The 114,760-nt window shown below is 52.3% G+C and overlaps 3 protein-coding genes, 1 long non-coding RNA gene and 1 other non-coding gene across 19 annotated transcripts; 2 read left to right on the top strand and 3 right to left on the bottom strand.

Annotated features, from left to right (window-relative positions):
- Window positions 1-36,972: 36,972 nt before the first annotated feature.
- Window positions 36,973-37,044, bottom strand: TRNAG-UCC. Its single transcript has one exon. It is a non-coding gene; the product is annotated as a tRNA-Gly (tRNA).
- Window positions 37,045-37,288: 244 nt separating this feature from the next.
- On the top strand, window positions 37,289-76,279 carry DPP9 (dipeptidyl peptidase 9). Of its 5 annotated transcripts, XM_036313118.1 has the most exons (22): window positions 37,290-37,454; window positions 38,355-38,405; window positions 40,581-40,671; window positions 44,288-44,541; window positions 49,863-49,975; window positions 51,833-52,006; window positions 52,089-52,257; window positions 53,215-53,328; window positions 55,223-55,351; window positions 56,911-56,972; window positions 58,221-58,321; window positions 59,538-59,715; window positions 59,851-60,013; window positions 62,670-62,749; window positions 65,463-65,615; window positions 66,253-66,388; window positions 68,991-69,136; window positions 70,046-70,192; window positions 71,255-71,407; window positions 72,007-72,149; window positions 73,369-73,480; window positions 75,166-76,279. In XM_036313118.1, exons 3-22 carry the CDS (start codon window positions 40,613-40,615, stop codon window positions 75,256-75,258), a joined length of 2,679 nt encoding a protein of 892 aa, XP_036169011.1. In that variant the 5' UTR covers window positions 37,290-37,454; window positions 38,355-38,405; window positions 40,581-40,612; the 3' UTR covers window positions 75,259-76,279. The 5 variants fall into 5 exon arrangements, with proteins under 5 accessions (XP_036169013.1, XP_036169012.1, XP_036169014.1 ...); XM_036313120.1 differs by lacking the exons at window positions 73,369-73,480; window positions 75,166-76,279 and adding an exon at window positions 71,522-71,653 and having other exon boundaries at window positions 37,289-37,454; XM_036313119.1 differs by lacking the exons at window positions 73,369-73,480; window positions 75,166-76,279 and adding an exon at window positions 71,519-71,653 and having other exon boundaries at window positions 37,289-37,454.
- On the bottom strand, window positions 53,324-59,953 carry LOC118658116. The gene is made up of 3 exons (XR_004968216.1): window positions 59,820-59,953; window positions 56,892-57,182; window positions 53,324-55,308 (listed from the first exon to the last, which is right to left on the bottom strand). It is a non-coding gene; the product is annotated as an uncharacterized LOC118658116 (long non-coding RNA).
- Window positions 76,280-82,789: 6,510 nt separating the features above from the next.
- Window positions 82,790-93,240, top strand: MYDGF (myeloid derived growth factor). 7 transcript variants are annotated; one of them, XM_036313225.1, is made up of 6 exons: window positions 82,794-83,046; window positions 84,046-84,096; window positions 87,061-87,122; window positions 88,418-88,520; window positions 89,731-89,812; window positions 92,631-93,240. In XM_036313225.1, exons 1-6 carry the CDS (start codon window positions 82,870-82,872, stop codon window positions 92,708-92,710), a joined length of 555 nt encoding a protein of 184 aa, XP_036169118.1. In that variant the 5' UTR covers window positions 82,794-82,869; the 3' UTR covers window positions 92,711-93,240. The 7 variants fall into 7 exon arrangements, with proteins under 7 accessions (XP_036169116.1, XP_036169117.1, XP_036169115.1 ...); XM_036313227.1 differs by lacking the exon at window positions 92,631-93,240 and adding an exon at window positions 90,981-91,053 and having other exon boundaries at window positions 82,795-83,046; XM_036313226.1 differs by lacking the exon at window positions 88,418-88,520 and adding an exon at window positions 90,981-91,053 and having other exon boundaries at window positions 82,811-83,046.
- TNFAIP8L1 (TNF alpha induced protein 8 like 1) lies at window positions 88,338-110,709 on the bottom strand. 5 transcript variants are annotated; one of them, XR_004968224.1, is made up of 3 exons: window positions 110,561-110,709; window positions 89,500-89,855; window positions 88,338-89,103 (listed from the first exon to the last, which is right to left on the bottom strand). XR_004968224.1 is itself a non-coding variant. In XM_036313219.1 (2 exons), exon 2 carries the CDS (start codon window positions 100,853-100,855, stop codon window positions 100,295-100,297), a length of 561 nt encoding a protein of 186 aa, XP_036169112.1. In that variant the 5' UTR covers window positions 100,856-100,860; window positions 110,561-110,696; the 3' UTR covers window positions 98,426-100,294. The 5 variants fall into 5 exon arrangements, 3 of the variants coding, with proteins under 3 accessions (XP_036169112.1, XP_036169111.1, XP_036169113.1); XR_004968223.1 differs by lacking the exon at window positions 110,561-110,709 and adding an exon at window positions 90,763-91,737; XM_036313219.1 differs by lacking the exons at window positions 88,338-89,103; window positions 89,500-89,855 and adding an exon at window positions 98,426-100,860 and having other exon boundaries at window positions 110,561-110,696.
- Between the last annotated feature and the right edge of the window lie 4,051 nt (window positions 110,710-114,760).

Here is a 114,760-nt window from a genome sequence, read left to right as displayed (position 1 = left end):
GGAAGAAGAAGAAACGGGAATGTAGCCTAGAAGCGGCTGCTTTATTTATTTGCTCCCTCCCTTTTTCCTTTTCACCTTTTTATTTTGGAGGGAAAAAATTCAAACCCGCAGGAAAGTTGCAAGATAGTGCAATGCACTTCTGAACATAATCATCTTTACCTAGATTCACCCACCCATTGTTCACGTTCTGCCACAGCCACTGGATCTTTGTCGTTTTCTCTACGTATATCTTTGTCTCTGTCCCAACCATATAAGTGGCAGACACAGTGGCCCCTTCATTCCTAAATACTCAGCATGCTTCCCCCACGGTCAAGGACGGTTTCCCATGTGACCATAATGTGGTAATCACAACCACAGAGTTAACATTGTGACAATTTGTCTAATCTCTAGCCCACGTTCCAGTTTCACCAATTGCCTCGATACTGTCCTGTATGACATTCATTTCCAAGTTGGGATCCAGTTCAGGATTGTGCAAGGATTTCATTGTCCTGCATTTCCCACCTCTTTTGCAAAGAGGTGAGCTTTGTAGTAGCTCTATCTTGTTAGACCGCAGGGTTCTCCTCTCAGCTCAGAGATCTGGCTCGCTCACTGCCTTCAATGGGGGTGTGTGCTACACACAGTGCCTGTACCCCTTTCTCACAACACCGTTTTATTTAGAGGATTTGTAAAGGCACTTCCTCCTTCCACATTCTAGAAAGACATGGCCAGAAACCCACACCTCAAACCTACTGGATGCATTCACTTCACAATGAACGTATTTGCACTGGGGATTCAGCAGGGAACAAAGCCGATTTCATTTTTGTATTCCACTTAGTGTAGAAGACAGACAATAAACAAATATAGAAAGGAACAAAATAACCTCACGCAATAATGACAGCGAGAAGAAACAGACTGGGGTGATAGAGCAGGAGTCTGCTAACTTTTCTGTAACGTGCCAGAAAGTAAATATTTTCTGCTTTGCAGGCCAGCTGGTTTCTCTCCTGGCTACTCTGGTCTGTTGTTGTAGCTCAAAGGCAGCCTTGGAGAATATATATGGGTGTGACTGTGTTCCAGTAAAACTTTATTTACAAAAATAGTGGCAGCTTGCCTGGCTGATGTTGCTTAGTGGTTAGAGCATCCACCCTTGCACTGAAGGGTCGCTGGTTTAATTCCTGGTTAAGGGCAAGTAGCAGGGTTGCAGGTTGGATCCCTGCCCCATGGGGTGTGTGCGGGAGGCCACTAATCAATGTGTTTCCCTTGCGTCGGTGTGTGTGTTTTTTTCTCTCTCTCTCCCCCTACCTCCCTTCCTTCAACTCTCTCTAAAAATAAATGGAAAAGATATCCTGGGGTGAGGATTAACAACAACAAAACAATAGTGGTAGCTCATTTGGCCCAAGGGCCATATTTTCTAGTCCCTGCCTCGTATGTGACTGGCTGGTGTAAGACACGTAGCTTTAGGCTGGATGGTTGGGGAAGGACTCTCTGGGGTGGACACATTTGAGCTGAGACCTGAAAGGTGAGAAGAAGACAACCATGGGAAAATGTGAAGGACAAATATCAGGCTGAACAGTGAGTTGGTTGGGTTACTGTTTGTAGGAACAGTTAGTTCCTAGAAACTCTGTGTGTGTGTGTGTGTGTGTGTGTGTGTGTGTGTGTGTGTGTGTGTGTGTGGCAGGCCCTGCAGTGTGTCTTGGAGGGGACTTGCAGGAGTTATACTCAGAAAGAAGTGGCCAGGGTTTGGTCATTCAGGCCAGGAGCAGACCATGTAGGAAAACCTTTTCCCCTCCCTTTCTCCTTGAGCTTTTACTTTGTGTTGGGCCTGGTGCCAAACACTTCACGTGCCAAGTATTCCCAAGGCTTCAGGACAACCCCATGCGATTGCTATCATTGTTGTCCCCATTTTGCAGATGAGGAAACTGAGGATAAGGAACTAGCCCAAGGCCACCTGGAAAGCAAGAGGCAGAGCTGGGATTTAAATACAGCTCATGCTTGGCTGGCGTGGCTCCGTGGTTGAGCGTGGACCTATGAACGAGGAGGTCACGGTTCTATTCCCGGCCGGGGCACGTGCCTAAGTTGCGGCTCGATCACCCGGTGTGGGTTGTGCAGGGGGCAGCTGATTGGTGATTCTCTCTCATCGCTGATGTTTCTAGCTCTCTCCCTCTCCCTTCCTCTCTGAAATCAATAAAAACTAAAAATAAATAAATGAACACAGCCCTGTCTCTTGGCTCCAAAGCCCATGCTCTCAGCACTCTCCCACCAGCATTGCCTTCACTTGTTGTCTCCTTCAGACCCTCTGGAGAGCAGAGAAAGCCTTTACACCCGGGATTCTGAGATGTTTCCATCCTAAGCTGCAGAGCAGATGTGAAACGCCCTGTTTTACAGATGTGGCAGAGGCAAACCCCTCCCCCCATAGACCACAATAATTGGGGCTGGAGCTGGGATGGGGTCCCCCGTCTGCTGACTCCAAGATCTAAATTCTTGTCAACTGTCCCCTCCTTTCCCTGTCCTCTTCTAGAGTCCTCGTACGTATATAACCTTCTCCATTAGTCTCCTCACACACAATTATTTATTCATTTACTTTTTATTTTATTTTATTTTTATTTTTTAAATATTTTATTGATTTTTTACAGAGAAGAAGGGAGAGGGACAGAGAGTTAGAAACATCGATGAGAGAGATCGATCAGCTGCCTCCTGCACGCCCCCCCCCCCCCCCCCCCGCCCCTGGGGATGTGCTCGCAACCAAGGTACATGCCCCTGACCGGAATCGAACCTGGGACCCTTCAGTCTGCAGGCTGATGCTCTATCCACTGAGCCAAACCGGTTCGGCGCATTTACTTTTGAAAGAATTTCATTTTAAAACCAGGTATATGGAGGTATAATTTCTATACAGTAACATTCACATTTTTTAGGTGCACAGTCCTGTAAATTTTGACAATTGCAGTTATGTAGCCAACACCATAGTCAAGAAACAGAACAGTTCCCTCACCCCAAAAACGTTCTCTCCTGCCCCCTGTATAGGCTATCCCCACCCCGATCACTACTCCCTGGAAACTGCTGATCTGATCTCCATCATTATAGTTTTGCCTTTTCCAGGACATCATTTAAATGGGGTCACATAGTGTGCAGCTTTGGGTGTCAGGCTTCTTTCATCTTCATACTGCACTGGAGATCCATCCATGCTGCTGTGTGTCGGGAAGTAGCGTTCCACTGTGTGGGTGGAGTAGGGCTTGTTCAGTCACGAGTGCAGGGACCCTGGTTCAAGGACATTTCTAGGTCGGGTTATGAATAAAGCTGCTAGAAATGTTCACGCACGGGTGTTTGCATGGACAATATGGTTTTTTTTAAATATATTTTATTGATTTTTTTACAGAGAGGAAGGGAGAGAGATAGTTAGAAACATCGACGAGAGAGAAACATCGATCAGCTGCCTCCTGCACACCCCCTACTGAGGATGTGCCTGCAACCAAGGTACATGCCCTTGACCGGAATCGAACCCGGGACCTTTCAGTCCGCAGGCCGACGCTCTATCCACTGAACCAAACCGGTTCGGCATATTTTTTTACTTTTAAGAAGCTGCCCTTGCCCTAACTGGTTTGGCTCAGTGGATAGAGCATCGGCCTGCGAACTGAAGGGTCCCGAGTTCAACTCTGGTCAAGGGCACATCCCCAGTAGGGGGTGTTCAGGAGGCAGATGATGGATGTTTCTCTCTCATCGATGTTTCTAACTCTCTAACCCTCTTCCTTCCTCCCTGTAAAAAAATCAATAAAATATATCTTTTTTAAAAGAAGAAGCTGCCCAACTTTTTCCCCAAAGTGACCACACTATTTTGCATTCCCGTGGCCGGTGGATAAGCGTTTCTGTTGCTCCACATCTTCATCAGCACTTGGTATTGTCAGCTATTTTTTTAGCCACCTAAGCAATGTGCAGTGTCTTTTTTTCCTTCAGTGTCTTAATACATAAGGTAGCATTCTATATATATACCTTACAGAACATGCTGTTTTTCACTTAACAGTATATATAGGAGAACACCATCCTATGTAATCATCAGCAAATGTCTAGTTGGAGAGACAGACACTCCCAAGTCATTACAGCTCAGAGTGGACAAAGCTGTGATGGAAGAGACTCAGGTACTGTGAAAACCCAAGGAAGTCACCTGCCCCAGTCCAGGAAGATGGGGGACAAACCAAAGAGGGCTTCCTGGAAGAGGCACCACTGTATAAAATGAGACCTAAGTCTGAGAAGGAGTGAGCTGGGTGACGTTTCAGGAGTGTGCCCCTGATAAAACGAACATCATATACAAAGGCCCAGGAGAAAACTCTGGATTTTGGCACCTTTAGATTCAGGACCCTCTTGGCTGCAGAGTCCTTCCTCCCCTTGCCTCTTCTGCCTACTTTGGGGGCTAACTGGCCCATTTAAACAGAGGCAGCAATTTTCCCTTGCAAACACTGGCACCTTACGAGGCTCCATTCTGCCTTCCAGAATAATCCTAGCTGGTGTTTTTTAATCACTTGTCATCTCCCTGGGATCTCAGCTTCATGGACAGTCCCCTTTGACTGATTTCTCCCCTTTGGGTCCCTAGGATCTGCAGCATCTGCCTATGTCCCAGGAGAAAGGCAGGTGCAGGTGGACAGAAATGAATGAGTCTCATTAGAGAATGTCCCCCGCGAGGCTCCAGTTAGGAACAGTAGCTAATCATCTCCGGGGATAATAAGCCAGCAATGAGTATTAATTAATAGCTCATCACAGTAGAAAAGAAGGTTTAGGAATAAGGGTCTCCGGCGATTCTTCCTCCCTGTTCCCTGCCTGATACACACACAGGCACAGCCCCTTCCTCAACCGTTACTATAGAGACCTCTTTCCTGCCACCCTCAGGAGCATTCATAAATCAAGACTGCACAGATGGTGGCCTCAGCAAGCCTGTTGTTCTCTCTTCTAAGGACAGTTTCTGGAGCCCTGAGGATTAAGGAGACAGGACTACTCTGGACAACATCTGCCTGGTTCTGAAACCTGACCCTCCAGCCCAGGCAGGAGGAGATTAATGGAGGCATTTACTTGGAAGGGGCAGAACACACAAACAGGGCCACACAGAGGCCAGCCTCCTCACCTGAGGCCTCCAGGGAATCCCTAATGAAGGTCTCAGCCCCCTCCCGCCACCCCCCCACAATGAGAATCACCCCAGGCACTTCAGCACTTCAGACCTGGGGGGAGAGGAGAATCCTGCAGTGTGTATCCTGGAATTATTGCAATAATACCAGCTAGTGTTCCTGAGCACCTATGTTGTGCCCAGCACTGCGCATTTTATGTATAATAAATGCACACAGAAACACTATATATAATAATTGTTATAATGCTGATGCTCACTTATTTAAGAGGTTTAGTATCATACAAAGGCAAGGATCTTGCCCATTTTAATCCCACTGTATTTCCCAATGCCTGGAATTGACAGTCATTGAATAGATGAACGATTTCATTTACTTCTCACAATCACCCAGCAGCATAAGTACTAAATCCCATTTTTGGGGGACACGGAAACCAAAGCTCAGAGAAGTGGAGACATTCCCCCAAGGACACTCAGCAAGTGGGGGGCAGAGGCGGGATCAGAAAGGAGGTCTTCCTATTACAGAGCTCCCTAGCCCTCACTCGGATGAGGCCCGGGGAGGGAAGGTAACCTTCGGCAGTTCACAAAGCATGCCAGGGACCCAGCCAGGACTAGAATCCAGCTTTCCCACCCCTCTCTCTGGCCCTCTTTCCCTTGGCTCTCCCATATTCCCTTGCAGCCTTAGCAACAAGCACAACATCTCACAAACATCGGGTCTCAAAAGTAGATATTAGTGGATGATGCTGTATGTATGAGAGTCTGGCCTTTCAGAGCCTTCTGGAACCTTTTTGGGTTATCTGCGCCAATCTCACATCTGTCTAAGAGGCCAAGACATGGAGTTTTGTCCCTGAGGGGAAAAGGGAAGCGCACAGAGGTCAGATTGCTAGCTTATGGTCACACCGAGAGAGGGTGGCTGGCTGGGGCTGTATGTCCACGCCCCCCCCCCCCCCCCCTCGCCCATGCCATCCTGCTGCTCCCCTGAACCACTCCTCTCTCACACCCGCCAGTTTCCAAAACCAATTTTGTAGCTTTCATGTTGGTTCTCCAACCCTCACAACATCCTTTCAAAAAACCCTTTTCTGTTTAAGTAATACTGCCAGCTACCATTTATTAAGCATCTACTAGAAGACGGCTCTCTCTACCTCGTCTCATGCGTACATTAACTTCCCAAGCTCGATGCTATTAGCCCTATTTCTTGGAGTCCTAAGTGGGCACAGAGATGTTGGGACACTTGCCCAGGCTCACACAGCAGGGAAGGGGGGAGAGCTGTTGTTCGAAATCAGAGCCCCCACTCGTAGCCATAGTGTGTGGTTGGTGTCTGTGTCCTGAGTGGGACCAGCTCCCCGTCTGCCAGGGGTGGCTCTCAGACTGCAGAGTCCATGAGGAAGGCCATGCCTCTAAGGACCTGGTTTCCTGTCCAGCCCCCAGTCCTGGAAGAACCGTGAACAAACACTGAACAATGTGTTCTCCCTTCTCAGCTTTTGGAAGTGCTTCATGTATTGACAAAATTCCTGGTACAGCCCTCCCCAGCAACGGTCCTTCCTTTGACTGCACATCCTAGCAGCGGGGGATGGGGCAGGAACAGAATTCTTGGCAGCCACAGTGGTGGAAGGAAATAAGATGGGTGCGTGTCAGGGAGGCCACTCGGGGCTGTGCCGTTTGTGTAGAGACAGGAAAGGTGAGAGAGAGCCAATCTGTGACTAGAGCCTGCCAGGCAGAGGGAAAAACAGGTGCAGAGGGAGCAGCAGTTGCAAAGGCCTGGAGGTGGGAAGCAGTTTTGGAGAACCTGAAAGAAGTCCAGGTCCACCCTCTTGTCCACTGAGGTCCTGGGCCATTCCCTGTGGCCCGTGACAAAGTTGGTCCTGGGAGCCTGTGTTCTCTACAGGGAGGCTGAGGACTCAGACCCGCCGCAGGCCAGGTACACAGTAGGTGCTCAATTAATGTTTGTTGATGAAAGAATGAACAAAGCCAAAAACAAAAAAACAAAAAAAAACTGGTAGGGATTTAAGAGTTCAGACGGCCCAGGAATCAAAACCCCAAATTCAAGCAGGGGTGTTTCACGTTAACATTCCCAAATGGGGCTCTTTAAAAAAAATTTTTTTTTTTTTTTTGTCAGTATTATAGATGTCTCCCATGTTCTCTCTTTTTGTCCCCCTCCACCCAATCTTCCAATTCGGGCTCTTGAAAAAATCATGGGAGGAAACAAACCCAGTGGCTGCCAGTCAGAATGCCTACCCAATCTTTCATTTTATCTGTGGGAGAAACTGAGCTCAGAGCCATTACATGCCACTTGAAAATCTCACAGCTCATAACTAAGAGCTGGGCCCCTGATGATAATGAGCTTCTGTTTATCGAATGCTGCCGTATGCTTCACATACATCCTCTCAAGAAACACAACTCCTGTGAAAAAATACTGAGATCCCCTATTTGTTTAATTTTTACTTATTAATTTTAGAAAGAGGAGAGAGAGAGAGAGAGAGAGAGAGCGAGAGAGAGAGAGAGAGAATCTTGGACTTGTTGTTCCACTTATTTATGCATTCATTGGTTGTTTCTTTTATGTACCCTGACCAGAGAGCGAACCCACAAACTTGGTGTATGCAGACTACGCTCTAACCAACCCGGCCAGGGCCTTTTTGTTTTGTGTTTTGTTTTTTTTAAATATATTTTTATTGATTTCAGAGAGAAAGGGAGAGGGAGAGAGAGAGATAGAAACATCAATGATAAGAGAGAATCATTGATTGGCTGCCTCCTGCACGCCCCATACTGGGGATGGAGCCAGCAACCCAGGCATGTGCCCTGAGCTGGAGTGACCTCCTGGTTCAGAGGTGGGTCGATGCTCAACCACTGAGTACTACCGGTCAGGCCCCCCCACCTTTTTTAATTGATGAGGAATCAGAGTGTGTGCAAGGAGGGTAAAGGACTCATCTGGAATCCCGGGGCGGTGTTTGGCAGAGACTGGATTCGAACCCAATATGCTTGGAGCTAAGTCTTTTTATACACGCCCTTCAAGAGAGCATTTCCCCTATATTTGTACAGGAGGAAACTGAGACAGTGGAATGTGGCGTGTGGCGTGTGTGTGTGTGTGTGTGTGTGTGTGTGTGTGTGTGAGACTCAATACAGCCAACAGCGATTGGGCCAATCCTTTGAGACCCCAAAAGTCAAGAATTAACCCATTGATTTGATTCGTGCCCCCAACTCCAGATTTACCCAAGCCCGAGGCTACAGTTCCCCACTCCCACAGCAAGTGCTCCCACCTTCCTCCCCTACAATAAGTGTACGCAATAGGCGCTTAATGAGCTCTTGGATGGAGGTTGTGGAAGCAGCGGCGAAGCTGCAGGAGAGAGAGGGTTCTGCTTCCCTGCTCTCCCCACTCAACTCTTCGGGGTCTGCCCAGCCCCCAGCCCCAGCCCCAGCCCCAGCGCACCCGGAGCTCTCCCACTGCAATTACGGTAATTAGCTCCGAGCCTCCAGCCCGGGCGGGAGGAGGTAGGGAGGCGGACTTTGGCCCAGGCTGACCTGCTTCCAGGCGGGCCCTCGGATTGGTCCACTCCGAGCACGTGATGCGCATGGTGGACTTGTTGCTGGGCATCCCGGCGTTGCCCAGGCAACGCCTGCCGCGCGTCCTCTCTGCCAAGTGCCTGAGAGAAGTGGCTGTGCAGAGGGTCTGGAGACTTGGCAGGAGAGAGAGGAGGGGGAATCGGGAGAGGGAGGCAAGCTGCTTCCCTTCCCTAGCTTTCCCAGGCCCCAGCCCCCCAACCCCTAGCCATGAGGCCCCTGTGGACTTGACATCCAGGTGGGTGCACATAGCAGGTTCAAGGTCACAGACCTGGCCAGGGGGAACACAGCCCGCCAACACAGACAGGACCCATGCCAGGGCCTATCCCATGCGCAGACAGGGTGTGTAGACAGAATACAGATATACAGATCTTGCATTAACAAGTATTTGCGAAAAGCCCACCAGGCTCAGAGCTTGTGTTCAGAAAGGTATGATATTAAACAAGACAGAGATGAGACAGTCCCTGTCCCTGAAATCATCACCCTCATCACAGTTGCCCCTACACCTGACCACTTCCACGTGCAGTGCCTCAGCTAAGCACTTTACCTGCATTTCATCTTCATTACATCCCATCTTACAGATGAGAAAGCTGAGGCTCAGAGTGGGTCCAGCTAGAAGGCAGGGACCTAGCTAGAAGGCAGGGACTCCACCCTCCAGGAGTGTCTATTAAAGCCCACATTCTTATTCACTTTATAATACTTACTATAATAATCATAATAATGATAATAGTGTATCAGTTAGCTATTGCTGTGTAACAAATTACTCCAAAGCTTAGCGGCTTAAAAACAACAATATTTAACATGTTAATATATACACCTTACTATTGTCACCTTAAGAGATGGCACCTCTAAGAAAAAGGCTGTTTTGTTTTGTTGTTTTACATAATTATATTACAACAAATGCATGAAATTGAACACTGATTCAATGTTATTATCCAATATATAAAACCTATTAAAATTTGTTGACCATCCACATCATGTTCTTCATAGCACTTTTCTTTTTTGATCTGGGATATAATCAGAATCATATGTTGCGTTTGGTGTTCCTGTCTGAATTCATTCTCTTTGACTTCCATACATTCGGAGAGAGCAGAGAAGTTGTTTCATAGATGCTTTTGGTTTGGATTTGTCCTATGGTCTCTCTAATTCATTTCATTCATTCCACAAACACTTATTGAGCTCCTACTGCATGCCAGATGCTAGCATCCCAACAGCTAAGAGGATCTCCTGGTTGTGTGATAAAGCCATCAAGTGGGTGGGTAGTAGTGATGGCTTGATATGTCCAGCTCTTCCCGGCCAAATATCCAGCTCTATTATACAGTGGCTGTGTGACCTTGCATTGGACACTTTCCCTCTCTGGGCTTTAGTTTTGTCACTTGGAAAATGTGGCCAATGCTAGTCTTAACTACTTATAGGGGTTCTGAAAATTGAATGGCACCACACATGGCTAGACTGGTAAATACAGAATGCACAATAAACAAAGTTAACTGTTATGATTTTATTATTCTGTGAATCTAGTTCACAGTTTCGCCTTCTCCTTGGCTCTGCTGACATCGGGGCCAGATTGTTCTCTGTGGCAGGTCGTCCTGTGCATTGTAGGATGCTGAACACATCTTCACCCACTTCATGCCAGTAGCAGACTCCCCTAAGTTGTGACAACCACACATGTCCCCAGATATTGCCTGGTGTCCCTGGGGGAAGAGAATCGCCCCTAGGTGAGGATATGTGATAGATGGTATATGACTTTAAAGATGATAGTTGAAGCAATCTATAATTAGGAGATCAAAGCACTCCATTCCCACACAACTAAGGGTTGAGAGATGCTAATGAGTCTAAAGTCCCTTTCTAAGCATCTTTGAGCTTAAGATGTCTGGTTTCACAAGGGTAAGATTTCCCAGGCTGTGGTCAGACACTTCACTTGTCGCCCAGCCTGCCTGGGCCCCTGGAGTACCACCCCTGGCCTATTCCCTGTGTCTCTGTGGATCTGGGTGCACCTACCCACCCAGCCTCTGTCGCCAGCAGCCAGCCAGCCATGAGAACAGGGACTCAAGTTTCCACTCAGGACAGCTGCTGGGAGGCCCTTCTAGGCAGGTGAGGGCTTGGGAGTGAGTCCTCTCTGAGGAAGACTGAGCCTGATAATCCTTATGCCACTCTTGCCCCAAATGTCAATAGTGCTGAGGTAGAGAAACCCTGGTTTATGTTAGGAAAGGGGCCAGGACTACATCTCCGCACACGGACCCATCTGCATCCATGCACATACACACACAACCATTTACCATTGCATTCATTTCATCTTCTCAAAAACAATGTTATTTGTTGTCTTTTTTTTTTTTTTTTTTTTTTTTTTTTTTTTACTACATGAGTGCATATTCCCTGTAGACAGTTTAAAAATTGGACAAAAACACCAATGAAAATGAAAGTCACACACTAGGACCCCATGCAGAGGAAATTGCTGCTAACGGTTTTTAATATCCTCCCCCGCCTTTTCCCCAACGTGGCTGTGTTCTCATTCATATATTTACAACAATGGAATCATCCAGCACATTATTTCACTTAATAGATGGGAAGCATTTTTTCATGTTTTGAAATTCTCTCCTACGTTGTATTTCCTGAGACAGCGGCCCCACATTTTTAGTAACAAGTGCCCCAGCATTGGAATTCCTGGTTGTTCACAGTTTAGGGCTAAAGCAACTTTGTGGTAGAGCTCTTTGGCATTAAATCTTTATACCTGTCCACATTTCTTTCCTTAAGAGAAGTGTTTGGAGGCAAAATTGCCATGTCAACAAGTGTGCTCATTTTAAAGTATTTTTTCATGACAACGAATGAAATTGCTTTATCAACTACAATGCAATTTGAAAATGCAGTTTGTGAAGGAACTGAAAAGTAAGTGTTTTATTTATTCCATCACTTAGTTCAATGTCTCTTGACAGTTTGGAGCACGCCCTGCCAGAGGTTTTTCTATATGGACACAAACCTATGTTCATGAATTTCACTTCTACAAACTATGAGGTCACCTGTTTGGAACCATAAAATCCTCTTTAAAATGAGTAAGATCGCCCGGTTGGCGTGGCTCAGTGGTTGAGTGTTGACCTATGAACCAGGAGGTCATGGTTAGATTCCTGGTCAGGGCCTATGCCCCATTGCAGGCTTGATCCCTGGTAAGGGGCATGCGGGAGGCAGCTGATCAATGATTCTCTCTCGTCATTGATGTTTTGATCTCTTCCTCTCCCTTCCTTTCTGAAATATATATAAAATGAGCAAGATCATCTCTGTTCCCTCTTTTTTTCACTTCTAATTACTTCAAAAGTCTGGACCCACCTGACTCATTTTTCTGTTGGTTGTGTGACCTCAGGGTTGAAAATGTCCTCATTCATTTGTTCATTCAGCACGTATTTATTGAACACCTGCTGTGTGCCAGACATTGTTCCAGATGAGCAATGGAGAAGACAGACAGACAGACATCCTTGCTCTTATGGAGTTTGTAACCTAAAAAGGAAGGAAGACAGACGCTAACTAAACAAGGAAGCATTATAACATAGGGTGTTGGAGAAAAGCATAGGGCCACATGAGAGAACATACAGCAGGTGACTGGGGTGGGCTTCCCTACAGACATATGAGCTGAGACCGAAGGATGGATTGGCACAACTAAGATACACAGAGAGGAAAGAATGTCCCGGGAGGTGGGCACAGCATGTGCAAAGGCCCTGAGGTGCAAGGGAACACGGCCCATTCTAGGCACCAGGTCTGTGTGGAAAAGAGTGAGGGATGGGGGGATCCTGGTTGGAGATGTCCCTGCAAGGGTCCTGATTCTGATGCTGGCTGGGACTAAGCTGGGTGTGAGGAGGTGGGATTTGGGTTAGGAGCAGAGAAAGTATCGAGGAGACTCCCCAAAATTCTGGCCTGTAAGGCAGGATGGATGGTGGTGAGACTTGATGAGAGTCAGGTTTATAAGGGATGGATCATGAGTTCAGGTTTGGATGCATCAAGGTATCTGTTAGTGTTAGAGGTTTGAGGGGGTGGTCAAGAAGTCAGGTGGGAAGTAAGTAGGGGCAGGCACAGGTAAGGGGCAAGGTATCCTAATGGCCCAGGCACCTGCTATAGGACCCAGTAAGCCAGTCCCAACTTACCCACCCCCATCACCAGGACCCCTTTCTCCAATACTAGAATAAGACAGAGCCTGGGCAAGGGTCTGTGAGGGTTACAATTGTAGTCAGGCCTTGGTACAGCCTCTTTTCTCTCCTCTTCCAGAACTTTGAATATATTTCTATGATTATTAAATCCAAAGCCAGAAAAACTTATACCAATGTAGCAAGTGTTTTATTCAAACAGAGAGAAAGAGAGAGAAAAGTGTGAAGGGAAGGGAAGGGAAGGGAAGGGAGGGGAGAAAGAGAGAGGGAGAGAAACTGGCAAGGACAGACAACATCTTCCTGAAACCATGGCGACCAGTATGACTTTGAAGGGGAGGTGCTGATGATATTCATAATAATCTATGTGGACTTTTCCAGCGTGAGTTATTATATGGGTAAGGCAGCATGTGTGTGTGTGTGGCTGTGTGTGTGCATATTTGCATAGGTGTCTGAATATGTGTGTGAGTGACTGCATGCATGGGTTGCAGGTGTGATCCTGCAGGTGTGTATTGTGTATGGGCGTGACTGCAGTTGTGTGCAGTTTTCCATACGAGTTTAGAGCTGCTTATGGGCAGATGGTGAGTCCCATGTGTGTCCCAAGTGTTACTTTACATGCATTTGTGCAATCAGCTCTGTGCACCTGTGCATGTGCCCACATTCGTGCAGGTATTTGAGTCTGCTTGTACATACATGTGCATGCCATGCTGGGTGTGAGCGACTTGTGCACTTGGGTGCAGGTGAGTGCTCCCATGCGTGCATGTGTTGGTCATGTGTGTGTTATTCAAGAAGTGTGTATGCACACATTTAGGTGCATGTGCATGATGGGAGCTTAAGAAAAAAATTGGGAAATGAAGATCTATAGTCTAAATCAGGGGTCCTCAAACTTTTTAAACCGGGGGCCAGTTCACTGTCCCTCAGGCCGTTGGAGGGCTGGACTATAGTTTTAAAAAAAACTATGAACAAATTCTTATGCACACTGCACATATCTTATTTTGAAGTAAAAAAAACAAAATGGGAACAAATACAATATTTGTATTTGCAAACCACGGGCTGTAGTTTGAGGACCCCTGGTCTAAATAATACTATTGTAACAATGTTAATTTCCTGATTTTGATAATGTTTCTAGAGTTTTGTAAGACGAGGAATTTGCAACTTCCTATAAAACCTATAATTACTTTTAAAATAAAATGTTTTAAAATCTAAAACTAAGGAACACCAATTTCACACATTTTTTTAAAAATATATTTTATTGATTCTTTACAGAGAGGAAGGGAGAGAGACAGAGGGTCAGAAACATCGACGAGAGAGAGAAACATCGATCAGCCGCCTCCTGCACATCTCCTACTGGGGATGTGCCTGCAACCCAGGCACATGCCCTTGACCAGAATCAAACCTGGGACCTTTCAGTCCGCAGTCCGACGCTCTATCCACTGAGCCAAATCAGCTTCGGCTTCACACATTTTTGTGTCTCCTCAAAACAAGCAGAAAAAAATGCAAAAAATCTAGGCAGCCAACCTATGATTTTTTAAAAAGTAAGATTTCTAACTGAGAGCATGGTTGATTTTCTAAGTCTCCCAGTCTCCGTGTGCGTTGCGAAACAGGGGGTGCAGGTGGGGTGAGAAGACTCAGACCCATCCCAGGCAGGTGCAGCCATGTGGCCAACTAGTGACTCGGGAGGACCTGGGAGGGGACTGGGACCATATAGAGTGAAACACAGGATCAGGCGCATTAGCAAATGCACGGCACTTCACAGGTGACGACGAGGAAATTTAATCAAGGTGGAGTGGAAAAGCCAGTGGCGTTAAATCTCTTGGGGTATCAGGGGAATGAGAGGCAGAGCAGCTAATCCCCAGGGTGTCAGGTTGTCTGACCACCTGCTGCTATGGGGGTCCTCCCCAAATCCCAGGGTTTGGAGTTGAAGGGGGGGCAGAGACACAGAGATGCAGAGAGAGAATAAGGCCAGGGGGAGAGAGACAGAGGCCAGGAGGAACACACACACACACACACACACACACACACACACACACACACGGAGACAGAAATAGTGAGAGACACAGAGGCAGGCAGACAGGCAGAGACAGACAGAAAGACAGAGAAACACAGAGAGAGACAAAGGCAGACATAGAGACAGAGAGGGAGAGACATAAAGAAATGATTTAAACATTTGCTGCCTCTATTAAGCCACTGTTTGCTTAAAAGGATGGATCAATTAACTGGTCCATTCAACAGTCTTCTCTCAGCAGGCCACTAATGTATCAGTTACGTATTGCTGTGTGACAAAACACCCCAAAACGTAAAGGCAACTTCTGATTCCTCATGGTTCTGTGGTTTGGCTGAGCAGTGCTAGCCTGGGTACATTCATGCAGCTGCATAAGTGTGACTGAGCTGGTCTAGAAGGTCAAAGATGGTCACATCTACATGTCTGGAGCCTTGAGGGGTGGCCTGAAGGTGGGGATCTCTCTCTATATGCTGTACTGCTGGGGCTGGAAGTCTCCAAACTGCATTTCCCAGAATTCCTTGCAGCTAAGCTCTGGATGCAGTCAAGTCCTATTAATGGATATCTATATATATAAAAGCCTAAGCAGCCATTATAATTGGATGACCGGATGACCAGATGACTGGCTGGTAGCTATGATGTGCACTGACCACCAGAGGGCAGATGCTGGAGCTGCCCCCTGGTGGTCAGTGCACTCCCACAGCCAGCCTCCCACAGCCGGCCAACCTCCCCCAGTCCCTTCCCCAGCAGCTGGTCTGATTGGCTGGGAGGGACCCCACCTGTGCACGAATTTGTGCACCGGGCCTCTAGTAGTTATATAATGGTCTATGCAGAGGCTGTGTTTCTGGCACACCTGCCCTGTATTTCTCGGCCAGCACGGTGGTGATATGGTGTAAATAAAGGTGTGAGGGTATCATTTTTGGAGGGCATTAAAAGGGAGGGCATGGGGGATCCAGTTTTGTTGCTGTCCTCAGCAGTTGTCCACCAGTTAAATCTGTTTAACATCCGTTTTCTGCTACTTGCAACCCTAAGAGTCCTAACTGAAGGCAAAGTATTCGTGGATGGGTATTTTACACAGAAGAAAGCAGAGAATTTAGTTTAAGGAAAGGAATGTCTGTGAGGTGAGCTTCCCAGCTCAACCAAAGGAAAAAAGGCAGTAACACTGGAGCCACGCCAGCATAGCCCTCAGAAAAAACATTGCTTGAACCACAGTGAGGTAAATTGAGTCCAGCAGGCACCGAAGGGTTTGCCCAGCATCACACCGTGGTCCCTGGTGAAGCCCTTTTCCTCCCGGTGACCGGGGGGAGGGGAAACGGTGTGGGAGGGGGTGGGGGGAAATTTCTGGGTGTTCAGGATTGCAACTAGAACAGGAATAAAAAATGAGTCATCAGCAAGACGGCTTAGAGGCAGCGTCTTAAATTGTCACTGGTCTAAAAAGGGCCAGCTCAAGAGAGGATGCAGGGATGTACAGACATCAGGGGACATGGTGGCACGGACGATGCTTTTAAAAAACCCTCAACTCAGTCTGAATTTCCCGAACAAAGAGCCCTCGGTGGCCAGTGCTGCCAGGGCCCCAGGGCACAAAGCTTACCTCTGCTCAAATGTTTACCTTTCTGTGAGGCCCACTTTGGGCACATGAAGATTTTTTTACACCCTCCCACCCTATAGTCACCACCCCTTTTCCCGGCTTTATGTATCTCCTTCGTGTTTAACGCCATCTAATACGATACAGTTTATGTACTGCTACCATTTCCTAACTACCTCTCCACTACAGTGTAACTTCCAGCAGGGCAGTGAATTTTATTTTATTTTTTTAAATGTATTTTATTGATTTTTTACAGAGAGGAAGGGAGAGGGATAGAGAGTTAGAAACATCTATGAGAGAGAAACATCGATCAGCTGCCTCCTGTACACTCCCTACTGGGGATGTGCCCACAACCCAGGTACATGCCCTTGACTGGAATCGAACCTGGGACCCTCCAGTCTGCAGGCCAACGCTCTATCCACTGAGCCAAACCGGTTAGGGCAGGGCAGTGAATTTTAATTGCTTTGTGTACTGCTGTATCCCCTGTAACAGTACCTGGTACATGGTAGGCACTCAATAAATATTGCTTAAATGAGTGAGTGGATTCTAGATGTGTATATATATAATTACATAAATATCTATAATAATAAAAGCAAATCGACTATGCAAATGGACTGAACGACCGAACAGCAGAACGACTGTCTGGAAGACCTTCTGGACGACCATGCTATGACATGCACTGGTGCCAGGCCAACCAAGGCAGGTGCAATGCGATTGGTTAGGGGGCCCGCCATTGCCCCACAATCACCCCGCAGAGGGGTGCCCAGGCCAACGGCTGGTGGTACTGCATTGGGTGGGCAGGGCCTCCCTCTGCAGGGTGATCAATTGTGGGGCCCCCAGATCAATCGCCCCACAGAGGGAGGCCCAGGCCACTGGCCAGCGACACTGTGGTGGGTGTGCGGGGCCGGCCAGCAATCACCCCACAAAGGGAGGCCTGGGCCAGCCAAGCAATTCCATGCCTGGCGCCTGCAGAGGGAGACAACTGGTGGCAGGGGAGGGGGGCACTGCTGCACAGACAGCAAGCAGTGGCAGTGGCAGTGGCAGGAGCGGGGCCAGCTGCTGGGAGCCAGGGGAAGGAAAGCCCCAGGCCCTAATCACCGGCCAGGCCTAGGGACCCTACCCGAGAAGACACCCCCCCACCCCCGTGCATGAATGTCATGCACTATATAATAAAAGCCCAGCGACCATAATGGCAGAACGACCAGAACGACCGCTCTACCAGTCACTATGAGGTGCACTGACCACCTCTCGGTCCCTTTCCCCAGCTCGCAGACTCCGATCGCCCGATGATGAATGGGGACCAGAGGTGGGTGGCAGGGGATGCGGGTGGTGCCAGGCTAAGGCCCCTGCTCTGCTAGTAGCCCCCCACACAGAGGGCGACCTGAGGCGGGGGTGGGGCTGGCGAGCAGGTGGGTACAGCCGACCTCTCGGTCCCTGCCCCGGCCATCAGGCTCCAATCGCCCGATGGTGAATGGAGAACCAGGGTGGGTGGTGGCAGGCGGCAGGGCCAGTAAACAAGCAGAATGGCTGACCTTTTTGGGGTCCCTCTCCCAGGCCATCAGGCTCCGATCGCCCGATGGTGAATGGGGAACCGGGGGTGGGTGGCGGGGATGTGGATAGCGCCAGGCCAAGGCCCCTGCCTCACCCCCCACACACACACCAGTCGTCTCACACACAGAGGGCGACCCATGGTGGGGGGTGGGGCTGCGAGTGGGCAGGACCAGTCAACCTCTCAGTCCTTCCCCCCAGCCATCGGGCTCCGATCACCCGATGGCAAACTGGGAACCCGGGTGGGTGGCAGCAGGAGGTGGGGCCGGCTGCTGGCAGCCAGGGAAGATGGCTCTGATCACAGGCTAGGCCTAGGGACCATACCCACACACAAAGTTTGTGCACTGGGCCTCTAGTCTATATGTATAAAAGGCTAATATTCTTAGTGTCCCTCATACCATCCAACCGGTTGCTATGATGCGCACTGACCACCAGGGGGCAGACGCTCAACACAGGAACTGCTGAGCTGTAGTGACTTGGCAGCGGTGGTTCTTGGGTGATGCACCCCGAAACCAGAGAGGAGGGAGCCTGATTCCTCACGGGGTCATGCGATTCCACCTTTGGCTGTGGGTTATGCTGTTGCTGGGGCACTGTCAGCCCCAAATCCGGTTTACTGCACACTCGTGTTTGTATTCCACACCCTGTACGACAGCAACTTTGCAGAGTGCCCTCTTGCACTCCAGGACCCCTCAGGGGATGTTGGAGAGCCAATTTCAGCCCAATCCCCGCAGGCCAGGCTGAGGGACCCCACCTGCCGGAGGGACCCTGCTCACTCCGCAGACACCAGGGAGGGACCACGGAGGTTGGCTCCAGGGCATGTCCAGCCAAGTCCCACCCTGCCAGCCACCTTCTAATTAATTTCCTGTCAATGTGCACAAATCTGTGCACCGGGTCACTAATATATATATATATATATATATATATATATATATATATATACACACACACACACTAGAGGCCCGTTGCACGAAGATTCTCGCAATAGGCCTTCCTTCCCCTGGCTTCCTTCCCTTTGGTCCGGCTGCAGCAGAGAAGCCAAGCCTCTTCAGTCTTCAGTCGTCTTCATCTTCACTCAGGCTGGAGCCTTCAGTCTTCACTCCGCACCTGTGTATGCAAATTAACCCGCCATCTTTGCTGGGTTAATTTGCATATTTGTCCTGATTGGCTGGTGGGTGTAGTGGAGTGACGGCCAGTTTACATATTTCTCTTTTATGAATGTAGATATAAAATTCAGCCATCAGAAAGAAGGAAAATCCTGCTATTTGTGACAACATGGGTGGACCTTGAGGGCATTATGCTAAGTGAAATAAGACAGAGAGACAAACAACATATCATCTCACTTATATGTAGAATCTAAGTGGGCTGAACCCAGGCCCTGGATGGGTAGTTCAGTTGGTTAGAGCATCATCCCCATCCACCAGATTGTGGATTCAATCCCCGGTTAGGGCACATACAAGAATCAACCAATAAATGCATAAATAAGTAGAAAAACAAGTCAATGTTTCTCTCCTTTTCTCTCTACTTTCCTCTCTAAAAAGCAATACAATTTTTTAAAATAATGATTTTTAACTTTAATATTTTTTAATTTATTTGAGAGAGAGAGGAAGGGAGAGAGATAGAGAGATAGAAATATCAATGAGAGAGAAACATCGATCAATCGGCTGCCTCTTGCAAACCCTCTACTGATGATCAAGCCCAAAACCCGGGCATGTGCCCTGACTGGGAATCAAACCTGTGACCTTTTAGTTCATGGGTTGATGCTCAACTACTGAGCCACACCGGCTGGGCTAAAAATCAATAAATTTTTTTAAAATTTAAATTAGAAAACTGAACTCACAGAAACAGAATAGAATGGTGGTTACCAGGGCCTGGGAGTGGAGGGGGTCGGAGAGATGTTGTTTGAGGTCACAAACTTGCAGCCAGTGGCTACATAACTCCTGCAGATCATTAATGCCCAGCAGAGTGGTTACAGACAACAATGCTGTGCTATAAACTTCAAAGCTGCTAAGAGACTAGATCTTACTTGTTCTCAGCACAAAAAAGAAATGGTAATGACGTGCCAGGGTGAGGTGTTAGCTAACTCTGGTGGCCATCATACTGCAATATGTCATTCCGGCCTAGGACCCCACAAAGCTTCTAGTCTCCTCCAGTCTGAGACAGCTCCTCTGTCTTTCATGAGCTTGACACTTTTGAAGAGAACTGGTGAGATATTCCTCAATTTAGGTTTGTCTGATATCTGCTCATAATTAGATTGAGGTGATGCATTTGGGGGAAGAAAACCATAGAAGGGATATGTTTTCAGTGCATCGTATCTAGAGGTACATGATGTTAATATGTCTCATCATCGATGTTGTTAACCTTGATCCCTTGGGTAGGGTGGTGCAGACCGGGCACCTCCACTGGGAAGCTACCGTTTTCCCCTTTGTCATTCATAACCAAGTATCTTGGGGAAGGCACTTTGAGGCCATGCATGTATGTGCATGCTCAAACTTCTGCTCGCGGACTTGAGCATATGATAGATTTGCAAGGTCAAGCCAACAGATGATTCTCAAGTTTCTGGTTTAGGTGCTGTGGGTGCCCCACCCATATCCCCTGGGACCACCCCAGAGGTCACCTGCTATCAGTTCTTGAATCTTGCAAGTTGAGGGTGTTCTCTGGTCAAAGTGCTGAGCTTGGCTAGTATGTGTGTGTCTGGAGGAGCCAGTGGCCCAGGAGGGACACAGCAATTGATGGATAAAGGGAGGGACAACGCCGAGAACCCACGATGTAGTTTTCCTGTTGCCCATGGTGATCACGTCCTGCATCACCCCTTCCCCGCCTGGCCTCATTCCCCACCTTCTCTCCATGGGGGGGGGGCGGGTGGGTTCCTCTGCTCCCACATCAACTATTTGTCCCCAGACCTCTGCCTCAGGGGCTGCTGCAAAGGGCTGGTATTGAGGGCATGCTCATGAGTTCTAGCTTGGATTTGGGGATTTAAAAAAAATCGCTTTACTGAGATATAATTCACATGCCATATAATTTACCTCTTTAACGTACTGGCGTTTTTTTTCTGTCTTCAGTATGGTCACAGAGTTGTGCAACCATGGCCACAACCTAAATCTAATAACATTTCATCTTCCTGGAAGAGATCCCGTCCCCATTGGCAGTCACTTCCCATCCCTCTCCCTTCGCCCCTGGCAACTACTAACCCACTTCTGGTCTCTGTGGACTTTCCTGTTCTGGACATTTCACGTAAATGGAACTACACACACACACACACACACACACACACACACACACACACACACTGGGTGGCCTTTTGTGTCCGGCTTCTCTCACTGAGCATCCTGTGTCAAGGCCCATCCACGCTGTAGCGAGTGTCAGCGCTCAGCTCCTTTTCGCGGGTCAGTGGTATTCCCGCGTGTGGGTGGACCACACCCATGTGCGGCTGGACATGGGGCTGCTTGCCCTTTTTGGCTGCTGTGACCAGTGCTGCTATGCCTATGGCTGTACACATTTTCATGTAGGCTAGGGCCATGGACACAGTCATCCCATGAGAAGGGCCTGAGGCCAAGTGCAAAGGTCTTCGCACAGGATCTGACACAGAACAGCAGCACACATTTTCTTTTGTCTTGGGTGTAGACAGGAGTGGAATTGCTGGGTCTCCTGGCAACTTCACATTTAATTCGTTGAGGAGGGAGCTGCTCTGAGCCCCCATCCCCACACCCCACCTCTGGTTGTAACCACTGTCTCTGATTACCTGTTTCTTGTCGAATTGCTGGTTCACCTTTCCCACTGGAAGGTCAGCCCCAAGAAGGCAGGGACTTCTGTTTTTTCATTGCTGTGTCCCCTCTGTCTAGCCCAGTGCTCGGCAGGCAGCAGGTGCTGGATAAATATTTCTTAAAGAAAGGAAGCGAGGCTGGCTGGCGTGGCTCAGTGATTGAGCGTTGACCCACTCAGTTCCCATTCAGTTCCTGGTCAGGGCACATGCCTGGGTTGCGGGCTCGATCCCCAGTAGGGGGTGCGCAGGAGGCAGCCGATCAATTATTCTCTCTCATCATTGATGTTTCCATCTCTCTCTCCCTTTCCCTCTCCCTTCCTCTCTGAAATCAATAAAAATATATATTTTTTAAAAGTTTCTTTTTAAAGAAAGGAGGCGAGACCTGTGGAGAGCTTAGCACAGTGCCTGGTACACCCTGTTAGACGGACGGGATAGGAGCACGGAGGACGGGCCAGGGCAGAGAGCCCGGGCTGCCTGGCAAGGGCCAAAACTGGGAAAACGAGAACCTCACCCCCAGGGTAACCTTCCTCCCCCAGCATATCTCTAGTCAAGTGGTTTAGAGCCCTGACCTTTTCCTCTCCAAGGATAGCATCTAGGCCTCAGTTGTATTTCAGCTCCAGGCCCAGAAAAGCAGCAAAACCAGAAAAGTGACCCTGTGGCTGCCTCAGGACCCGCTGCATTGACCAATGACCCCCTGCCCTGGCACCACCCATCAGTGGAGACCATAACCCTTAAGGAGCACACCTGGAAAGCTGATGAACACTCTATTGAGACCCTCCCTTGAGACCTCCCCTACGATTTCCACCTGCAAGAGAAAGATAAATATGCTCAGGATGAAGGACCCAGTGCGCACTCCTCCTCCAAGGAGCACCACGCCACTCCCTCCCCCACCTCCTTCCCCACAGGCACATGTCCCCCAACCTCTAAGGGACCCCATGAGACTTGCAACCAGGGGAGCAATGAGCAGCTGCAGCTCATCCCAGGCTGACCCCTGGACCCTGTCTCCAAGGGCCCCTTCTCTCTGACTTCTCAGCGAGCCGGCCCAGCCAGCCCAGCCCAGCTTTCCTGTTGCTTCCCTATGCCCGTCCTTGTCTCACTATTCAGAGTATATTTTTGCTGCCATCATGGGCCCAGTACCCTTTGGCTCAGTGCTGCGCAGCCCTTCCCTTGGGATATCCCCATCCCCCGCACCCTTTCCTTAAGTAAATTCAGTTTTCTTTATTTACTGCCTGAGATGGCTATTTAGCCTGCCCACACACCACGCACCACCCACTTTAACCTTTCACACCCACCTGTAACTACTGATTCTACTGCCGATGCCCCAGGGGTTGGGGGGCGGGGTGCCTGGGCCAGGGCCTGGGCCTGGGCTGCTTTCTCTTTGTATGCTTGGTTGTTTGGGTCTTTCTGCTTCTGTTTCCCTCCCTCTCCTTCCCCACTGCCGCCTTCCTTTCTCTGTCTCAGCCTCTGTCGAGCTCTAGCTGCTCTCTTTCTGTTGCTCTCTCCGTCCTGTCTCAGTTCTGTGCCTACTCACTATCTGTGAAGTCTCATTCCCCTTCTGTCTTCTCATTTCCCTCTCTCCCTCCTCTCTTGACGTTCTGTCTGTCTTGAGCTCGATCTTGTTCCCTCTGCCCTCCTTCTATTGCTCCCTTTCTGTCCCTCTGTGTCTCTGTCCCTTCGGATCTGTCTGTCTCGGCCTCTCTGGGGCTCTCACTCTCCACTCCCTGCTCACCTCCAGGCCCTTGCAGTGCAAGCAGAGGCACCTGCATGCAGCCTGTAGGTCTGGGGACACCCTCCACCCTCCACCCCCCTCTTGGTTGCCAGGGCACTGGGGCCCGGGAGGAGCTGCGGGTTCATTACCCTAATGGTGTCTGCCAAGGGCACCCGGCTGGCCCAGGAAATGGGCCACTTAAGCCTTTTGGAGCTAATGACAGTCCATGGCCATATCTCCTGTCCGCTTTTTGGGGTGTAAGAGGGGAGAGATGAGAGGAGGAGGAGGAGGAAAGATGGGGAAGATGAGGGATAGGAAGTGAGATGGGGAGGGAGGAGGAGAAGAGAGGAAGGTAAAGGGGGAGGGGCTGCAGCTCCATTTCAGGACTGGGGTGTCTTTGGAAAATGCAGAGATGGCTGGAGGGGCGGGAGCTGGATCCTGGACCCCAGGATCAGGGCTCCTCCCCACACTTGTACACAAGTTCCCACATAGAGGCACCTCAGACCCACACAGGCCCTTAATCACAGGCAGTTCTTGGGACCCCCAGGCTCCTAAGACACTGTCCCAGAGTCACACAGGTATCCCCCAGAGCCACAGAGATGCAGGCTGAGGCCACGGACAGTCATCCACGAGAAGTCCCTGAGGCCGCGTGCATAGGTCTTTACAAGGATCCAACGCAGAGAAGCAGTAGACATGAGGCACAGCTCAGCCAAGCACACACATAGCACAGACACGTGGACATGTGTCCACACACGTGCACATACTCACAATCACAGACACACATAGTACAAGCAAACTGCTCACACACACACTGCACAAGAGGCTCGGAGAACCCCAGGGACACGCACTCACAAGTAAGCACATGGCCGCACTCACAGCCACACTCACTCACACTGCGTGTGCACCGGAAGCACATAGCTACCAAACACCCGTGCATGTGGGCGGGGACTTCGCCTGCACACACTTCCACACCCATGATCAGGTGCAAACTGTCATGAGGACATACACAGACTCACAGGTTCGCAGACACACTCAGAAACCGACCCGACAGCTGCAATGACACGTGAAACCGCAGCCAGAGGTTTGTTAGGGCCTCTCAGCCTCCGCTCAGGGCCGCGTGGTGCCTGCAGGAAAGCCAGCCCAGCATGGCCTGAGCCACCAGTTTTTTCTGAAGAAGCAAGCCTTCTGGATGTTTATGTGAAACCAGTTACCTGAAAGAAAGACAGAGAGAAAGAAAGAAAGAAACAAAGAAAGAAACAAAGATTAACCAAAGAAGTTATATGCATAGATGCATAACCCATGAACACAGGTAATAGGATGGCGAAGGCCCAGGTGGGTGTGGGGGCAGGCTAGAAGGGGTCATTGTGGGGGGAAAAGGACATCTGTAATACTTTCAACAATAAAGATAAGTTATAAATAAATAAATAAGCTAACAAATAAATAAATCTATAATAATAAAAGCATAATATGCTAATTAGACTGGACGACCTTCTGGATGAAGCCAGGGCGGCGAGAGAAGCCTGGGTGCCAGAGGGAAGCCGGTGCCAGCAGCCGGGGGAAGGAAGGCCTACTCTTGCATGCATTTCGTGCATCGGGCCTCTAGTAAATAAATAAATAAATAAATAAAGACAGCATGTAGCCCAAACCAGCAGAACTGATGATCTAGATCCCAGCCTCCAATTTGCAAAGGAACCCCGGCCGCCAGTTGGGCAACCTCTTGGCTTTCTGAGCCTTCATCTTCTCTTCTGGGAAATTTTCCTCACAGCAGGCCTATTAGGAGGGCTGTGGTAGGATGCCAGCTCAGCCAGGGAAGGGGGTGGGGGCTCCTGCCCTCCCCATCGCCCCTTGCCTGCCTGCCTCTGTCCCTGGATTTCCCTGTCCCTCTTTGCTGTGGTCTTATCCCATCCCAGTCTTTCTGTCACATGCACACACACCAGCCAGGAGAAGGCAGGGAGGCCTCTTGGCTGAGCTGAGTTCTCACAGGTGCTTTGATTTTGAAGAATCAGAAGTGGAGTGTGTGTGTGTGTGTGTGCACACGCCTGTGTGTGTGTGCACCGGTGGACCTGGCCCGGGGGGGTGGGGGGGCTCTGGGTTTGAGACTAGCCTCCACTCCCCCAGGAAACTGAACGCTTCATTTCCCTAAGTGGCCTTTTGTGTTGAGCTAGAATAGAGGCCTCTTCATCCCTCTTCCGTGTGCGGAACCCCCTTGCAGGAGCCCCACCCCCTTTCCTATCCTCTGTGGTCACGTTGCCCTGACTTCCAGTCCTGGCTGCAACGTGTTCCTGTTCTGTGACTTTGGGCCATCACTGCCCTCTCAGTGCCTCAGTTTCCTCATCTGTGTTCTCCTAATAGTCCCTACCAGGCAGGCTGGTCCCCTCCCTGTGCCCTCCCTTTCCCCCCTCCACTCGGTCCCCTAGCATCTTTAATTGGCTTTTATGGTCCTGAACTCACTGGGCCTCTGCACAGCCCTGCAAGGTGGACCGGCCACAGCTTCCCCCACCGCCTCCTGCCTAGCCAATCGGAGGGTTCCTTTGTGGAGAGGTGGCCCCCAGGCCCTGCCCCCTCCCTGCCCCTGCCAGCTCGCTAGGCAGACAACCCCGGAGCCCATTGTCCTTAAGGGCTGCTGTAATTTTGTCTAATTCAGCCCGGGAGACAGCAATTAGAGCTAATAAACAGACCCCAGACCCCGCTCAGCTTAGTCTCACTCCGTCTCAACCCTGCCCCCCCCCTGTCACCCAGCTCCTCTGCCTTCCTCCAGAACAGGGGAGGCCGAGAGAGCAGAAAAGCCCTCCAAGCCTCAGCTTTGTCATCTAGGAAGTGACCATAGCATTGGCCCCCAGGCTGTGTCCGCCTGTCTGTCCTGCTCTATTGGGCTGGACGGCCTGCCACTCACATCCGCCTCTTTCCCCGTGTTCTGGAGACACCAGCCGGCCCCGTCCTCCCTCTGGTCACCCTGCCTTCTCTCCCCGCAGCCCAGTCTCCCTTTACTCTGCCTCAAATTCAAGGTCCAGGTTTGTGATGGGGTTGGGGGTGTATTCCAGCTGGGGCAGGGTCCTGGCAGGAGAGATGGCATGTTCTAAGTGGGGACTGGAAGAGAATGCCGCACAGGGCTCATGGACTTAGCGGTGTGGGCAGGACTAAGGGGAACCACCAATGGGTGGGGGTCATAGGAGTGAGGAGAGGGAGGGAGCAGATAGCGAATCTCCGGAGAGAAGCCTAGGAAAGGCCTGCAGGCCACCAGGTACCGGGGCATCCCGGGCCCAGTCGAGCTGACACAAGATTAGCCCTTACATGAAGCCACTCTTCACGAGGACCAGCTCATTCAACTCTTCACAGCCCCCAGGCTCCACCAATGAGAACCTGAAGCGCAGAGAGGGCTAGTAGTTTACCTGATGTTGTACAGCTATTAAGTGGCAAGCCTTAGATCTGAACCCAGGTACCAGTGCCCGTATGCCTAACCACTAGGCTATCGTGCCTTACAGTATGAACTAGAGGCCTGATGCATGAAATTCGTGCAAGGGCCTTGGCCCCAGCCCCCTCCTGCCACCGGGGGCCTCTGATGCCTCTGCCTCGGCTTCCGCCTACTGCAGCTTTGTCCCGGACCTTCAGTCTAATTAGCATATTATGCTTTTATTGTTATAGATATTTTTAATAATATGTTTTTATTGATTTTTAGAGAGAGAGGAAGGAAGAGGGGTAGGGAGATAGAAACATGGATGGAGCCCGCAACCCAGGCATGTGCTCTGAGTGGGAACCAAACCTACCACCTCTTGGTTCCTGGGTCAGTGCTCAACCACTGAGCCATGCTGGCCGGGCTGGTATGAATAGTGAGCAAATGTAGTAGACTCTTAGGCAAGTCAGCCTTACTTCTTCAAACAAAGGAAAAAGATTTCTAGAAGGGAGTCAAGAAACTTTTATTCCCTCGTTTATTTATTCATTCATACAATTAATGTCTTTCCTGAATACCGTAGTGTGTTCTGTGCACAGACCGATGGCTAAGGCACTACTCCTGGCTTGGGGAAAAGGAGAAATAGCAAGAAGATTTCTAAAAGGAAGGTCATGGCCCTGACCGGTTTGGCTCAGCGGATAGAGCGTCGGCCTGCGGACTGGAGGGCTCCAGGTCCGATTCCGGTCAAGGGCATGTACAATGGTTGCGGGCACATCCCCAGTAGGGGGTGTGCAGGAGGCAGCTGATTGATGTTTCTTTCTCATCGATGTTTCTAATTCTCTATTCCTCTCCCTTCCTCTCTGTAAAAAATCAATAAATTATATTTTTAAAAAAATAAAAGGAAAGTCATGGAACTTAGTGTTTCTCTGTCTGAGTGGGGACAGGTCGGGGGCAACTGGGGAGAGGACCAGGTTGAGCCGCAGGTGAAAGGGCACATCTTCAGCACCACTGCCTTGCTAGGCGCCCGGTGCCTGCCCTGGGCAACCCTCCTGGGGAAATGTTGCCCATTTAGTGCTCACGACAACCCCAGGAGGCAGGGGCTGTCCAAACGCCCACTTTGCAGATGAGAAAACGGAGGTGGGCACCGGACGCTGCGATGCAGAGGCCCAGTATCACCGTGCACCCACCAAGCAGCTGTGACTGCTGGGACGCCCGTCCTCTTGATTTGCGACATGACTCTGCAGTGGAGGGGCAGGGGAAAGGGGGAGAGCAGATATCCTGCAGCAAAGAACTGGAAAGTGGGGCTGATGATTTATAGCGTGAGTTGGGGCATGACAGCTCAGCCTGGTCAGCGGTTTGGTGTCAGAGTCTTTATCATCCTGGACTCCAGGAGGGCACCAAGGGGGAGAACCCCAGGCTGGCTCTGAAGCACTGGGAAGTGTCTGTGGGTGACACAGCCAATGGCAGAACCCACGCTAGTGTCCTCACCCAGAGGGGCCCTGGTGCCAAATAAAACTCACCAGGAATGCTCTGTGTGGGCCAAGCCCCAGGGTTAGCCCATATTTCGTTTAATCCTCCACTACCCTGCATGAGATAGCACTGTGATCCCCATTTCACAGATGAGGAAGTTAAGGCTTAGAGAGGGACAGCTTCCTGCCCAGCATCACACAGTGAGGCTGAGTTTACCAGGACAACAAGAGAGAATGAGAGAGAAACCCAGTCCTGGGGAAATTCCAGTAGGTTTGGGGGGGGGGGGCGTGGAGGAGTGGGGGTGGATTCAGATGGGGAATAAGAAGAGTTTTCTGATACCCCCCCATCACTCCCCTTCTGATGTCCCATCTCTCCCTACATTTAGCCTTCAGATGGGTGATGGTTGGATTGTGCAGAGCTAAGAATACAATGCAAGGTGGCCCTGAGATGCAGGGAGGTGAGCAGCTGAGAGAGAAGGAAGGAGGCAGGGAGGGAGGAAAGTCCCGCCCCTCATGCATGCCCACCCCCACCAAGACTCCCTTCTGTAGCTTTCAGACAGAATGAGAGGAAAGGAGGAGGAGGAGAGAAAGAGAGAAACATCAGCCTAAGAGAGAGACACATCTGCCTGGCCAACGTGGCTCAGTGGTTGAGTGTCGACCTCTGAACCAGGAGGTCATGGTCGATTCCCGGTCAGGGCACATGCCCGGGTTGTGGGCTCCATCCCCATTGTGGGGTGTGCAGGAGGCAGCTGACCAATGATTCTCCCTCATCAGTGATGTTTCTATCTCTCTCTCCCTCTCCCTTTCTCTTTAAAATCAATAAAAAAAAATTTTTTTTTAAAGGGGAGAGACAACATCCTTCTGCACACACCCTGACTGGGGCCGGGGATCAAACCCTCACCCGAGCTCTGTGCCTTTAACTGGGGATCAAACCCTTCGACCCAAGCACTGGGAAACACTGGCCAGGGCTCTCAATATTTCCTTAACTAATTCTTCACTGGAAAAGTGATGCCAGCTCACAGAAGTATCAGAAATGCCTTATTAAAAAGAAAAAAAAGAAGAAATGCCTTATTTATTGTTTTTTAAAAGACTCAGAGCAAATATTCTCTATTCTTACCATTTTTAATGGATTTTAATTATGAAATGAACGGTTGGCTCATCCAAATTCAACAAGATGAAAGGGTATATACTGAAAAGCGAGGCTCTCTCCTACCTGTTTGAAAAGGTTCCATGGCCTTCTATTTTATTTTTAGTTGTCTGGATTACCTTGAACGTCTTTTGTGTAGAAGGCAGCCTACTCCAGTTACTGCTACAAATTGCCTTCTACACCGTGTCTCCTGTTTGACTCTAGCAATTTCCCAAGTGTATGTTCACGTCTTCCCGTCTTCCCGGGCAAAGAACAACCAGCCCCTCTCTTGTTGGCTTTTCCTTGTTTAACTTTAAATGCCGGGTTTGGGGGTGCTCTTTCCACATCAGCACATTCGCCTTGCTCCCTCCCTAACTCCTCCATACTCCTGTAGGATTTCACAATACAAGTCTAGGCGATTTTGAGAGTATCTTTTAAAAAAAAAACATTTTTATTGATTTTAGAGAGGAAGGGAGAGGGATAGAGAGATAGAAACACCAATGATGAGAGAGAATCATTGATCAGCTGCCTCCTGCACGCCCCCTACAGGGAACCAAGCCCACAACCCAGGCATGTGCCCTTGGCCGGAATAGAACCTGGGACCCTTCAGTCCGCGGGCCGAGGCTCTATGCACTGAGCCAAACTGGCTAGGGCGAGGGTATCTTTATTAAATTGGGGACAGTGAAATGAATGAAAGGCTTAGGGTAGAAGAAGCCGCAGGAGAGAGCCTAGGTGGGGCTACTGTGGCTTTTTAGAAACACGGGAAAGAGTTGGGCCACACTGGGCTTCATGAACTCACTGGGAAGTAAACGTTCTGGGGACGGAATGAGCCGAGGCCGGGGTGCTGTCAGCTCACTGGGAAGTCAGAGGAAAAGGGGGCCTGGGAGACAGGTTCGGGGTGAGCCCCGATGAGCTGCTGCCACCTACTGCTCCCCTGGTTGCAAGTCTCAGTGGGGATCCTTAGAGCTTAAGAGAAAGAGCAGGGATGAATGCCTAAGGGAGAAAGGCGTGGGTGTGCTCTCAGGAGAGTGTGTGCCAGGGCCTTTGTCTTAAGACTTTTTATCTTTCTTTCTCCAGCAGGAGTCCCAGGGGAAGCCTCAGGGAGGGTTTTAACAGACTATTCCTTAGCTTTCCAGGTGTGCCCTTCAATATGTCGATTCATCAAAATGTGTGTATAAAGGGGTCAGGGTTATTTTCTGGTTAGTGTCATTTAAAAACGTATGTTTTTATTGATTTCAGAGAGGAAGGGAGAGGGAGATAGAAGCATCACTGTGGAGAGAGAATCATGGATTGGCTGGCTCCTGCACGCCCCCTACTGAGGATGGAGCCCACAACCCAGGCCTGTGCCCTGACTGGGAATTGAACCAGTGACTTCCTGGTTCCTAGGCCAACGCTCAACCACTGAGCCACGCCCACCGGGCTGGTGAGTGTCATTTTTTGAAAAACCATCACTGCAGAGTGACTGGGACCGGGGCTGGTCTGCCCCGGAAGGTCTGAAATGTTAAACCATTTGCTCCCAAGTGTCCCCGGTTAGGGAAGATAAAACCTTGTGATTCGTTAGCTGGCTGGAAATTGCTTAAATGTTTGGCCTGGTTTAGTGGTTTTGTCTGTTTCCCTTATTCCACTTGTCAAGGGATTTCCCTAGCTTCTTACTTTCCTGCCTCACTGGGAGTGCCACTCTTTATCTAAGCCAATGGTAGAAGAAAAGAGTTTTGGTCATAAAGCCATGACTCTCTTTCTCCACATGCTTTTCTTTATGTTTGGGATAGTTTAGAGAGTAGAAACTCACCCTCCAGTGTGGCCCAGTGGTTGAGCGGTCACCTATGAATCCGTAGGTCACGGTTCGATTCCTGGACAGGGCACATGCCCGGGTTGCGGGCTCCATCCCTAGTGTGGGTGTGCAGGAGGCAACTGATCAGTGATTCTCTCTCATCATTGGTGTTTCTATCCCTTTCTCCCTCTCCCTTCCTCTCTGACGTCAATTAAAAAAAAAAAGTATTTTTAAAAGATGAAATTCAACTTGTATAAAAGTGGATGAGCCCCATGCCAGCCACCCCTGCTTCCGATTTCATCCTGAGATATTTCATGCATATGCCCAACCATGTCTCTGTCTATCTATCTATCTATCTATCTACCTACCTACCTATCATCTCCTTTTCGGATCATGATTTTTATAAATAACTGTGTATGACATACACCTCCCCAAATTGCCCATCTCAGAACGCAAAGGCCTCCTCACTCCTTGTATGGCCTTCTCCTAACTGTAGGTGGACATTTGGGCTGCTTATGTTCTTTTGTCCAGAAACCTGATGGGCTTTTGTGTCTTATTACACTCATGCCCCTGAGAAGGCCCAGGCTGATGTCCTAATGGTTGGGTCGGATTTATGGCCTTTTATTTTATTTTGGGGTTTCTTGATTCCCTTGAACTTCATCTGTGTAGTAGGCAGTCCAGTCTTGTGCCATGGACTTTGGAGACAGATCACTTGGCTTTGCAACTCGATCCTGTTACTTATACACTTTGAGAGCTTTGGCAAACTGCTTAACTTCTCTGTGTCTCCTTGAGCATGTTACCAACCTCTCTGTGCCTTGGTCTCCTCACCCATTAAAAGGGGATGGAAGCCCTGGCTGGTTTTGCTCAGTGGATAGAGCGTCGGCCTGGGGACTGAAAGGTCCCAGGTTTGTCCCCAGGTTCGATTTCAGTCAAGGGCACATGCCCGGGGTTGTGGGCTCGATCCCGGGTAGGGGGCATGCAAGAAGCAGCCAGTCAATGATTCTCTCTCATCATTTATGTTTCTATCTCTCTTTCCCTCTCCCTCTCTAAAAGCAATAAAAATATATTTTTAAACAGTGTGGGGGAGCGGGGGAAGGAAGATGCTGATAGCATCTGCACCATGGGGTTGTTAGGAGGACTCAATGAGCTAAAAACGTGACATTTTCTTAGAACAGCCCCAGCATGCATTTCTAGTGTTTCATGCATGTTATTCTCAGACACATACAGGGAGCTGAAGCAGCGAACCTCTGAGAAGCTCCCCAGGCTGGAGTCATTAAAAGTCTATGCACTGACCTTCTTTCCTTCCTCTTTCCTCTTTCTCCCTCCAATGTTTGCTGAAGGCCCCTAGATTGGCTTGACACCTGCTAGGAAAGGCCAGCACCCCCGCCTGCTTGGGGACAGACACTTCTGCAAACGCCGAGATGTGTGTTGGGGGAGGGAAGTGTCTGACTTTGAGATACTGAGGTCTGGGCTCAGAGTGGAGATGGAGGGAAGATGGAGTGGGCAGCAGAGCCGGGTTAGGGTTGGGGGGTGGGGGGCATTGGGCCATGCTCTGCCAGCCGTGCTCCTGCTGACACCTAGTGGCAAGACAGAGTTATCATCGTTTTCATCCAAGCTACCTCTCTGAGTGTAGCCTCCACCAGAATATCTAACTGACTGCATGAGCCACCACCCTATGTCCATCTTTGGGCTCTCGTGAATCATGCTGCCGTGAATTCTGTGGGAAAGTTTTTGTGGGGATGTATGCCTTCTATTTTCTTGGGTAGATAGGAGTGGACTTTCTGGGTCAGATGTCATTCCACATGTAACCTTTTGAGGAATCGCAGACTGTTTTGTTTTGATATTTTGTTTTGTTTTATTTTGGTTAATCCTCACCCGAAGATATTTTCCCATTGATTTTTAGGGAGAGTGGAAAAGAGAGGGAAAGACACAGAGAAACATAGAGACACATTGACTGGTTGCTCCCTGCACGAGCCCTGACCAGGGCCGGGGCTGGGGAGGAGACTGCGACCGAGATATGTGCCCTTGACCGGAAATAAACCCAGGACCCTTCAGTGCTGGGGTCCAACCCCAGCAGGTCCAGGGGTCCCCAAAGGTGTGGACGGAGTGGGCAAAGAAGGAATGACACGGAGACAGCGTTCAGTTGATCAGCAGCCTAGCCAGGATCTCTAGCCAGGATCTCCAGCCAAGTTCTGTTCAGGATCTCCAGCGAAGTTCTGGTTAGGATCTCCAGCCAGGTTCTGTGTCCATGTTCTTTTGCTAGGTTCTCCAGCCAGGTTCAGTCACCAGGTTCTAGTCAGGTTCTCTTGCCATGTTCTATCCAGGTTCTGTAGCCAGGTTCTGTCTCTAAGTTCTGTGGCCAGGTTCTGTCCAGGATCTTTTGCCATGTTCTCTCCAGCGAAGTTCTCCTGTCTCTAGGTTCTGTGTCCTGTTGTCTTGTTACACCTGTATTTATACCAGTTGATTCCAATCCTATCAATCTCTATTCCAAAGGTTAGGGCGTTTCTTATCTCCATTCCAGGGAGTAAAGATTATGTAGCTTAAGCGTGATTGTTCGTAGTTAAAGTGATTACCCGCCTGGCACTTAGTTAAGGGGTTTTATTCCCTCCCTAACTTCAGGGGAAAATCCCTACCTGGGGAAACAACCTTTCTCAGAGATGTGACCTTGGTTAAAACACATAGTGCCAAGAAGATGAGCAAACATATTAAGAACAGTATGCCATATATGCCAGGTCCCTTGAAACAGCAAGGATGGACCGGCACCCGGCACTTCAGTTCACAGGCCAATGCGCTATCCACTGAGCAAAACCAGCCAGGACCCGCAGACTGTTTTTTACAACAGTTGCACCATCCTACATTCCTACCAGCCATGCATGACGGTTCCAGTTTCTCCACATCCTCGTCAAAACTTATTGTCTGTCTTCTTTTTTTTAAAAAAAATATGTTTTTATTGATTTCAGAGCGGAAGGGAGAGAGAGATAGAAACATCAATGATGAGAGAATCCTTGATTGGCTGCCTTCTGCATAACCTCCACTGGGGACCGAGCCTGCAACCTGGACATGGAACCGTGACTTCCTGGTTCATAGGTTGATGCTCAACCACTGAGCCACCATGGGCCTGGCTTGTCTGTTTTTTGTTTTGTTAATCCTCACCCTTTTCCATTGATTTTTAGGGAGAGTGGAAGAGAGAGGGAAAGTCAGAGAGAAATATCAATGTGAGAGAAACACATAGATTGGTTGCCTCCTGCACGAGCCCCAACTAGGGCCTGGGCCGGGGAGGAGCCTGCAACCAAGGTACGTGCCCTTGCCCGGAATCGAACCTGGGACCCTTTGGTCCGCTGGCCGACACTCTATCTACTGAGCCCAACCAGCCAGGGCTCGGGCTGTCTTCTTGATTCTAGTTATCCCGGTGGGTATGAAGGGGTAAGTCTGGTCAATATTAGGTTCTAAATACAGTAACCCTCAGAACAGTCCCCTCATCACCAGTCCCAGCCTGCACTGCTGCCCTTCCCGCCCCCTCTACACTCCACTCCCAAGTTCACAAAGTAGATGGTTAGTAAATACCTGTTCAATGAACAAATGGATAGATGGGTGGATGGACAGATGGAATATTATTTTAGCTGTTATTAATAATGTTACAGAAGGATGTTTAAGGAGGAGGGAAGTTGTGGTCGGCAGAATAATGCCACTTCCCCAAATCCACATCCTAATCTCCAGAACCTGTGACTATGCCTCCTTATATGGAAAAAAAGACCTTTGCAGATGGGATTAGGTTTAGGATCTTGAGATGGGGAAAATTATTTTACATTATCTGGGTGGGCCTAATGTAATCACAGGGGTCCTTCTAGAGCAGTGGTTCTCAACCTTCCTAATGCTGCAACCCTTTAATACAGTTCCTCATGCTGTGGTGACCCCCAACCATAAAATTATTTTCGTTGCTACTTCATAACTATAATTTTGCTACTGTTATGAATCGTAATGTAAATATCTGATATGCAGGATGTATTTTCATTGTTACAAATTGAACATAATTAAAGCATAGTGATTAACCACAAAAACAATATGTAATTATATATGTGTTTTCCAATGGTCTTAGGCGACCCCTGTGAAAGGGTCATTCGACCCCCAAAGGGGTCGCGACCCACAGGTTGAGAACCGCTGTTCTAGAGGAAGGCAAGAGAGTCAAAATCAAAGAATGAGATGTGACAATATGACCAGACATTGGAAAGGTGCAGGACCATGAACCAGGAATGCAGTGGCCTCTTGAAGCCAGAAAAGGTGGGACCAGACTCTCCCCGGGAGCCTCCAGGAGGAGCCAGCCCTGCCCACACCTGGTTTGTAACCTCTAAGACCAATATTTGGATTTCCGACCTCCAGAACTGTAAGGTAACTAACTTGTGTTGTTTCCAGCCAGTGTTCCTGGTAAATTGCCACAGCAGCAGTAGGCAATGAATACAGAAGTATTAGCATATATTCCTCTGTGACTGCCCTGCTGGGTCGTATTGGGCTCTGAGACAAAAGGGGAAATGTGTGCCTCTCAATATATGTTTTATGTAATTTTTAATTCGCTCCCAGAAGTAGATTTTGAACATGTTATAAAGTGTTAGCTTCCATTAAACACAGGAAAGTAAAATTATAATAAGTTCTTAACATGGTGCATTTCAATATACCTACTTTTAAGTTTCAATATATTTTTAATAATGTTCTGGGGAGAAATAGCCATTAATATACATAAAAAGAGGTATAAGAGCCACACATTTTTGCACTGATTTCAGGCTCCAATATATGGCTTAGCAAGGCATTGCCAACACCTGCCTTGATGAAAACTTGATATTTTATTCATTATGGAGTTATTTTGCCATTCATTTGATATTTTATAATAGTGCATTGAAATATTTATCTCAATTGAGTTTTTTGGAGCCCCCTTAATTTTTGCACCTAAGGCCAGGTGTCTTACTCTCCTCACCCTAATTCTGGCCCTGCGGGGGGAAGGGAGGGCGGAAAGATTTTACAGCAGTTTCACCTTAAATTCTTGCCATAACCTCCCCCCTCCCCTCTACTATCTTAAAAAAGAAAATGCAAACAAGTTAGCTCTGGGTTATGAGATGAAAAGTCACTTTAATTAGCTTCTTTCTATGTCTAACTTTTTTTTTTTTTCCTTCAAAATTTCCTGAAGGTAGTGTGTAGACAATAAAAGTACTTTACAGAAAGTTCTTGTAGAAAGTGGTTTGGGCTGAAGCAACATTGTAACCATCTGTAAACACTTAGGTGATATTTTCAATAAAGATTCTACGAGACGAACATTGGTTTCAGCATGGGTTTATGAGCAATTTTTGTCTTTGTTTTAATGGGCCGTGTGTTGACGATAAACTAATAAAGGTGTGTTTATTGGATGTGTTCCTCCTCCCAGCTTCCATTGCATCAGGCAAGAATAATGAGTATTTAGGAAAAGCGGAAATCATCTCCGACGACCGCAGCCAAGTGATAACAGTATTCATTTCAGAAACTATAATGTAACAATTTTTGTAACATCGGCTCTGAATAATAATCATAAAAGGTCTTGCCCCCGGTGGTTTCCGTATTGTAACTGTTACCACGTTCGCCTCACACGCGAAAGGTCTCCTCCCAGGCGGAAACACGCTAATTTTGTTTCTTTATTACAGAATTTTAAAATTTACTTCAAAGTAACTTCATGGAAATTCTGGTTCAGTGGGGTTTTTTTCTTCTGTATCCCTGTCTTTTTAGAAATGACAGTAGGATTCTAAAAATTACTTCAAAGTCATTGACATTCTAGCTCGATTATTTTACCAAAAAACTTTAGATGGAGAGGAAAGGGAAAAAGAAAAAGCTGATGAACTGGCGTGCGTTGGCCGGGAATCGAACCCGGGTCAACTGCTTGGAAGGCAGCTATGCTAACCACTATACCACCAACGCCCCGGCGAACCAGCCTTCTCCCAGGTCTTTAATGGAAAACACATTGGATTGGCTGGGCGATACCAAATAATGGGATGCCTCTCCCACGCGTCCCTCCGCGCCTCGGAGGACACCGCCCTCGGATGTTCCACGCCGCCGTCCGCCCAGCCGCGCCGCACGTCCCCCCAGCGCCGCGGAAGCCTGGGTGCCGGCGCCGCCCGTGGCCAATCCCGGGCCGCCGCCTGGGCCGCTCGACTTCCGGGTCAAAGGGTCCCGCGCCTCGGAGTCCCCCGTGCTCGCCGCCTCCGCTGTCCCCCGCGCCCGCCACTTCCGGGGCCGCAGTCCCGGGCCTGGAGCCGCGAGTCTGAGGCGCTCCGGCCCCGGGACGACCCGGCCAGCCCGGCCGCCGCCCGCGCCGGCCCCGAGCCCTGGTGAGCAGCGCCCCGCGCCCCATCCCGCTCGGCCGCGACCCCGAATCGCCGTGACCGGCCCGTACCCTCCGCCCCCGCCTCCCTGCCCCCGCCCCGCCGCGGACCGCACTCTGGGTCTCTCCAGCCCCTGGTCGGTTTCCTCCCCGCTCCGGCCTCTCCTTCCCCTTCATCCCCGCCCGCCCCCTCCTCGGCTGGGCCCCCTCTCAGCCTCTGCCTGGCCGGCCGCCTCCCCACCCACCGGCGCTGCACGCCACCTGGCTCGGGCCCCTTCCGCGGGGCCGCACCCGAGCGCGGCTGCTTTCCTCGCAGGCTCTGGAGTCCCCACTTTCCCCGGCTCCCATGCACATGCGGGGTGGAGGCCACCTCCCTGCCCCGCGCCGGGCCCTCCGCTTCCACATCCCCGCGGGGTCCAGCCCTCTTCTCAGCTCCCCCATCTCCATCCCCCTCCCCATCCCCATCCCCATCCCTATCCCCATCCCCATCCCCATCCCTATCCCCGTCCCCGTCCGGCCGCCCACCTTCCTCCCACCCCGTCTCAGACCGGCCCGGACACTTCCCCACCTCGATGCTGCCACGGAGCCCTCCCTTTTGCCACCACCCCTGTCACCCCTCCCTTCCCCCTCCGTGAGGAAGTCCCTGGTCTCCATAAAAAAAAAACACACAAACTAAAAAAACAACCCTGCTTTCGAGGAGCTGGGACTAGAGCCCAGATGTGCGCTGTGGTCGCCAATCCCTGTGTCCCTGGCAGAGCCCTGGGGGACTGGGCCCTGGGAGGACTTGCCTCCTAGGCGTGGTCCAGGGCCAGGGGCTGGGAGAATTGGGCCGGCAATCCGGACTCCCCAGGGGTTGGTCAGTCCCTCCGTTAACCCACTGTGTTCAGGACACATTCGCTCTCTCAAGGTCTGTGTCCCGCACCCGAAGCTGGAATGGAGGCTTTCTGGACCCTTTAAGGTCAGTTGTGCGGAGGTGGGGCGGCCAGGCCGGCTGGGTGTGGGCTGGTGGGATCCATCTGCCTGGTCCAGGACACAGAAGCTGGCAGGAAGTGGGTTTCTACAGCCCTGGAGTCGGCCACCGCCCGCAGGGCCAGCCGGCTGGGACCCAGGCCAGTAGCTGCAGTTTTGTGTGCTTTTGCTGGAGGCTTTTCTTTGCGTCCAGCATCCCCTTCCAGCTGCCCCACCCCCACCCGGATGTACCCCCTGCAAGACCAGGGATGAGAAAGTGGAGAGTGCTGATTCCAGCCGAATTTGACAGAGGTGTGGCTGCAGCCTCCCACACCTAACACAGTGCCTGGTTTTTGGTCAGTGAATGGGGGGAATTCAGTCCAGTTCTCCCCTAGGTGTGATTTTAAATAACTTGCTTAGTCAGCAGTATTAGCCGTCATGTAGTTTCTGCTCTGCCAGGCCTTTCCCTGTGCAATCTCATGTAATCCTCACAGTAGCCCCACTGCAGTCCCATTTTATCGCTGGGGAAACTGGGGCCCAGAGAAGTTAAGTGACTTCCCCAAGGTCACACAGCCTGGCCGTGGCAGAGCCAGGATTTGGACCCAGACCTTTCTGATGCCCAGAAACCAGTGCTTCTTGTGGCGACATGTTGCTTTCCCTCTCCTCCATGATCCCTGTCCTGCTTTTTCTTTAAGCATCTGGGCACCTGCCTGTTGTCCTGGGACCTGGCTTGAGAAGTTTATTGGGTGCCAGCCAAACCAGAGGTCCCTTCGGCTTTAGACAGTGTTCAAGGGAGGGCAGTGACAAGTTCACTCAACCACAGTGTTTATTGAGTGCTTCCTCTGTGCTCGGCATGGCTCCGGGCTCAGGACACACCAGGGACAGGACAGCTGCCCTGCCCTCGTGGAGCGGGCATCCCATAAGGAGTGCTCACTCACTCAGCAGGGGTTCAGAGCCTCAGAACTAGTGATATTTGGGGCCAGGTCATTCTTTGTGGGTGGAGGGAGAGGGCCATCCTGTGCATCGTGGAATTGTGTCTCCACCAATCAGATTGCTAGTAGCATGCCTTCCAGCTGTGACAACCAAAAGTGTCCCCCAGGGGCCAGAATTGGCCCGGGTTAGACACCCTGGATTAGGGGATTCCATTCACCCCTCCCCCCAGGAGATACTGCTGCGTTCTCTAGTCATTGGATTTGCTGGGATCCTAGGATGCTGCACACATTTAAATACCTGAACAGGGAGAGAGAAAGTGACTCACACCCACTGGGGGTCCTTCTGGTTTATACCATCAGGGATTTTATTCTGGTGTCTACTGTGAGCTTAAGGATCCAACTCAAACTTTTCCCCCAAATAATGAATGCGGAGTTTCCCCCTCAGCCCTGCTGACCCTGGGCGCGAAGCATTCTCTGTTGTGGGGACAGTCCTGGGCATGGCAGGGTGTTGAGTCTCATTCCTGACCTTCACCCACTTGATACCAGTAGCACCCCCACCCCCATCAATGGTGACAATCAAAAAACATCTCCAGACACCACCAAGGGTCCCCTTTGTGAACCACTGTCCTAGAGCAAGTGCTGTGCAGAAAGACCAGGTGTTGTGATACGGGTGACAAGTTAGCAACTTTGGACTCAGTGCCAGGAAAGACCTCTGAAAAGGTGATATTGGGACCCAAAGGATAAGAGCAAGCAGGTCATACAAAAAGGAGAGACAGGGTATCCCAGGCAGAGGGACTGGCAAGTGCACAGGGCCTGGAGTGGGAATGGGAGTGGTGTGTTTAGGGAAGAGTAAGGCCAATGTGCCGGAGATCATGGTCAAGGGCAGGGGAGCCAGGGAGGTCAGGAGGGCCGTCGGGGGGCATCCACAGTGGGGAATTTGGCTTTATTCCATTTCTGGCCAGTGTGTGGGTGGGGTTCTTGGAGCCATTTGATACTCTCCTCTTCTCAGGGACTTCTCACCTTGGGAGAGCTGCTAGGCAAAGAGATGCTGGGTTCTGGCAGATGTCAGGCGCCCTCTCGAATTTCAGGCCAGGGCCTAAACCACCTACCGCATCAGAACGGCCTTGGCCTTGAGTGTTCCCCAGGGGAATGGAGGGCTGCCTGAGGAAGGGAGAAGCGGGAGAGGAAGGGGAGAGCTTGCACCCCTGGAGTGCCTGCTGGGAGTTGCAGCCCTGTGGTCTCTCCCTTTGCAGGCTCCCCCACCTTCCTGATCAGCCAGTGGTTAATGCGGACGGTTAAGAAGCTACGCCTGGACAACAACTCAAACACAGGAAGTTGGAGGAGGTGAGGCGCATGGCTTTGGGAGCTCTGATTGCCGGGGATGTTGCAGAGTCTTAGGTCTGGGAAGATGCCTTTGCACCCTGTCCCCCCTACATTTCTGCATTTTTCTAAGGTGAAGTTCTGGCTATTTTGTGTGAGGAGGCAGTGTGGGCTAGTGCAGGGTTTCTCAGCCCTGGCACTGCTGGTGTTGGGGCCAGATCACTCTCTGTGAGGCTGTCCTGGGCAGTGTGGGTTGTTGAACAGCATTCCTGGCCCCCACCCACTTGATGTCAGGAACACCCCCAGTCAGGACAATCACACAAGTCCCCAGAGATTGCCCAGTGTCCCCTGGGGACGGGATCAGCCCTAGTTGAGCACTGCTGGCCTGGTGGTTAGGATGTGAGCTTTGATTCCAACAGACTTGGGCTCCCCTCCCCTGGACTGACATTGATCAGGCCATTTGACCTCTCTGAGCCCACTTTGCAGGCTCTCAGATGGAGCTGAGCCTGAAACTCACCTCCCAAGCTTACAGTGAGGACTAAAGGTCATTACACACACAAGATTCGTGAGTCTGGTAAATTCCACGTGTGGGGCCTGGCGTGAATTGAAGAAACTGTAGGAATTTCTTGGCCAGTTGACCTATGTCAGTCAGTTTTCTAACAGTCTCAGGCTCATTTGCTTGTGGGGAGGCAGGAAGGTATCAAAGATGATGCTGGAAGATGCTAAACATGGTGATTGGTTCCCAAAACGCAGGCTCTGAGAACATGCAGCCCCCATGTCTGACGGTGAGCGTGTCAGGTATCAGTTAGTGATGGGAACCCATGTCTCTTCTCGTGTGCCTTAGGTCCCTGTGGGCACAGGCTGGACTGCAAACTGACTCTGTGTAAGGCTGGTCCTAAAAGCTGGGGGCCTGCGTGGTGCTGGGCAGAGAGGAGCCTGCTGCTTCCTGGGAACCCCCAGCTTCAGGGATGTAGGGAGTGACCTGAACGCCACTTCCCCTGCCCCCGGCTCCTGACCTACCCTGCCCAGCACCCACCTCCCTTCCTGCCTTATCTGTGGTTGGCCTGAACTTGCCCGGAGCTCAGGATCCACAATTGCTTCTTGCCTTCCACTTGCTTCCCTCATCACAGGCCTCACTCGGGTCTCTGGTTGATGCGGGTGGTGGCCCAGCTCCTGGAGCACCTGCTCAGGCCGAGATCATAGAGCTCCCGTCAGGCCTTGGCAGTGGCTGAGCCGGAGGTCCTGCACTGTGTGCTGGTGGCGTCACAGGCTGTGAAGGCGCCCTACCAATTGGCAGAAAGAAAGTGGAGGTGGACATGGCCTAAGAGGATTCAGTCCACTTTCATTTCCCAGCTGTGTAAACTCTTGACTCAAGAAGGCCAGCACAGGCTGGTGCTGGAGGGGAAGGGCGGCACAGACTTGCTTCACCGGGGCCCCATTTCGTCCACCTGTCCCTCTTCCCCAGCCTCTTCCTGCAGTCAGGGCTTTGCCTCTGGGGAGAAGAGGCGAGTGGAGAGCCTGACTTAGCACCAAGCCTTCGCCTGTCCGGGAGCTCGGGCTGCCCCACTGCATCTACGAAGATTCTTAGAAGTTTCTCCGATGTTTCATTTCATTTCTCATCTCCTGGATCGCATTTTCGCTCCCTGGACTCTCTGTAGCGATTGGAGGCAAGATCTTTTTTATCACTCTTTGCTGTGGAGATAAGCCATGTGACTTTGTGAGTGCTTTCTCCAGGCTCTTTGCTTCTGGGGTTCCCTTTAGGGACCCTGGAGGTCACGGTCTGTCTCTCTGCTGTGAACAAGGCTTGAGTTGTGGTAGCAGGGTCTGGGAGGGCTGGGTGGTGAGAGGAGTTCCCCTGGCTTGGTTTTCTGGGCTGGTTGCTGGCGGTGCTTGGGTCCGTGTGGGTTCTGGAGTGCTCAGCCGGTCCCACTCATCACCCCTCAGTGAGTCTCCCACCATCTCTGGGTTCGGTTTGTTTGACCCGAGGGCCCTGAAGGCTCTGCTGGCCTGCGGTCGAGGAGGAGCTGAACTGACTGCTCCTTCTGACTAAGGGCAGGACACCCAGCTCATTGCGCTCATTTTGATGGCCTCGTGAGATGGCCTGGCTCTTACAACTGGGTCACCATGTTTGTATTTAGATTTCTCTAAAGCAAATATTTGCCTGGCCAGTCCAGTCTGGTCAAGAAGTGTGCTCAGCAGCGTGGGTGGGAGAGGGAGGGCGGGGGCCTCTGCACGGCCACAGCTGCTCTGGAGGGGAATGGCCTCGGAGGGGGGGTGAGCACATGCACGCTCTCACCGCGTTCTCACGGTCCCGGGCAGTACCTGCCTGCTTCTCTGAGCGCCTCTGGTGAGGCACAAGTTTTCCCTGCTGGCCAGCAAGCTGATGGCACAGGTAATGAGGTTTGGCAATTAATTCTCTGCTCAGGCTTCTGTCCATGGGCCAGTGGTCTTCCATGGCTCTCTGTGGAATGCCCGCTGTGCCAGGGGCCACGTGAGGTTCTGGGGACACCTCCATGAATAGGACAGACACGGGGGGGGGACGGGGGCAGGCGATTGACAGACCACCATTGTGACGCATTCTCTGCGGGTGGCATGTGGAAGATTAATGGAGAGACCAGTTTTGGTATAGGTCAGTGATGGCGAACCTATGTCACGCGTGTCAGTGGTGACATGCGAACTCATTTTTTTGGTTGATTTTTCTTTGTTAAATGGCATTTAAATACATAAAATAAATATCAAAAATGTAAGTCTTTGTTTTACTATGGTTGCAAATATCAAAAAATTTCTATATGTGACACGGCACCAGAGTTAAGTTAGGGTTTTTCAAAATGCTGACACGCCGAGCTCAAAAGGTTCGCCATCACTGGTATAGATGGTCATAGAAAGTTTCTAAGGACCTGACATATTTAAGCTGAGATCTGATTTGCTGTTACTTCAGCAAAGAGAGGAGTTAAAAAAGTGTTCCAGCCGAAACCGGTTTGGCTCAGTGGATAGAGCGTCGGCCTGCAGACTGAAAGGTCCCAGGTTCGATTCCGGTCAAGGGCATGTACCTGGGCTGCGAGCACATCCCCAGTGGGAGATGTGCAGGAGGCAGCTGATCGATGTTTCTCTCTCATCGATGTTTCTAACTCTCTATCCCTCTCCCTTCCTCTCTGTAAAAAATCAATAAAATATATTTAAAAAAAAAAAAAAAAAGTGTTCCAGGCAGAAGGACCAGCGTGAGCAAAGGCCCTGGAGTGGGAAGGAGTCTGGGCTGTTTGAGGAGCTGAGAGAAGGCCAGTTTGTCTGGGGCATAGTGATGGCAGGGAATGAGGTTCGAGAGTGGCCGAGGCCGAGGACAGAGCTCTGAAGGCCAATATGAGGACTGGTTTTCACTGAAGGGAAAACCCCCAAGAAAGAGTTTTGAGTTGATAGACAGTTACCATCATTCAGCTGAGAGGTGACAGTGGCTTGGATCTTAGCCGGCACGGTGTTGGAGAGAAGTGTAACAATTTAAGAAATATTTAGGGGACCGGGAAGGCTGCACAGGGTGGGGCTTGGCAGGGGGAATTGGAGTGTCTGACAAGGAGACACTCCAATATGGAACTGGGGTACCACTTCCCTTCTCATTTTCTTCCTGCCTGTCCCTTCCTCCTCATAGCTTCTCGCTGAATTCTGAGGGGGCGGAGAGGATGGCCACTGGGGCCCCGATGTCCGACCCAGGGGACACGGTCGAGATGGAGGACCCGGCAACCCACTTCCAGGTGCAGAAGCACTCGTGGGAAGGGCTCCGGAACATCATCCATGACAGCCGCAAGAACTCGGGCCTGATCGTCAACAAGGCTCCTCATGACTTCCAGTTTGTGCAGAAGACAGATGACTCAAGCCCCCACTCCCACCGCCTCTACTACCTAGGTAAGCCCTCCCGTGTCCCTGCGGGCCCCTAGGCTCCTTGGGGCCCAGGGGCTGCCCTTGAGCAGGACAGTGTTTCTGGGATGGCTATTACTAAATCCTCTAGTGTCCAGAGGTCTCTGGTCCTCTTAGTTAGAAGGTCCAAATAGAGGGGCCTGCCCTGCGCAAACTGCCACGCCTCCCACGGACATCTGTTCACAGGGAAGGTCTGGCCCAGGGTCCACAGAAGAGTCAGATGTGCAGGTGAGGGGGGCAGAGGCCAGTGCCGCCCCGTCTGTGCTGCAAGGTGCTATGGTTCGGGCCTGGAACATGGGCCTGAGCCACTGAGATTGTTTTCAGTACCGGTCAGTTGGGCCTGCCCCTGGGCTTGGGAGCTGTGGGACTCCCTCAGCAGCTGGAGCCACAAGTAGCTCCAGTAGGCTCTGGCTGTGGAGTGAAGTGTTAAGAAAGCTCATGGAAAGCCCTGGCCAGGTGGCTCAGTTGGCTGAAGCATCATCCCACACACTAAAAAGGTTCCCAGTTCGATTCTCACATACCTAGGTTGTGGGTTCGGTCCCCAGTCAGGGAGAGTATGAGAGTCAAACAATCGATGTCTGTCTGACTCTTTCTAAAAATCAATAAAACCATATCCTTGGGTGGAGATTAAAATAAATAAATAAAAGAAGGCTCCTGAAAGCTCTGTGATTGCACAATCGTGCGCCCTGTGGTCTTAACAACAGAGGATGGCTTGCCACATTTTTGCACAGCTGCCCCAGATACCTGGATAAGCCTGTTAACAGCTGGCCACTTCCTCCTCCTCCGGGGGTGCATCTCTGGAGCAGCTTTCTACACGTCTGCAGTTGTTGGCATGTGTGTTCTGCCGGGCCAGGTGGGAAGCTTCAGGGTACCCTCAGCAGCCAAGCCCTAGCCTGGCTCCTAGGAGGTAGACAGTTACTATCTGCTGAGCTAGTGAATGTTGCCCTACTTCACCTAAAGGTGTCACGGAGCAGGTAGAGACAGTTCCGAGTGTGTTTGAAAGCACGTGTCACATGATTGTTGACCAAGGCAGGTTTTCATGCTCAGCACTCTCAGCTTCTGGGGCCCGGATCAGTCTCTCTGTATCCTCAGCCCCTGGGACAGTGCCCATTCCTGGTCATGCCCTCCGCCCTCAGTCAGTATTGGAGTGAGTGATGGAGTGAACGAATGAAGGTCATTCGCCAGAGGTTAACCCCATGCTAATGATTGTGACTGACCTAGGTGGACATCAGATGGCTCGCCGCTTCCCGCAGTCGATGCAGGTCATCCTCACAGAGACCCACGGGGTTGACCCAGGTGGTGGTTGGGCAAGCACAGGGTCAGAAAGGCAGTGGACCAGCATGGGGGTCATTAAGCAACAGCCGGCTGCTTTTGGAAATCTAGTTTTACTGACGCCCAGCATGCCCACTCGTTTATTTCTGTCTATGGCTGCTTTTGAATACAGATATAACAAAGGTCAGATGGCCTGCAAAGTTGAAAATATTTACTGTACGGCCCTTTACAGAAAACAGTTTGCCAGGTCTAGCCTGGGAGAAATTAGGGCTGGATGTGTGTGCTTCAAGCTTCGTTTAGCCAAGGAGGAGCTTGGCTGTTAGGACTGAAAGTGGCCAAGATTTAAGGAGTCTGGTGAGCTGTTGCCTCTCTTTTCCTGCAGTTTCCTGGCCCCCCTCAATCCCTTTTTTCCACTTTCTTTGGTCACTCACTCACTCAAGTTGAGATTCCGTCCAGGTCAAGGTACTTATATGAGTTTCCTAGGGCTGCTGCTGTAACAAAATACCACCAGGTAGGTGGCTTAAAACAACCAAGATTTATCCTCTCACAGTTCAGGGGACCAGGAGCCTAAAATCAGTTTCTTGGGCTGAAATCAAGGTGTTGGCAGGGCCACACGGGGCTCCCTGCAGAGGCTCTAAGGGAGAGTCGTTTCTGGCCTTTTCCAGCTGCTGGTGGCTGCTGGCATTCCTTGGCTTGTAGCTACATCGCCGCAGTCTTTGCCTCCATGGTCACATCGCTGCCTCCTCTTCTGTGTCTGAAGGCTCTCTCTGCCTCCTTATAAGGCATGATTTCATGTAGATAATCCACCCTAATCTCCCCAGTTTAAGATCCTTAACTTAATCCCATCTGCAAAATCCCTTTTGCTACTGAATGTAACATTTTACGGGTTCTGGGGATTAGAGTGTGGACATCTTTGAGAGCCATGTACAGAGCTGCTGGAAGGGACAGAAATCCCCTGAGCTCCTTTAAGCCACCAAGTACACCTTGTATTCAGGTTGCAGGGGCATCTCTGGGTACCCCTCCCCTCGGACCTCATGATACGGTACTCCACGCCTTGTGGAGCCAGGCAGCTGCCCTGCGTATGTTCTTCTCCATGGGTTCACTTTTACTGCCCTGCCATCCGCGCCCAGGGTTACTCGTCTAGGGTTCTAGCCAACAGCAGAAATGGGTTTCTGGCAGAAGGAATCAGATGGCTCAACGTAGGTCAGATGTCCACTTGGCCAGTTGGTCACGGCCTGTGGGTATGTCTGCAGCTGGGGTGGGCCGGTACCCGAAGTCCACAGGAGGCTCTGAGGGCCCATCCCAGTGAGTAGGGGCGGCTCCTGACAAGGGCTGTGGGCCTGGCAAAGACCCCGAAGTGTGCCTAGAACAATGCAGATCTGTACTGCCTCTTTCGGGGTGACACTGCTCACCCTTGAGCTGATCCAGTCTGAATCACTCAATATCCTCAAGGTACCCTTGACTTCACTTCATGTCCAAGTTTCTGGGACAGCCCTCTCCAGAGCCCCCCAAGTATTTATAATATGGCTTTGCACTAGCCCAGCACCTGAGCAAATGCTGGCAGTCAGCGACTCTGTGGGTGGAACAGAAGGGGCCTCCAAGGGCGATGCCTAGCCTGCCCCTTTAAGCACCACCTCCCCCCTGCTTTCCCTGGGACCCCTGCCTCCTCAGTGGGCACCAGGCTTTGCCAGTCAGGACATGTGGAGCCAGTCACTGAGTCCTCAGTGAAGGCTCAGATGCACCTGATGGTGGAGCCCAGTGCACTCACGGTGGGTCAGAGAAGGGACTGTGCCTGCTGCTGCTGCCAGGAAGATGGGATGGCGGTGGCTCAGGTTCCAGGGCTCAAACTGCAGCGTCAGGAAGCCTCTCCTGGCTCTCCGGCCCCTCCCAGGGCACATGAGCCTCTCATGTAGGACAGAGAGGGCGCAGGGCCCCAGGCAGCTTTGGGGCCCCTTAGGCAGGAAATACAAGACCACTGTGTGCTCGTGTCCTATGCCCCCACCAGGCCAGTCACCCAGGCCACAGTGCATGGTGGTCGGGATGGTGGTGGCATTGGAGCTGGGTGCTGTCCCTGAAGAGGGGACAGAGCTGGAATGAGAAGGCAGAGGAGGGGCAGCGAAGGCAGAAATCAGTGGTAGTCATTGGTCATCTCAGACCCCTGCCTTGCACGCTGATCATCACCGTCACTGGTGCTGAGGGCAGCTCATCCAGGGAATGTGCTAGCCTAGCCAGTGGTCGGCAAACTGCGGCTCGTGAGCCACATGCGGCTCTTTGGCCCCTTGAGTGTGGCTCTTCCACAAAATACCAACTTCTGCGCATGGGCTACGAAGTTTCAGTCGCACTGTACATGCGTGCCCGCACGTGGTATTTTGTGGAAGAGCCACACTCAAGGGGCCAAAGAGCCGCATGTGGCTCACGAGCCACAGTTTGCTGACCACTGGCCTAGGCCATCAGCTGAGGAGAAGGTGGTCCCAGTATCCTGGGCAAGGCCACACCCTTGACTTCCCGTTTGGAAAGCTGTCCCTCAGAGCTCTGCAGACAGAGGTTGTCCAGAGCGTGTGCTGTGGGTAGCGTGGCCAGGCAGTGTCATGTCTGCGCCTGCAGCTGGGACGGAAACCAATGGAAGCAGCTTAAAGGGTCCTTAGGCATCGAACTGTGAGCGCTGCCCACCTGCACATCTGAGTTAGCTTTATATTTTCCTTAAGTCTACTTTTAAAGGAACCCTAATTAACCTAATGATTCTCTGTAAATATGCTTTTATTTTGCTAACTGTACTTCGTGAGCACTTTATCATAAGTGGAAAACCCATGTCACTCACCATATCGAGAAGCTACCTATAAAGATAACTGTAAACAGAACAGTTATTTTTATTATTTTGGTTAATCCTCACCCAATGATATTTTTCCCATTGATTTTTAAAGAGAGTGGAAGAGAGGAAGGGAGGGAAGGGGAGAGAGAGGAGAGGGGGGAGAGGGGAGAAAGAAACATTGATGTGAGAGACATAACATCAATTGGTTGCCTCCCACCCACACCCCAGTGGGGACCCAGAGATCGAACCTGCAACCCAAGGGTGTGCCCTTGACTGGGAATCAAACTTCTGACTCTTCGGTGCACGGGCAGCACTCTAACCACTGAGCTACTGGCCAGGGCTCTGCTGTTAACTTTATTAACAGCAATTGTATTGTCATCCATCCAAAGGAAAGACACTACCGGTTGGAATATCTGCCATTATTTTATTTGCCACTAAGAATAGGACAGCACTTCAACAATAAGATACATCTCAACATCAGAGATCTAAGAATGTGAAAAATTACAACTTACTGGAATTAGGTTGATACCTCTGAGTGACATATCCCAGGCCTTTGCTAAGTGCATTATATTTCTTATCTCATTGAATCCACACAGAATCCTCACTGGGCAGCTGCTATCATGTTACAGATAAGGTTAGGTCAGTGGTTCTGTCAGGGAGGTTCTGCCCTCCAGGGGACACTGGGCAACATCTGGGGACGTCTACAGTCATCGAGACTAGGGGTGCTCCTGGCATGGAGTGGGTGGGGCCAGGGATGCTGCTCCACGTGCCACAGTGCCCAGGACGTCCCCCACAGAGAGTGTCCCAGCGTCACCAGTGCCAAGGGAAGAGATGCTTGACCAGACACACACTTGCTCTAACCCTAGAACAATCCCTGGCCTTTGCAAAAGCTTTTACTAAAAAGGAATTGACCGGAGCCTCGCCTGTGGAGAGCTGGCTAGCCCTGACCACCCTTTTCTGTTCTATTGTGTTTGTGTGCTGTTTCTTCAGTAATTTAGTCCAAACAATTCAGCACACACATCTCAGCCGTGGAGGGTCCGGTACTACTGCTGACATGCTTAAACCTGGGTTCGTAGCTTCTCTGGGGAGGGGTGTGCAGCCAGGTTGTGCTGGCAAGATGGCATAGAAGCAGAAGGAACCAGCTGGGCCCAGGCACGGAGAGCCTGAGGCTGGCCCGGCCCTGTCCTGGGCCAAGTCACCCATTCTGTTTTTCTCCTCTTCCCCCCAGGGATGCCTTACGGCAGCCGAGAGAACTCCCTCCTCTACTCTGAGATCCCCAGGAAGGTCCGGAAAGAGGCTTTGCTGCTCCTGTCTTGGAAGCAGATGCTGGACCATTTCCAGGTGAGTGCACCTGTCAGGTCCTGCCTGTGGGCGAGGGAGGTAGCCAGGTCCTCAAAGTGGACACCATTTCCATGGGTCCTCAACTCCTGAGGGGCCCAGGCCAGCCACACGTTCATGCACACTGAGAGCAGAGCTTCCGGCTCACAGCAGCCCTCCCCTCTCCCCCCTTCCTCTTCCCCCTTTCTTTTTCCCCCTCCCCCCCTTCCCCTCTTCCCGTCTTCCCCTCTTCCCTCTCCCCATCCCTTCTCCCCTCTCCGCCAGCCTGTGCTCAGCCCCAGAGTCTAGGCTTCTGATAAGAGTGTTTATCAAAGCATCTCTTCCTTTTTTTTTTTAATATATTTTATTGATTTTTTACAGAGAGGAAGGGAGAGGGATAGAAAGTTAGAAACATCGATGAGAGAGAAACATCGATCAGCTGCCTCTTGCACACCTCCTACTGGGGATGTGCCCACAACCAAGGTACATGCCCTTGACCGGAATCGAACCTGGGACCCCTGAGTCTGCAGGCTGACGCTCTATCCACGGAGCCAAACCGGTCAGGGCAGCATCTCTTCCTTTTAAATGCCTCACCAAAGACTTGAACTGACTTGGGCCCAGGCCTTTTTATGGAGACTTGGCTAATAATTAATGTCATCCAGAGTTGACTCGGTTCCAGGGGGAAGGATGGCGGGTGAAGAACCAGAGCGCCTTTTCATTGGTTGGTGTAGTTCTGTAAAAGGATTTGACAGTAGGGTGTGGGGGTGACACACTCTGAGTTTCTCCGTGCCACGCAGCAGCTCTCCCTTCTGCCTGCCCCATTCAGTCCCCAAGCCAAGGAGCTGTGGTCACATAGCTTTTGTCTCAGCGTGGGGGTAATTTTGCTTTGGGTTCTGCTTTTTTATTTTATTTATTTAAGAGGAAGGAAGAGGGAGAGCTAGAAACATCAATGATGAGAGAATCATTGATTGGCTGCCTCCTGCACACCCCCTACTGGGGATCGAGCCTGCAACCTGGGCATGTGCCCTTGACTGAAATCGAATCTGAGTCCCTTCAGTGCACAGGCTGATGCTCTACGGGGCTTGGGTTCTGCTTTTTTTTAAATGCGTTTCTTTTTTTCTTTTTTTAAAAATATATTTTATTGATTTTTTTACAGAGAGGAAGGGAGAGAGATAGAGAGTTAGAAACATCGATGAGAGAGAAACATCGATCAGCTGCCTCCTGCACATCTCCTACTGGGGATGTGCCTGCAACCAAGGTACATGCCCTTGACTGGAATCGAACCTGGGACCCTTCAGACCGCAGACCGACGCTCCATCCACTGAGCCAAACCGGTTTTGGCTTAAATGCGTTTCTTATCATTAATGTTCCTCTACATCTCCATGTCATCTTCAGAATGCTCCTTGCCCACAGTATTTTAGCTGCGCAGACCCGCCAGGGTTGGGTGTGTGGGGATCAGGTGGTCTGGAATTTGCCCTGCCCCCCACCTGTGCAGAAAGTATGACTGGTGTTAGGTGGGTTCAAATCAAATGCTTTTGGCAGGAAGAGGGGGTGAAGAGGATGGAGGCGTCTGAGGGGTTGGCTTTGGGGACCAGGGAAGAGCAGTCCAGCAGTGTCTCCATGCTGTGGGGCAGAAGACAGTGCTGTCTGCCTTGGAGGTTCCAGGGGAAAGGGGCACAGGGAATCCCAGAGGCGGGCACGAGGGGAGGAGCTCCATGTAAGACCTGAAAAGGACCTGCCACCCGTTCCGCTCCGTGTAGCGCTGCTCATCAGAAGGTTCTCCCTGGCGTGGACCCAGGTCAAATAGGTCCCTCCCGGTAATGCCCAGGTGCCAGGGCCTCTGGCTGCTGACACTGGCATCTGTCTCCTGTGTGTCGCCAGGCCACGCCCCACCACGGGGTCTACTCTCGCGAGGAGGAGCTGCTGCGGGAGCGGAAGCGCCTGGGCGTCTTTGGCATCACCTCCTATGACTTCCACAGCGAGAGCGGCCTCTTCCTCTTCCAGGCCAGCAACAGCCTCTTCCACTGTCGGGACGGGGGCAAGAATGGCTTCATGGTAAGTGCCGGTCCCTCCCTGCAGTGGGGTGGGCAGGTGGGCGGCATCCTGCCCCCCCTGAGCCAGGCCTCTCTGTCCCCAGGTGTCCCCCATGAAGCCATTGGAAATCAAAACCCAGTGTTCTGGGCCTCGGATGGACCCCAAGATCTGCCCTGCCGACCCCGCCTTCTTTTCCTTCATCAACAACAGTGACCTGTGGGTGGCCAACATTGAGACCGGCGAAGAGCAGCGGCTGACTTTCTGCCACAGGGGTAAAGCGGGCAGAGGCGTCAGTCCTGGCCAGGGTGGACAGGAACCTGCACCCAAGGGTGTGGTCTGTTGGGCCAGGCCCAGGCCAGCACTTTCCAGGCATAGTCATCAAAGCTACCAGTCCAGCTTCTAGAAAATACCCTGTCCCCACTCCACTCTCCCTGACCCCAGGCACCTTCCTGAGCCTGGCTCTCACAAGCCACCCTCCTGTGTGGCCCTCTTGGCCTCCCTCCACCAGACACTTATTCTGCACCTCCGCTCACTCGGCCCCTCCCACCTCTGCTCTCCTTTCTGACTCCATGGTTCAAGCTCAGATCTCACCTGCTCCCCGAGTTTTCCCTCATGCCCCTCCTCGCTGGAAAGTGACCTTCCCCTTCTAAAGATGTTTTTGGAACTCTGCACCTGGCGTGGCCTCAGACTTGCCCCCCTGTCCTGCCCCACAGCCCTGGTGCCCTCGCTCTAAACCTGAGCAGCTCAGCCTGAGCAGCTCAGCCGGGGGCAACTCAGACACTGGCCATGTCCAGGGACACTTTTTTTTTAATAAATATATTTTATTGATTTTTTTACAGAGAGGAAGGGAGAGGGATAGAGAGTTAGAAACATTGATGAGAGAGAAACATCGATAGGCTGCCTCCTGCACACCCCCTACTGGGGATGTGCCCGCAACCAAGGTACATGCCCTTGACTGGAATCAAGCCTGGGACCTTTCAGTCCGCAGGCTACCGTTCTATCCACTGAGCCAAACCGGTCAGGGCTCCAGGGACACTTTTAGTTGGCATAGCTGGGTGGGGATGTCCTGGGATCGAGTGGGTGGGAGTTCAGAGATGCTACTCAACACCCCATAGTGCTCAGGACAGCCCCCCACAGAATGTGCTGACCTCAATGTTAGCAGTGCCGAGGGGGAGGAACCTGCTTTAAATAAGACTCCTCACCTCTTGTCCTGCTTTCTCCTCCTCCAGGCTTATCCAACGTTCTCGAGGACCCCAAATCTGCGGGCGTGGCCACCTTCGTCATCCAGGAAGAATTCGACCGCTTCACTGGCTACTGGTGGTGTCCCACAGCCTCCTGGGAAGGTAGGTCCCTTTCCATTTTTAAAAAATGCTTCTATGGTCCTGGCAGTGGTTAAGTGGTTTGAGCATTGGCCCGTGCACTGAAGAGTTGGGGTTCAATTCCTGGTCAAGGGGATGTATCTGGGTTGCAGGTTGGATCCCTGGCCCGGGGCGGGTGTTAGAGGCAACTAGTCGATGTGGCTCTCTCCAATCGATGTTTCTCTTTCTCTCTCTCCTTTCTCCCCCTCCCTCCCTTCAATATGGAAAAAATATTCTTGGTTGAGGATTAACAACAAAAATGCTCTGTGTACACTTCTTTTATTAATAGACTGTGTGCTTTTCTGCTCTTTGCACTTGTCACTTTAAAGAAACCTCAGCAGTCTTTCTGTTGATATCAGTGTCTCGGTCCGTTTGGGCTGCTATAACCACACCACAGTTTGGGGGGCTTATAAACAGCACTTACATCTCATGGTTCTCAAGGCTGGGAGTTCACAATGAAGGCACCAGAAGATTCAGTGTCTGGTGAGAACCTCCTCCTGGTTCATAGATGGCACCTTCTTGCTGTGTCCTCATGTCCTGGGGTCTCTTTTATAAGGACACTTACCCCTCCCATGGGGGCTCCGTCCTTATGACCTAATCACCTCCCAAAGGCCCCATCATGTAATGCCATTATATCGGGGATAGGCTTTAACATTTGAATTTGGGGGGGACACGATCCCTTGCAGTCAGCACACAAAGGACTCTTTGGAGTGTGACTGTGCCATGGTTTATTGAGCTAGTTCTTTGGTTGTTTCTAGTTGTGGGTTTTGGTTTTATTTTGGTGTCATAATCAATACTCCTTTGAATACCTTTATACACCGATCCTGGTGGGTGATCTTCTGGGCGTGTATCAGTCATTCTCAGCTGGGGTGAACCTGCCTTTAGGGGACATTGCACAATGTCGGGAGACTCCTGTTTGTCACAGCTGAGGAGGAAGCACAGTGCTGCCACTCCCAAGCCACATGGCCTCGAGCCAGCCACTCAGCCCCTTAGGCATCCAGGGCTCCGCCCTAAAGCAGGTGCGGAGCAGGCGGGTGCTTCCGGAGACATCTTTGGTCTGTCCACAGTGAGTCTTAGGGCAGAAACAGGAAGCAGCAGGAGAACCTTCTCAGTGGCTAAGGAAGGAAAGGGCCTGCTGAGGAAGGCGCGGCCACGGCTCTGTCCCTGTGATGTCAGCTTGGCCAGTCACCCCACTTCTCTCTCAGCTGTTACCACCCAGTGATCTGCTTATTCTCACAATGATCTTTATTTTAATTCTTCTTCTGGAGACATGTGTTAATTAACTTGGGTTGCTGAACCTGCTCCCAGACTGAGGGCCTACCCGACAGACACTTGTTGTCTCTCAGTGCTGGAGTCCGCAAGTCCGAGGTCAAGGTGTCAGCACCTTGGCCCCTCTCCTTGGCTGTTCTCCCTGTCTCCTCACAGGTCTTCCCTCTGTGTGTGTCTGTTTCCTAATCTCTTCCTTTAAGGACACCAGTCATATTGGATTAGGGCCCAACCTAATGACCTCATTTTACCTTAACCACCTCTTTAAAGACCCCATCTCCACATACAGTCACATTACGAGGTCCTGGCATTAGGGCTTCAACATAGGGACTTGACAGGAACATACACAATTCAGCACACAAACCCCCTCCATAGCCAGTTCCCACACTGTTTTGTGCTGGGAATAGCTCAGTCCTCGACCCCACTGTGCAGGTAGGGGAACTAGGCCCCAGGAGGAGGTGTGACTGGCTGAAGGTCTAGTAAAGGGCAGCTCCGGGTTCCAGCCCAAAGGCTCATGCTCTTGCCTGGGCCCAGCTGTGGCACAGCGAGTCCCTCGTGTGCACGGGATGGGTGGCCTCCTGGCACCCTCAGTGGTGTCCCTGCCTCCTCCCAGGTTCGGAAGGCCACAAGACACTGCGAATCCTGTACGAGGAGGTCGACGAGTCGGAGGTGGAGGTCATTCACGTGCCCTCTCCTGCACTAGAAGAAAGGAAGACAGACTCGTACCGGTACCCCCGGACAGGTGAGTGCCCGGGACAGGTGGGGATGGCTGGGCAGTGGTCTGAGTCCTCATAGAGCAAAGTGAGGCTCCAACTAGGATGGGCCCACAGGACTCAGGAGCAGGCCGGGCTCGGAACAACAGCAGGGCCAGCACCGCTTCGGGGCCCCGGAGACAGAAGGAGCTCAGGGAGATTGTGACGGGGTGTGGGCCCCAACCTAGGACGCATCAGACATTCACCACCTGTGAGGGTACAGACTCGAGTTTGCCTGTTTCTCAAGAGAAACTGTAAATCCAGACTCATTTGAGAAATTACCCAATTCTTTTTTAAAATATATTTTTACTGATTTCAAAGAGAAGAAGGGAGAGGGAAAGAGAGAGAGAAACATCAATGATGAGAGAAAATCATCCATCAGCTGCCTCCTGCACACCTGAGAACTGAGCCCGAAACCTGGGCTTGTACCCTGACCAGGAATCAAACCATGACCTCCTGATTCATAAGTCGATGCTCAACCATTGAGCAGCACTGACTGGGCAGAAAAACCCCCCATTCTTAAATGTTGCTCGAATTACTTAAAAACACTTAGAAAGCCCGGCCGGGTGTGGCTCAGTGGTTGAGCATCAACCTATGAGCCAGGAAGTCACAGTTTAATTCCCAGTCAGGGCATATGCTTGGGTTGCAGGCTTGATCCCTAGTGAGGGGTGTGCAGGAGGCAGCCAATCAATGACTCTCTCTCATCATTGATGTTTCTATCTCTCTGTCACTTTCCCTTCCTCTCAAAATTAATAAAAATATATTTTAAAAAGATAATAATAAAAATACCTGGTAAGCCAAACGAAATATGTGGCGGGCCAGGTTCAGGTTCAGCCTGCAGGCCTCTTGTTTGCCGCCTCCATGGAGGCAAATAAAAGAGTTGTTCTCGCTGACCTGCAGTGAGCAGCACCTCCTGTTCACCATGCTGGCAGAGCCTCCTAGAGCCGTGGTTGGCAAACTGCGGCTCTCGAGCCACATGCGGCTCTTTGGCCCCTTGAGTGTGGCTCTTCCTAAGCCTTAGGAGTACCCTAATTAAGTTAATAACAATGTACCAACCTATATAGTTTAAAAAATTTGGCTCTCAAAAGAAATTTCAATCGTCGTACTGTTGATATTTGGCTCTGTTGACTAATGAGTTTGCTGACCACTGCCCTAGAGGATATTTTCAGTCCCCAATGCAAATGGGAAAAGTCAGTCTGCTCCCTCCCCAGTTGACAGATGAGAGCACGGAGGCCAGATTTCAAGCTCTCCAAAGGCAGCAGGTGTCTTCCTCGTGTATGTTCCACCATGACCTCCCCATCAGCTAGAGGTTGTACATCACTCTGTCTGGAATGAGGTCCTGGCTCAGTCAGAAAGTCCTGCTCAGGGATTTTGTGCCTGGACCAGAGAGGGAGACCTGCCCATGGAGAGACCTTTGGACACCCTTCCTCCCCCTCCCCCCATGCCCACTGTGTCACCTTTCTGTGTCCCCTGCACCCTCCGCCCCAACACCTGCTCTCACCCCACATGGGCGACACCTGCCAGACTCACCTCACTTTCATTTCTGCAGGTAGCAAGAATCCAAAGATCGCCTTGAAGCTGGCTGAGTTTCAAACTGACAGTCAAGGCAAGGTAAGAGGGCCAGAGAGCCCCGAGAAGCTTCTGGGTGAGAAGAGGGGTCAGGGTATGTGTTTTGAACGGGGTAGGTAGTTGGGCAGCATCAGCAGTCTGCTCACTCCCTTCCCACGGCAGGTGCTCCTCTTGGCCAACTGAATGCAAAACACCATCCAGAGCTCTGCTGCCAGGCTGGGCCCTGCTGCCCCCGTCACTCTGCACCTCACTCTGAAATGACAAGAGGTCCTCGTCACTTAGGGAGTTGTTGCTCAGGCCTCCCTAGTCAGGAGGGCCAGAGCGGCTGTGACAGAAGGGCCGTGGGGACGGGGACGTCAGGTCAGAGTTCAGACAAGCTGAGAAAGCCCTTGCATATTTTTGCCAAAATGCATTCTTGTGTAATGTTTCAGAAGGAAGCGTATGATAAACTACACTGACTTTTGTAATTGAGGAGTCAGTTTTTGTTCTGGGCAAAATTCGGCCCTAACCAGACCCCTTCTCCACTCTTGACCAGAGTATTCGTGCAGATTTAACACAGATCAGCTCTAAGTGGCTTTGTTTTAAACAGTCCCTGGCTCTGCCAGACAAACAGGGTCCTGCAGTGGTATGGGTTATACCAACTGAACAGGCAGTTGGGGATGTTAGGGGGGTGCCCGCTGGGGTGTGGGGCATGCTGAGGCCCCGCCTGCCTTTTCCTCCTGGGGAAATGCCATGCCAGCCCCATTTAGGCTCCAGGAAACTGTGGCATCCAAAGACTATGTTGCCCAAGGCCACCTGACTTTGCAGTGACAATCCACACCGGAACCCTGGGTTTCCAGCCAATGGGCTATCATAATAAAGTCCCCCAGACTGGGCAGCTTAAACAACAGTTTATTGTCTCACAGTTATGGAGGCTAAAAGTCTGAAATCAGGGTGTCGACAGGGCTGGTTTCTCCTGAGGCCATGAGAAAGGACCTGTTTCAGGCCTCTCTCCTTGCCTTGTAGACGGTCGCCTTCTCCTTGTGTCTCATCACAAGACACTCTACCCATGTGACACCTGTGTCCACACTTCCAACACGAGTCCTGTTGGATTGGGGCCACCCTACCTGTATGACCCCATCTTACCTAATTACATCTGTAGCCACTTTATTTCCAAATAAGGCCCCATTCTGAGGTACTAGGGGTGAGGACTTCAACATGTGGATTTGAGGGGGGACACAGTGTGCCCCTAACAGTGACTGTCTACTCCTGGGTAGCATGTAATGTGACCCGAGTCTGTTTTCCCTTTAGATCGTCTCTACCCAAGAGAAGGAGCTGGTGCAGCCCTTCAGCATGCTCTTCCCCAAGGCGGAATACATTGCCCGGGCCGGGTGGACCCGAGACGGCAAATAGTGAGTCTGTCTGACAGCATCTAAGTCACTTATATTCAGGACCTGGGTGGGCCACTCCTCTCTACCCCCCAGCTCCACCCCTATCGTAAGAATCATGGAGTCACCAAATAGAAGGAGTCCCGTTTCACTCACTTTCTAGCCCTTCTGCTCACATCAGAGACAAACATCTCTAACGGGTCCAGAAGCATGGCCCGGAGGCTCAATCCTCTCCACCCATCTTTTTTTGTGAGGCCCAAGAGCCAAGAATGGTTTTTATGATTTTAAATGATTTGGGGGTTGGGGGACCTAAAGAATAATAATTTATCATACATGAAAGTGATATCAAACCCACAATTTAGTGTGTGTAAATAAAGTTTTATTGGCACAGGGCCACACCCATTCATCTACAGCTTGTCTGTGGTTGCTTTCACATTACAAGGGCAGGGTTGAGTAGTTGTGAAGGACACTTGTGGCCCACAGAATTGAAATACTGACTCGCTGGCCCCTTTACAGAAAGGGTGTGCATCCCCTGCTCCAAACACTTGCCAGACTCCCTTTGTAACAGAAACAGCGAGACTCAGGCCATGGGCTCTCGCTGGAACCTCCCATCCCTATGATGTTGCTCTTTATATTTATGTGTGTGTGTGTGTGTGTTTAATTTTTTTATTTTATTGATTTCAGAGAGGAAGGGAGAGGGAAAGAGAGATAGAAACATCAATGATGAAAAAGAATCATTGATCAGCTGCCTCCTACATGCCCCACATAAGGGATCAAGCCTACAACTTAGGCATGTGCCCTGACCAGGAATCAAACTGTGACCTCCTGGTTCAACCACTGAGCTATGCCGGCTGGGCTGAAATTGCACTTTAATTTGGTTTTAGTTGCTGCCTGTTTATTTTGAGATGCTCCTTTTCTACTTACAATACTGATAGGTCCCCATTTAAAATACATTTAAGTTAAAAATTGTCAAGTTACAGCAAAGTATGAAATCAAGGATGGTGAGGATTTGGCTGAAATTGTGGCTTTCTCAAAACTGCTCTATGATTTCATGACGTCAGCCGTTTCCAGAAGTCAGGTTGTGGAGTTCTGTCAGCCCCCTGAGCATGCATTCCAGCCAGGAAACTGTGTGTCATGGGCTTACTTGGTCAGGTATCGGTGAAGTTGACAAAAGGGGGCTTTAGTCACCAGTTTCCGGCTGCTGGCCCTGAGGCCTCTGGCTTCTCTTTCGCCCTCTCAGCGCCTGGGCCATGCTCCTGGATCGGCCCCAGCAGCAGCTCCAGCTCGTCCTCCTGCCCCCAGCCCTGTTCATCCCCATCACCGAGGATGAGGAGCAGCGGGAGGCCTTCGCCAGAGCCGTGCCCAGTAACGTCCAGCCGTACGTGGTGTACGAGGAGATCACCAACGTGTGGATCAATGTAAGGGTGGGGAAGTGAGCTCAGGCAGGCCTGCCCCTGGCCAGGGAGGGAGAATCCACGGGGGCTGGGTTTGGCCTCCCCTTCCTGAGCAGGGTGTGCCTTACCTGACGTGTCTTCCCTCTTCTGCCCGGACAGGTTCATGACATCTTCTATCCCTTCCCCCAATCAGAGGGTGAGGACGAGCTCTGCTTCATCCGCGCCAACGAAAGCAAGACCGGCTTCTGCCACTTGTACAAGGTCACCACCGTGTTACAGCCTAATGGCTACGACTGGAGCGAGCCCTTCAGCCCCGGGGAAGGTGAGCACAGCCTGACTAACACCATTGCTCATCCAACTGCCGTCTGAGGTTCCATGTGCTGTTTGTTCACTGATCCCACCCTCTGACTCAGCCGCCCACAGGAAAGAAGTCATTCACACCTGGCAGGGGTTACCATAGCTGCCTATTCATTCAGTCAGTCAACAGGAGTTACTGAGCACCTGCCAGGTGCCAGGCCCGTCTTACACCAGGGGTCGGCAAACTATAGCTCAGTGACGGCGAACCTTTTGAGCTCGGCGTGTCAGCATTTTGAAAAACCCTAACTTAACTCTGGTGCCGTGTCACATATAGAAACTTTTTGATATTTGCAACCATAGTAAAACGAAGACTTATATTTTTGATATTTATTTTATATATTTAAATGCCATTTAACAAAAAAAAAATTAACCAAAAAAATGAGTTCGCGTGTCACCTCTGACGCGTGTCATAGGTTCGCCATCACTGCCTATAGTATAGCTGCAAGTCAGTCCCAGACCATCTGCCTGTTTCTGTAACACATGGTCACGCCCAGTCACTTATATGTTCTCTGTGGCTGTTTTTGAGTAGTAATCCAAAAACTATGAAAGATGCTGTCCCGGGAGTGATGAGCATGAGGGGCTTTCTTTCTAGAACTCGTGGTTAGGAGAACGTCTCTGGATAATGTGTCATGGAGCAGGGACCTGGAGGATGTGGTAAAAATGGCGGAGGCAGCTACACGGAGCTCTAGGCCTCACGAGCAGCCCATGCAAAGGTCCTGGGGCAGGACCATGTCTGCATGTTAAGGGAACAGCAAGGAAGCCTGTGTGACGAGCAGAGTGAGGGGAGAGCGGGAGCAGGTGAGGGCAGAGGGGATGGGGCAGGTCGTGTAGGGCCTTGTGAGTTTCGGAGGGAACTTGGGCTTTTACATTGGCCTTCCACCACTTTAAAATGATTCCTGAGGTTCCTGTGTGGAACGTAGCCCGAGGGGTGAGGAGAGGGACAGGAACGGGTCAGGCGGTGGGGCTGGGGTGACCCAGGTGATTCGCTGCACTCTGCACTTTGACCACCAGCTGACATGGTTTGCCTGTGGATTTGGATGTGGAGCCTGAGAGAGAGAGGATGGCACAGGCACCATTTGTTCCGTCGCAGGTCTATTCCGAGATGCGAAGTCTCTGAAAGGGGCAGTTTTAGGAGAAAACAATCCAGAGGTGGGTTTTGCACGTATCCACGGTGAAGAGCTCAGTAGTGGGAATGCCGTGTGGGCAGGTTCGTGTGCTCGGAGTTCTGGGGAGAGAATGTATTGTGATGGGAGTGTGGCCATCCTCGCCAGCAGCCTGGATGGCCTCTCAGCCCCTGGACAGGACAGAGTGCCACAGGGCCGAGCCTGCGAGTTAAGCCGGCTCCTCAAGCTTGGAGCAGGGTCTCTCCTGTGGGCACTGCTGACCTCAGAGCCGCATCATTCTCTGTATGGTCGTCCTGGGCACTGGGGGGAATTCAGCAGCATCCCTGACCCCCACCCACTCCCCAGTTGTGATAACCATAGATGTTCCCAGGTGTTAGCCAGTGTCCCCTTGGGCCGAGTCACCCCAGGATTGTCCTACAGGTTAGAGGTAGAGCCCACAAATGAGCCTCAAGCAGCCACCTGCACAAGGGACAGAAACCCAAGTGAGGATGTGTTCAGGGTGCCAGGAGCCGAGGGGGGCCTGAGTGTCAAGAGGCGAAGCCACGCGCTCCGAGGAGTTGGGTAAGGCAGGGACTGAGGAGTGCCTGCTGTCTCAGGGCACTGCCACTCGGGGTTTGATGCGGCCCCACTTGCCGGCTGAGCCATCTGCAGGGAGTTTTCTTTGGCTCATTGGTGTTGCTGCTGTTTGGCTTGTCTGTTGACTTACTGACGCCACCTGGCTTTGGGAAATGTCACTTGAAAAGTCCTCATTTCCGCCTCCTTGAAATGGGCCAGCTGAGCTCGATTCTCACCTGGTGGTAGAGTGGAGCTCGAAGCAGGTGCCTCTCAGGAAACCTGCTTTTGAGTTGGGCACACCTGGTTTCCCATGCACCTGTGTGTGGGCCTCTGCTGCATCCCCATCTCACACTCTTGTCACACGTCTTCCACCTGCTCGATGGCAGTTGGACAGATGAGTAGGCGTGGCCTCATTCACTTTAAATCAGAAGGAATGAATTCTTTAAAGGCAGCCTCCAGGCGTGCTGTGCAGTCGAGTGAGGCCAGCAGCCTGTTGGAATGCACAAGCGGCAGGACAGTGGTGGCGCTGGCACTGATGTGTCCGTGCGACACCTGCTTTCACAGAGGACAGTCCTGCTGGAGAGGCCCAGCAGGCGTGCTTGGCAGGGCCCTCTGGGCCAGGAGAAACATGGGCTTGAATTTGGGTAGCCAAGAAGACTCAAGAGCAAGAGCAGGGAATAGGGCTCAGAATGGGTTGGAGTGAGATGGGGACCAGCCAGCTGCGCCATCGTCCGTGCCTCAGCGGGAAGCCTCAGGGGTGGCTGGAGAATTGAGGGGCAAGGCTGGCCTGGGATGCAGAGGCTGTAGACTGGCATTTGCCAAGTTGGTGGGGGCCGGTCTGGACAGTGCAAGTCTGCTGTGGTGCAGGGGGGTCTCAGTGCTTTGTGTCCCCATCACAGCTTCCTGGGGCCCCTTCACCTCTTTTCCTCTCCTTATTTCCAGATGAATTTAAGTGCCCTGTCAAGGAGGAGATCGCGCTGACCAGCGGTGAATGGGAGGTTTTGGCCAGGCATGGCTCCAAGGTACCAGCGTCTCCATGCACACTTGTACATGCACAGGCACATAGACACACACTTCTGGTCCCTCTCAAGACCTCTTGTGCTTGTGGCTTCCCTGCCCCCACCTGGCCACTCCTCCCTCCTGCTCCGCCCCCTCCACAGCCCCAGCATGCCCAAGGCCAAGGCTGGAGGCACCCTGGGTCCAGGATGCAGGGCCCCATCTGAGCACATTCTCAGGGCCACAGGGAGCTTTCTGTTATCCTCCTTCCACTCCATGAAACCACGCAACCCTGGAAGAACAGTTTGTGGGACACTTGGGGTGCCCACTGTGGGATCGTCTTGCAGCTTCCAACCAGGGCCCCCCACACACACACTTGCCCGAGGGGAGGTTCAGGAGCAAAGGATGCGGCCACAGGGAAGACCAGAGGCGTTCGTTCCAGTCCCCCAAACGCACCTCTTAAATACACAGCGCGACTTTGCCTCTGGCTACAGCATCTTCACAGGGTCCAGGTCTACAGAATTCCAGATTTTACAAAGGGTCCCCTTCATCAGACTTCCTGATCCCTACTTCACACCAGCATAAATGCCTCGTGGACCAAAGACAGACATATTAGCACATGTGTGTCCCTCCCAGTGCTCTTCACATGGTGGGAAGTGGCAGTCAGTCAACACGAGTGGCCAGCAGTGGTAGGGAGGTCCAGGCTCCGTAGGGAACCGTGTTGATTACAGCAGAACCACACCTGCCGGAAAGCCCTGTCACCGACTTGTAAAGCCGTCACTACAAATTGCTGGGAAAGAAGTTGTAAAACCATGAGCACAGTCCCAATTCAATCAGATTTTAAATTCTCATCTTTATGTGTGAGGCAAGAGGGCCAGAAAGTGGGGCACCCAGAGGTTAAAGGACAGTCACCTACTCTTAGTGGCTGTGCTTGCTTGCGGTCAGTCTTGCTGGAGGTGTTCTCCCACCCTGTCCCCCGACCCCAGCTCTTAGCCTAGCTCTGCCCCGCAAGGAGTAACTGGGTACTAAGACTCTGTTTCCTCATCTGTGAAATGGAACCATCTAGTACAGTGATGGCGAACCTTTTGAGCTCGGCGTGCCAGCATTTTGAAAAACCCTAACTTAACTCTGGTGCCGTGTCACATATAGAAACTTTTTGATGTTTGCAACTATAGTAGAACAAACACTTATATTTTTGATATTTTATATATTTAAATGCCATTTAACAAAGAAAAATCAACCAAAAAAATGAGTTTGCGTGTCACCTCTGACACGCATGTCGTAGGTTCGCCATCACTGATCTAATAGCTCTAATTCTTTCATCCTGACAACTGGTCTCTCCCCTTGTTAGTGCTGATGATTCTCTGTGGGGGCATCCTGGGCACTACAGGGTGTTGAGCAGCCTCCCTGCCTCCCACCAGAAGTACTCCCAATTGTGACCACCACAGATGTCCCCAGACATAGCCAGGTGTCCCCTGGAGGCAGAACCACCCTGGGTGAGGACCCTGCTTTAAAGTACTTTGAAGCCCTGGGCATATATAGGGTTTGGCACACACTTAAGCCCGCATCATCCCTTTCTCTCTCACCGAACATTACATTGGCATGCCTTATCTTTTTACTCAGAAATTAAAAAACAAAAGGAGCTAGAGTGACCTCTAACATCCCTGCCTGAGGTCATGTGCCCCCAGCCTATTTCTGCGCTCCCTCTGGAAAGATGTGGCCGTGGTGGGTCCCTGGCCTGGAGAACGCCGATTTCCCCATTTGTTTGAGTTTTCAAGGACATCCTCTCTTTCTAGAAAACCTTTATTTAAGAAGCATGGTAACAATGAACAGTCAGTATTTGTTATAATGACTGGGTCATTCTAGGTACGACGCACATCGGAATCCCCTTCCGCCCTCACCCTGCACTCTGCAGCCTCTCCCCCTCCTTGGAGGTGACCACAGAGGGACATCACTTGCAGAGCTTTCCTATTTGCACACATCATTTTAGGGGATTTCTAGAGGTTTTATAGAAAATAGTTTTTTTGTGGACACAGAGAATTGTGCCATAGTTATGGGAACAATTCCACCTTTTTGGACACTCCTATTGTCACCTTTCTTTAGTTTTAAGAGCACTTTGAGCATCTTTGTCCCTCCATTTTGAAATCCCCTCCTGGGCGAAGTCCTCAGGAACAGTTCCCAGAGGTCTCACTGCCAGGTCAGAGGACACACTTTTTTGTTTTGCCTCCATTGTTGCCAGATTGGCCCCAGAGAGGCAGTGCCTGTCCCCATCCCGAGCAGGGTTTTTCCTCTCCTCCTGAGGACATCACCTGAGAGCCCCACAGGGATACAGGTGGGGCAGGGAGTGCCACCTCTTTACTCCATGCATCTGAGTCACAGGTGGGCCAAACCCACCCGGGACCAGGGGCTGGGGCTGACAGGCCCTTGGGCCCAGGATGGCCCCTCCCTCTGCCTCTGTGGGAGGCTCTGGGCATGCCCAGAGTAACTGTCCAGGGTTCTGATTCTAAGTTGCTCCTGGATGTGCAGCCAGCCCAGCTAGATCGAGATCTACTCCCGCCCCACAGGGTCTGAGAAGTGCATCTCTTCCAGACACTTCTCCGGCCAACTTGGGAGATAACAGGTCCCCTGCTCACAGAACACTGGCCCTCCCTGTGGGGGTAGGGAGATGGGCGGGGGTCATGGGAAAGCAGACCTGGGAAGCGTTGAGCAGCCTCACAAGGAGCCCCTGTGTCCCCACAGATCTGGGTCAACGAGGAGACGAAGCTGGTGTACTTCCAAGGCACGAAGGACACTCCCCTGGAGCACCACCTCTACGTGGTCAGCTACGAGTCGGCCAGTGAGATTGTGCGCCTCACCACGCCCGGCTTCTCCCACAGCTGCTCCATGAGCCAGGTGGGCACTCCCCTGAGTCCGGATGCTCTTGATGGCACTATCCCTGTACCCGCCTTAGCCTCTCAGAGCATTCTAGAACAGCCATGGGCGAACTATGGCCCACGGGCCGGACCCGGCCTGTTTGAAATGAATAAAACTAAAAAAAAAAAGACCGTACCCTTTTATGTAATGATGTTTACTTTGAATTTATATTAGTTCACACACTCCATCCATTCTTTTGTTCCGGCCCTCCGGTCCAGTTTAAGAACCCATTGTGGCCCTCGAGTCAAAAAGTTTGCCCACCCCTGTTCTAGAACATCAGGCAGCAGCCAAGCACAGGGCCACTCCCCATCCAGGGTAAACAGTTGGTAGCAGTTTGCCGACTATAGAACCAGAAAGATGGTATAGGAAGAATCTGAGTCTGACCACGTGGGACCCATGGCCAGGGGACAGAGTCCTCTGGGCCTCAGTTTGCTTATCTGAAAAATGGGGGTAATGATAACAGTAGCCACCCCACATGGGTGGGGTTTTGAGGTTTAAATGAGCACTTACACAGGGTAAGGATGGTCAGTATCAGTGAAGGTTGGCCAGTGATGGGACAAAGGGTGCAGAATTGGGGGGTGGGGAGAGGTGCTCAGCGCCCCCGTCCTACCCGCAGAATTTCGACATGTTCATCAGCCACTACAGCAGTGTGGGCACACCACCCTGCGTGCACGTCTACAAGCTGACCGGCCCCGATGATGACCCTCTGCACAAGCAGCCTCAGTTCTGGGCCAGCATGATGGAGGCAGCCAGTGAGTATCCCCAGATCCTCTGGGACTTGACCGAGACTTGCCGTTGGGAGCCTCAGCTTGCCCGTCTAGAAAATGGATTGGGGTCCCATCCGATAACACTGGTGAGAGGAGGGTGTCCTGGAATGTGTGAGGCAGCGAGCGGCCTGCAGCCCTCCCTGCTAGGCCTCCCCAGCATCTGGCCTCTCCCGGCAGCCCTGAGAGCTCCTCTCAAACATGACCACTGGCCCCAGCTGTCCTGTGGGCTCTGCCCCTGGGACAGTCTCTCCTTTCTGTGCTGCAGTTAAGGCCTGCCCTCACAGAGCAGACTCGTTTTAGGAGCCGACTGCCTGCCAGTGGGTCCCTGAGGCATCCTTGTCCTCAGGGGCAGCGTCTCCAGGGCGCAGAGCAGATGCTTGGGAGCCTTTGTAGAAGAAGGCCTGGAGGTCAGGCACAGGCGGAGCCTCGTAAAACAGGAGGCAGCTGTCAGTTTGCCCAGGAGCCAGGAGAGCGGCCTTCTTGCTGCTGGGGTGACCCCAGGTTCCAATTCTGGCTGCAGAACCAAGGACAAGTCAGCTTGCCTTCCTAAAATGTTCCTTTATCTGCAAAGTGTTACAAGGTCTATTCTTAGGATGAAAATCAAAGCCTTCCAAACACACAAGAATCTCTCCCTAAGCAGGACGCCCTTCCCTGACCCAGACCTGCCACTTGCTAGAATTCCAGATGTTCTGGGAAATAGGAAGCCCTGGCATTTGTAAAGTATTTATGGGCTAGAAAACATCTTTATCATCACCCCCTGGAACCTTAATAGGTAAAAGGCTTCTCCACCTAATACAGTGGTTCTCAACCTTCCTGATGCCGCGACCCTTTAATACAGTTCCTCTTGTTGTGGTGACCCCCAATTTCATTGTTACAAATTGAACATAATTAAAGCATAGTGATTAATCACAAAAACAATATGTAATTATGTATGTGTTTTCCGATGGTCTTAGGGGGCCCCTGTGAAAGAGTCGTTCGACCCCCAAAGGGGTCGCGACCCACAGGTTGAGAACCACTGACCTAATAACTCAGTCCATGACTCTCTGTACATCAACAACACTGGACATGATGGAGCAGGACCCTCAGCCCTGGTTCACAGATGAGGGCGGGTCTTGCACAGCAGCAGGGGAGCAGCGATGGGAACTTGGGTGTCCTGATGTCCAGCCCTGGACCTGCAGGCAGGAGGACTAGGGACTGTTGTCTAAAACTGCTGATCTTGCCATGTTTGCAGACAACCTCTATGAGCAGTTGGCCAGCTGTGGCCAAATCCCGCCACGCTCCGTCATTTGCATTGTCGGTGGCCGCCTTAGGGCCACAACAGCAAAGCTTGGTTGTTGGTTGTTACTACAGAGACACTGAAAGTCTCCTCAGCACCTAAGGCCAAAAATATTCTCCACCCCTTTCCAGTAAACATTCCACAACCTACATTACCACTTAACTTTTTAAAAAAATATTTTTTAATGGATTTTAGAGAGAGAGGAAGGAAGGAGGGGGTGGGGGGAGAGAGAGAGAGAGAGAGAGAGAGAGAGAGAGAGAGAGAGAGGGAGAGAGAGAAACATTGATCAGTTGTCTTCCATATACACTCCAAACTCCGATTGGGGATTGAACCTGCAATCTGGGTACATGCACTGACCAGGAATCGAACCGGCGACCTTTCGGTACACAGGACAATACTCAGTCAACTGAGCCACACCAGCCAGGGCACCTTATTTAACTTTCAAATCTGCACCCTGTTTACCTGAATAAAATCATCTTAGAGACTTTCTTCATGATCATGATCCAAACACCCGTGTTGCTTTGCAAAAATGAAAGCAGTATATATATAAAGATTTGAGAGAAACAGACCATGAAATTGTCTGTCAAATCACAGAAGTGATGTCACCTTCCTGGGGGAATCAGCTAGCGCAGTGATGGTAAACCTATGACACGCGTGTCAGAGGTGACACGCGAACTCAATTTTTGGTTGATTTTTCTTTGTTAAATGGCATTTAAATATATAAAATAAATATCAAAAATATGTCTTTGTTTTACTATGGTTGCAGATATCAAAAAATTTCTATATGTGACACGGCACCAGAGTTAAATTAGGATTTTTCAAAATGCTGACACGCCGAGCTTAAAAGGTTCGCCATCGCTGGGCTAGCGTCAGCGGCTGCTGGAGCCGGTTCACTCCTGGCCCTCGATGACTTAAAAAACCTTTGAGCCCTAACCGGTTTGGCTCAGTGGATAGAGCGTCGGCCTGCGGACTCAAGGGTCCCAGGTTCGATTCTGGGCAAGGGCATGTACCTTGGTTGTGGGCACATCCCTAGTAGGGGGTGTGCAGGAGGCAGCTGATCGATGTTTCTCTCTCATCAATGTTTCTCTCTCATCGATGTTTCTAACTCTCTATCCCTCTCCCTTCCTCTCTGTAAAAAAAAAAAAAAATCAATAAAATATGTTTTAAAAAATAAATAAAAAACCTTTGAAAAGCAGAGGATGGGGTGCTTCCAGCTCACCCTCAGCGGGTGGAGGCCAGGCAGGCAGTGGAGTGTGGGTGTCAGCTGGCTCTGGGCTCCTGTCTGAGTAGCCACGGCTTCTCTGTCTGTAGGCTGCCCCCCCGATTATGTGCCCCCGGAAATCTTTGACTTCCACACGCGGTCTGATGTGCAGCTCTACGGCATGATCTACAAGCCGCATGCAGTGCAGCCAGGGAAGAAGCACCCCACTGTCCTCTTTGTGTACGGAGGCCCCCAGGTGGGTACTGGCCCTGTTCCTCACACCCCCAGTCATGCCAGGACTGGAGTGCCCCCTCTGACCACACAGGGTTCTGGGTCCCTCAAGCTTCTGCCTCTGGCTTTCTGTACACCTTATCCTCCCTGATGACCACCGCTCCCCCTTCTCCTGCTGATGCTCCCTTGTCCCTTTGGGAAGCCCCCCTCATCCCAAGTGTTCCTTTGGGCCACCTGCCCAATAGTGATCCACTCTCACCCATGGCCACCAGCATGAGGACAGAGGTGGCCGTGGGCCCTGGGCCCAGGTCTCTGAGAAGGGGACATCTAAGACAGGGGTTCTCACTTGGAGTCCTGTCCTTCAGGGGACACTGGATGGTATCTGGACAATTATCACAACTCGGGGGAAAAACACTCCTGGCATCGATGAGTGGAGGCCAGTCTACATGCTCCAGCGCCCACTACGCACCCCTCCCCACATACACACACACACACACACACACACACACACACACACACACACACACACACACACAGGGAATGATAAGGCCCGGAATAGTAACAGCACCAAAGTGAGGAGCTGGTTGAAGTCAAGTTCCTCAGAGAAAGCACCTGCTTCCACACCAGCCATTCCCCCACCAGCATTTGTGTCTGCTTTTTAGAGATAACTGAGGGTAGAAAGGAGGCAGAACAGGCTGTAGGAACAAGGCTTGGTGCAGCATGGGCCCCTCTCCCTTTCCACTCCCCCACGTCCAGAACCCTTCCGGGCCATTCATAGTCTTTACAGTAAAGTACAAGGTCCTTATTAGGCTGGAAGACCCCCGCCCCGTCCCTCTGGCATCGGGGCCATCTAGCCCATTCTGTCTCGCATCTCACGCTGGATTTCTTACCACTTGCCCAGAGCCCCACGTCCTCGCTTTGCCTCCCCCCACAGGTGCAGCTGGTCAATAACTCCTTCAAGGGAATCAAGTATTTGCGGCTCAACACCCTGGCGTCCCTGGGCTACGCCGTAGTTGTGATTGATGGCAGGGGCTCATGTCAGCGAGGTCTTCGGTTCGAAGGGGCCCTGAAAAACCAAATGGTAACTTTTCTTCCCAGTCTCTCTGGGCCCTTCCTGTGTAGTGAAGGGAGATCTGGGTTTTGTTGGCTCAGGGTTTGGGGCGGCTCTGGGTCACCTCCTTCAAGGACCATCATAAGTGGAGTGGCCTTTTGGAACCAAGGGGAACATCTGCTTTGCTGCTCAGCTCTGAGCTTCGTCTCATGGGGACACAGGTATACACCCATCCCACCTGGTGCCTGAAACCAGACACATCAGTACAGGCCCAGGCGGCAGGAGGAGCCAAGGGCTGGGCTGGACAGGGACTGGTGGCTGCACAAGTGGTGCTAACGGGGATGGTGGAGTCCATGATGATGATGGTGATGGTTGTGTTGATGATGTGGTGGTCGTGGTGGTGGTGGTGGTGGTGATGGTGGTGATGGTGGTGGTGATGGTGGTGGTGGTGATGGTGGTGACAGTAGTGATTGTGTTAATGGTGGTGATGGTGATGATCGTGGTGGTGGTGGTGGTGGTGGTGATGGTGATGGTGGTGATGGTGATGGTGGTGACAGTAGTGATTGTGTTAATGGTGGTGATGGTGATGGTGATGATGGTGGTGGTGGTGGTGATAGTGATTGTGTTAATGGTGATGGTGGTGGTGGTGGTGATGGTGGTGGTGATGGTGATGGTGATGGTGGTGACAGTAGTGATTGTGTTAATGGTGGTGATGGTGGTGGTGGTGGTGGTGGTGGTGGAGATGATGACACCAGCTATTCATTGAGCCCTAGCATGTGCCAGACCTCTGAGTGTAGGACACTCACCATCTCATGTTGCCCTCATGTCCACTGTAAAATGGGTCCTATTCAGGTTAACACCCTCGTTTTGGGGTGGGAAAACTGAGGCCCAGAGAGAGGATGTGACTTTCTCAGAGGAACAGCCAGGAAGTAGCAGGGCAGGGTTGGTGCCAGGCCTGTCTGACCACTGCCCCAGAGAGCAGGGCGAGTGAGAATGGAGCTTTGATCCGAGAGGAAGAGGGCTCCTCACAAGGGGCAGAGGTGGGACAGCAGTAGGAGGAGCCACTGAGAGGTTCCCGGCCTCGTCCCCCAGGGCCAGGTGGAGATTGAGGACCAGGTGGAGGGCCTACAGTTCGTGGCCCAGAAGTACGGCTTCATCGACCTGAGCCGGGTGGCCATCCACGGCTGGTCCTACGGAGGCTTCCTGTCGCTCATGGGGCTGATCCACAAGCCTCAGGTGTTCAAGGTGGGTCCCGCCCCGCGCCCTCCTCTTGTCTGCTAGCACCCGCCCAGGCCCCGGCGCCCTTGGGGGAGGCATCTCGGCAGGGCTTTGCCACGTGGCTGTTTCTCCCCGCAGCAGCCCCACGGGGCCGAGCCCCCCTCCTCATTGCCCGCCACTGCTGACCCCAGGATGGCGTCCGGCTGCACAAAACCCCGCCAGCAGCTCTCTGTGGGAGGCTGAGCCTGGGACCCCGGCCTCGGATGGGCAGAGGTGGGGCATGGTGTGAAGAGCATCGGGGGAGGGGCCCCCAGGCCGCAGCACTGTCCGGGCACCGCGGGGCGGCGATGAGGAGGAGGAGGCAGAAAGGCAGTGGGACCAGGGAGGAGCCGATCCCGGCCTAAACATGCCCGTTCAGTTCACCCTCCCTCGACAGCACACAGTCCACGGGGGACACGTGGTCTGAGGGCCCCTCCCTGCCAGCCCCCCTCCCATGTGCATGCCTGCTCCTCATGTCCTCCGGGGGAGGCCCCGGGACAGCCAGTTGAATGAGGGCTCCCGAAACCTGACCCATGTGCATGTGTCTCTCCTCTTCTCTCTCTTTCTCTCCGCCCTGGGGCCCACAGGTGGCCATCGCAGGTGCCCCGGTCACAGTCTGGATGGCCTATGACACAGGGTACACGGAACGTTATATGGACGTCCCGGAGAACAACCAACTTGGCTATGAGGCGGGCTCCGTGGCCCTGCACGTGGAGAAGCTGCCCAACGAGTAAGGCCCCTCCCTGCCCTGGCAGTTCTGAGTCACTGGGTGCTCCTGCCTCTGACACTGCTCCCTGGCTTCCGCTCCTCCCTCTCCCTGCTTCAGTCTCACGTCCCCTCCCGCAGCCCTGTCGCCTCTCCGACCCTCCCAGGAGGTGGTGTCTGGGTGCTCTGGGAGGGAGGCCCCTGGCCCTGCCCTCAGAATGCTGTAAGGAAAGTTCTAGGTTTGTACCACTGCACATGTGGGCAGCCTCATTACCCAAGCTCATGGCCTGCCAGAGGCCCATCAGTTGGTCTTCAACATGAACAGCCTTTGTCTTGTGGATTTTGACACTCTGGTTTGGGACCCAGTTCCACATGGTTATAACACTGGATGCATCAGACCAGCTCAGATGTCCTTTGGCATGCCTTTGGCATTGGCATCTGATTCTCTGATTAAAGAAATCCGTGTTGCCACTTTCAGCTGTGGCTCTGTCTGAACGTATGCCGGGCTCCCATGCCTTTCATGCTGGGGTTCCCTTTGCCCTCTAACCCCGCCTGGGCTCCCTGGGAGGCCAACATGCAGCCAAACTTGGAACTCCCTGCTCTAGACCTGTGCCATCTACTTCAGATCACATTCACTCACATCCACTGAGATAATCAATCCATTGAGATAGGCGCAGATTGCTGGTTGCCAGGGTGCGGAAATGACTGATGATGCCGTGGGGTTTTGCTTTGGGGTGTTGGAATGTTCTGGAACTAGATAGAGGTGATGGTTGTACAACCTTGTGAATACACAAAATGCCCCCGGAATTTTGCTTTAAAATGAGTTAACTTCAGGCTATGGGAATTGCACCCCAATAAATTACTTTTTAAAGTCCAATGTGACCACTTTTGCCACATTTCAAGTGCTCAGCCACGTGTGCTGGTGACTTTTGGGCTGGGCAGTTCTATAACCTTCCGTCATCCCACAGTACCTCGGGGCAGCACTGCCCTAAAAACTTTCTGTAGCTCAGGCCATTGCACACGTAGCCAAGAGCATCCTCTCCCCTCCTTGCCCGGAATTGAGGAGGTCTCCCTGGCCCACCAGTTATGCTGGTGTGTCTCCCCCCCTCAACCCTGCCCCCCTCCCTCCACTACCTGTTACTTCCGCCCTCGCTGCCCCTGGGCTGGAGAAGGACACTGGGACTACTGCCTCTGGGCGGGAGAGGAGGGTCCCACCTCCACCCTCACCCCACCTTGTCTTCCAGGCCCAACCGCCTGCTCATCCTGCACGGCTTCCTGGATGAGAACGTGCACTTTTTTCACACAAACTTTCTCGTCTCCCAGCTGATTCGAGCCGGAAAACCTTACCAGCTCCAGGTGGGTGGCTTCTGGATTCTTTGGGTCCCTCCCGGGAGCTGACAAGGTGGGAGTGGCAATCAGGGTGCATCACCTCTCACTGCACTTGCCACCTCTCCCTGGCCTCCCTGTAACCAGTGTCCATTCGTCCTTGATGCAGCAGTCATGGTTGATCGCTCCGGTCCATGCTGCCCCAGTGCTGGGAACACAGCTAGACTCACCCCAGCCCAGAGCCTGGTGGAGGGTGGTCAATGCAACTGAAATCACGCAGAGGTTTTAAACCAAGAAACTTGGAGGAACTATCCAGGGTTCTGCAAGCATCTACGTGGGGTATTGGCTGGGATGTCAGAAAATTTCCTAAAGAGGTGGCATTTAAAGGAACTAAAGACTACGTGGGGAGTCAGCCAGGCCCCAGGGTGGGGGAGGTGTGTGGAGGACACCAGACACAGGAAACCAGTGGATGGAGCAGCTCAGGGACAGGAGACTAGGGTGACTGGGGAGCAAGCTGGAGAGGAGTTAGAGACCAGGGCAGGCCCCGGTGGCTGGGCCTCAGGTGAAAAGTGGGGTATTGGGAAAGGGATGGTGCTTTAGTAGTAAGGGGTGGGCCTTGGGGGTGGGGGGTAAATGCTGGTATTTAGGGGGTGGGTCTTGCCTGGATTTTGTTCTAAGGGAGAGAAGAGATGTCCAGCCCTGAGAGCAGGACTGTGACTGTTTTGCTTGCTCTGTGACCAGCATCCCTCTGGCTGCCCTGTAGACAGGGGCCAGTAGGACATGAGCCATAGTCAGTTGTCCTGGCAGGAAAGGGGTCAACAGTGGGGAGCAAGAAGCCCAGTGGGTGTGGAGGAATTCTGGAGGCAAGAGGGACAGATTTGATCACATGCCACCCCGATGTCTGTCTGCTTCCCAGACGCCTCCATGTGCTCTGTCCTGTCGAACGTGGCAGGAGGGAAGCAGGCAGAGTTGGGTGTTTTTATTAATCCTCACCCAAGGGTAGGTTTATTGATTTTAGAGAGAAAGGAAGGGTGGGAAAGAGAGAGAAACATTGATTAGTTATCTCCCTTATGCCCCTCATCTGGGGACCGAACCCACAACCTAGGTATGTGCCCTGACCAGGAATCGAACCCGAAACCTTTTGGTGTACATGACAGTGATCCAACCAACTAAACCACCTAGCCAAGGCAAGGCCAGAGCTTCTGTGGGGGTGAAGAACTGTTAGAGTACCTCTCGGCAACCCCACCCCCAGCCACACGCTTCTCACAAATAGGCCAGAGGCAGCTGCAGATCAGGGCAAAGGTCAGGCGGGCCCAGGATGGAATCGCAAATGTCCTTGAGCCTGAAGCCATGACCAGGGAGCTGGGATAGTTGTTCCCTCCTATGTGGCAGGTCTGTTAGCCTTGGGCCTCGCTTCCTCATCTGTGAAATGGGCACAAATACCCCCTCCCTCCCAGTGAGGCTGTGAGAGCCAAATGAATTTTCGCAGGAAAAGCATTTAGACCCTGCCTCCCCAGGAGAAATTGGAAGTGAGAGAACACTCTGTTGGGGGTGGGAGCACGGCTCATGCTCTTTTGTCGCCATGCAGAAGTGGGTGGTAGCACAGGCCCTGCGGGGTGATGCCCTGAGCCAGAAATGGGGACGGGCCCCAGAGTGCCGGGGCAGGCCAGCAGAGTTGCTCAGTGCCACCAGCCCTGCCTTCTCTGTCCACTCAGATTTACCCCAACGAGAGACACAGCATCCGCTGCCCCGAGTCCGGCGAGCACTATGAAGTCACGCTGCTGCACTTTCTACAAGAATACCTCTGAGGGCCAAGGCACTCGGCCGCACACTTAGAGCACAAGTGGTTTCTCCGCCGCTGCCACCACCACCACCACCACCACCACCACCACCAGTGAGACCAGGTGGAAGGACCGAGTGGCCTTGCAGCTCCCACCCTGCAGTGCCCTCACCACAGCCCCTGCTGGACCGCCCAGGCCCAAGAGCCACCGCCTTCATGACCCGACGTCTTTTATCGTTTTTAAAAATGCTCCTGGATTCTTTGCCTGCTGCTTCTTGGTTGCCAAGACGGAGAGATACGGCTGACCCACAGGGCACTTCCTGAAGCCATCCCCTCTCCCCATTGTCTGGGAGCAGGACGCCTGAACTCCGCTGGGCACAGGAGAGGTTGGGTCTGCCTCCTGGGCCCTGGCCCACCACTGCGCCCAGCCCGGAAGCATGCGATTGGTTGCCTTTTCTCCTCACCAGCCCCATTTCCTACTTGTGTTTTGTTTTTGGGGACATTTTTCATAATTATTTAAAAGACAGAAAGCAAGGGGTGCCTAAATCTAGAATTGGGGTCTGCCGCTGAGTAACGGGGTGCAGCCCAGCCAGCACCCAGTGAACCCTGCCTCTTTCAAAGCCCAGAGTGGGGAGTGGTGGCCAGCAGGTATGAGCGATGCACACGGCGCAGAGCAGCCTCCTGGGCCAGCCTCTCCCCCGCTAGTAGGCAGGCTCTGAACTCGTTCAGCTTCGGTCTCTGCTGGCCAGCGGCTGCTGCCCACCCCAGCCCTCCAGCCATGTGTCTGCCTGGCCCGCACCGACCAGATTCCGGGGTTGGGAGTGGAACCATCCCCACCTCAGGGTTATCTTTACTCCTTCCTTTCCCTCCCTGCCACGAGTTCTGCCAGGGGCGGGCAAGAAAAAGGAAAAAAAAAAAAAAAAAAAAAGAACCCCAGAAACAAACCACCTCTACATATTAAGGAAAGAAAATATTTTTGTCAATTCTTATTCTTTTATAATTATGCGTGTACGAAGTAGGCTCATTAAACGATTCCAGATGGAAGCGTGGCCACTGCCTGAGTTTCCTTCTAAGCCCTGGGGATGGGGATGAGGGCATTTTGGAAAGTGCAGGGTCCAGGAGGTGGCAGAGCCAAAGGCATGACAATCTTTGTAGTCAGCCCTGGACGCCTTGGCATGAAAGGGAGGGACACCATGCCCTGCTCCTCCGAGTGGTCCAGTGAAGACAGTCCCCGCAGTTCTGATGTGTCACTCGGAATCCAGCATAGGATGTGGAGGGCGGTATAGACAGCCCCCCAGGCTTTCCCAGGGCAACAGCACAACCCAAGGTACAGCCTCCTGGCCGAGTGCTCTGTGGGCCACCATTACTTCCTTTTGCACTGTGCTTTTCCAGAGACATGACTGTGTTTCAGGCATCAGGAAACCCCCTTCTTCATGTTTGTCCCGATAGCAGAGAGATCCAGGGGGACTGGAGACGGCACACAGGATATTTGAGTTTCTGACAGCAGAATGGCCTTGCTGAGTGCAGTCATCCTCTCCATCCTTTGGGAAGCTCTACCTTTATTTTTAATTGCTTAAAAAATAAGTACAAAACGCTATTAGGGAGGAAAGATGCCCTTTGTCCCAAGTCTCTATTTTTAATAGCTGCATTCTATTCAGCTTTGTGAATGTTCTATAAATTATTTTGCCAGGAACCTATCAAGGACTAATAAAAGTTATTCTGGACTTTTTATATTAATCAGTATAAGGGTCAGCTGGCCTCTGTAAAGAGCCAGATAGTAAATATTTTGGGCTTTATAGGCCAGATAATCAGTGTTCCAACTACTCAACTTCACCCTTGTAGTTCAAAAGCAGCCATCAATGATATGTAAAGTGTAGGTTTAGCTGTGTGCCAATAAAACTTTATTTAGAAAACCAGGCATCTATCCAGATTCAACCCACAGACTGTAATTGGACAACTCCTGGTGTAAATGATACTGCAACCAATAGCCTTGTACATATTTTGGGTATATGTTTGAGTTTATTGGGTAAATTCCTAGAATTATCAAAGGCATATTCATTTTTAATTTTTGAAGAATACTGTCAACTTGCCTTCCAAAGAGAACACCTTGGTATGCACTTTTCCAAGAGGGAAGAAGAGTCAGTTTCTCCATTCCTTCACCAGTATTACGTGTTTTCAAACATTTTTATCTTCAATCTTAAGAGGTGAAATATGGCATCTCACTGTAACTTGAACTAAAAAATTTTTTGTGTGGGAATATTTTCATGTTTTAAAGACACTAATTTACTAGTAATAATTTGTCCCCTTTCTTTTGATCTATTGACCTCATTGGTTTATAGACACTATATATGAAGGAAATTAGTTCATTGTCATACAGGTTGAAAATTGAACTATGTTGCTGATTTCAAAATGTTTTACGGGTAGGATGGCTAAAATCATCTCAGGAACAAGATGTCTTTTACTTAACCCACTGTGAAATAAAATGGAGAGGAAACCAGTCCTAAATCACAGAATGATATAAACTTGTGGGAAAGAGGACTCGGGGGTTGCCCCAGGAGACTTGGCAGCTGGCAACCCTCAATCATGTCAAAGCAGGATCTCGTCATCATAACCTTCTCCCCCTGCCTCACCCAGTCAACATTCAGATTGTCATGAGACAGCATCTGTTGGCCAGACTTCAGTTAGTCACATTCTGCCCTGATAATGAGGTCTGGGAACAAGTTGGGTGCCAACAGGAAGGGGGAATGAATGGTGGGCAACTACAGAAGGACAAGTGTCTGACAGGTCTCAGTATCTCGAGATGGCAGGTTAGAGAGTCTTTTTCTTCCTGTTGATACATGGCCAGTTTCCTCACCTGATGGGATTCCATGAGCGGGAGGGTCCCTGATGCTATTTGAGGTTCCCTGTGCACGTGCTTGATTCCTTTCCCAGTATAAGTGCTCATCTCTTCCCTAATTGGCAAGAGCCCATATGTGGTAGACAAAACCCTGTGTCATATCAACTGCAGATATTTTCCTGGTTCGTCATTTTCCTTTCAAACATGTTTATGGTATTTTTCAAAAATAACTAGATACAGCCCAGCCAGTGTGGCTCGGTGGCTGAGCACCGATCTATGAACAAAGGAAGTTACGGTTTGATTCCTCAGCAGGGCACATCCCTGGGTTGCAGGCTCGATCCCCAGTCAGGGGTGTGCAGGAGGCAGCCGATCAGTAATTCTCATCATTGATGTTCCTATCCCTTTCTCCCTCTCCCTTTCTCTCTCTGATATTAATAAAAAAGACATTTTAAACAAATAATATATAGGAAGTTGCAAAAATAGCACAGTTCCATGTACCCATCTCCCAGAGTACATCTTTCATCTTAACCATAGTACATTGTCAGACCAGGAAATTGACGGTACAATGCAATTCCAGTGGTCGGCAAACTGCGGCTCGCGAGCCACATATGGCTCTTTGGCCCCTTGGGTGTGGCTCTTCCATAAAATACCGACTTCTGCGCATGAGCCACGAAGTTTCAATCGCACTGTACATGCGCACCTGCACGTGGTATTTTGTGGAAGAGCCACACTCAAGGGGCCAAAGAGCCATAATGTGGCTCGCGAGCCGCAGTTTGCCGACCACTGAACTAGACTAAACCTTACTTACATTTTAACAGCTTTCACATGCACTCTTTCTGTGTGTGTGTGTGTGTGTGTGTGTGTGTGTGTGGGTGTGTGTGTGTGTGTGTGGTTCTCTTCCACTCTGTCATCTGAGCAGATTCCTGTAACCAGCACCACAGCCGAAACAGAGTTGTTCATTCACCACCACGGAGCTCCTTCGTGTGGCCCCCTCACACCCACCCCTGCCCAGTGTGTGGTGTCCTGTCGGAGAAGTCCGTGATAGCTGTGCCATCTGTTGTTTCTTTTATTTTTTTAAATATATTTTATTGATTTTTTACAGAGAGGAAGGCAGAGGAATAGAGAGTTAGAAATATCAATGAGAGAGAAGCATCGATCAGCTGCCTCCTGCACACTCCCCCCTGGGGATGTGCCCGCAACCAAGGTACATGCTCCTGACCGGAATCGAACCCGGGACTCTTCAGTCCGCAGGCCGACGCTCTATCCACTGAGCCACACCGGCCAGGGCCTGTTGTTTCTTCTAAAACTGCTGGGTTTCACGTCGTGACTAGAAAGCAGGATCTTTGGAATGATGGCTTTTCCTTTAAGCTCCTTTAGTGTGCGTGTTGTGTATGTGTGTTCTGGGGTAAAAAGGAAAAACAAGAGGCGTGGGGCTCAGTCTTTCTAAACACACACACACACACACACACACACACACACACACACACCACACACACACACAACACACACACACCCACACACACACACACACACACACACACACACACACACACACACCCCCCCCACACACACACACACCCCCACACACACACACACCCCACACACACACACCCACACACACACACACCCCACACACACACACACACACACACACACACCCCCACACACACCCACACACACACACCCCCCCACACACACACACACCCACACACACACACCCCACACACACACACCCCCCCCACACCCCCCCACACACACACACCCCCACACACACACACACCACACACACACACACACACACACCCCCCACACACACACACACCCCCACACACACCACACACACACACACACACCCCCACACCCCCCCCCACACACACACACCCCCCACACACACACACACCACACACACACACACACACACCCCCCACACACACACACACCCCCCCCACACACACACCACACACACACCCCCACACACACACCACCCCCACCCCACCACACACACCACACACCACACACCCACACCACACACACACAACACCCCACCACACACACACACACACACACACACCACACACACACACACACACACCCACACACACACACACACACACACCCCACACACACAACACACCACACACCACCCCACAACACACACACACACACACACACACACACCCACACACACACACACACACACACACACACACACCCACACACACACACACACACCCCACACACACACACACACCACACACCCACACACACACACACACAACCCCACCCCACACACACACACACACCACACACACACACCCACACACACACACACACACACACACACACACACACCCACACACACACACCACACACACACACACACACACACCCACACACACACAACACACACCCAACACACACACACCACACACACACACACACACACCCACACACACACACACACACCACCCCCACACACACACACACACCACACACACACCACACACACACCACCACACCACACACACACACACACACCCCACACACACACACACCACACACACACACACACACACACACACACACACACACACACACCACACACACCACACACACACACACACCCACACACACACACACACACACACACACCCCACACACACACACACACCACACACACACACCCACACACACACACACACACACACACACACACACACACACACCCACACACACACCCCCCCCACACACACACACACACCCCTCTCTAGTAGGATACCCAGTCAGCTCATCATTGAAATACAATGTGTTGTTAACAACAGCTCTTGGCCACCAATTAAATTCTCCATAGCGACAAGCTGAAGGTCAGAGGCAGGTGGGAATGGGAAAGGAAAGATGAATGGAACCATGCTGTGTACAACACCAAAAAAACAGGACAGCAGAACCAATCTCCAATGAATCCAGGAGGAAATTTCCAAGGGGCGTGGATTCTGAAGTCAAGGTTATGTGCGGAGCCGTCAGCCTCTATAGGAGCCTCCTGCCCTCCCGAAACTGACCCTCATCCTGGGGTGGGGGTGGGGGTGCAGTAGAGATGTGAGTGTCACAGCCCAGCCTAAGGGTTGCCTGTGACATTTTCTCTCTTCATTCTGTTCTTTCAAGTCAGGAAGAACCAGGAAAAGAGGCTTAATTCTGGACACTCCTGGCCATCGGGGTTTCTTGAAATCCTAAGCAATTTGTGACCCTCCCCCCCACCGCCCTGCCTCCCACACACACACACACACAATGATTCCTCCTGTAGTTGAAAATCTGGGATTTCTTCATTGGCATCTGGGGCTAGCAGCACGGAGAATTTAGAGTTCTCACCTGCAGTCCCTCCATCAACCCTCCTGGCAACTCCTGAGGTGAGGACTATTTTCTCTTAGATTTTTTATCTTGAAATAGAATTCTCTCATGTCCCTTGCTCATCTTCCCCCAATGTTAACATGGCACAGGCCAGGTATTGAAGCCAGGACATGAACATCAACGCAATCCTATTATAGACACAGACACAGACACAGACACAGACACAGACACAGACACAGACACAGACACAGACACAGACACAGACAGACCTTATTTGAATTTCAGCATTTCTCCTGTGAAGTCATTTCTCTGGTCCAGGACTGTTATGGTTGAATATCTGTGTCTCCCCGAATTCCAGTTGAAGCCTACCCTCCAATGTGACTATTAGACGGGGAGGTTGGGGTGATTAGGCCACGAGGGTGTGGCCCCAAGACCGGGATCGGTGCCCTCACACCAGAGGCCCAGCGCTGGGCCCCTTTCCCCGAGGACAGGCCGAGGGCGCAGCCTGCGAACCGGGACGCGGGCTCACCGAAGCCGGATCCGCCCTCCCGGCCTCCGGAAGGTGAAAAGAAATGTGTTTTTGCCCCCGAATCTCTGGTATTTTTACGGCAGCCGGAATGCAGACAAGGAACCGAGGCAGGACCCTCGCATGGCAGCTTAGGGTCCGGATCTCCTTACTCTGCGACGGCTCCTCAGCTTTGTCTTCCATGACATTCTAACTGCTGGTTATCTTGTAAAACATCCCTCAACTGAGGTTCGTCTGATGGTTGCTCATTATTAGACGGAGACCCAGCATTTGGGGCGGGAATCCAGAGGTGCGTCCCGTGGGCGCTCCAGGACGCTGCAGTCTCATTTTTGGTGATGTTAACTTTGATCACTGGGCTAAGGTGGTGTCTCTATTGTAAAATTACTCTTTTTCTCGTTGTCGTTAATGAGTATCTTGGGGGAAAATACTTTGAGATCATGCAAATATCCTGTTTCTCCTCAGAACTTTCCACCACCCATTTTTAGTATCCATCAAGGGATCTTGGCTGCAACGATTATGAGGTATTTTCCCTGCGGTCATCTTCCATCTCCCTCACACAGCTTACGTTCACTAGTTTAAACTTTAGTGGCTGCCTTTTCTTTCCCTCCTTCCTTGTACAGTCACTAACTGGAAGAGCTGCGTTTAGTGAGGGCCGACGGAACCAAGACCACTCAGCGCGCGGGCCAGCCCTGCACTCCCCGCCCTCCCAAGCCCCGCCCCGCCCTCCCAAGCCCCGCCCCGCCCTCCCAAGCCCCGCCCCGCCCTCCCAAGCCCCGCCCCGCCCCCCAAGCCCCGCCCCAAGATGGCGGCCAGAGCAGGGCAGGGCACTCCTGGTCACGTGACCGCGCCGACGCTGACGTGGCCTCCGGGGGACGCCCAACGTGTCCCTCGCCGCGCCCCGTCCGCCGTCCGGTCCCCGCGGGCCCGATCTCAAGATGGCGGCGCCCAGCAGAAGGAGGAACGGCGGCGACGGTGCGAGCTTGTGGGCTGCGCTGCTCCTGGCGGCCGTGGCGCTGAGGCCAGCAGAAGCGGTGTCCGAGCCCACGACGGTGGCGTTTGACGTGCGGCCCGGCGGCGTCGTGCACACCTTCTCCCAGAGCGTGGGCCCTGGGGTAAATGCCGCCGCTGCGCCGGAGGCTTGAGCCAAGTGCCCGCGGGGACGGGTTCTGGGGAGGGGCTGCTGCCTGAGGAGAAGGCGCGGACTTCGGGGGTGCGGCCTCAGTATGAGTGCGGACTCGGGGCACAGTCGCCGGGTTCTGCCCGCAGTCCCTGTCCCCCCTCCCATGCCCAGACCCAGGCCCCAGACCCAGGCGAGCTCCCAGCCCTTGCAGGCGGGGCGGCCCCGGGTGGGGAGAGGGGAGCTGGAGCCTGACGGGTGCGCGGCTCCGGGTCGCGCGGAAGGTCGGTCCCCTTGCAGCTGTGACTGGGAAGTGGACAGACGCTGCTCTTCCTGCCATTGCACAAGGTCTCCCATCTTGCATGTCACTGAAGGGTGAGGCCAGGCCCTCCTTTCCTGGGGCCGCAGGCCGACGTCTAGCCCAGCCCTGTCCCCAGCTTGTTGGAGAAGTCGCTGCCTCTTCATCCTCCTCCTCCACCTCTGCGAGAGTATCGATTGAGCTGTTTGTGGAGTGCTCGCCTGCAGCCTGGTACTGTGCCGGGTGCTCTCTGTGCCAGGCCTGTTTTGCAGAGGAAGGAACGGAGGCTCAGAGAGGTTTGCACCTGTCCGAGAGCCACAGCAGCGCAGATACGGGCCCCCAGGCGTTTCTGCTTCCAAAGCGGGCCTGCAGGTGTCCCAGAGCCCTAGCTCCTAAAGGGTGGGCGTTAGAGGGGGGCGGCCTCCTCCCCGGTCTGGTCTTTATTCCCAGGAAGCCACGTGGGTTCGTCCCGACCCAGACGCTCACTAGTCGGGAGGCAGGAAGGGGACTTCGGGGTTGTCAGTCAGTCACCCGGCGCCTTGCAGGGCTGGCTTCCGGGGACCCCGCCAGCGGAGTCTGCCTCTGCCTCCTTCCCCTTTAGTGTAGGTTTTCTCAGACATCCCAGGATCCTGCCCCTTCAGAACTGAGGATTACATCCGTTCCGTTCTGAGCCTTCCTTTCCGTTCCGTTTTCTAGGACAAATATACGTGTGTGTTCACCTATGCTTCGCAAGGAGGGACCAACGAGGTGAGTTGTACAAAACGCCAGGTTGTCATACGGAGATGCTCTCCCGGGACAATGGGGTTGTCACAGGTGGTTAACTTACACTCATCGAATTCTTCTCAACCCGTAAACGCGAGAGAGCTCACGTTAAGTAGTGGCGGCAGTTCCACTCGTAATTCCAGAGTGAACGGGTGTCGGGACAGCAGGAGGGACATGAGGTGGGAATCCGCCTCTCCCAAGAGGCTCTATTAGAGGCGTTGCATTTGTTTTCTGTGCTGACTACAAATCACCGTGAACTTAGCAGCTTAAAACAACACCCATTCATCATCCCTCTGTTCTGGAGGTCAGAAGTCCTGGTGGTCAGGGGGGTGCTTCGTAAGCTAAAATCAAGGCGTCAGGCAGCCTGGGCGTCCATCTTCCAGGCTCGATTTGTTGTCAGAATTCAGCCCCTTACAATGTAGGGCTGAGGGCCCCCTTTCCTTGCTGGCCATTTTCTCCACCTGATGGCAAAAGAGGAAGTGAAATAGATTCTAAGCACCAGCGGTCGCAACCTTTCGGACCTCAGGGACCACCAGTGGTCCGCGGATCAGGACCACCGGACCGGGACCACGGGTTGGTGACTACTGCTTTAGACGGTGAGAGCGGCCTCTGCTGGCAGCAAGGACACAAGGGCGTCAGTCCCACAATCACCAAGAACTGATCCTGCCACCACCAGCAGAGTTGGAAGAAGGCCCCAAACTCCAATGGGAATACGGTCTGGCCTTCACCTTCATTTTGCTTGTGGGGGCGCAAAGGAGCAGCCCCGCATACCCAGGCTTCCTTCCCCCCACGTACCTCATCCCCTCCCCTTCGGTAACCACCAGTTGGCTCTCTATATCTCCGGGTCTGTTTCTGGTTTGTTTTTTTATTCATTTGTTTTGTTTTTTTAGATTGCACATACAAGTGAAGCCATGTGGTGTTTGTCTTTCTCTTTCTCACTTATTTCACTTAGCGCAATTACACTCTAGGCCCATCCTGATTGTTGCGAGCGGGAAGATTTAATTCCTTTTTAGCGCTGAGTAATATTCCATAGTGTGTACATACCACATCCTCGTGAGGCAGCCTTGTGTGAGCACGCAGCCGCACGTTGCTAGTTCTGCACCTTCTCTGGGGGGGGCACCCCCACGTACACCGCACTGCCCCTCTCACTCCGCATGGGTCCTGTGTGGCTACCTCAACATTTTGCTAACTCCGAATCTTCATTGGGTGGGGAGGCCCCTGTGGGCACACAGCAGCACTTCACTACCTCTGTACTTGCTCTGTCCAGGGGAGCCCTTTGGCCGGTACCGCAATGTTTTGCGAGCTTTGCCCTTTCACCGGGGGAGGGGGCTCCAGGTGCACACACAGCCCAGTGGGACACCCTGTCATACCTGCTGGGCCAATCTCGGGGGGAGGGGCCCCTGGTATGCATGCTGTGGCACCCTCCTCTTCCTGCTGGGTCTGGCTGGAACTGGCTGAGACCCTGCTACAGCACCCTACAGTTTGGCCAGAGAACCTGGATGGAGAGGGGAAACATAAATAATGGCGCTCACTGGTTCCTCTGGTCTGGGCTTCTCAGCTCACAGAGAGCTTCTCAGCCTTCTCTGTGAGGTGCCTGTGTCTTGGTTGTGCAGAAGCTGTATAATTGGCTCACGGGAGGAAGTGCGCTAAGTATTTCAATTTCATGTGCTCTAGGAGGGGACGAGCTCTGTCCACCTACACCGCCATCTTGGACCTGCTTTTTGAATTACACACTTTAAAAGGGTGAATTGTACAGTATGTGTAAACTAGTAATTTGTTCCTACATGGGTGCTCCAGGCAAAAGGCATCTAGGTGACCATTTACTCCCATTTAATTAACATAAAAATGGCCTTGTTCCCATTAATGAAAAAGCTTTGATGTTAAATGGAGAGTACCAGTGATCTGAGTCCATTATTACTCTTGGGAGGGACTGTAAACCCATTTACTAACAAACTGAAAGTGCCTTAGGCAGCCTGGAACATAAGAGCGGGTTTGCCATTTCCTTTTGGCCAGATTTCCAGAGGCCATAAAAGTTAGAATACGCAGGTAGTGGGGTGTTTTGGAACCAGTTTAAATTTTTAATTTTTTTAAATATATACTTTTACTGATTTCAGAGAGGAAGGGAGAGGAAAAGAGAGAGATAGAAACATCAATGATAAGAGAGAATCATTGATCGGCTGCCTCTTGCACACCCCACACTGGGGATTGAGCCTGCAACCCAGGCATGTGCCCTGACTGGGAATCAAACCGTTACCTCCTGGTTCATAGATTGATGCTCAACCACTGAGCCACTCCGGCCCGGGCTAAAATTTTAATTTTTAAAGGGCTAATACATTCACATCATCCAAAAAGAAAAACATATAAAAAATTCACAGTGTCTTCTACTAGTCTAGTTCCTGCCCACATCCTACAGGTATCCACAATTATTAAAATTCTGTGTCTTTTCTGAGAACTTTATGCCTCTGCAAGCAGGCATGAATGTATTGTCTTTCCTTTTTTTATTTTATTTTTCTTAATATCCATTATTTTTTAGGGCGGGTTTAGGTTCACAGCAAAATTGAGCAGAAGGCGTAGAGATTTTGATGTATCTTCTTGCCCTTCCCCACATGCACAGGCTCCCCTATTGTCAGCATCCCCCACCAGCGTAGTGAGCCTACATTGACACATCATTGTCACCCCAAGTTCATAGTTGACGTGAGGGCTTACTCTTGCTGTGCATTTTGTGGGTTTGATCAGATGTACAAAGATGTGTATCCCAATTGCAGTATCATGTAGAGCAGTTTCACTGCCCCTGAGCAGAGTGGGGGCACCTGAAGCCAAGCTCCAGCGGGAGGTCCAGGAAAGGTTCACTCACTTGGCAGACTGGAAGCAGACGGGCAGCTCTCAGAGCAGCCTGCGCTCGCCAGGCTGTGTGCTCCGGACTGACCCATGTCTTTCTCCTCTCCCCAGAAGTGGCAGATGAGCCTGGGGACCAGCGAAGACCACCAGCACTTCACCTGCACCATCTGGAGGTGAGCTGTGGGCCTCAGCGGTGGGGTGTCCTGGGCAGTGAGTGGACTGCTGCTCTGGGCAGCAGGGAAAGAGAGGGGCAGACACTCCAATAGGGTCCTGCACCCCTACAGTGGCACACGGAGTGCCACAGAGAGAGGACTTCTTTATGCTTCTGCCAGCAGGCGTGAATGTACTCTTACCTTCTTTTTTGTTTTTGCTTTTTTGAGTAGACATTTTTTTTTAGAGCAGTTTTAGGTTCACGGCAAAATTGAGCAGAAAGCAGAGATTTTGATGTATCTTCTTGCCCCTCCCCACATGCACAGGCTCCCCCGTTGTCAGCATCCCCCACCAGAGTGGGACATTTGTGGGCAGGGACCGGAGAGCTCCCCAGGGAAGCGCACCGACACTGAGGCCAAGAGGAGGTTGTGGGGATTGAGGAACTGCAGTCCAGGCAGTAGCCACAGCACCAGAGAGAGGGGTCAGGCTCCCCAGATGCTCACCTGCCACTGTCACCCTCCGTCATACTCATGGTCATGGGCTCCGCCTCCCTGCCAGGGACTGATGTCTTGTTCACCCTTCTGGTTACCCCACTGCTGGTGCCCCCTTGAGGGGGTGGTAAGCTGGGGAAGGGATGGAGGAAAGGGAGTGCATGGCCCTGGGTGGGGAGGAGGGTGATGGGACTTCATGGAATCGTGTCCCTTCTGCCCTGGGCTCTTCTGCCTCATATGTGTCACCTTAAGCAGAGCCAGGCTCTCGAGCATTTGTTGTGTGCCCGACAGAAAGTCCAAGCTGTGTCTTCACCCTCAGTGGACCAGGGTCCACAGATCAACAAATTGGACACAGTGGGAGAGCAGGGACTCACCATTAATGAAAAGAAGTGACGCATTTTTTCTTTATTGAATTTATTGGGGTGACATTGGTTAATAAAATTGTATAAGTTTGAGGTATACAATAAGGACACGACACTTTTTAATGCATTTTTAAATGTTTTTATTGATTTTTAGAGAGAGGAAAGGAGAGGGTCAGATAGAAACATTGATGTCCAGTCAGCTGCCTCCTGTATGCCCCCTAATGGGGATCGAGCCTGCAACCCGGCCTGTGCCCTGACCAGGAATGGAACCAGGGACCTCTTGGCATATGGGTCAGTGCTCAACCACTGAGCAGCACTGGCCAGGCTTAATGCATTTTTTAAATCGTCACCTGATGATATGTTCTTTGATTTTTAGAGCGGGGAGAGAGAGAGGAACATTGATTATTTGCCTCCCATACGTGCCCCGATCGGGGATTGAACCTACAACCTTCTTTTGGTGTACAGGATGATGCTCCAACCAACTGAGCCACCCAGCCAGGGCGACACAGCACGTTTTAATCACACTTGCAGGTGTCACCCCACAGTCTCAGTGCTAAGCAAGCAGCAGGTACTTACTGAGTGCTATTGGGAAGATTCTTGTCTTTCTGCTGCATGGCCCAGGGGCCAGGCGCCCAGCATCCTCACAGGCCATACCCTGCCTGTGGCACATTTCCTGGCCTCAGAGAGAAGTATCACAAGGAAGGAGCCAGGGACCCCCTCATTACAGGGAAGGCTTGTTACAGGGTGCATTCTACCGTGTGCACATCACTGCCTCTCACAGGGTATGTGAGCTACCAGCCCTCGGGGGGCACAGACCCAGGCCATGCAGCCCCAAGGACTCACTGAGCCCGACACCTGCTCAGTGGGGCCACTTGCTCAGCCTTCAGATTTAGACATGGACTGACCTTCCATCCATGCAGAGGTTTTGAGAATCTGGGAGACTCTCTGGATGCCACCTCTTTATCCCTCCCACCTCCCCTCCCACCCCCTCCCTAACACCTTCTCCCTGGCTGCCTTCTCTATTCCCCACCCCATTACGTCTGCTTTTCACACAATGGCCGGTTGGAGCTCTTCGTACTGCAGACATCATCACCCCCTTGTTGGCACCTGTCCTCTCTTTTCTTGTGTGTTAATCCTCACCCAGTATTTTTCTATTGATTTTTAGAGAGAGGGGAGAGAGAGAGAGAGACATCGATGTCAGAGATCACATCAATCAGTTGCCTCCCACACATGCCCTGACCAGGGCCAGGGATCGGGCCTGCAACTGAGGTATGTGCCCTTGACCGGAATCGAACCCGGAACCCTTCAGTCCGCGGGCTGACACTCTATCCACTGAGCAAAACCTGCTAGGGCACCAGTCCTCCTCCCTTGGCTCCTCCCTGTGCTCTGGCCATACTGACCTCATGTTTATTAAATGCCCCACTTGCACCCTCTGAGGGCCCTTTGCAGCAACCATTTCCTCTGCCTGGGCCAGCCCTCCCCCTGCTTCCTAGTTCACTCCTATATTTCTCACCCTCCAGGATGTTGCTGTGGCCCCCATGCAATACCTGGATATTGTTGGCAGTCGATAGAAAGTATTTGGTGAAAGAGCATGAGGGTCCCTGCCCTAGAACAGCTTGCCTTCAGAAGGGGAAAGAGGCTTGTCAATAAACCAGCCAGAAGAATGTTCTGGAAAAGGAAAGGGAATGATGTTGAGGGGCCCCATCCAGACTTCCCAGTCAGCAGTGCTTGGAAACCCGCGACCCTGGGCTGATCCCTCGCCCGACCTTTCTCTGCAGGCCCCAGGGCAAGTCCTACCTGTACTTCACACAGTTCAAGGCAGAGGTGCGGGGTGCGGAGATCGAGTACGGCATGGCCTATGTGAGTATCAGCTGTGCCCTCGGGGTGGGTGCTGAGGTGTCCCCTGGGGAGACAGGCAAGATGAGGAGGTGACATAACTTGGAAGACTGTGGGACACTGCCGACCCCAGTTTGGAGGCGCAGGGAAAGGCGGTGGTGGTGCCCAAAGCGGGACCTGCTGACCTCCAGAGACAGCAGGAAGTGGACACCCCGGCGTCACCCTCCTACTGCCTGCCATCTCCTGCTGGGGCCCCCATTGGAAAAGCCAGCCGGAAGCTAGAGGGCAGGGTTGCCTGGATGCTCAGCTCTGGGACACGAAGAGGGACCGCAAGGGTGGCAGTGGCCCTGAGGCAGGCGTGGCTCACGGTGTGTGTGGGGTGTCACATCCTTGGCCCCAGAGACCTGTGGTTCAGGGCCTGGGCAGTGCCTGACCCCACAGCCCTTTCCAGAGGCCGCCACACTGCAGAGCCTGCCATGTTCCCACCACCCTCACCAGTTCAGGGTCAGCCAAGAGCAGAACCAGCAGGAGACAGGCAGCCAGGTAGAGGGTGTTTGCCAGGAAGTGGCTTCTGCCACAGGGACTGACCAAGCCGCTCTGGAGTCCAGAGGCCAGGGAGGCCGGAGGCAGGGCTGGGTGTGGTTTCTCAAGGGAAGCCTCCGCTCTGCTCCGAAGATTGTGCCCAATGATTGAGTCAGGGCCACCCAGGGCATCAGAACCCTCTCAGGATGGGCTTTTGTCGCACGCGCAGAACACTTCACAGCAGCACCTAGCGCAGTCAGTGCACAGCTGCAGACATGGCTGCTCAAGGTGACACATCAGACACACACCTTTGCACTAATGACTCTCCAGGGTCCCTTTAAAACTCTATTTTAGCTCATTTGAGAGCACAATTCTAATTTTTAAAAATTACATTCAAGAGACTGCTGTGTTTGTCCCATTTCCATAAATTAAGGAAAAATTGAATTAAATACCTTCTTACTAGGATTTGCAGTGAAGGCACGAAGCTTGAAGCCAGTTGACAATCTCTTAAGTAGATTAGCCAGCCACTTCTCCCGGATTCTCTGTGTGCTCAGAAAAGTGTCACCCGGCTCTTCAGTAAAAGCACGAGGTTTTAGTCTGTGCCCCTTGGGAAAGCAAACCAAATCGTGTTCTTTCCTGATTAGGAAAGTTTCCACTTTTTCCCTTTCAGTCTAAAGCTGCGTTTGAAAGAGAGAGTGACGTTCCCCTGAAAAATGAGGAATTTGAAGTGACCAAAACAGCAGGTGTGTAAGGGTGGATTGTGGACATGGAACCCAGATCCTGGGGGAGGTGGGGGAGAGGTGACAACAGAGGGCCCTCAGGGCCAGGCGGGGAGGGACGACAGTTGCAGGGCACATCCGGACTGCAGGCCAGGCATCCGTAACTGTTCCTGTAAAGGGCCCCACCGTAAACATTTTCAGTTTTGTGGGACCGATGGCCTCTGTTGCAACTGCTCAACCTGCCCCCATCGGGCAAAGGGCAACCACGTGTCAGTGAATGGATGTGGCTACGTTTTAACAAAACTTTAATACTTTATGAGCTTGGAAATGTGAATGTCACGTCACTTTCCCGTGTCACAAAATACCATTTTCTTTAGATTTTTGTTAAAATGCCCTTAGCTCAAGAGTGGCGGGCCACACTGTGCCAATCCCTGACTGATGGCTCGTGGTCCATGGGAGAGCTGTGACCTCCACACGGCCTGGCTGTCCTGGGCTCTCTGACCAGGAAAAGCTTCAAGATTGGGACTCCAGCCCTGGCTGGTGTTCTCAATGGTTAGAGTGTTAGCCCGCACACCAAAGGGTCACAGGTTTGATTCCTGATCAAGGGCAAGTACCTGGGTTGCAGGTTGCATCCTCGGCCCCGGTTGAGGCATATGCAGGAGGCAACCAATCGATGTTTCTCTGTCTTCCCGCGCGCCTCTCTCTCTCTCTCTCTCTCTCTCTGTCTCTCTCTCTCTCTCTCTCGGATTAACAACAACAACAAAAAAGATTGGGACCTCCTGACCTCCTGAAAGCCACCCACCCCAGTCCTCTGAGCCATGTTTAGCCACAAAGGGCAGATGCTGAACAGAAAGAGGTGGGGAGCTCTGAAGTTGGGGCTTGGCGTTCCAGAGCAAGGGTGGACCAATGAGTAGTTAGGATAATGGACATGGGAGCTAGCTGGGGAGGGGTGGGGGGGATGCCCTGAGGGTCCTGGGTTTCAGGGGAAAGATGAGGTGAAGGAACCCATGTGGCTATGGATGTCATTAGGCATGAAACCCTGGGAAGAAGATGGCATGGCAGTGCTTTAGGGAGGAGGAGCCTGAGTCTAGATGGAGCCCCGCTTGCAGGCCCTTGAGGACGTGGGGACCATTCAGAGTAGAGGCCAAAGACAGAGGATGTTAGGTTTCGGGCAGACCCTGAGCCCTAGGGCACACAGAATTGCACAGGGAATCAGGGTCTGGCTAGGTGTGGCAGATGGCGTTTGCAGATTCCCTGGCCCTGCTGTAAAAGCATCATGTGGTCCTAGAACAAGTTTGCCAGCGTGAGCAGGAGGTGATACAGCCTGGCCCCACCCCACTCATTTTCAGTGCGGCCAAATGACCATAATTTCCCCACCTTGAACTTTCCTGTGGACTCCCACTGCCCTCAGGAAAGGCCCACCAACCTCTTCATGTTTTTTCTGTCTCTCACCCATAAGACTTTCCGGGCTGGGGTTCTTTCCACATGCAGTTAGCTTTGGGGACTGTTCCCCTGCTCTGCCAGTCCCCACCGGGCCCTACCCTGGCCCAAGAGCGTGTGGGCGGTCTCAAGGGCCCTACCATGCATTTCTTGTTTTGCAGTGTCCCACAGGCCCGGGGCGTTCAAGGCTGAGCTGTCGAAGCTGGTGATCGTGGCCAAGGCGTCACGCAGTGAGCTGTGACCAGCAGCCCCCTTGAGGGCGGCTTCCTCTCATCTCTACTGAAAGGGCGGTGCCCTGTGAGATCGGGCACATTTTTGGCTTTCTAGGGGGCACTGTTGGTTTTCTGCCTGGCTGATGTTGCCCTCCTCAGACGGGTTCCAGGGTGGCTGAGGCCCTGGGACAGAGTCCAGGGGACCAGGAGGTTGAGTGGTGCTGTGCCCCCCCTCCCAGTTCCCCATCTCCCCAGCACCACCGCCACACACCCCCTGCCCCCGCTCTTTTGAACACAGAGTGTGGGTCTGCGCCCACTGCCGCTTGTCGTACCAGGAGAGGCATCAGCACAGGTGGGGGCCGCAGCTTCCTAAAGCCAGCAGTCTCCCTTGGGATCAGGCCAGACTCCGATGCTGATGCCCCGGGGAAGACTAGTCCTGCTGCCCTCTGACCTCAGGTTGACTGTTTTCTTACAACTTCCCCAGGAGACCACCTTCCAGACTAACTGGAAAGAAGTGAAATGTCCTTTTGTATTTAAATAAATAAGAGTTTAAAAGGAACTGCATGGACTGGGTGTCTGGTGCTGGTGCCCGCCTGGCAGGGCGTGAGGGGCAAGGGCCCAGGTGTGACAACAGTAGGAAGCTGGCTGCCCTCACTCCCCTTCTCTGTTGGAAACAGGTGGGCTGTGTCCCCCAAGACACGGAGTTTGAGGCACAGCGTTTCTCTAGGTACAAAAGCAGCGAGATCTGAGGGAGGCGGCCGTGAGCCTGCTCCTCGGCCCGGGCACTGCAACTCCCTGAACACGCCCGGCAGCCCCGCCACGTCCCGCAGGTCACACAGGGGGCCTGGTAGGGGGTGAGCACTCCAGGGCTGACCTGCTCTTTTGACCCAGCTGTTGGCTTTGCTTAGTTTTCTAAAGCCAGGTTGTAGTAGGGTGACTTAAAAAAAAATCTGCCCTAGCTGGCTTGGCTCAGTGGATAGAGCGTCAGCCTGCGGACTGAAGGGTCCCAGGTTCGATTCCAGCCAAGGGCACATGCCTGGGTTGCGGGCTCCATCCCCAGTGGGGGGTGTGCAGGAGGCAGCCGATCAATGATTCTCTGTCATCATTGATGTTTCTGTCTCTCTCTCCTCTGTTCCTCTCTGAAATCAATAAAGAAATTTTTTTTTTAAAATATATTTTATTGATTTTTTACAGAGAGGAAGGGAGAGAGATAGAGAGTTAGAAACATCGATGAGAGAGAAACATCGATCAGCTGCCTCCTGCACATTTCCCACTGGGGAAGTGCCCGCAACCCAGGTACATGCCCCTGACCGGAATCAAACCTGGGACCCTTCAGTCCACAGGCTGACGCTCTATCCACTGAGCCAAACTGGTTTCGGCAAGAAATTTTTTAAAAAAAAAAACACAGGCAAACAAAAATAAATGAAACCCAAATCAGAGGTGCCTGGTCTCCCAGCTCTGGGGGGCTGGGAGCCTGACCTGAGCCTAACTTCTGTGTCTTCACGAGCAAACAAGAGGAAAAGAAACCGTGTGGCTGTGAATCGGGTCCCTCCTCATTGGAATCACCCTGTGGGACCAACGGAGGCCTCTCTACCTTCCACTCCCCTGTGCCGACCTGAGGCCCGGACACTGCTGTGCCCACTTGCCAGGGCAGCAGTGGGCTGGGAGCATGGGGGTCCTGTCCGAGGTCTCACCTGGAGGAAGCAGAGCGAGGCTCCCTCTGTCCACACCCCCAGCAGGCCCTGCAGCCGGACGGTGTCAGGTCGGGGCCATGAGCACGAAGAGTAACTGTTCTCAGAACCACCATCGAAGAGGCGTGCCACAGAACTCAGGAATTAGTTTATGTGCCATGAGATGAAAAAGGTTAAAAATCACTGCACTAGGGGGAATCAACAGATTAGATGAAGCAGAGGATCAAGTCAGCGATTTGGAAGACAAGATAGTGGAAAATACCCAATTAGGACAGCAAAAAGAGAAAAAAATTTAAATGAAGGTAGTTTGCCCTAGCTGGTTTGGCTCAGTGGATAGAGCATCAGCCTGCAGAATGACGGGGCACATGCCCGGGTTGTGGACTTGATCCCTGGAAGGGGGCATATAGGAGGCAGCCAATCAATGATTCTCTCTTATCATTGATGTTTCTCTCTGCTTCTCCCCTCCTCTCTGAAATCAATAAAAATATTTTTTTAAATAATTTTTTTAAAAATGAAGGTAGTTTAGCCGAAACCGGTTTGGCTCAGTGGATAGAGCGTCGGCCTGCGGACTGAAAGGTCCCAGGTTCGATTCCGGTCAAGGGCATGTGCCAGGGTTGCGGGCACATCCCCAGTGGGAGATGTGCAGGAGGCAGCTGATCAATGTTTCTAACTCTCTATCTCCCTTCCTCTCTGTAAAAAATCAATAAAATATATTTATAAAATAATTAAATAAAAAATGAAGGTAGTTTAAGGGACCTCTGGGACAACCTCAGGCATACCAACATTCCATCATAAGGGTACCAGAAGAAGAAAGAGCAGGGGATAGAAAACCTATTTGAGCCTTAGCCAGTTTGGCTCAGTGATAGAGCATCGGTCTGCTGACCGACGGGTCCCAGGTTCTATTCCAGTCAAGGGCATGTACCTGCGTTGCAGGCTTGATCCCTGGCCCTGGTCAGGGCATGTGAGGGAGACAACCAATTGATGTGTGTCTCTCTCTCTTGCATTGATGTTTTTGTCTCTCCCTCTCCTTTCCACTCTCTAGAAATCAATGGAAAAATATCCTCCGGTGAGGATTTAAAAAGGAAAAGAAAACCTATTTGCCAAAACCGGTTTGGCTCAGTGGATAGAGCGTCGGCTTGCGGACTGAGGGGTCCTGGGTTCGATTCCGGTCAGGGGCATGTGCCTGGGTTGCGGGCACATCCCCAGTGGGAGATGTGCAGGAGGCGGCTGATCGATGTTTCTCTCTCATCGATGTTTCTGGCTCTCTGTCTCTCTCCCTTCCTTTCTGTAAAAAATCAATAAAATATTTAAAAAAAAAGAAAAGAAAAGAAAACCTATTTGAAGAAGTAATGACGGAAAACTTCCCTACCCTGGCAAAGGAAGCAGACATACAATGCCAGGCAGTGCTGAGTCTCAAAGAGGCCACACCAAGACACACAATAACTAAAATGCCAAAGGTTGAAGACAATCCTAAAGGCAGGTAGTTACCTAAAGGGAGCTCCCACAAAACTCAGCTGAGCCCAACTGGTATGGCTCTTGAGTGTCGACCTACGAACCAGCAAGTCTTGGTTCGAGTCCAGTCAGGGTGCATGTCCAGGTTTCAGGTTCCATCCCCAATAGGGGATGTGCAGGAGGCAGCCGATCGATAATTCTCTTATCGTTGATGTTTCCCTCTCCCTTCCTCCCTGAAATCAATAAAAAACATACGTGTTGTTTTTTTTAAAACTACAATGAGATCTCATCTCACACCTGTCAGAATGTCTATCATCAATAAATCAACAAACAACAAGTGTTGACCAGGATGTGGAGAAAGGAAACCCTCATGCACTGTTGATGGAGTTGAAAATTGGTGCAACCACTACTATGGAAAACAGTATGGAGTTTCCTCAAAAGATTAAAAAGAGAGCAGTCATACCAGCTAGCAATTGCACTTCTGGGTATTTATCCAAAGAAAACAAAAACACTAATTCAAAAAGATAATATGCTGCCTGGCCAGCGTGGCTCACTGGTTGAGCATTGACCTATGAACCAGGAGGTCACAGTTGATTCCCAGTCAGGGCACGTACCTGGGTTGCTGGCACAATCCCCAGTGTGGGGTGTGCAGGAGGCAGCCAACCAATGATTCTCTTTCATCACTGATGTTTCTCTCCTCCCTTCCTCTCTGAAATAAAATAAATAATAAAAAATAATAATATACTTCTCTATGCTCACTGAAGCATTATTTACAGTTGCCAAGATATGAAAGCAGCCTAAGAGCCGATCAATAGACAAATGGATAGAGGTGTGATGGACATACACAATGGAAAAAGAATGAAATCTTACTATTTACAACAACATGGATGGACCTAGAGGGAATTACGCTAAGTCAGACAAATACCATATGATTTCACTTACATGTGGAATATAAAAAACAAAATGACCTGGTTGCTGTGGTTTGGTTGAGCATCATCCCTTGCACTGAAAGGTTTCCTGTTCGATTCCCAGTCAGGGCATATATCCAGGTTGAGGGAGGCAACCAGTCGATGTTTCTGTCTCATCCATGTTTCTCTCTTTCCCTCTCCCTTTCTCTCTCTAAATAAATAAATAAATAAATACATACATAAAAATAAAAAACAAAATGAACAAACTCATAGATACAGAGAACAAACTGAAGGCTGCCAGATGGGAGGAGATGGGAGGCCAGGTATAAAAGGTGAAGGGATTAAGAAATACAAATTGCCAGTTATAGTAATCACAGGGGTATAAAATACAGCCTAGGGAATCCTATATAATAAAAGGGCACTATGCAAATAGACCAAATGGCAGAACAACCGAACAACCAATCAGTATTATTAGTAATATGCTGATATGCTAAGGCTGCTCAACCGCTCGCTATGACGTGCACTGACCACCAGGGGGCAGATGCTCCAACCGGTAGGTTAGCTTGCTGCTGGGGTCTGTTCAATCCGGACTGAGTGAGACGGGCCGCATGCCCTGGAGCCCTCCTGCAGTCCCTCCCCGGCCTGATCGTGCATCGGTGGGGTCCCTCAGCCTGGCCTGCAATCTCTTGCAATCCGGGACCCCTCAGGGATGTCGGAGAGCCTGTTTCAGCCCGATCCCACAGGCCACTCCCCTCAGGAGGGCACCAGACGCAGTTCTCATGGTGAGTGCTGCTGCGGCAGTGCGAGCCTCTCCTGATTGGGACTGATTGGGCGTGAGCCTGCAGCCGGCACAGTGAGGCCAGGATGAGCGGGAGCGACAGGCAGGAGCTGCAGGCGGTGTCGGACTGCGGGTTTTGGCCTGATCCCTGCAGCCACCCAGAGGGACCCCACCCGTGCACGAATTCATGCACCGGGCCTCTAGTATAGTCATAATATTGTAATAACTGTGTGTGGTGCCAGGTGAGTACTAGACTTATCAGAGCGATCACTCTATAAGTTATATACATGTCTAACCGCTATGCAGTACACCTGAAACTAATAATATTGTATGTCAACTGGAATCGAAAAAATATTTTTTAAAGATTTTTTTCCCCTTCCAATCCTCACCTGAGGACATGCCTATTGATTCGGAAGAAAGGAGGGAGGGAGGGAGGGACATAAATGTGAGAAACATCGATCAGTTGCCTCCCGTATGCTCCCCAACCAGGGACCAAACCCACAACCTAGGCATGTGCCCTGACCCAGAATTGAACCCACAACCCTTCAGTGCATGGGACGATGCCCCAACTAACTGAGCCACACCAGCCAGGAAGGGCTCAAGAAAAACTGTTTTTTAAAAGGCAAAAACCGCCGAACCGGTTTGGCTCAGTGGATAGAGCGTCGGCCTGCGGACTCAAGGGTCCCGGGTTCGATTCCGGTCAAGGGCATGTACCGTGGTTGCGGGCACGTCCCCACTGGGGGGCGTGCAGGAGGCAGCTGATCGATCTCTCTCATCGATGTTTCTGACTTTCTATCCCTCTCCCTTCTTCTCTGTAAAAAATCAATAAAAAAAAAAAAAAAAAAAAAAAAAAAGGCAAAAACCCCAAGAAAGGAGAAAACTCAGCACCAAGCAATTCAAGTCAGTTTCACAGAATGTCAGTGGAAGACATGTGCTTTTATTTAAATTGTTCTGTAGTGCTCTTTGGTTTTTCAAAATTAAATCCCAAACTTATAAAGAGTCAAGAGGCAGAACAGCCCATCCAGGAACAAGTACAAGCATTATGCACACTGATAAATTCAGTCAGCAGGGCTGAGGGCGAAGAATTTCGTCTGGGGCTTCTCAGGCTGCTCAAAATGCGCGTTTGCTCTTGCATATGAAGCTCTGTCTCTTGACTGGAGAGGTAAGTGGGAAAGTTGGCCTGGGAGCGGTGACGTAGGAGGTAGGAACGGCCGGCTCTCCGATGAAAGGCTTTGGCTTCTTCAAGGAAGCAGAGACCAAACCACAGAAAGGCTGACCTGAATCTGGGGGCATAATCTTATCAGCCAGCACAGCAGGCCAGGGAGAGGCAATAGGGAGAGGTGGAGACTGTGGCAAAGCAGAGAGAGGCAACCTCTATGCAGCTTCACCAGCAGGCAATGCAGGCTTAGCCGGGGTTTAGAGGGAAACTCCAAATCTGGATTGGCACGTGCAGTTCCCCAGTTTTAAATGTTGTCAACAGATTCCAGATGGCTCAAACGCAGGCTGGGGGCAAGCAAACCCATCTTCTCACCAATGAGGCCTGCAGGCTTCCCGTCTGCAACCTTTGCCCTGAAGGAACTAGGCCCAGTTCTGTGAAACAGTCACAGGAGGCCATTCCCCATCTCCCTCGGGCACCCAGAATAGCCTTCCTGACCTGTAGCCGTTTTGCAATCTATGCCCCCTGCTGACAAAATGTGCAAATGCACTCCCACACCCCACATATCTGTCCGTGCCCCGAGCTGAGAATCACTGCATCTTTTGGGTGTCCCCAAAGCCAAGATTTGTGAGCTTTGCTTTCTGAGGTCTGAAAAACATTTGTTAGTGTGTTTGCTTTTCAAACATGAAATGATCATTGGAAAATGTGCCTGCATCTCAGATGTCTTTTTCCTTGTGCCCGGTATGGAGAATGCACTGTCCCCTCCCCCGTGGGAGTCAGAGCTGGGATCCCAAGCAAATTGAGGTGTCCTCACCCATCCACCGGCACCCTGCAGCCCCCTTCATGGCTCCCTGTGCTCACTCCTGGGCTGGGCGGCTGAAAGGAGAGGCTTGTTTCCTCTCAGTCATGGAGGCCAGAAGTCTCAGGTCCAGGTTTCCGCCAGGCGGTCCCACGCCTCTCTCCCAGGGCTGGGGCTGCTGCCACCCTGGGTGTTCCTTGTTTTGTAGCACTTCCCTCCAATGTCTGCTCCACCTTCACATGGCATTCTCCTCTCGTTCAAATTTCTCCCTTTTAGAAGTGTCCCGGTCACACTGGGTTAGGGCCCACTGTGCGCTCGTGATCTGATCTTAACCCATTATGTCAGCAGCGACCCTGTTTTCCAAATGTGGGTCACACTCGGAAGTCTGAGGGTTAGAACTTCCACAAAGCGGGGGACACTGCTCACCCCATTACTTTCTCCCAGTTCAGTGTGACTCCTTTCTGAAGGAATTAGAAAGCCCAGGTTACAACATGAAGTGGGCAGCACCAGCTGTCAGATGGCATCCAGTGAGTTGAGGGGTGCCATCGGTTATCACGGTTCAGGACAGGTGGGCCTGAGCAGAGAGCGGTCTCGAGGTGCGTGGGGAGGCCACTGGCCTCGCAGGCTGTGCCAGTTTCCACGCTGAATTCCTCTCTCCAGAGAGACTAGGTGGGAGAGGTGACAAAGGTCCATACAACTGCTGCTTTAAACCGTTTAGCAACCTCTGAAAGGGGGCAGGTCATCTGTCTGGGAGTTTGGCTAGAATCAGACTGGGGATCAGAGGTCATAAACTATAAACCCACAGATCCCCAGGCCCAGCAGGATGGGGTCAGATGCTGTCCTCGTCCAGCATCCTGGTGAGCCCCTCACAGATCCGGCGCAGGTGGGAGACGTAGGGCTCGGCCGGCCCGTAGAGCATGGCCAGGAAGTCGCAGTTGGCAAAGTGGCCGAAGACGTGGTTGATGCGGCCGTGGGACTTGGCGGTCAGGTGCGGGCCCACGGCCTGGTGCAGCAGATCGCGGCACTCGAGGAGGGCGGTGGCCAGCACACGCCGGTCGAAGGTGAAGTCCACCTGGTGGAAGCTGACGGCCGTCATGGCCAGGCGGCGCGCCCTCTGGCGGAAGCGCTGCAGGAGCACCAGCTCCTCCCCGCCCAGCTGGCCGCTGCGGAGCAGGACGCCCAGCTTCACCGCCACCTTGATGAGGTTCTTGAGCACCTTCTGGGCCTCCTTGCGGCTGCGCGTGAACTCCTTGGTGGCGCGGTACAGCTCGTCCAGCACTTCGCTGCTCGTGTCGTCGATGAACACGGCCACGGTCGCCTTGGACGCCACCTTGCTCAGGAGCTTCTTCTGGGCCTGCAGGGCCAGGCTCTTGGTGCTGAAGGTGTCCATTAGCCCTGCCGGGGAAAGAGGCCCAGCATCAGTTCCCCCGGCCCCGGGCCTTGCCCCTTTCCTGGTGGCTCCTATACAGCCCGCAATGCCCTGCCCCTCAGCACGGCCTCGCCCCCTTGTCGCCTCATCCCTCCGCTCAGCCTGGATACCACCTCCCCCAGAAAGCGATCCCCGAACAGTCAAACCCAGGGGAGGCACCTCCTCTGGGCCACACACGCCCCAGGCTCCCCCATCTCTGCTCTGCTCCCCCGGGCTTTGCTCCCCCTGGTCTGCCCTGCCCCAGGCCACAGTGGGGGCAAAGGGCTTGATTCCTTACCCGCTGTGTCCTTGGAGATTCCAGAAACATCTGCCGAGTGAGTAAGAGGAACCCGAGACCCACCCCCAGCCCCAGGCCCTGGTCAGAATCCACCCCCACCCTGGCCCCAGGCTGGCCAGACCAGGAATGTGCTGTGGGCTCCCACTCACACCCAAGGGCTCCTACAAAGCCCGTCTTTGTGGGAGCTCAGACCCCGGGAGAAGGCCAACCCCTGGCCGCCCTCGCAGAGGTTAGGGCGGGCACAGGGATTCCTGGAGCAGCCTTCCCTGCCCCCCACACCAGTCACCAGACCTCGGGGCTACACAGGCCGGGGCCAAAGCTAGGGTACCACTGACTCAGCACCGTGTGGCAGGCCCTGGCCGGCAGATGTGCCCATTTTGTCATTCCACCGGGTAGTGGGCAGGGTGCCCATTCTGCAAAAGCAAGCACCGAGGCCGAGCCACTGCCCAAGGCCACACAGGAACACCGTGCCCCCCCCCCCCCCCACCGCGCTGCTGCTCGTCAGCCCCTCCACGTTCCCAGCTGACACCGCACGTCACCCCCAGTCCTGGGGGGTTGGGAGCTGTCCCCCATGACAAAATCAGCCCTCAAGAGACATAACTGCCCTGTGCCTCGGTTTCCCCATTTATAAAGATAAGAACTAACTCTGCCCTGGAGCAGAAGCTTGTGACCAGCCCCAATGCCCACCCGCTGTGCCCGTCCCCTGGGCAAGAGGCTGGACCCCGAAGCCATCCAGCAACCTGGATGAGAAGGCCTCTGTGACAGCGGCGGCATCAGACTGGCCACTGGGCACAAGTACCTACCCCTCCCAGATGCCCTCCCACCAGTTTCTCTAGAACATTCTATCCCATTCCCTTTACTCGTTCTATACACTCCTACTCATCCTTCAAGTCTCAGCATCACCGTCACCCACTCCTGGAAGCCTTCCCAGAGGTCCCAGGCTGGGCCAGGGGCCCCTTGGCTCCCACGACACCCTGAGCATCCTCCATTGTGGCCCCGAGACCGTGGTTCCATGTCCGCCTCGCTGACCCAATGGCACGTGCAGGGGTGGATCACAGCGCGTCTCCAGTGGCCAGCCCAGGGCCTGGTACATAGAGGTGGCCGTGTTTGTGGAATGAATCAGAGAAAGGATGCCTGCAAACATTGGAATGAGAGAGCACTCCCAAGGCCTGGGTCTAATCTCCCCAGTTTACAGATGGACAAACTGAGGTTCAGAGAGGAACTTTCTCTGAGTCCAGGGATGAGGCCCAGGCTCTGGACCCCAAGGGCCCTGGAGCCCAGTTCCTTCTGCCTATTTTGGTTGCTGTGTGAGCCCAGGCAGGGCCTCTCTGGCCTTGACCTTCCCATCTGTAGGTCCTGAGGTGAGGCGTGCTGGTTCTAGAGGAGAGTTGGGCCTATTTGCAGTCTTTAGAAAGGACCTGGGCCCCCGCAGCACCCCCTCCCCAAGCCAGAAAGAAAAGGGGTGGGAGTGGAGGCAGCTGCAGCCTCCCTCCCCAGCCTCCACACTTCTAGCCCCTCCAGCCAGTCCCCAGATCCGCCACACCTGGGCCAGCCCAGCTGCAGGCCCACCCCTCCTCCCGGACTCATTGTTCTGCCAGAAACACTGCAAACAACGGGGGGGGGGGGGGGGGGGGGGGGCAGCAGGTCATGGATGAAAATAAACCCTGGCCTTCCTTCCTGCCTGCTGTGCTCACACAGGTCGGAGGGAGAACAAGCCAGGAGATGGCCAGCTGAGCCACGCCAGCCCTTCTGAGTCAGGGTCTTTCCAGGAACGGCCCCGAGGTTCGGGGGCCACCAAATGCCAGAACCCCACTGTCATTACAAGCCAGAAAAGCCCACTAACGTCTTAGAGGCTGTGCCAGAATATTCATTCAGCTGCTCAATGAGCATTTATGGAGCACCAACTGTGTGCCAGGCACTGGGAAGACACCGATGACAAAAAGAGATCTGGTCCCTGCTCTGCTGGGGATCCCAACCCTCTAGACCCCAGGCCAATTCCTTCTTACAAAATCCTTTGGGCGCTCCCGTTCTCCCCTGAAACGGACTCCGCAGCACTATCAGCTACCTCTGCCCACCCGTTTAAAAGTAAAATGAGCAGATGGTGAAACAGGCACCATCTGCGGGGACCAAGGGCATGGCGTCTGGGGCGCTTCCTGTTCTGTTCAATCTGGGCGGTACGCAGAGTCAGATGCACAATCTGGGGACTGGCTGGAGGGGCTAGAAGTGTGGAGGCTGGGGAGGGAGGCTGCAGCTGCCTCCACTCCCACCCCTTTTCTTTCTGGCTTGGGGAGGGGGTGCTGCGGGGGCCCAGGTCCTTTCTAAACGTCTCTGAGTCAGATGCACTAAAAACCAGCCAGCGAAGTGTACACTTTAAAAGATGAACTTTATGGTCTGTGAATTATGTTTAAATAAAGAGTATCTAACATTTCTCCAAAGAAGATATACAAATGGCCAATAAGCAGCTGAAAAGGTGGTCCACATCCTTGGCCACTATGATCTATCACTTCACGCCCACCAGGACGGCTCTTAGAAAAAAGACAATATCACCCTGGACGGTGGCTCAGTGGTTAGATCACTGACCCAAACACCAGAGGGTCACAGGTTCAATTTCCAGTCAAGGGGATGTGTCCAGGTTGCAGGTTCGATACCCAGCCCCCCGTCAGGGCATGTGCAGGAGGCAACCAATCGGTGTTTCTCTCTCACATCTCTCACACACCACTCTTTCTCACTCTCACACTCTCTCCTTCCTTCCTTCTTTCCTTCCTCCTCACTTCCTCCTACCTCCCTACCTGCCTTCTACTCTCTCTAACAATCAATGGAAAAGCGTGGCTCAGTGGTTGAACGTTGACCTATGAACTAGGAGGTCGTGGTTCAATTCCCGGCCATGGCACATGTCCTGGTTGCGAGCTCTGTCCCCAGTGGGGGACGTGCAGGAGGCAGCCGATCAATGATTCTCTCTCATTATTGATGTTTCTCTCTCTCTCTCTCTCCCTCTTTCCCTTCTTCTCTGAAACCAATAAAAATATATATTTTTAAAAATCAAAGGAAAAATATCCTTGGTGAGGATTAACAACGAAAGGCAGTATCAGGTGCTGGTGAGGCTGTGGAGAAACGAACCCTCACACGCACGGAAGGTATGAAAAATGGAAAACGGTGCAGCTGCTGGGAAAACAGTTCTGGCAGTTCCTCAAGCACAGAGTTACTGCATGACCCAGCAACTCCACTCACAACGTCTGCTCCCCCAAATGAAAACGCACGTCCACACCAAAACTCACACACACATGCTCAGAGCAGCACAAGTCATGTGGCCCAAAAGTGAACCCCCAGTGACCGTCAGCAAATGAGTAAACAAAATGTGAGCCGCACACGGGAATATTACTCGGCCGTGAAAAGGACTGAAGCTACAGCGGGTGGGCCTTGAACACATGGTGCTCAGTGAGAGAGGCCAGACCCAAAAGGCCACACAGCGTGTGATTCCGTTTATGTGAAATGCCCAGGACAGGCACACCCTCAGGGACAGGAAGCGGGTGCCAGGGGCTGGAGGCGGGGGGCGGGGGGTGAGGACTGACTGCTGATGGAGACAGGGCTTCTTTCAGGGGTGGTGGAATGTTCTGGAATTTGAATACTTTAAAATGGTGAGTTTATATCTCATCAAGCGGAGCACTTACTATTAAGTGTGTGTACCTATATCTTTAAGCCCCTCACTATTTATATATATATATATATATATAATTTTTTTTTTAAATATATTTTATTGATTTTTTACAGAGAGGAAGGGAGAGAGATAGAGAGTTAGGAACATCGATCAGCTGCCTCCTGCACACTCCCTACTGGGGATGTGCCCGCAACCCAGGTACATGCCCTTGACCGGAATCGAACCTGGGACCCCTCAGTCTGCAGGCCGACGCTCTATCCACTGAGCCAAACCGGTTAGGGCCTATTTATATTTTATAGCTCGTTTTTTACAATGCTAAATGAATTTAAAAGTAGGATCTGGCCCAAACTGTAATACAAACAGAAAGTAAGATAATGCCACAAGAGTTGTAAAACACTTTCACATTGACAGGCACTCAGTAGGTCCTCGGGACGTGTCTGTTTGTTTTTTAATTGATTTTAGAGAAAGAGAAAAAGGAAGAGAGAAATCTGTTGTTCTACTTATTTATGCATTATTCTTTTTAATATATATTTCATTGGTTTTTCACAGAGAGGAAGGGAGAGGGATAGAGAGCTAGAAATATCGATGAGAGAGAAACATCAATCACCTGCCTCCTGCACACTCCCCACTCGAGATGTGCCCGTAACCAAGGTACATGCCCTTGACTGGAATCAAACCCGGGACCCTCCAGTCCGCAGGCCAACGCTCCATCCACTGAGCCAAACCGGTCAGGGCTATTTATGCATTATTGATTGATTCCTGTATGTGCCCTGCTGGGGATCAAACCCGAAACCTTGGCATATTGGGATGACTTTCTAATCAACTGAGCTACCTGGCCAGGGTGAGACATGTTTGATTAAAAAGAATTTCCCTCCTTAAAAGCTCAAGCTCACTGCACTCAAGGATGGAGCAAATCTATCAGAGGTTTGCCCATATGGTGAACATCCTATATAATAAAAGGCGAATATGCAAATAGACCCAACGGCGGAACAACCGGTTGCTACGATGCACACTGACCACCAGGGGACAGATGCTCAACGCAGGAGCTGGCCCCTGGTGGTCAGTGCGCTCCCACAGGGGGAGTGCCGCCCAGGCAGAAGCCCTGAGCTGGACTCACGGCTGGCGAGTGCAGCGGTGGTGGCGGAAACCTCTCCTGCCTCCGCGGCAGTGCTAAAGATGTCCACCTGAGGTGTCCTGGATTGCAAGAGGGCACAGACTGGGCTGAGGGACCCCACCCTCCCCTAGTGCACGAATGTCGAGCACCGGGCCTCTAGTCCTATATATTAAAAGCCTAATATGCTAAGTGTCCGACTGTTTGTTCAACTGGTTGCTATGACGCTCACTGACCACCAGGGAGCAGACAGTCCGACCAGTAGGTTAGCTTGGTGTTGGGGTCCAGTCAATTGGGACTGGGTGAGACAGACTGGACATGCCCTGGAGCCCTCCTGCGGTCCCTCCCCAGCCCCGATCGTGCACCAGTGGGGTCCCTAGGCCTGGCCTGCACCCTCTTGCAATCCGGGACCCCTCGGGGGATGTTGGAGAGTCACAGGCCAGGCCAAGGGACCCCACCAATGCACAAATCCATGCACCAGGCCTCTAGTATAGTTATAAATGCCTCCCAAAAGAGTTTCATCTCCCTTCAATTTACCCAGGAATATTCACTGAATATTAAAATGGTGCAAAAAAACCACCCCCACGTATCAGCTTATGTTCTCGGCAGGACATTAGGAAGTGGAGGCCGAGGGCTGCCCTGAGCGTGGCTGGACACCTAGTGTCCCTGGTCCCTGCCCCCAAACACTAGAACATCCTGCCATTATCAGAAGCAAAAAAAAAAAAAGAGTTTTCCAAATTTCCAAAATGGCCCCCTAAGAGAGGTCGCCCACACTGGGAGGAGGGCCAGAAATCATTGCACATGGAAATAAACAGGATAATTTCAGGGCCATGGGGGCAGCGGGGGAAGTGACAGGAACAGGCAGGTGACATGGGCTGGGGTTGTCGGGAAGGCCTTTCTGAGGTGGCGCCCCTGGAGCTGGGACTGAAAGGACAAGGTCTGGGGGACGGTTGAGCCAGGCAGAGCGAGCGGCCTGTACACCGGTCCTGGGGCGGGACCTGTCCGGCTGTTAGAGGAACACAAGGCCACAGGCCCATTCACAACCCCTCACAGGCCACAGTGGCTCCAGACAAGCCCCTGCCCCTAGGGACAGCTTTCCCGTCTGTGAAATGGGTGTCCAGGCACCGAGCGGCTCTGTTGACTCCTGCCCTGCCCCCCACATGCTTCCCCCAAACACTGGAGCCTGGTCCAGGCTTCGGACTTTTGCTCTCTGCCAACCCCGTTTCAGGTTTGGACGCCGACCTTTGTCCCCGTTCCCATGTTGGACACTCCAACTCCCACTATTCCTGGGAGTCACCCCCCACCGCCCTCCTCTTCTACCCCAGGCAACCACAGACCCACTTCCTGTCTCTGGATCTGCTGTCCTGGACATTCCACATAAACGGATCGCACGCTGTGCGGCCCTCTGGGTCTGGCTGCTCTCACTGAGCATCATGCGCGCAAGGTCCATGCACCTTGCAGTGACAGTCGGTGAGTGCTCCACTCCTTCTCGTGGCTACCTAACACCCCATACCTTATTTCTAATACAACGTCATTAACCCCAAGTTCAGAGTCTGTCATTTTTAGTAAATGGCAAAATTCCTGGAAATACAGCAAGGGGCTCTCGTGAGCCGGGGTGAGACTGCTCCGGGGTGCCACTGGCCCACGGGCAGCCTGCCCCGCCCCATGAATTCTTCATGCCCCACACAAAGGGTGTCAATAATTGATGCACACCAGCCACTCCTTCTCTCCTCTCTGTCCCGGCTGCAATGGCCAAGGATGGCCTCAGGGGGCCCCCCGCCTCTGCCCACTGTGGCCACAGACCTTGTTCCCACACAACATCAGGTTCCCTCTACAGGAGTCCTTTATCAACCATCGCTCACACTGCTTGGTCAGTGCTCACTTTAAATATGGCCAAAGGGAAAGGGGAGTCTGCCCGTCTGAGGTTGGGGAGACACCAGTGGTTATCAAACTTGGTTTCCTAGAGCCCTTGGGGGCCACCCCAAGGACAAGCAGGGTCTGGCCACCTGCCGGGCTGCAGTGAAAGCCAGGACACTTTCAACTGTGGTCAGATTTCTACCGAAGGAAGGGTCTGGGGGCCAAACAGGAAAGTTGGAAGACCACTGCCAAACCCATGCAAGGAAGCACAGGACCGGCCGGGGCTAAGTGGATGCTTCAGGGTCACAGGGCAGGAAAGTGGGTGCAGCTCCTAAATGAGTTCTGGCTTTACCCCATTCTCACCCACCCCTGGCCTCATCCCTGGTCCCCTGGCCCCATGCTGCCCTCCCTGAAGCAGCCACCAGAGGGCGCCAGTAAACACCTAAGGGGGGCCCCAGCCGCCGCAGCCTCCTCCCCCTCCTCCCCCTCCTCCTCCTCCTCCTCCCCCTCCTCCTCCTCCTCCTCCTCCCCCTCCCCCCCCCCCCCCCCCCCCCCCAGCTCACTCTGCCCCAACAGGCTTCCTCCCTGTTACTCCACACACCATGCAAGGACCTGCCCTAGGGCCATTGCTGGGTCTGTACCCTCTGCCTGGAATGCCCATCCCCCCAGGTCTCCAGTAGCTGTTTCTTCCTTGTCTTTCAGGGCTTAGATCAAATGCCGCCTCCTCAGGAGGCCCCCTCCGAACCCCCATTTAAACCAACTTCCCCATCCATCTGACTCCCCATTATCTTCATGCAGTTACAACTAAGTGTAACGCTTTTTCTGGCTGAAAGTACATGTCTTCCAACCCTGAAGCTTGGCTCACAGTAGGTGCTCAGAATCTGTTTGTTGAATGAATACACGACCTCTCAGAGGGTCATAGAGATCTCATTCCTGGGCCCCGCTGTTCAGCCTGGAAAACTGAGACCCAGAGACAGAATTATCCCAAGGTTCCATGGTAGCACAGCAGCAGCCTCTCTGGAGGGGGGCTCCCCCAGGTGGATGCTCCCAACCACCACCACCGCACTGGAGGACAAGGCCTTAGACGATCTCAAGGACTCAGCCTGTGGTCCCCCCATGGAAGCTCAGGAGGGCGGGATTCCGGGGGAGGTCGTCTCAGGGAGGGGTGTAGGGGCATCCCAAAGAAGGTGTGTATGCTGTGGCGCTGGGCCTCGTCCTGCCAGCTCTTGGCTCCCAGCGCTCGGTGGATCACACCTGGGGCTGAACCCAGACCAGCATGAGTTATTAGTCAGCATCTGCCTCTCAGTGTGGCTGTTTCCATGCCAACAGCTGGTTTTTCCTGGGCACCGTCTTGTGGCCACGATTGACAGACAGAGACGCTGAGGCCTCCTTCATCCACCTCCTTAGACCACCACGCAGCCAAAAGGCCCCTCACCTGCCGGGGCCTCAGAGGAGGAAATGGAGGCTCTGGGCCCCCGACACGCCCAGGGCTACACGGCAGGAGGCGACACCATGGGGCCTCAAATCTGCACCTGCCTAATGTCTTCTCTTAGGGACCCCCTGCCTGCGCCCCATCAGAATGGGATTCAAGACCCCCACAGGCCTGGACACTCACCCACCGCCGACCGCCGTTGTCCCAGGGCACGGAGCCTGCCAAGTGCGAGAAGCACAGCCCAGGTGTCTGTGTGGCCCGGGCTGCAGCTCTTTGTTATGGTTTCCATAGGTACCGAGTCCCTGGGCCGGCCCTCCTCCACTCCTCCCAGGTGCCCAGCCCATCTAGGCAACTTGTTATGTTTTAAAATTGACATTGTGGGCCCGGCATGGTGGCCGGGGAAACAGCGTGTACATAGGCCCTGAGGCAAGACGATGCCTGGGTGTGAATGTGGAGGCTGTGTGCCTGGACAGCTAGGGAGAGGGAAAGTGGGAGGATGTGAGGGCCAGGAGAAATGCCTCTCTATTCCATTTTGGAGGGGGAAACTGAGGCCCAGAGAAGGGAAGGGAAGTGCCTGAGGACATGGAGACTCACATTCCTGCATTTAATCCTGGAGGCAGCACTCAGCGCCAGGAGTCACGTTCCTGCCATTATACAGACAGGAAGCTGAGCCTGGGAGCACCAAGTCATCTGTGAGTGGCAGAGTGGGAAGCAGGTTTGTCAGATCCCAAGATCCGAACTCCCCAACCACTTGCACAACTGCTCTCGCCCATCTGCAGCCCTTCAGGGCCTTCACCGCCTCCAGCTGGGCTCAGACTCCTCGGGAGGTAACCCTGGAGACCTGTGTACACCTGGGGCTGCCCTGCTCCCGGAGGGGCCCCAGGATAGAGGAGGCCGTGAAGCCGGCAGATCTGGGTCAGCTCACCTGCCAGTTACCTCAGCGGGTGACCGTCCCAGTTCACAGCTGGCAAAACTGAGGCCAAGGCTTCAGGCCACGGGGAAGCTCCTAGGGGCGGGTGTGGGCCTGGGCCTGGCTCTCCAGCAGCCTGGAATCTGGCCCCAGCACCTGGCGCCAGGTGGAAGGAGTAGAGTCCATCAGAGTCCCCATGGCAGGTGGGGGGGCTCTCTATGCCCGTGGGGACAGTTCAGACCCACTGTGCCTTCCCCTAACCCTGCAGCAGAAGAGGGTCCGAGACCAAGGGAGAGGGAGAGGGAGACCCAGGCAGGAGGAGTACAGGCGGACGGGGCAGCGGGCTTTGCAGGGGCACGACGTGGCGGGAGAGACGGAGGGCGGCCAGGCAGCCCCGGGAATGCGCCCGGCATCGCGCTCTCACCTGCTCTTCGGGGCCCGTCGTGGATCCGACAGCCGGGATCCGGTCCCGCCGCCTCCGAGGGCCGAAGCGCCCGCCGCGGAACTCGCGCTGGTTAACCCAGCGGGTGGGGCGGGAAGCTCTAGCCCTCGGGTCGCCGGGCCCCTCGCCGGGCCCCGCCCCCGCCCTGCTCCCGCCCTCTCGGAGGGGGATGGGCCCAGGGCAAGGGCTCAGCCAATAGCAGTGCGGGCGGCGTACGAAAAAGCCAATGGAAGCAGGTCAGCGCCGCGGGGGCGGGGCTAGGGGCCGGGCCAGGCGGTCGGGGGATTCCTCCGGAATCGCGAAACCGGCCGGATGCTGGGGGCGCCCCGGACCGGGGCCGTCGGAAGAAAGGGGAGGAAGGGGACAGAGTCAAAAACAAAGAGACCCGGGGGAGAGGAAGGCTCAGAGCCAAAGAGAAAAACATCAACCGTGCAGTTCTGGACAGGACCTTCCTCCCTCCGGGACTCAGTTTACCCACCTGGGTAACAGGAATTTGGGTAAAGGCTTGTTTCTTAAAGTACAACCAGGGAACCCTTTACATCAGAATCACCTGGGAGCCCCTTAAAAATGCAGATTCCAGGACCCCGAGACGGGCTGACTCTGACCCAGGACCGAAGATCCATCGTCCCGGGTTACTCATAAACTCTCCGGTGAGGTTTGGCCAGTGGCTGGGTGGACAGGCCCTGGAGATCCCACCAGGGGACCCCCAGAGCCAGCCTCCACTTCCCTGGGAAGGAGCCTCCTGGCCGCCAGCAGGTGGGGCGGCAGGGCCAGCTGGGCATCCCCTCCACCCGCCCCCACCCGCCGCGAGGATGCAGCTGTGAGTCCTGGGAACTGGGCCCTGGAGCAGCTCCCAGCTCCCTTGCTCCTGTTTCCTCTCTGCAGCCCCAACCCAGGGCCCAGTTGCAGCTGGAGCCAGGGGCGGCGGGCAGGCCCCATAACAAATGTTTGTTGAGTGCCTAGTCCTGTCCTGCACGGTGGGGGGTGGGGGACAGGGAACTATGGCACAAATAAATGAAATGTTTCTTTATTCCCTTTTGGAGGGGGAAACTGAGGCCCAGAGAGGGGAAGTGAACGGCCCGAGGACACGCAGGCACCAGTGGCAGGGACGCGATTTCAAACCTAGGATTGCTTGTCCTACCTCTTCTCACCCCCGGCTAGGTCCCCCTCTCTCTCTAAGCCAGGCTGTCTCATCCTCGGCACTCCTGACATTTGGGGCGGTAATTCCTGGGGGCCGAGGGGCGGGGGGGGGGGCACCATGTGCACTGTGGAATGCTGAGCAGCATCTCTGGCTTCCACCACTCAGTGCCAAGGTAGCCCCTTCCCCCCAAGTTGTGGCAAACAAAAATGTCTCCAGTCATTGCCAAGTGTTCCCTGGGGGTCAGATTGGCCCCTGGTTAAGACCTAAATCCATCTCTTCATGTCCCTGAGCCCCAAATTACAAAATGGATCAGGGCAGCTAATGGGGGTCACAGAGGCAGAGGGAGCCATGTTAGCACCTCATCAACCCTCAGCAGTTGTTTCGATGGGTGCTGCTGGGCATGAGCAGGTGTGGAGTGTGACTGAGGTGGGTCCAGTCCCAGCTTTGTCAATATCTGCCTCCAAGCGTTCATCTCTCCGAGCCTCCATTTTCCATGTCTGTGACATGAGGATAATAAAGCCTACAGGGCCACAAATAAGGTGATAAATAAAAAATGCAGGTTCTGCCCTGGCTGGTTTGGCTCAGTGGATAGAGCGACGGCCTGCAGACTGAAGGGTCCTGGGTTCAATTCTGGTCAAGAGCACGTGCCTGGGTTTCGAGTTCGATCCCCAGTAGGGGGCGTGCAGGAGGCAGCCAATCAATGGTTCTCTCTCATCATTGATGTTTCTATCTCCCCCTCTCCCTTCCTCTCTGAAATCAATAAAAAAAATTTTTTTAAATGCATGTTCTGCCCGGCTAGTGTGGCTCAGTGGTTGAGAGTTGACCTATCAACCAGGAGGTCATGATTCGATTCCCAGTCAGGGCACATGCCCGGGTTGCAGATTTGATTCCTGGGTGGGGTGGGTATGGGAGGTCACTGATAGCTGTTTCTCTCTTGCATCAATGTTTCTCTCTCTCTCTCTCCCTCCCTCTCTCTCTGAAATCAATAAACATATCCTCTGGTGAGGATTTTTTTTTTAGTGCTCACAAGAATGTGAAGAAATTAGAACTTTGAACATTGATAGTGGGGGGGGGATATAAAATGGTGCAGCTGTTGTGGAAGTTTGGTGGTTCCTTAAAAAGTTAGTCATAGACTTAGCATATGACTGAGCAATTCCACTCACAGGTATCTACCCAATGAAGTTGAAAGCAGGGACGCAAACAGATAGTTTCCTAGCAGCATTAGTCACAATAGTCAAAAGGTGGAAACCACCTGTGTCCGTCCACAGACGATGAAGAAGCACAATGTGGCTCATCTATGCAATGGCATATTATTCAGCCTGAAGAAGAGAGAAAATTCTGATTCCTGCTATAATTTGGATGAGCCTTGGGGACATGATACTGAGTGAAATAAGTCAGACACAAAAGGATAAATACTGTGTGATTCTAGTCATCGGAGGTCCCTAGAGGAAGCAAATGCATAGAGACAGAAAGTAGGTGGTGGGAGCCAGGGGCTGGGGAAGGTGTGTGTTTAATGGGGACGGAGTTTCTGTTTGAGAAGATGAGAAAGTTCTGGAGACGGATGGTGGTGATAATTAAACAACAATGTGAATGTATTTCATACCACTGAACTGCACACTTAAAATGGTTAAAAGTGATAAACGTTATGTTGTAGATTTACCATAATTTTAGAAATGAATAATGTAATATACCAAAACACTGAATTGTATACTTTAGAAGAGTGAATTGCATGGTATATAAATTATGTCTCAATAAAACTGTTTTGTTTTTTAAGAAAGGGCCCAGCGCCACATCTGGTAATAATAGCAACAATAGTATAACTAATATTTATTGAGCACCTATTTTGTGCCAGTCACTATTAGCACTTTACATAAATTAAACTCATTGAATCCTCACAGCAACCCTGCAAGGGGCTACAGGTGTCCCATTTCACAGATGATGACATTGAGGCTCAGAAGAAGCAGGTCATGACAGAGGTGGGATTAGAACCTGGGACAGTCTGAGTTGGGTGTAATGTGTACAGCTCTTCTGAGTGGCCTGGACATCCCTGGGGTTGCCCCCAGAAGGCCAGGGAACTGGGGTGGGAGAGGAGCGGGGGGCTCCTGAGCCTAGTGAAGAACAGACCGGGGCTCTACCTGGGGTGAGGCTCAGCTCGGATCTTGGGGTCATGGCTGTGCCGCTTCCCGCCGTGTGCAGCAGGGGGCGTGCGTTGCCCACAGCTGGCCCAGTAGCGACCTCTCTCACAGGAGTAGGTGGCTAAAGTGGTCCGGATCTGCATGCCCAGAAGGGTCCCAAGTCCAAGTTACCCCAGACCTAAACCCATCCAGTGTCGCCGGCACCCCAGAATCAGGCCTTGCACCCTGCCGGACTGTGGACCCCGAGAAAGAGGGCCTCTGCTCTGTGCCTCTGCCTCGTCCCTGAGCAATGGGACCCCCGTGTAGAGAGGAGGATTCTCTCCGGGGTCCTCCGGGAGGCCCTCGCCTGGCGGCTTCCCCACGGCCCAGGAGCTGTGGGGGGCCAGGGGTGGCAATGGCCATAACAACCCCCCCTATGCTCCAAGCCCAGTGGTAACTCCCCCATGTCCTTAATCCATCTGTCCCCAGCCCATCTTATCTTGGGGGGCAAGATGCCTCCCAAGGCCACTTAAGAGAGTGGGCCCAGCCTGCTTGGCTCAGAGCTTGAGTGTCGGCCTATGAACCAGGAAGTCATGGTTCGATTCCCTGTCAGGGCATGTGCCTGGGTTGTGGGCTTGATCCCCAGGGGTGTGCAGGAGGCAGCTGATCAATGATTCTCTCTCATCATTGGTGTTTCTATCTCTCCCTTCCTCTCTAAAATCAATAAAAATGTATTTACAAAAAAGAAAAGAAAAGAAAGAAAGAGTGGGTGGGCGGACCCAAAGGGGGACAGGATGAGGGGGGGTGGAAGCTTGCTGGAGCCCCCACAGGCCAGAAGGGCTCGCAGAACTTCCCCAAGAGCACCTGGGCGGGGGGAGGCTGTCAGCATCTCTGCGGTCACTGGCTCAACCTGAGGTCAGGGTCACA

Source organism: Myotis myotis, unplaced genomic scaffold (assembly GCF_014108235.1).
Source record: "Myotis myotis isolate mMyoMyo1 unplaced genomic scaffold, mMyoMyo1.p scaffold_m19_p_6, whole genome shotgun sequence".
In the NCBI taxonomy this organism is placed as follows: Eukaryota; Metazoa; Chordata; class Mammalia; order Chiroptera; family Vespertilionidae; genus Myotis; species Myotis myotis.
This window is presented reverse-complemented; position numbering and strand designations above follow the sequence as displayed.

Bases quoted from the DNA above. Each gene is read 5' to 3' on its own strand.
- DPP9 (XM_036313118.1), top strand. From the start codon at position 40,613: ATGCGGACGGTTAAGAAGCTACGCCTGGACAACAACTCAAACACAGGA. The intron at 55,352-56,910 runs GTGAGTGCCCGG...TCATTTCTGCAG, and splicing joins GTACCGGTACCCCCGGACAG to GTAGCAAGAATCCAAAGATC. The intron at 62,750-65,462 runs GTACCAGCGTCT...GTGTCCCCACAG, and splicing joins TGGCCAGGCATGGCTCCAAG to ATCTGGGTCAACGAGGAGAC.
- MYDGF (XM_036313222.1), top strand. From the start codon at position 82,870: ATGGCGGCGCCCAGCAGAAGGAGGAACGGCGGCGACGGTGCGAGCTTG. The intron at 84,097-87,060 runs GTGAGTTGTACA...TCCTCTCCCCAG, and splicing joins CGCAAGGAGGGACCAACGAG to AAGTGGCAGATGAGCCTGGG. The intron at 87,123-87,425 runs GTGAGCTGTGGG...CCACATGCACAG, and splicing joins TTCACCTGCACCATCTGGAG to GCTCCCCCGTTGTCAGCATC.
- TNFAIP8L1 (XM_036313218.1), bottom strand. From the start codon at position 109,830: ATGCAGGAATGTGAGTCTCCATGTCCTCAGGCACTTCCCTTCCCTTCT. The intron at 100,861-109,409 runs GTGAGTGTCCAG...TTTCCCCGGCAG, and splicing joins ACAACGGCGGTCGGCGGTGG to GGCTAATGGACACCTTCAGC.